Source organism: Arvicola amphibius, chromosome 6 (assembly GCF_903992535.2).
Source record: "Arvicola amphibius chromosome 6, mArvAmp1.2, whole genome shotgun sequence".
Taxonomy (NCBI): Eukaryota; Metazoa; Chordata; class Mammalia; order Rodentia; family Cricetidae; genus Arvicola; species Arvicola amphibius.
The window spans coordinates 6,342,101-6,484,925 of NC_052052.2; the positions used below are offsets into that span (position 1 = coordinate 6,342,101).

A 142,825-nucleotide genomic window follows, 5' to 3' on the forward strand; every position below is an offset into this window, starting at 1 on the left:
TTCCTCTTCCCAGGTCCACAAGGGAGGATCAGCTTCACCCGTGACACACTTTCTACGCTCTCCGTCGGAAGCCAGGAACAAGGATGTGGGACCCCTGTTCGCAACCTGTTGAGGCGATAACACCTTGTAAGATTCTAAACGTGAAAGGTCAGAGTTCAGATCCCAGCTCTACTCCTTAGCAGCAAATGCCACGGGATCACGTGACCGCTCTGAGGTTTGTTTTCCTCCTCTGTGAACTGGGATAGTTTTTGGTTTTTGAGAAGGCTCTCATATAGTCCTCAAACCCTCTATGAAGCTGGTGTTGAAGTCCTGATTCTCCTGCCTCCTCTTTCTAAGTGCTGGGGTTAGGGGCACATACCACCACATCTCAGGCTTGCTCTGAGAACCAGTGCCTTCAGAGAGTGCCCTGATGCAGAGAGCTGGCTTGTGGAAGCAGGTTCATGATGGAGGCACCTAGCCCCAAGCAGGTCAGGCCACAGTGGCACCGGATTTCCTAAGGGAGGCGCAGCTTTTCTTCCAGCCTTAGCTGTAGCTCTCAGGTCTTCCTGAGCTGGTGTGGCCCTGCCTAACTACAGAAAGGCTTGGTGTCCCTTTGTGCCATCGGCCCCTCGGGGAGCAGGAACCCTGTGAAGCCCAGACCTGAGGAGGGCAGGCTGACATCCTGGCACCAGTGCAGCCCCACCCCCACCTCCCAACAGCTGCAGAGTGGCTTCCGGATGCAGCCACCAGAAAAGGTTCAGCCCACTCATGGAACGTTCCAGATCCTGGGTGGTCTAGTGTCAGGGACCCAGAGGCCAGAGGATCTGGGTTCAGATTGCCACCAATTTCCTGAGAGATTTTTTTCTAGGGCTCCAGGCAAACCCACCAGTTGAACAGGAAAAAAAAAAAAAAAACAGACCCCACATTTAAAACCAGATGTCAGAATCTCTCCCGAGCCACTCAGAGACAGGAGGCGCCAGCTCACCTCTTCCTCCTCTGCTGCAGTCCTTGCTGCAGACGGGGCTCTCCACCACTAAGCCACACAGCAGACAACTTAGCGGGCACCTAAAAATATTGCCTTGTGTTTTCCCCTTAAATAGAAAGGCCCTTCAGCTTGATCCCTGCCAGGCCTCCGCCTTCTCCGTTCTGGGTGGGCGCCCGGGACCTCAGCCAGATTCAGCGGTCCCCACGCTGTGCTGCCATGGCTCAGAGATGGAGCAGGGTCGGGTGGGGTGAGTCGTGGTTCTGTGGCTTGTCCACTCCTGAGAACTGGTTGGGTAGTGCAGGGTAGACTGGTGTTTGGCTTCCCGGGCACCCCAGAGCATCAGCACCGGAAGAGCCCTATTTCAAAGCCCAGGGCTTCCCATAGCACAGGTGAGAGGCAAGGGTTCAGGACTGGGGGCGGGGGGGACCTGTGACAATGGAAAGGGAGCAGGGCAGCTGATGTGCTTATGGGAGCCTTGTCCATGGCTGTCTGGCTTCCTGAGGTGCCAGGGAGAGCCAGAAGCTGTGCCCTGGGTTCTGAGCTCTGTCTGGCAGGAGAGACCTTTGGTTCAAGGGACTTTTTTTTGGAGGAAGAGCCAACCAGGGACCATGATAACTGGAAACCCTCCTCGGTTCTGAGCCCCCAACGGTGCCTCTATCCCCTGACTGGAGCCAGCCCCACAGTGGATGGTTAGGAGGAAGAGCAGGAGGCCAGTACAAGGCTTGTGGCCCCTCCAGCATACAGAAGGCCTGCTGTTCCCTGAGGTATGCCCAGGTGACCATGAGAAGGCCACCTCTGGGGAAAGGGACTGTTGGAGTTGACTTTTCTTGATTTGTGCTGTAATCAGGACAACGCGGGCTGTTGCCATCTGAATGTTTGTGTCCTCAGAGATGGGTGGTACCTCATGAATGGAATTAGTGTCCCTATAAGAGAGGCCCGAGAGAGCCGGGCGGTGGTGGCGCACGCCTTTAATCCCAGCACTCGGGAGACAGAGGCAGGCGGATCTCTGTGAGTTCGAGACCAGCCTGGTCTACAAGAGCTAGTTCCGGGACAGGCTCCAAAGCCACAGAGAAACCCTGTCTCGAAAAACCAAAAAAAAAAAAAAAGAGAGGCCCGAGAGACTTTGCACACTCTTCCACCATGCGGGCGCACAGCAAGGGCAGGTTACACAGGAGGTTACAACTGTCTGGCAAACAAGCTATGTGGGTTAAGTGTTTGCCACCGTGTCATGAGCTAGGGCCGTCTGAGAAGAGGGACCCACAGCTGAGAAAACAATCTATAAGATTAGCCTGAAGACTAGTCTGTGGGACATTTCCTTGATTAATGACAGATGTAGGAGGGTCCAGCCCACTGTGGGCAATGCCACCTTAGACAGGTGGTTTTGGGCTGTATAAGACAGCAAGCAGAGCCAGTCACGGAGAGCAAGCCAGTAAGCAGTGTTCCTTCATGGCCTCTGCCTCAGTTCCTGCCTCCAGGTTCCTGCCTTGAGTTCCTGCCCTGACTTCCCTCAGTGATGGATTCTAACCTCTAGGCCAGTTAAACCCTTTCCTCCCCACACTGCTTTTGTTCAAGGTGTTGATCACAGCCATAGAAAACAAAATGAGACACGGGCCTTCCCCAGACATGGCGATTTGGACTTCATCCCAGTCCTTCCAGCTTCCAGAACTCTGGGGAGGAAATCCCTGTGGTGTTTTATTATAGAAATGAACTATTTAAAATGCATGCAAGTCGTTTATTCGTTTATTTGATTCTGCAATCCCAGGTATCAGACACTGAGCCACTAGGAACGCGACCTAACACTGGGCTATGTTCCTAGTCACAAATACTTTTTTAAATATGAAAAAGATACAAGCAAAACAACATCCCTCTTCAGTGGTTCCCTGCCCACCCCCACACCCCAGTTGCTACACCCAAGGGTGGCTACTAGAATTTTTCTTTTTCATTGTTCTGTTATTTACTCTCATATTTTTCAATAGTCTTCCTCAATTGCTCCTTCATAAGGCTTATTTTATTTTATTTATTATGTGTGTGCAAACTTGAGTAAAGTTTTTGAGGAGGCCAGAGGAGGGCATCAGATCCCCTGGAGCTGGAATTACACCTGATGCTGGGTGCCTCTCTTAACTGTTGAGCCGTCTCTCCAGCCCCACCTTTTTGTTTTTGATGTTACCTAAACACGCGATCTCACGTAGAGACCTGGGTGAGGTGCTGCCAACAGCTGGGATGTGAAGTGCCCTCATGGAGCCTTTTTTTCCCCTCTTTTTTTGGAGGTCGTGGGATCGATGGGGCAGTAGCCTGCTTGGCAGAAATGGGTTTTTGGTTAGGAGCCTTGAAGCTGGTATCTGCTTCTGCTTCTAGCCTGAGCTCTGCTTCTTGTCCCACCAAGACAGCCTCCACACGAGCTCTTGCCAGCCAGGAACCGACGGGTCCTACTGTCCTGCCTTCCCCACTGGGAGAGCCACCAAGACTGGGGAGTCCAAACCAACCTTTCCTCCCACACATTGCTTCTGTGAGGTATTTTAGTCATAGGCGTAAGAAAAGTTGTCAGTGTCTGTGCTGATTTTGCTGGATTCAAAGCCACACTACAAGTTTGTGAGTAACTTAACCAGTGGCTACACTGTCCCCAACAAACCACTGATTTCATCTGTGCCTCCCATTTCCACACCAGAAGACTCCCGTGAGGATTAACCAAATGAGGTTTCCTTTTTTGTTTGAGGCTGTCTCCTGTGAGGCAGGCTGGCCTTGAACTGCTGATCCTCCTGCCTCTGATTCCCACTGGCTGGGATTGTCAGGCTGCTGTGGCTGGCCCTTTAAACAAGGTTTTTCTTTAAAAATTCATTTATTCTAACTGGGAAGAACCTGGGAACTGCAACCAAGGCTTTAAACGTGCCACAGCCTGGAAGCCGCCTCGGGAGTACCAGGCATGGAGCATGTCACAGTGACGATGTCAGGCTGCTTGCTTCCTTCTTCGCTAGGCTGTCCCTTTGTAGACTAAGCTTATTCAGTTGAACATCTTCATTAATTCATCCAATACTCTTTGAGGACAGTGGGGACTGAGATTGTTAGGGAAAGAGTCACTATTCCCTCAGTCCCACCCACTGGGGCATCTTGGTCCTCCACCCTGTGACTTCCTCTTGTCCTGGAAGGGAGCAGATCAGAGACTTAAAAGGCACACAAGCTCCAGGTTTTTCTGCTATCAGGACTTCCACAGGGTTCCGCTGCCCTTTCAACTCAGGTCCAGGGTTGCTCTTCTGTGAGTCAGGCTCAGATAACCCTGGAGCCCAAGGCCAGGAAAACCAGCTCATTCCCAGCCACTTAGCACACGTGACAGAATAAACGATTGCTTTTATTACTTTAGCCACTGGGTTTGGGGGTGGTTTGTTTCATGGCAATGACAGAGATATCATGTGTCACACTTGGACCCAGATGAGCCTTAGGCATTTGTGGGAGGGCAACATAGCCCCTGTGTAAGAGTCCAATGAGATGGGGGTTCATCCGAGATTCAAACAGACTGCAGAGAGTGCCTCTCTGACAGGTGTTGTGAGGGAGGGCCGGGTGGGAGAGCGTGGAATCGGGTGTGATCAAGCCAAGAAGGGCAGATGGGAGCAGGGGAGGAGGGGATGCTCCTGGAGAGGCCTGTGCTGTCGTGGCGGGAGAGCAGGAGGATGAAGACATGAAGGGAAGGGTGGTGGGGCTGGAGAGATGGCGGGAGGGTGCCAGGTGCAGAAGGGACAGAAGGCCGGCCATCGAGGGCCTTGTCGACATGGTCAGATTTTGGGACTCTGTTTTAAAAATATTGATTGATTTTTAAAGATTTATTTATTAATTATATATACAGCTTTCTGCCTGTGTGTAGGCAGAAGAAGCCAGAGAGGGCACCAGATCTTAGTACAGATGACTGTGAGCCACCATGGTTGCTGGGATTGAACTCAGGACCTCTGGAAGAAGTCTGTTTAAAAAATATTGATTGATTGTGGGATGTGTGTGTGTGTGTGTGTGTGTGTGTGTGTGTGTGTGTATGTGTGTGTATGTGTGTGTGTGCGTGTGTGTGTATGTGTGTGTGTGTGTATGTGTGTGTGTGCGTGTGTGTATGTGTGCGTGTGTGTATGTGTGGTGTGTGTGTGTGGTGTGTGTGTGGGTGTGTATGTGTGTGTGTGTATGTGTGCGTGTGTGTATGTGTGCGTGTGCGTGTGTGTGTATGTGTGTGTATGTGTGGTGTGTGTGTGGTGTGTGTGTGCGTGTGTGTGTATGTGTGGTGTGTGTGTGATGTGTGTGTGTATGTGTGTATGTGTGTGTGTGTGCGTGTGTGTGTATGTGTGCATGTGTGTGTATGTGTGTGCGTGCGTGTGTGTGGTGTGTGTGCGCGTGTGTGTATGTGTGTTTGTATGTGTGCGTGTGTGTATGTGTGTGTATGTGTGGTGTGTGTGTGGTGTGTGCGTGCGTGTGTGTATGTGTGCGTGTGTGTATGTGTGTGTGTGCGTGTGTGTGTATGTGTGCATGTGTGTATGTGTGTGTGCGTGCGTGCGTGTGTGTGTGCGTGCATGCCCACACATTCATGCATTCTGTGCAATGCATATGGAGGACAGCCTGAGGGAATTTGTTCTCTCCTTCCACCATGTGAGTTCTGGGGATCAAACCCAGGCCTCGAGCTTGGCACCAAGCACTCTACCTGCTGAGCCATCCTGCCTGCCTTTGGGCTCCGTGTTAATAACAGAGTGGGACAGTGGAGGTTGGCATTGCAGAGACCATTTCTGTTGCTGATTGAAGGGCTGAGCTCCCAAAGGGAGGAGAATGAAGGGCCAGCACCAGACAGCTGAGGGGTGAGGAGGGCGTGCATACTAGTTTCCTGCCAGGGCCAAAGGCAAAGATGTCTCAGGCTCTAGAAATATCCCTTCCTCGCCACTTCCAACCCCATGAATATTGACAGTTTGGGTTTCTTTAGCTTCATGACAAAACAGAGAAAATCACAGCATGTACTTCCTGGGAGGGCCCTGTGGGAGGATGCAGGTAACACGCGTAATTCCTGGAGGTGGTAAGCTTATAACAAATGTAGCTGGAAAGAGATTTGATGAATCTGGACATTTTAGTTACTCTTCTTCCATGCTGATCTTCTCTGGGAAGATTCAGGCCATCTTCAAGGAACATTCTAGAATGTTCTAGGCTGTGTGCAGAGGGTGGCAGATGCTTTGAGCTCTTGGTGTGAGGTAGAACCGGAGTTGACTCAGTTTCATCCTCCATTCTTTTCCTCTTGCTCCGTCCAACAAGCTCCCAGCATGCAGCAGGGTCTATGGCTCATGGCCAATAAATGTCAGTGCTGAGTGAATGAGGGAACTGATTCTTGTTAGGTGTGAAGATGGAAGAAAAATCCAGATCTGTGGGTCTGGGCTCATGATCAAGATATCTACCAAACACAGCAAACTCTGGTGGGGACTGGAGAGAGATCGAGTCCCTAGCTGCCAGAGGTGCCTTATCGTCTGGGGACAACAAAGTGGCTTTTCTAGATTCTTTATAGGGACCAGTGGTTCTCAACCTTCTTAATGCTGTGTTTAATACAGTTCTTCATGCTGTGGTGAGCCCCCAACCATAAAATTATTTTTGTTGCTACTTAATAACTGTAATTTTGCTAATGTTACAAATTGTAATGTAAATATCTGTGTTTTTCAATTGTCTTAAGGGGTCACTGTGAAAGGGTCATTTGGCCTCCACAGGGGTTGTGGCCCATAAGATAAGAAGCACTTATATAGTCTTAAAATTCTGAGCCAAAGTCCTGAATAGAGGTGTTCTTGCCCCAAGCTTCTAAGTAAAAGAAAAATAGACCATTGAACAAATACACCTAAAATGAGTCTTTTTTTTTTTTAAAAAAATGACTTAATAAAAAATGATACAGCTGGGTGGTGGTGGCACACGCCTTTAATCCCAGCACTCGGGAGACAGAGGCAGGTGGATCTCTGTGAGTTGGAGGCCAGCCTGGTCTACAAGAGCTAGTTCCAAACCTATAGAGAAACCCTGTCTCAAAAATAAATAAATAAATAAATATTTAAGAGAGAGAGAGAGAGAGAGAGAGAGAGAGAGAGAGAGAGGGAGAGGGAGAGGGAGAGAGAGAGGGTGTTGTCTATATGTCTGGGCACAATGGTTGAATGGTCGATCCTGGTGCCTTCAGAGGTCAGAATAAGGCATTAGTCCCTGAACCTAGAATTATGGATAGTCATGAGCCACCACTTGGGTGCTGCAGACCAAACCTGGTCTTAACCACTCAACTATCTCTCCAGTCCCATGAAATGAGTCTTCATTCTCTCCTACTGTCTGAATGATGCCACTTGCTCTGTGTATTTGTACACCTGTGTGTGTGTATGTGTGTGCGTGTATGTGTATGTGTTCAGGTGTGTGTAACTTGTGTGTTACAGAAGTCAACATTGTGTGTTATTTTAAATTTCTATTTTAGCCGGGCGGTGGTGGCGCACGCCTTTAATCCCAGCACTCGGGAGGCAGAGGCAGGCGGATCTCTGTGAGTTCGAGGCCAGCCTGGTCTACAAGAGCTAGTTCCAGGACAGGCTCTAAAAAAAAAGCTGCAGAGAAACCCTGTCTCGAAAAACAAAAAAAAAAAAAAAAAGAAAAAGAAAAAAAAATTCTATTTTATTTATTTATTGGCTTTTCGAGACAGGGTTTCTCCATGTAGCTTTTGGAGCCTGTCCTGGCACTAGCTCTTGTAGACCAGGCTGGCCTCGAACTCATGGAGATCTGCCTGCCTCTGCCTCCCCAGTGCTGGGATTAAAGGTGTGCGCCACCACCGCCTGGCCTTAAATCTCTATTTTATATTTTGAGGTGGGGTCTCTCACTGAACTCAGAACTCCTGTCTTTGCCTCTCCAGCTCTAGGGTACAGGTGTGCTACTATGGCCACTTTCTTACCAGGTCTTCATTTTACCAAATGATCCAGCTCCCCAGCCCTGAATGATCCCATTCCAACCTTTCCCACTTACATGGAAACTCTCTAAAGCCAAGGGCTTGGTCTGTTTTGTTTACCACTTACCAGTGTGCAGAACAGCACAAGAAGGTTCTGTGCAGGGCTGAGGTGAAAAAGTAATGGTCTTACCCAGTGTGCTGGATCTTGAAGTTACAATACTGGCCTGCCAGGTAAGGTGTGCCTACTGGCGCAATAGTGGCACCAAGCTTAGAGTAGTAACCACTGCTTTCTGTTTGGACCCGAGGCCTTTTCCTTAAGAGGGAACTCATTTCTGGTTCCATAAAAAACAAACGTTGCAATAACTGTTGTCCCAAGATTTTCCTAGAAGGGGTTAAACTCCTATTCCCACAACTGAGTTTAGGTTTCAGTTCTCAGAGAAGGGCAGAACAGGTGTCTTTCCCACAAAGGGCCATTTATCCACGATGCCCTTGTATTCAGGGACAAAGTCTGAGCCAGCCTCACAGTGTCTCAAGGACAAATCCAGCAGCCCCTTCTGAGTCACATCTGAACTTGCCCAATTTTGTGCAAGTATGTCCAAAAATGATAAGACTAAACCTCAGCCATTTAAAACTATATTAATATAACTCTGCTTGTTAACTAATCATATTTGAGATGACCTGACTGTTCCTGGAACACCCCTTAGCTGTGCTTAAAAAGAATCTGCATGACCCTCTCAGGGTTGTTGCCATTTTGTGCCAGTGAACAACCCCACATGCACGCTGGGATATTAATAAACGCTCTTTGCTCTTACATACTATTTGAGTCTGGGGTCTTCCTTCAGCATTTCCTTGGACCCTACACTCTATCCCCCATATCTTTAGGATTTTATGTAGCCCAAGCTGGCCTTGAACTCACTATGTAAAGGATTCAGACCTTGAACTTCAGATCTTCCTGCCTCTACCTTCCAAGTGCTGGGTTTACAGGTATTATGCCAGCAAGGCCAGGTTTATGTGATGCTAAGCACTCTACCAACTGAGCTGCATCCCAGTTTCACAGAATGACTGTTTCTCTATCAGCGCCTTCTCAGAATCTTAGGAACTCTTCAAACCTGGGTACCACCCAAAGCCTGGCATAGTTTAACGGATACTTCTCTGAATGTTTGATAGAGCTATATTGCAATCTCACATTCGGCCAGCAGGTGTCACTGTTCAATAACATGTGATGCTGCACCAGCACCGTGTTCAATCACATGTGGCACAACCACCATCCTCCGGACAAATGTAGGAAGGATGGACACACCAATTCATAAAAGTCACAAGGTCAAAATCTGTGAAAGAACCAATCTAGTTTTACTCTGTGAGAGAAAGCTTGGACTACGGGTGCCCATTAACCTACATTTATTTATGTGCCCCAGTGTTTGTTCTGTTTTGGTAGCTCTTGCCACTCTTCTGTGTCTTGGATTGCTCTCACAAATCCCTGGGAATCTCTAAACTCCTCAAAACCTTTTGATTCCATCCTGACACAATGCCCTGCACTCATATTTGTTAAATGAACACACACCTAGAGGAGGTGCCCCTCTGAACCCTGGAAAACACACATAGAACAGTTTTGTGGGTAACAAAGCTGAATCTCTTGGACTGAGTAAAGCGCCCCACAACTATGAAGACCTGGGTTCAAATCCCCAGCATCCATGCACAGTAGGCCGTGGTTGTGATCTTCTATAATCTCATTTTGACACTAATACTTCGAGATGGGGGGTAGAGACTGGAGAATCCCCAGAAGCTCTGGCAAAGGCCTGGCAGAAAGGAAGCCATTCTAAAGAGACACACTGTCTCTCAGTATGACTGTCAGACTATTGAAACAGTGGACCCCAGAGAAATGGGAATGTCCCCAGAAATCTCATGCTGACAGAAGGAAAGGACACCAGCCACGGGGGAACTTGTCTCCCAGAGGGATTTCTCACAGTTCCTAAGAACTCATCAGACCTCCCATGGGATGAGACTGAAGCCCTGGCAGTGATGGGTGGAGCCACGTTTTGACTGGGACAGCTTAGATGCTGTCCATATCCTTGGCTTCTGTCTCACCTCAGAGCCCCCAAAATGAACTTGTGGGATTTATAAGCTCTTTCTGTCCCTCTTCCCAGTGCAACCATGTGAATACATCTTCTTTTTCTGCTTCCCATGTTTAATTTGGCTCTGTTAATTGGCTTATTGAGGACAGGTGGCTGGCCTGATTTGAAACACAAGTTGTAACCCCAAGTTAGCCTGGTGTATGCAGAAGCAAGTAAAAGACCCTTGTCTCGGATGAGGTGGAAGGTGAGGGCCGATGCCTGAGGTTGTCCTGACCTCCACACGCATGCTGTGGTACATTGGTGCTCACATTTACATATACCAGCAAGCACCCAAAATTATCCTCAAAACAAACAATCCCCGTAGGTTTAGTATCTTGGTCATGAACACTCAGTGGGTGAAGGACAGAGTTGGAGTTTACCCTTGGCTACTCCTATTCCTAAGGACCTCAGAGAAGATGGGAGCCTATGGTCTTTTAAGAACAGCAGGATTCTTCCCTTCTGACTCCAGCTGTCCAAGACATCTCAAGCTAGACCTCGAATCATCATCAGAAAAAGCAAGTCTGTGCAGGTTTGTTCCCTAGTGATGCATTCTTATCATTTCCTCAAGATTAGAGAAGTGAGCAAACTCTATCACAGTGTCCGTGATACAAAGATGTGGAGTGGGCGTGGGAGGGCAGAACGTGGAATCTCTTCCCCGTGGATCACAGGCCTGACTCAGGCTTCAAGCATTTATCAGCTGACCTTCCGACGACGACGACGGCGTTTATCAGCTGGTGTTACACTATTGCAAGAACATGACTTTTCAGCAAACAATAGCATTACGCCCTGTTACTCCTCACAGTCCGGCCTTGAGGAGTCTGTAATAGCGCTGGCTCTGAGTCACGGGGGTCACTGCTACGTGACTTAGCATCTGACATCTAGCCTACCTTCCCGGTGTTCTGGGGCCAGGGGAAGAAGACTGTCAGTACCTAGGTACCCAACAGGATCGGAACTTAAGAGTTCAAGACTTTTGAGAACTCTTTCTTGGAGCCATTCTAATCATTTGAAATGTGCCCCCAGTCTGTCCTGGAAACTGTCCCCCAGGCAAAAGGCAAGTCCTGGAAGAATACTTTTGGGGAAACCTGAACGTGTGTGGGCCCCTGGTGTGCCGCTCTCCTCCCGTGCTGGAGGAGGTCTGTGGCTGCTGTGATCACTCCAGAATGCTACAAGTTTTCAATCTGTGAAAGGGCTAATGGGAGAAAGCCATTACGTCAGCCAAGTGCAAACACCCCTGAGGCACCGACAAGGCTGCCAGCCTATATAGCTGTGGACTTAAACCCATAGGGCCCCAGAGCGGCCACATTTCCCCCGCAGGCCCACCTTGTCCATAGCAGGTGGATGCATCTGTGTTTTCAAACAAAACTAAACTTATCTGCAGCATAATTCATCTGGCCCTTAGGGTTGCATCTTTACCGTGATTGAATAATGAGAGTGGCCACAGTATTTGTAGCACCTCCTCTGGCATTCCCTACCACCCACAGGTGAAAAGTGGGGAAATCTTAGGGGGATTTCGTCCACACAGGAATGTGAAATCCCCGTCACCTGTGACCACTCTCTTGCGCACAATGAGGGAAAGAAAGATTCCTTCCAGACTAGAGGTTCATAAAGGTGGAGACTGCCTGTCGCTCATGGGGTCCTAAGCTCGGGGTACTGTGGATGCCCATGTAACCAGCCCCTGGGGGTTTGGAAGTCTTGAGATGCCTGTCTGGCCGGATGGGTGCAGAAAGAGTGAGAACAGTCCAGCCGGATTATGAATTGACTCATATACTGCTCCTTTGCACATAGGCATTACAGAACCTTAAAACTCGGGAGTTTAGGGCAGTGGTGGCGCATGCCTTTAATCCCAGCACTTGGGAGGCAGAGGCAGGTAGATCTTTGTGAGTTCGAGGCCAGCATGGTCTACAAAGTGATTTCCAGGACAGCCAGGGTTACACAGAGAAACCAGCCTCTAAAAAACTTAATAATAAAAAACCCTCAAAACTCAAGAGTTCCAAACGAATTAAGCAAGGTTTTGCTCCTGTGATTATTGTTATAACCTCACCCTGCCAAACGTGCCCCCGCCCCCATGAATGAATCTCAACTCCCCAATGCTGGGCCTGGCACTACCGCAACCCTCCGCAGGCTTTCAGTTATTACAATCCCGGCTTCAGGCCCAGCCTTTCCCAAAAACTCCTCCAGAGGGATCGAAGCTGTTGCTGCAGACGCCAGGGCAGAGATGTCTGGCTGCAGCCTCCACCACCCAAGGGAGCCTCCGCAAGAGGGCGGGGGCGGGGGCTGCCGAACTCGCCCGCCCGCCGTCCCGCCCCGTCCCGCCTCTGCACCCTGTGCGCCCTGCGCTCTCGGGCGCCTCGCAGCGCTCAGCGCTGGGAAACCCACGACCTGGCCGGGAGAGTAGAGGGGCGTGGCGGGGAGAAGGGGCGGGGCACGGGGCGGGGGCCGGCATGGGCGTGGTTGGCAGAAGACGGGAGGGCGGGGGTAAAGGGTGTGACCCGAGGGAGGGCGTGGTGTAGGGGGACTCGACAAGGGGCGTGGTAGGGCGTACAAACCCCGCCCCTGGCACGTCCCTCTGTCCCCCCCCCCCCCCCCCCACTTTAGAGCGGTCGGTTGGTTTTTCTTCTCAGTGCACGAGTCGCGCTCGAGCGGCCCGCGCGCTTGCTGCAGGGACCAGCTCCAGGCGCTGGCGCCGGGGCCGCGGGAAGGAAGCGATTTCGCTCTCTGCAGCAGCGGGCGCGGCCCGGAGCCCCGCGACCATCCAGAGCTCCAGGGGCTGCGGCCTCTCTGCACGGTAGGTGGCGCGGGACACCGAAGACCGAGTGGGTGGGCTCGCGGTGGGCCTCTGGGACCCGGGGAGGAGGCAACGTGGGGACCGCCGCGCTGTGGGAACTGAGAGGGTGGGCGCGGGGCAGAGCGTGGGCATAGGGTGGGTACCCGGCGCGAAGCGCTGGCTCTGGAGCCCTGCTCGCCGTGGGTCCCTGGAGAGGGGCCGGGCGCCGCCCAGCGCGCTGCTGCCTGTGCTGCTGAGGGCGGCTCCTGGAGGCTCCAGGGTCCCACCTGCGGGGGCGGCACTGGGCGGGGGCCTCAGTGGAGCGGGGACTGTCGCGCCGTGGGATGAGCCGCGGCGGCTGCAGAACGGAAAGAAGCCTGGGGCGCGCGATAGTCTCTGGGCGCCCTAGGGTTCTGTTCTGGAGGCTGACTTTGGTTGCCCAAGTAGAGTGGACCCCTTTTGCACCGAGCATCGCGACCCTGCTGAGTTAGTTTCGCTTTTCCCGCCAGTCCGGGTTCTTATTTGCAGCGGTTACTACAGTCCCGGTCCCCCTCTTGATGCGGCCCCGTAGCTCCTCCTGGTGTCACTGCGCGCGGCGCCAGCCACCCCGGAGCCGCCGATGCTTCTCCCGGCAACCGAGGTTATGTCAGGAAATCGATGGAAACAGAGAAACAAGAGCAGCCTGAGTCGCTGGTGGAGCAGCGGGATGGATTGCCCCGCGCCTGCCGAGTGTGTAAAGAGTCGTTAGTTTCCAAGTTTACCAATGTGCGATGGCAAAGGCTCTGAATGTTCGTCAAATGGTGCCTTTAAAGATGCTGGCCGGCCAGGAAGTTGTGTGCTTTTGAGTATGGGCGTGTGTCCTTGTGTGTTTGTGTGAGTGTCTGTCATTGTATCCTTGTGAATATGTGTTTTCTAAGTGTTCTTGCGCGTTCACATATTTCTGTGGCATGAGCATGTGCTCTGTGTGTGTGTGTGTGTGTGTGTGTGTGTGTGTGTGTTTGCGCGCGCGCGCGCGCCATCTGGGGTAACCAGTGGGGCTGGCCATTGGCTCTCCAGGCTGTGGAGTGTGACCCCCTTGCTTGTTTGGTTCTGGTAAGTAGGGTATTGCTGGAGCGTTAGCTGGCACCCATCCAGGGAAGCCCCTGTGAGTGCCATCTGACCAGGGCTTGGGCTCTTCTTTCTCTCTTCCTCTCTTTTTCTCTGAAAGTAAACTGTGCAGTGTGGTGGTGAGCTGGCAGAGGCTGCTTCCTGAGTGAGTAATATTTAATTAAATACTCTAGTTAGTAGTATCAGAAGCTGCTCATGAGCTGAGTTCTAACAGGTGTTTATAGGAACAGTGCTGTCCCCCATGCGAAGGCTTGGTGTCCTTGAAGATGTGTGTGTGTGTGTGTGTGTGTGTGTGTGTGTGTGTGTACACTGAGGTAGGATGGCCTGGAGGGAGTTAGCTTTCTTCCTAATTGTTAGATCTGACGAGAGTAGACGGCTTTTGTAACTTCCATCCCTGGGAGGTAGAAATCATTATGCCAACATTCGTGGCGCAGACAGAAGGAATCATGGAGTCAGGAAAGCACTACATCACTTAGCGAATATCCAGCTAGACCAGCCCTTTCCCAGTGGAAGCCCAGTGAAGAGGTTGGGTGGCTTACCCAAAGTGTTACGGACCAAGCTCCAAGTCCTGTCCTGGCTGTTGTTGGTTAGTGTCCCCAGCACTGAGGTCATAGGCCAGGCAGCTGCAGAGTGATGGACTGGATTAGATCATTTGAACCATTTCTGCTCCCCCTCTTTCTGCAGGGAGCGCTTCTTCCAGTAGATGGAGGTTATCTGGATGGGAGGTGTGGAGTTGCTGAATCCAGAAACTTTACAAGTCTTTTTCTTACATAGCCTAGATCCCACTTAAATCAGCCAGACCAAGCCCTGGGGAGAAGCCGCAGCTGTTAGTCTCAGGAAGGAGTGGTCTTGCCTGGGGCCCTGGGTGAGGTCACCTAGGGGGTAAATGAGGCTGCCTGAGTGTGAGGTTGTGCCAGCCAGGGTGGACACACCCTTCAATGGGTTCTTCATGGCTACTGCATAAAACCTGGCCCCTCGGAATCAGTATAGATGTTGAATTCTCCTTGCTCCCAGGAGGTGCTGCTGCTCACGGAGATGTGGGTGCTCCCTCCTAGAACCTGCCATCTTCTTCCTGGGCGGATGAAGCTTGCAGGCAGAGGTGTCTTCACTTTAGCCAAGTCTTTGCTTCTCACTGGGTTCCGAGTTTAATCTAGGAATTTCACACCACTCCCTTTCAGAAACAGGGTGTGGCCGGTATGCGTGAATTGATTCATCCTTGTGTTATGGGTGTACAACGCGTGGCAGGTGTGCCTCAGTCTGTCTGGGAGTGAGCGCACAGGCCCTGCATTCACTGCAGGCCAGGTCAGTGAGCACAGAGCACACGGCTGTCTGTCATCTAGGGCTTTCAGTGCTCACCTTTCCCCCAATGGCATCCTCTCCATCGGAGAGCCTGAGTGATGCCCATGCTGCCAGGGCTCTGATACGAGCCTTTGTCTTTCTCTTGGTGGGCAGGCTTGAGCGATGTCCTGGTACTCTGATCCAAGCCTTTGACACATTAACTTGTCTATACTTCCTGGGAGCCCTGGACTGTGGGCTCTCCCTCCTTCTGTCCCTCTTTGCCCCAGCTGGCAGGTTATGTAGTCAAGATCTGTTTGCCATTGAATGGTGAAGTCAAAATTCCAATCCAGACTTTAGTCACCAGAATGGCGTCTCCCTCTTCTGCCTTTCCTGTCCCCTCAGCAAGTTTGTGTTAACTTTAAAAAGTTTTATTATTGCATGTTTATGTGTATATCGTGTGTGTGTGCGCATGCAGAGGTCAGAGAACAACCTTGGAGAATCTCTTCTCTCTACATTATGTAGGTGCTGGGGATCAAACTCAAGCTGTGAAGCCTGTGTAGCTAGCCTTGTCTGCTGAAACATCTTGACGGCCTTGTTAATTTTTTTAATGATTTTTTGTTGTTGTTGTTACAAAAAAATCCAGCCATGTATCAGTGGAAAGGAGAATATACTGAATAGGTCCCCACATTCCCTCACCAGTTTCAAGGACCACTACATGCACCTACATGGATGCCCGCATGAGCACATGCATGTATACATACATGTTGGGATATTCTGAAGCATAACTATGTTGTCAGTTTACCTGTAGCTACCTTTTAAAATGAACTTAAGGGGGAGAATTGGTTTTATAAGAGACTCTGTCACTCCTTATGAGGGTAAGATTTGGGCCGGTGTGCCGCCCGCACTTTGAAGGTGACGTTGACACTATCTATATTCTGGTCAAGAGGACTGCGCAGCCAGTCAGGGCCTCCAGCTTGGTGCCACTTTTCAGAGCTTCTGGGCAGCATCTTGCTTATTTAGCCTTGTAAATGTTCTGTGCGTTGCCTAATATTAAAAAGAATGAGTCGGAGGGTCATGAGGCAAACCACATCGGCTTAGGCTCCCTCGGCCTCCCTGAAGAGTTGGGCAAGAGAAGCCGCCGAGGCACAGCCCGGCTCTGCCTGCTGTGGAAGCCCAGGCCTTGTGCAATGCTGGTGCCAGGGGTCATGGTGGGCCCAGGCGTCAGGGTAAGAGAAATGATTTGTCAACAAATTCTGGACCAGACCTCAACCCAAGCTTAGCTCTTCAGCTGGCAGTGCCGTCCAGGGATGGAGGGGGTCTGGGAGCCTCCACTTCCCCATGCAGCGTCCAGGAAAAGAAGGGGAGTTCTGGGCCACCAGGGCTAAGTGTGGAGGAGATTGGGATGTGACCTCAAACTCAGAAAAGGACAGCAGTGTGGGGCTTCCGCGAGTTAAGGTTGGAGGGCCCTGCCCATGACAAGGTCTCCAGTCTGCCCCTCACTGTGAACCCTGCTTACCAGGTTACCTGAAGCTGCTGGCTATGTTTTAGGGCCACCTTGATGGGTAAAGTTACAGCTTTCTGAGTTACTTTTCTTGTTGCTAAGACAGAATACCGGACAAAAGCAGCTTAAAGAAAGGGTTATGTCATCATCTTGGGGAAGGTGTGGCACAGAAGCCTGAGGTGTCTGGTCCTGTGGTGGCCACAGTCAGAAAATAGGAGAGACGGTGCTGGGACTCAGCTCGCTTTATCGTATTTCATCAGCCCAGGAGCAGCCCAGACATTGCCACTCACAGTCAAGGTGGGTTTTCCGCCTCAGCTATACCTCTCTTGAAATACCCTCGCAGACACACCCAGAGGAGCGTCTCCTAGGTGAGCCTAAATCCCATTAAGTTGACCAGGAAAAACGAAATATCATAGCACCCCTATCTTGTGAGCGTCTGTGTCCGCTTCTCACCCCATCCCTAAGGAGCAAGGCTCTTGTCCTTTGGGTCACCTTACCTGTGCAAGGTGACCTGCCCTCCAGAACAACTTACGTCCACTGGAAAGAACCCACAAGCCTATGGGGACGGACTTTGTGGGTATGGGATCATGGTGGCAGGGGGCACAGAGTTGGGTCTGCTGAACTTATTGGTGCTGAGAGTCTTCATGTAGTATTGCAGTTCCGAGAGTTATGAAGGACGCTGACAGGTTTGGCTGGCTGGTTGGCTGAAACATGAAAAGCTGGCACTCTGTGTTGGAACAGCAGATGCCAAATCTCCCTGGGTTTAATGGAGGAAAGAGTCGGCAGCTGGGAAGATTGGAATTCCAGAGGGGCAGGCAGATCTCCCACTTAAACCTCACCACCCATCCTGGGAAGGTCCAGAAGATGAACTTCCCGCCAGTACTCTCGGAAATGGATTCGGGAGAAGAGATCCAGCACTCCTGAAGTGCTGGTTGCTCTTCTCAGGCCTTCCGTGGAACCCTGAGAACTCTGAGATCAGTGGGAGTAATCGGATGGGGCAGAAGGAGGCTGAGTGGTGGCTCTCACCCTCCAAAGACCAGGTGGGTATAATTAGTAATTACGGTAATGGAAGGCGGCGCAAAGCAGCAATCACAGGCGTCTGGCTCGTGCAGACTTATGGGGCTGGCGAGTTAATCACCATGTTCCTAGAAGTGAAATAGATGGGAAGCCTGCTGCATTCTTGACCGTGCAAGCAGAAAGCCTCTGGGGTGAGTGAACTGAAGACAGGCTCAAATCATAACAACGGAAGCGTGGCTCCTCCACTCGTTTCCAGCTTGAACCAGTTTTCAGGCCCTGAGCTCAATGACAGGGAGGCCAGGCCTACCTGAGTATACCCAGTATCACTCTCGAAAACTTATACTGTTAATCTTTTGGCCAGGCCTCCCGGAGGGCCTCTGAGCAGGATGGCTGTGCACTGGGAGAAAGGAACAGGGTACCCTGGGCCTCCTGGATGTTGCCGTAAGCTGACTTGAGTCCAGGAGACTGGAATTGTCATTGTGGTCCTCCCTTCCGACAGGGGCTGATGGAAGTCATGTGATTCATGGATTTTCAGTTTAGATCCAACTCAGAGGGTGCTGTGGGTCCCTGAACATATCCTGTGGTTATTTTTTTTCCCAACCCCAGAATGTAATTGGAGCAGAAAGTATAGCAGCTGGCAGAATCATCACAGTGACTCTCTGACCTGCGGAGTCAGGGCCTGCTACAGTGACCAAAGTCAAATGGAATCCTTCTAGATATGTGCCCGCCCAGGGAGATCATACATCAGAAGCAATGCCATCCCCTTTAGGGGGATTTCAGAGATGAGCACCCTCATCAAGAGTTTGAGAGGTGCCAAGGGTGACGGTCTCTCCACCCAGATCCCCATTCAACTCAACAAAGGACACACAGCCTATGCAAAACACATATGGGTCTCAGAGAATAATACTGCCCACTATTAACTGGACCAAGTGTCGACTCCAGCTCAGCTGCCATTACACATGTGGCTTTCTTGTTTAAGCAAATGCACACATCTGGTACCTGGTATATAGCTATTGACCTGGCAAATGCCTTTTTCTCTAGACCGGTCCATAAGACCTTCCAGACCTTTCAGCGGGCAAGGCCAGTAATACAATGCGTGGTTCCACCGGAGGGGCAGTCAGCTCTCCTGTGCTGTGGCACAGTTTCATTCCCGGGAACAGTCCTGCTTGCCTTTCCCTTCTACCATACACCCCACGTGGTAATGGTCTTGATAATATGATGCTGGTTGGATTGACAGAGCAAGAGGTGAAAACCACCCCGGATTACTGGTAAGACAGCTTCATGACAGATGTTGGAAATAAGACCTACTGAAGTTTAGGGGCCTGTTGCATCAATGAAGTTGGTGTGAGTTAGTGGTTTGAGGCATGCCGGAACACCCCTTCCTAGGCAAAGAATAAGTTGTTGTGCCTGGCCCTGTCTCCAACCCAGAAAGGAGCATAATGCTAGCAAGCAGACAAAAGTTTTGGACTTTGGAGATAGTACATTCCTCGGTTGGGTGTGTTACTCTGGCCCATCTATTGAGGGACTCTTCAAGCTGCTGGATTTGAGCAGGACCAGACTGGGAGAAGGCTCTGCTACAGATCCAGGCTCCCCCACTGACTGCTTTTGTGTTTGGGCTGCATGATGCAGAAGCTCCAGCGACCCTTGAGGTGTGGTGGTAGGTAAGAATGCTATTTGGAGCCCTTGGCAGCGCCACATGTGAATCACTGCACAAGTGTTTGGGATTTTGGAGCATGGCCCAGCTGCTATCCCCAAATAACTACTCTCCTTTTGAGCATCCCTTGGCATGCCGCTGGGTCTTACTGGAAAGCGAACCTTTGACCATGGGCCACCACTCTGTCATTTGATCGGAGCCACGCATATGAACTGGTGTTATTAGACCGCCCTAAGCCATCATGATGGATGTGTACATGGGAGCAATCTGTGATCCAGCAAAAGGTATTTATATGAACCTGAGCGGTGCCTGAAGGCTCAAGTGTGTGTCTGAGTAGACAGAAGGCATGTAGCTAGATATATGTGTCCCTAGTAAATGGCCCCTAAAAGATGATCTCAGTAAAGGGGATGTTAGTGTTCAAGTGGACAAGGATGATTTGTTTTGAAGATAACTGGCCAGCTTCTTTCCCTAGACCAATGTTTTGAAGCTAACTAGCCAGCTTCTTTCCTATTGCCCAATGGTGTCCTAAAGTAGCCATGGTACCAGAGAAGAACGCTGTGTGAGAAACAGAGAGACTGACGCTTGGGAATTATGTATGTAACATGCATTCATGGTTTGTTTCTGTCTGGTGAAAGGGGCTGACAGCTCCTGAGGAATGACATGTGAGGTTGACCACTAGCTCTGCATGCACAGACATGCATGCATGCACACATCCATCCATGAAAGTGCACACACACACACACACACACACACACACACACACACACGAACACACACAGCGTCTGGTGAGGAGGCTGGAGCTGGAAGGTCAGGGGAGGTAGCTGTCTAACCCAGACCTGCCAGTTGGGAGGTGAGCTGGCAGCACTCCTGGGGTACAGTGGGCAGACTTTGGGAGCTCATTGGACATGGAATGTTAAAGAAGGCTGAAGGACTATAGGTGTTTCTGAGAAACCCAGCTAATTAGGTCATAGCGGATCCAGACCCTAGAGCGAGGTCTAGAGACTAGGTCCGCGGAGGCCCTTTTGTCCTGTCCTGGTGAATGTGGCCCGAGTAGACCTGTCCAGATAGACAGGAAGACTTGGGGTTAGAGAGAGGCCTGGACTAGCAGCTAGGTACCAGGGCTTCTTTGTAAGGAGGTTTCTCTGCAAACAGATTGCATGGCATGAGGTGAGATGCCGTGGGGAGATGGAACCATGTTGGGCATCTTCTTCCAGAACTGGGCAGACCTGTGGTGGCTTCTCAAGCTGAGTGTTCCCTCCGGGTGCTCCTACCTGGTACTCCATGTCTGGGGAGTGACCACCCTTGAACATAAGCAGGTACTTGCTACCTGATGTGTGTCGGGGCCTCTAAGATGAGTATCAGAGTGTCCAAGAACCCTCTGGAAAGCCTTTCTGTTTATGGTTTTATGCTTGTTCCCATTTTTAAAATTTCGAGAGAAAACTCTAAAATGGACGGTCTTAATATTTCTTCTTTCTAGTCTTGGGGACTGAACCCAGAGCCTTGTGCATGCTGGGGAAAAGCTCTACCACTGAGCCACACTTTCAGCCCCTGGGTTTTTGAGACAGAGTCTTGTTTTAGCTTAGATTGACCTGGAACTTGTGATCCTCCAGCCTGTGCCACGATGCTCAGTTAGTATGATGTAGAAATAGAAACCAAGTCTTTGTGCATGCTGGACCAGTACTCTACCAGCCCTGCTACGTCTCCAGCCAGGGGGAAGGTGGCTTTATGGTTCGCAAGTCTGAGTGCCAGAGAGATATGGCTCTGACTTCTTGGTCTTTAAGCGCCTCTCCAGTCTGGTCCTGGAACGAGAGGAATAACACCAGTCACAGCCCAGCCTCCATTCCCAGGTCTCTGGACTGTGGTCAACACTCTGGCCTCTGCCTCCTAACTTCTTTTACCGTCCTAACCCCCCTAAGCCTGATCCAGCACACTTGTTACTAGACCTGCTCAGCAGAGGTCACCAATGACCTGTCCCCATGACCCACACACTCGGGGGTACCCTTGCCCTTCCCTGTGTTAGGGCTTCCTGGCCCCTCCTTGGGTCTCTCCTGCTGCCACCAGACCCTGTTTGCATCACTGCTGCCTGGCATCTCTCCCCGCCTGAGACCTTCTTGTTCATCAACTGGCTTTTGGCTGCTGCGACAACTATGTGTGAGAAACAACCCAGGAGACAGATGGGTTTGGGGCTGGTGGCTTCAGACTTTGTAGTCCATGGTCACTCAGCTCTGCTGCTTCTGGGCCTGTGTGAATCTGCACCTCTCATGAGCAGTAGGGCATCTGCCGAGCGAAAGTGCACACCTCACAGCCGCTGGGAAGTGCAGAGACTGGCGTGTGGACGGCTACATCATCCTCTCTCCGTTTCTTCCTGACAGCTTCTTGCATTCTTTCCCTACTCAGTCCGGTGTTCAGTGTGGGCTGTCTGAAGTCCCGGATTCTCTAGAGATGGTTCTGCAGTCGTCAGAATCCTTGTCAGGTGCCTCTGCCGGGCTCTGTGCTTGCCTCCCTCCAATGGCCCTGGGAGGTGGATACTGCTACCCTGTTTATGAGTGAGAAGAATGAAGTACAGAGATGTTCCCTGAGCTGTGGACAGCTTCCAGGTGCCTGGTGGACCCCAGGGATATGTGGAGCCCAGACACGTGCCCATGAGGAGGGTTCCTGCCAGGCTGGGGAGTTTTCTTGGTTGGCACAGGGAAGCTGGCCCTCATGGAGAAGTCTTAGAAGTGGCTGCATTACTGTATAGCAAGGGTGGCATCATCTGCCAGGCTCAGGTCGTTTGTGGGTTCAGGGTGCCCTTATACCCGTCTTTCACCATCTCACCTCAAGTTGTTTCTGAGGTGTGTTGATTGATGGAGTTTTTTTTTTTTCTCAACTTGCCTGTTTACCTTGCATATAAAATAAAATACAGTAAGTGGGGATCCTGGACAGTGTCTCTCAGAAGACCCAAATTCAAATCCCTGATCCTTCCAACTGGCTGACTTCCCGAGTCAGGTCATCCATGCCCCCTTGGCAGCGCTGCCGTCTGCCAACCAAGGCGTAGGTGTCTAGCTCTGTTGCCTTCCCTCTGTGGGGTCTGTGATGATAAGATACTCCTGCAGCTGTTGTGGGCAGCCACAGAGGAAACCAGCCGTCAGAGGGGTTCGTCCGTTAGGGGATCACAGAAAGCCTGCAGACCCAAAACTAGCACAGGAGTCAGCGAGTGCTAGACTTTGTGAGGATTGAGCCCTACCTGTCCTTTGCTCTGTGAAAGCCTTCAGGGGTTCCTGAATGAGCCCTGTAGACAGGCAGAAAGCCCACAGAAATGGAGTCATGTTGCTTGAGTCCTCTGCAAAGGAGGGAGACCTTCGTATGCTTTCCAGATCCCAAGCTCTTCTCAGTTCGGTGATTTTAGGGCTCGTGAGAACGGTTGGCTGTGTTTGTCTGGGATACATGGAAATGGGGGAGGGGAGAGCTTCCTAAAGACACGCAGGAGTGCTCAGTTTATGGTAATTACCTATAAGTTATATGTATGTGTCAGGGTTCCTTTGAAAAGACTTTCCTCAGAGTGATAATCATTGCTCTGTCCTATGTGTTGATTCCTATGATCACCCCCCCCCCCCACACACACACCATTTGCCCCCTAAGGTCCCTCAAAGCCAGCCTTCCTGCCACCAACCTGCTTTCAGGACTGTCTGGAAAGCTCAAGATAAAATGCCCCCCCCCCCCGCCTTTAAAAATTCCTTCATCGTTCAATCACTGTCCCCTGAATGCCTGCTCTGTCCAGGCTGTCCTGATGTCTGCACCGAGGGAGATGCCCAGACAGAGCTAACCCGGAGGTCGCGTCTGAGCTGAGCCCGCATGACTGGCTCTCTGTCTTCCCTGTAATGGTCTTGCCACAGCTGAGGTTTGCATTACGGTCAGATGTTCACCTCGGAGACTGGCAGCCACAGATACCTTTAGTCCCCCGCCCTGACACCCAGTGTCAAGGATTCCTGCTCACTCCCTTCTCTCTTCAGCAGGCATGGTCATCCTCCCTAGGAAGGCCATCAGGTCCAGGAATAGCATTGGGGTTCTGAAAGATCAGAAGAGCTCTGGGACCTTGGAGGTTTACACCGAGCATCCCCTGAACCTGCGTTTTTGGACACTTTTCCCCAGTTCCTACAGAGTCTTGGGGCCATTTGAACTGGAGGGGGCTACTTGAGCAGTTTAGGGTTCTCTACAAGATGAACCTTTTTTTTTGAGTGGTAGTTTGCTGCTCAGCATGGATTTGGATTTGGAGTCCATCCCTAGAGAAGCCGACTCTGAGAAGCCTTCTTCCTCCTTCTGTCTCTATCTTCTGTCTAAAATGCTTCCAGGAGCCTGGCAGGAATCAATAGATGCAAACGATACCAGGGCCAGGCAGGCAGTGCCCTGCTGTTTCTGCAAGTTGCTGGGTGTCAAGTGTGACACATGACTTTACTTCGCGTGTTTTGAGGGTACGTGGGGTGTTATGTCTGTTTCTTCCTGAGAAGGTGGGTTTAGAGTAACCCGAGGAAAGAGAACTTTCTCTTTGGTACTGAGCTGTCTGTCCTTCCCCTCCAGCCAGGTGAAGCAGCTGAACTTGGACCTCTCTGTGGCTATGGCTATCCTATAATTATCTCTGTAGACCAGGCTGGCCTTGAACTCACAGAGATCCACCTGTCTCTGCCTCCCAGTGCTTGGATTACAGGTGTGCGCCACTGCACCTGGCTTCATTGACATTTATGAATCAGGTTTCTCCTCACAACGGCAGCATCCTTGCGAGCGAGGAGAGTGGGTGGAGGTTGCTTGGCTGCTGGCTGTGGTCCAGGTGGGCATTAACGTGATCTCTTGGACAAGCCACTTATGAACTAAATTTCATGTCACTTGAACAGTATCACTTTGACTCATCCTGTAGAAGTGACACGGCTTTGGAAAGCCCCCAGGGAAAGCTGTCCCCAGGATGTGACCAAGGGTGGCATGTGAAGATTGTCCACGCTAGACCCATTGTGAGTTTGGGGTGGTCCTGGGTGTGAATCACTTATTTCCTTCCTGGGTTTAGGAAGGAGTCCAGTTCTTCGGCGCAGAGGTAGCATCTGTGTCGGATTTCCTTCTAAGTCTTCCCACTAAACACGAGATGCAGGCTCTTCAGTCCATTCACAGACAGCTAAAAACAAGCCGAGTGCTGCACATGGAGGTGCATTGCATGCCTATAACTCCAGGACTTGAGAAGCTGAGGCAGGAGAATTGTAAATTCTAGACCAGCGTGGACTACATAGTGATGATCCTGTTGCCAAAGAAAAGAAAAATATTCAAAATCAAAAGCTTAATGGAGTGAGTCACGTAAGAATTCAAGCTTAGACAGTGAAGCAGATCCCAGCAGCCCCTGTTGTGTTGTATGGTTTTTTGTTTTTCATTTTTTCTGTGTATGTGTTGTGAATGCATTTTTATTGCGCACGCACACATGTGTGTTTGCGTGTGCAGGTGTGTACTCACAAGTATGTATATGCATGTAGAGGCCTCAGGCTGATGTTGGGAGCCTTCCTCCATCACTCTTCCACGTTATTCCTAAGTCAGTTTCCTGGTCAAGCCCAGACTACACCAATCTGGCTAGTCTTGCTAGCCCACTTGTTCCAGGAACTCCCTGTGGTCACCTTCTGAGGATGCCATGACAGGTGGGCCACCGTGCCCATCTGGCATGTATGTGGTTTTGGGGACTCAGGCTCTGGTCCTCATACTCCCCCATGCCCTCCCAGCCATCCTCCCCAGTCCCCCAGTGTGTCCTCGCCCTCTGCCTACCACCAAGCTGGAAGCCAGTCAGGATGGGGGTGGTGAGACTCAGTCACTGCAGAAACACAGCGCAGCCCTGCGGTGGGATGTGCCGGGCTGTGTAGGAGAGATTCTGGCGGAGGGAGGCAAAGGGGTGGATGTTGCACATGACTGGGCCCAGGTTAAGGAGGAGGTGGGAGAGTGAGTAGCAGCGGGTTCAGCTCACCCACTCCCGATCCCCGGTGTGTGGCCCTCAGCAGATGTTGGTGGTGGCCACATGAGCGACACCAGCATCTCAGAGAGGAAAGGAAAAGATCCCGAGGCTTGCACTTTCCCCAGACAGCCCTGGACATGTTTAGTGGTTCTGCAGGGCTGTCAGCAGATCCAGCCACGTCCGGCGAATCTTCCACATTCTCACGAATACCTAGAGCAGCTGCCGGCTGGGAAAGCTGGAAGGCGTCTCACAGCTACCCTTGGTCTTTCCTGGTGGGAAGACGGGCCCAGAGCTGGGAGCTGACATCAGTGGTGTGCTCTTCTGCCTGACATCAGCCAGAGGTGATGCGTACTTGAGTTGGTAACCAGGAGGTAGAGGGAAGTGGGGGAGGGAGCAGGGTTCTCACACTTACTTCTGCTCTTTGTCTAAGAATTCACATTAAAACAAAACTGAGAAAATGGAGGTCTTGCCACTGGGCTTCCCTTGCAGTGCCACGTCTTTCTCTGAGAAAAACCAGCCCTGAGCGTCAGGCTTTAATTACCTTCCCGAGGGGCGCTTCCTGTGGATATTTCTAGTGATGAGTGGCTGAGACTGAGCTCCTAAATAAAATTAGGGTTTTAACTGGGTCATAAGCTCGCATGCTCCCAGAGGCTGGGAAGGGAGGCGGCAGGGCATCGGGAAGACTGTGGCAAAGAAGTGTGTGTCCTGGCTAAGGAGTAGCTTCAGGATAGTAGAGCCCAGTGGTGTGGCAGCGTTGCCAAGAGTCTACATTTGATTTTTTTTTTTTTTTAAATAGAAACTTTGACACAGATGATTCAGCGAGTTTTGTTTGAGAAGTGCCCAAACTGCCCTGGTTGGAAATACAATCTCTACAATGAGATGGAGGACAAGACTGGGGAGCCCATGGGGTCACACAGTTAGGGTCCAGGGCAGCTGAGATGGGAACTTCTTCTGCACCTGGTCCAGCCCCTGCCCACTTGCCCAGGTTGTATTGTGGGTAAAACTGAGAACTGACTCAGCAGATCCTCCTGCAAGAGCCGCATGCTGGCACTGAGGGGACAGCTGCCTACTCATGAAGAGGTGGTGTTTGTGTGATTATCTTCCTGGGCACCCTGCACAGAGCCTCTCAGGTCGGTTTTTCTCAGTTTTAGGGATCTAATGCATACACCTGGTAGATAATCCATTATCTTTACATTGCAGGTAAGCAAACTGTGACCTGCTGAGGCTCCACCCCCTCTGGTGGGTGGGATTTGAGTACAAGTCTGATTCCCCTGTCTGCCTGTTAAATAAGGACGCTGCTCTCTGTCTGGTGCCAGTGACCTTGCCCCTGGGCCATGGCTGCGTCTAATTATATCCACTGGCAGGCATCATCACCCACCACTTGAAGAGCACTGGGATTGGAGGTTGAGGCCCCTCTCGCTCCTCTCCTGTTGGGAACCTAGGGTGCACAGGCTGCCCCACCTCTGAGGGCTGCTGACTAATTCTCTTTGCAAAGGGTTGTTTCACAGGCTTGTGCTTCCAGTAACCACGTGGGTGGATTTGTTTCACTAAAGGGGAAAATGAAACAAAACAAAACATGGAGGGGTTTTCTTTCCCAAGAAGAGGACTCGGTGGCTCAGGGCATCCCGGTGCATTTCTGCAGCCAGCAGGGCCTCTTGGCAGCCCGCTCCAGAGAGAAATCGCTTAGTCATTTGCAAGCGGATCCAGGTGCGGGGAGGTCAGGGAGGTGGAGGGGCTGTGGGGACACAAGAGGCCCTGCCCTGCCCAAGGAACCATAACAGCTGGGTGCTCCCTCCTGCTCAGCCCTGCCCCAGACTGCAGGAGGAGAACTGGGCAAAGAAGAAGGTGGCAGGTGAGACAGCGACCCAGACCCTTGGGGCTCATGGCACTCCCAAGGGACGTGGCCTGGCAAGAAGATGAGCTCAGCTGATGCAGGCCAGCTGCCTACTGCTGTTGGAGTAGATTGGAGACGGGGGCATGCCTAGGCTGCTTCGGTTCTGCTGGAGAGTGTACAAGGCAGTTCCAGGAGACGGTGTGTGTGTGTGTGTGTGTGTGTGTGTGTGTGTGTGTGTGTGTGTCCACGTGGATATTTCCACATAGCTTCATCCAGGGCATCACTACACCTGGTTGGGTCCAGGCACTATCAAAGCAGAGCCTACTTCGGTGCTGGTATTGGCAGGATATGAGGAGCCTCTGCGATGTCCCAAACTAAAGGTAGAGCCCCTTTTAGTCGCCCTACAGTGAGGGAGCACAAGTGACAGCAGAGACTGATTGCTTGGGCGGCGGACATGGGAGGTTTGGTACCCTGTAGCCCCTGTGTGTCCCTGTCTTAGAACACGGGCATAAACAGGCCACACGGGGGCCGCTCCGAGTGCAGTGGATAGTTGCTCTTCTCCAGGGTGGCAGCCTCTTGTCTGGATGAGGCCACAGGGGAAGCTGGGTTTAGTCTGTGTGTGGAGGAGGTTGATGCTGTTTTGAGCTTGGCTGGGAGTCAGAGAGATGACTGCATTCTAGCATTGGCACTTCCTGCTTCTGTGACCTGAGTGTGCTGGTCACTCCTCTGAGCCTCCAGTTTCCCCCTGCGAAGTGGGAGTGTCAGAATGCCCCACGGAATGGGATGATACATGTAGGTGAGTTGCCTGGGGGTGCCCTGCCTATTGGAAATGAGGCAGTTTATCATAAAGAGGGCAGATAGCCAGATAACTCTCCCCAAATATAACACTAGTGGAGGTGGTAAGGGCAAAGGGACCAGCAGGGTTTGGGTTGAATTTTAATGGCAGTCAGGATTTACTCAGGTGACTGTGGGAAAGCTATGTGGGGGCCGTGTCTCTGACACTGGATCTTAGGTCTGTGAAGGCTGAGCCAGGAAAGGAAGGTGCATTTGCTGAGGGAGGGCCGTGTATATGCAAAGTCTTCAGGGGTGTACCTAGGACTTGGATAATCGGTGCCTGAGAAATGTTATTGGAGAAGGCAATATGATGCCTGGATTTTCAATTTGATACTTGGGGGGCGTGTGTGTGTGTGTGTGTGTGTGTGTGTGTGTGTGTGTTGTCCGTATGTCCTTCTTTGTCTTTCCCTTCCCCCTACAGGTCGATTGGTTCCTCGGGTCTGAGCTTTTTATTCTTCTCCGACCTCCCATTTATCACACTGCATATTAAGGGTGTCTGTGTGCCAGACTTGGCCATGAACCAGTCCCCTCCCCAGCCATAGGAAGCAGAGTGGACAGTTGTGGGCAGTGACAAGCCAGGTGGAGACAGGAAGCAGCTGCACTCTTTCCCCCTTTCCGGGCAGGTTAGGGAAGCATGGTGATTGTTCTGGGAAGTTCAACTTGGACAGCGCCTGGGTTTCCTGTGGCCAGTGAGGGTGGAGCCTTAGGGCTGAGTGAGGCAAGGGCTGGAGGTGGGCATGGGCATTGGAGGCTTATAGTGCCCTGCCAGACCCTTAGCTAAGGGAGTGGCTGATGGTGATAGGACCCCCCTCCCCCACACACACACCCATGCCTATTACTGTGTCTTCTCTCTGGCTTTCTTGCTTTCTCCCTTGGCAGCATAAGTCCTGCCCGAGAGGCAGTGTTTGCAAGCTCTCTGGGTAGCAGGCAGGAGAGAACAGAAGTACTGGTGGAGCCGTTCTCTGCCATGTTCTTCTTCGTCCTGCAGCCCTCCGCCCCGCCCCTCCTTCCCGTGTCCTGAAAACACTGTGAGCTTTGGTTCTGGCTTCTCACCTGGATCCCGGACAAGTGCCTGTGCTGCTTTGAGCCCTGCCTTCCACAGCTGTTGATGGGGGCGTGAGGCCCTTCTGCAGAACCACAGCTGGACTGAGCACAGACACAGACAGACGTGTGGCTGATGCCTGTGGGCCACTGTGCCATCGTTCAGACAATTGTACCTTTGTGAATTGCTTTGCCAGACTCCAGATGCACAGCTGGACAAGGCAGGGTTCTTGGCCCTAAGGACTGGCCTTCCCTGGTGGGGACAGTCATATGAGCTGGTGATTAGAACGCAGTGTAACTGTGCAGAAGCCACCCTGGCATGAGCCCAGCCCACGATGGTGCCCTAGAACAGGTCCTCATGAGGAGTCAGGAACTGCAGAGGCAGAAGTCTGTGGGGCAGCAGCGGGTGGGCCTATGTAAGTCTCCCAGGCCACTGATCACCAGACTTCATAGCCCTGCGAAACCCAGCTCCCTTCAAGCTAGCCCCACTGCTCTGGGATCCTGGAGTGTAGACCCCCTGCTCTCTTTTGAAGCTGAGTTGATAAAAGGAGGTGTAGGGGCCCTCTTAGCTACACACCTGTAATAAACACTTGGGAGGCTAAAGCAAGAGGGTTGCTATGTATCTGTGGCCGGCCTAGGCTGTGTAGCAAGACCCAGTGTCCAGAACATAAGAAGCAGGCAAGGAACTCTACTTTCAAGCCCACTGGATGATTCTGGAGACAAGGCATAGAGATTAGATGTCCAGGTTACATCTGCTAGAGTTTCTTTGCCTCCTTCCTGATCTTTCACGGCAAGAACTTCCTCCTACAGATAGGTGTGGAGATCCACTACTGCTCAGTGTTGTTCTTTGCAGCAGTGTGGGGAACACTCTGGGAGAAAGACTAGAGGGTTGTGATTAGCCATCACCGTCTCTCGGGACAGGTCTGCCCTCTGCATGTTAGACACATCCACTGGTTTGGCTAGCCAAGCCAGAGGCTTAGTCCCCTAGAAGACTTTGCCTACTCTCAGGTTCCTTCCACCTCTGCCTCACCTCAGGTGCGTATGGGTGTGGAGTGGCCACAGGAGCCCCTTTGTCCTCAGGCATGATCAGTTTGTTCGGCTGCCTCGGTTAGCCCTTATAACATCGAGAAGTAAGTCCCCACTCCTTCCACCTCTGAGTGTTGTATGCGGTGACACAGTAAGACCCTGGAAGAGCTGAGAAGACCCAGCTAGGGCTGTTGATCGCTCTCCCTCAGTATCTGACCCGAGGCCCTGAAGGAAGGGCCAGAGTACACTTCAGGTTCAGACATGGCTTAATCACTGTCAGAGTTGCCCATCTTATACAGTAGCTGGGACGGGGCGGCTGCACATGGTGGGTACATGGTAGAAATGGAAATGAAGGGCTGAGCGAATGAGTGAGCAAGGCCATTTCTTCACTGATGATGGAGGAGCTAGCACCTTTGATTTAGCCAGGTCATGCTTTATGGATGTCCACTGACTGGCTCTCGGGGGCTCCACCCATCTTGTTCTGAAGCTGCTGTGTCTGGAATAGTGTCTGGCTTACCGCGGGATTGAGTCCCTCCACCTAGTAAGATGGACAGGGGTTGCCTTTGCTCTCTAGCCTGTGCTCTGCCCCAGATCCCTGCTCGGCTCTCCCCACACAGGCTGACCATCTTCCTCCTGCAGGGCCGCTGAAGGCGGACTCTGTGTGTCTTACTTCTTCATGCGGGGCTTTTTGTTTATCTCGCTGGTGGTTTGGAGGCCGTACATCCTTGGGGTGAAATGAGAGGGACGGAGTTACAGTAGACTCGCTGTACAAGTTCAGTGAGGCAGGAGGAACCAAGCTTTACCAGGTTTCAGGGGGAGCCCCCCTCTAAACCAGCCCCCCAAATTCCTATGAACTGTTCAAATGTCTGAATTCCTGAGATCCCCACTCCCACCCTCTAGGCTACAGCAAGGGGAGTAACTTTGGCTGTGATTCTAGGGACGGAGGCAGCAGAGTAATTACTATTACTGGAAGTAATCTTATTTCCTCTCGGCCTTCTCTATCCCACTAGAAGAAAATTAAAAAAAAATAAAAAAGAAAACAAAACAAAAACTTCCCCAAAACACCAAGCCGAAAGAATTCTTAAACCTCCCTAGTTTAGTCTGCGTGGTTGGTCGGGAGGGGCCGTGGGTGGGGGGGCGGCTTAAACATTTGCATTCCTGGGGCTTAGCTGGCTCTTTGGGTGTAGAGTTTCTGGGTTAGTGGTCCACCAAGATGGAGTCAGAGCTTCTTATAAAGAAAGCGTGTGTGTGTGTTGGAATTTCAAATATCCTGCAAGGCATGGGTGGCCTCCTTCAGCACCAAGACCATGGAAACACACTCTTGTGCTAGGGAGAGACATGTCGCCTGGTTGGGCCTTCAGACCCTTATAGCACGTTCACTGTGTGTTGGGGGACACAGCTGAGAAGAGGTGAGAGGCTTTGGGGAAGTCATGAGGAGTGGGAGACAGACATGGGGTTGTTCCTGTCCGGTCACATCAACGGCCATTAGCGTTGGAGTCACCTGATGGTCACCGTAAGGTGCCATTGTCTTCAGGACCAGTCTGATGGCAGAGATGGTAAGATGCAGGTCCCATGGCAGAGTTGGTGTGGGGGGAGAAGATGAGCATGATAGACAGGTGAGTGGGGCTGGGCAGGCCGACGTCATGCGAAAGGATTTTTATGGACTGTGGAGGAAGACTACCAACCACCTCTGCTCTGGGTCAAGAGATACAGTTCCACTGTAGGCAAGAAACTGTTGTAGGCATGGGGCTGCAGAGCTGGGTGTCTCCAGTGGTGGCCAGAGAGGACGACAGCCACAGGAGCAATGTGCCACCTATGATGCCCCCCTCTGGCCTCTTATCCTGTGAAGGAGCCTTCTGGTATCTGTTTTATACATGGGAAAAGCTGTCCGTTTGTCCTTGGGAAATACACAGCCAGCTCATGTTGGACAGACTGGAGAAATGCCTCCCTCTGAACTCCCATCCTGTAAGAGGCACAAAGGGTCTTTATTACCCCCTGAGCCCCTGGGTTTAGCCCTGGAGATGAAGTCTTACCCCGTCCTGTCCCAGTGGTTTGTCTCTCATCAGCTCCTAGTACACGCCAGGCTCAGGACTCAGTGGGTGCCCGCATTGTCTCATCTAATATTCAAGGCATTCCTATAAGACAGGGACTGCTATCCAGTTTGCAGAAAGGGGAAACTGAGGCCCACAGTATCACAGGTTATAGCTGACCTAGGGTTGTAGAGCACAATGAAAATTTCAAAGCTCATGAATCTTTCTGATAATTGGCAAACTTCCCACAGACTCTTATCTATTCCTGTTTGGAGAACTATCCATTAGCTGCCCCCTCTATATGGTGTGTTCATCAGCTATTAGCAGGTGGGATTGGAAGCCCCCACTGAGGTCAGTACCAAGAGGAAACATCTGTGAACAGGACCGAGGGTCTGCGCTAGTAAGTTTTCTTCAAAGCTGGAGGAGAAATGGCTTCATCTCCGGACAGAGTGTAAAGGGGGACCGGGAAGCACTGTGCTCAGGGGTTCCGAGGCAGTCAGGGCACCTGCTGGTTCCATTGTGGTTGAAAATTAGTGGATTATTTTGGAGGGCCCCGAGGAGCCACACGCAGGTGCAGGTATTATAGAGGGACAGTGGTTTATGACGTTGAACCTGGCTTTGGCGACTCTGATAGCTAGCAGGAGGCAGAGGTCCTTGGCCTGGAGGGCAGCTCTGGCTTAAGTCACCAGACACAGCAGCCTCTCGCCCTCACCACACCCTTCCCAGGCTCTTCCCAGACACCTTTTGTTGTCTGGCTCTGACAGACGTCTGGGCTCCCAGGGAGGTTCCTGATGAGGGACCTTAGAAATAGGTCACTCCCTTCCCGTGTAGCCAGCACTGACCTAGATGTGACCTGCCCCATGTGACGGTGTCTCTGTCTGAGTGTCACTCTTTGATGCTGGCAGTGGAGGGGCCAGGTGGCCAACTCTTCCCAGCTTTGGCCTTTGAAGACTTTGTCATCTCAGCCACAGCACTCTGCATGCTCCTTGGTCAGCCCCTCCTCCCCTCTGCCATATTGGAAAGGGGAAATCCAGCCTTGACCTCTTCCGCTCTCATGAGAGCCCTGGCTGGGCTGGCGGCTCCCAGTCTCTGGATGAAACAGTTCCTGCTGAGCCGAAGCCAAGGGTTGCTGGGGCTTGATACGGCCCCTCTCTGGCCCCCTACCCCTTTGCCTCCCACAGAATCCTGGGGTTTTCCATTTCTCCCTGGCTTGCTTTCTCAGTCCCCCAACCCCCAGGCCTTTTGGCTGGGGCTTCAGGAGATCAGCCCATGGATGGCAGAGGCCATTCTTGGAACCATAGACCTACCCCCCTCAGGACCTAGTTCTTGAGGACCAGAGAGAAAGCTCAGAGGCTTTCTTCTAGCGAGGAAAACTGAGGTATGAACCCCAAGGAGGGGGTTACTTTATCCGAGCCACAGGATTCCTCCCAGGGTATCTGGTGGCTCTATCTTGGACACGATTTTTTGGTTTTCTAGGCCACTTCTCTTCCCTTCTTCTAGTTCCTACCTGTTTTGTGTAGCTCTATTAGGACCTTTATTTATCCCTCTCCAGACAGTCTCAGTTTGTGGAGTGTGCGTGTGTGTGGTGTGTGATAGCTTGAATGTGGAGGTTGGAGGACAACTTACCGGGGGGGGGGGGGTTGGTTCTCACGTGCTATGGTGTGAGTTCCAGGGCTTCATGCATGCTAGCTAAGCCCCTACCAGCCGAGTTCCATCCCCAGGCCAAGGGACACTAACTTCCGATAATCTCATCCCTATATTTTTCTCAGTCAGCCAGTCTGGCCCCCATGATGCAGCTGGACCAGACCCCAAGTGAGCAGGCTTGTCCTCATCAGCATGTGTATCCACTGTGAAGCAAGCCTATGAAAGCCGTGAATGACATTTTCAGTGGCCAGCAGTGCCATTCTGTCTGTTCTGCTGTGTGCAGGCTCTGCTCAGCACATAGTAGGTCCTCAGGAAGCTTCTAGGGAGTGTGGAGATGTCCAGTAATGGCTGCATGCGCCTGTCAATCCTCAGTGTCTCTGTGGGGAGGTGTGACAGCCTAGGAGGTCCTGGACTGTACCTGCTGGGGAAGCTGGATGGGTGGGCATGGGGTAGGAGTCAAGACAAAAGCCTATTATGTCCTTGGAGAAAATCTAAACCTGGCTTTTCCTGACCCTGGATTAGCCAGTGGCCATCCTGTCTTCCCATAAAGAGAACTTTGTGTTTGGCTCCTGGTGGGAGGCAGCTGCTGGTCAGTGTCTCCTAATGACCAGAGACTCTGGGATGGGTGTGACAGCCTTGAAGCCATGGTGCATGTACCATGGCGATAACTCTGTGACCCTTGATTTCTCAGAGCTGACACTAGACTAGGTGGTCATGTTTGAGACAAGAGGTCTGTTTTCTCTGTGGGGTGTAGGGGTAGGGGTGGGGGAGAGGGCTGTGTGGCCAGATCCAGTGCAGATGTGTTCTTCTTTCTGAGAAGGCAGGGGCACTGGCCTCTCCAGCTGGTGGATGGGAAGGCGGTCAGGTGCAGGTGCTGTGGTTGGCTGTCCTGTCTGGAAGGACAGTACTTGCTGGCTCTTGCTCCCAAAGAGAAGGTTTGTGTGGATGGAGGGGATGTATTGGGCCTCTTCTGTGCCCAGTGTGGATGTGGATTCTCCAAGCTGGGACTGGGTGCTCAGAAGGACCAACACTCTGTTGTCCAGCCCTCAGCTGACACTCTTGGTTCTGGGCCAGGGAGGAGTCAGGGAGCGAGGAACCGAAGCTACTGCCTGCTTCCTAGGCACAGCCAGCTCTCCTCACTTGAGACAGTTTTGGCTGCAGAGAATTGAGTCTGAGTCTCTAGAAATGAGGGGCCTGGAAGGCAAGCTGGGGATAAAGCGGCTTTTACAGCCAGTCAGTTGGGGACAGACAGAGGAATGCAGAGAGAGCCCTTCAGGATGGTGGTATATCTTGGGGAGGTGCAGTATTTCTGGGGAGCACAGTGTATCAGACAGAAAGAGCCTCTCATTCATCCCACAGGCATGTTTTATTACCACGCCAGGCACTATTCCAGATCCTGGGATGTGGTGGGCAAGATGAACTTCCTGCCCTCGTGGAGTTCCTGTTCTGGTGAAGACTCTATCTGGCTGTTGTCTCCGTGAACATGATGTTTCTGGAGAAGCATGGGCTGGGTTCCTGAGGTAGGAGGACTGGGGCAGGCGTACTGGCAATCACAGGTGATGGCTGGCAGGCCTAGGTGGTGTATTGCCCTCAGAGCGAGGCCTGATGGGAGAGGGAGAGCCCTCTGAATGAAGGAGAACCCTTGGGTGGCGCAGAGGTCTGGGTTTCAGGCTACCAGAAGGCTAGAGAGACTGGACGGGGCGTGGCAGGTGAGGAAAAGCAGGTGACGCGGCCCTGTGAGACACTAGCTCACGCCTGAAGGCAGCCATGGGAGAGTGTGGGCGTCGGAAGACAAGAGCTGGTGTAGGAGCCACACAGAAGGACTGTGGCGTGAGGGACCCGTGCTGGCTCTTGGAAGGAGCAGAGGTGGGGATAACAACCTGGTTCTTTCTAGACTGACCGGATTTCTGCCTTCAAACTTACACATGATGTGACATTCAAATAAGGGTCACCAGGTGGCAGGTGCTCCATCTGGATGATTGTCTGACGTGTGCTATGTGCCTGACACGAACTTTGAGAAGGTTTAGTACCAGAAGTTACTGCACTCCGCTGCTGTACTGAAGCAGGCACCAGGGGACGGGGTCTATGGCTCAGCACAGATGGGATGATGTGAAACAGGTCAATGACAGAAAGCTTGCAAAAGCCCCGCGAAGGCACAGGAGCGGTGTCACACGGGGGAGAGGCTGTAAGACTTTCCAATGTCAAAGGCTCTCTGAGGCAAAGTTTGATGAGGAAACAGGATGTGCCTGGTGGAAGAAACTGCGTGGGCCAGAAAGTAGTCTTTGTCAAGTTCAGCTTGGAGCCATGGAAGAGTTCTCACTCAGCATGCCAGTGGCCCTGTGCTCAGTTCCCAGCACCATAAATACATAGTTTAAAATATTCATAAGCAAACAAACAGAAAACCCTCAACTTGGGAAAATGGCTCAGATGTCAAAGAGCTTGCCATGCACATACAAGAGGCTGAGCTTACTCTCCCAGAACTCACATAAGAACACCATCCACGCATGGCAGCATGCGCCTGCAATCCCAGTGCTGGGGAGGCAGAGACAGGAGGAGCCCTGGGGCTTGTAGCCAGGCAGGCAGGCTCAGCCACTGAGCTCTAGGTTCAAAAGGAAACCCTGCCTTGAGCGAATAGGAAGATGCTCAGGGTTGACCTCTGGCCTCCACATGAACACACACACACGGGGACACACCCCAAAGCTTAACCTGCTTGTCAGCAGGGACTTTTCCGCATCAGAAAATCAAATCTAAAAAGGGAAAAAAATTGCTTTGGTAAACTGTAAGGTTGCTTAAAAAAAGCAGAAAAAGAAAGGATGAGGAGGAAGAATCTGGGCCCAGGGTTTCCAGCCCTGGTGTCAGCAACTATGTCTCTTGCTATTTAAGCATCTAATTTCATTTCTTCTAGCCTCTTTCTCAGAAGGTCATTTAGGCAAAAGTCCCAGGATTGTTTTGACTGGTCCCCTATCTTCACTGTTCTAGGGCCATGTAAATCTCCTGATGCAGCAGTTTGGGGTCACGTCCCAACTCCCAGGGCCCAGTGGTCGATCAAGGCCTACTTTGTGACTGGGGACAGGAGAGTCTTCAAAATCAGAACTGAGGCATATCACCAAAGTGAGACAAAGCAGGTTCTGGGCAAAGCCATCAGATGCTCTACCCCCAGCTAAGTGTTGGGGACATCAAACTTTCTAATAGCGTAGTCATGAAGGGAGGAAGGAAGGAATCTAAAAGGATAGAAGGATGTCACAAATTACTGTTGACCACTGTCCTTGAAGTGACCCGTCCCTGACAGAGTTACAAAGGTGATCTGCATACTTCATGGGTGACCGTCAGAGAGTTTAACATAGGGACATAGGAGACTGCACCGTGAGGATTCTGAGTCCTGGGGACTGATTAGGAGGGTCTGGGAGGACCTCAAGAGAAGGGCTCAGCACAGTCTACACCCCGAGAGCGGTATAGTCTCCGCCCCCTCCTGACACCCTTCTCCATGTGAAGCTACCTGCATCATTTTGGGTGGCAGAATGGAACCTGCCATTAGCATGTCCCCAGAGTCTCGGCAGCCCTGGAGAGGTCACACCTAGTTTTAACTTTGACATAGTTCATGGAGGATGCGCAGGGCGTGTTTCTAAAAGCTGAGCTGCGTTCTCACTTGGGTGTTTTACTTTCTGGCCTGCCATTGAACTTTGTTTCTCCATAAATCCTGGGGGGAAGTTATAGCTGGCTCTCCTTGGCATTCCTGGCTCCTCTTTAGTAGCAAGGAAGATGTCTGTTGTGCTACTCGGAAAGCCAATCGTATACACCTCATGGCAGAATGCTTGATTTGTCAGGGTTAAAGGTCAACGTACCAAAGAGTGGTGTCAGGGACAGAGTATCTCGGGTCCAACCAGAAAGATCTGAGTCAGATAACTGGCCCAGTCTTATACTGCCATTGTCCCAACTGTCCCCAAGAGCATGACAGGGCCAGCTGCTGACATCAGGTGGGAGTGTTCCCATGCAGGGCAGAATTTGCTTTTCTCTGCCATTGATTGGTTGGGCCTCTGGTGCTCATAGGAAGAGAGTCCCCTAATGATGATCAGAGTCTACTCAGAACACCGCCAAGAGACTCAGTCTACCCCTGCCACAGAGATAGACACCCATGGGCCACTGAGATTCCACCCTGCACAAATTCTCAAACCACTGGATGCACTCCCCAACCCCTGCCAAGAAGAGTCAGGAGTGGTGTCCCACAGTCCGCTCCATTGTGATTCGCATGGGGGTCAGAGACGTGATCAGAATAGATGCAGAGGTGGGAGGAGCTTGGCCTGGATGGCTTTGTGTGAATGGCCTCCTTGGAGGGCTGCGGAGATCTGGAACAGGAGCTGCGGGAAAAATCTAAGAGTTTCAAGGAGTTGGGGTACCCACCTGGCCCTGCTACAGCAGCTATATCTACTTTCCCAGAGATAGCTGCTGGCCAGAGGGACCCTGCACATTAACCCTCTGGAGATAAACAGCACCCTGGTGTAGCCGAGCAGACGCAGCAAGCCCAACTTTCCAAGGGGCTTTCTTCATTCCTAAAGTTTAGTCTACTTCAGTTTATTTCAAAGACGTATTGCTTTTGAGTCAAAACATTAAAAATCCCCCTGGATGCATTATAGAGATTGTTGGCTGTGAGGGAAGAGGGTGTTGGAGGGAGGGGACAACTAGAACATTCTCTCAGCCTTTTCTGCCTGCTGCCCTGGCCAGCTCTCTAGGAAGTACCGTGCCCAAAGGCATCACCTTCCCCATCTGAGGGTCTTTGCTTTGGGACTGGTGTTTCAGGGCTGGGTAATGGGGTGGTTTCTTGTGTTTAGAGGACTCTGCTGTTGTTTCTTAGCTGAGAGTCCAGCATGACCCTTGTGCACATGTGTAGTGCATCAGACAGGCTGGGTGACCCTCTGTGCCCTCCTGAGTAGCCCTCACAGGATGACCCACGGGGGTGGGGAAGAAAATACAGCTTTATTTCTGTCTATGCCAGTTTAAGTTTCTGGTGTGTGTGTGTGTTGTGTTTCATGATGTTTGGACTCTATCGATGTAGTATTATTGTGACCATAGTATATGTATTAGTCTATATCATCTGTGTGTGTGCTTTGGGAGTAATTGGACACTTTGTCACATAGGAATAAAAACAGGAAAACATGGTGGATTCTGGTGCAAAAAAGAGGCTCTGGGTAATGAAAGGAGTGGGTGCTGTGAGTGGCCTAAGAAATTTGGGGAGATGCTTCTTCTGGGCAAGAGAAGCCGGACCAAGAGAAGGGAGGCTATGGGCAGAGTGACAAACAGCTAGATGCCACACTTCTCTGCTTTGGATATAGCTGGTCCTCCCACTTGAGCCTGGGCCTGGAAGACCCAAGTTTGGGCGAAAGTTTGGCCATCTCACTCAAGGGCCAGCAACTTAGAGACTGGCTAGTAAGCCACCATTGTCCGTCTCCTGGCAATGGTGGTCCACTGCCAAGGGCAGCACTTTGTCACCAGCAGATCCCCAGACACTCTGCCTTCTGGGGCTTCGTTCTCACAGCTCAAGTACCTGGACTTGAACAGTGTTGACTGGAGTTTATTTCCCTATTCAAGCCATGCGGCGCTGGCTCCTATACTCCCCAGAGGAAGCAGGATCTCTGTCTGCTAGAAATCTGGCGTGTGCACAGTGATGTCTCGTTTTAATTTGGGGGTCCCCTGTCTGTAAGAAGTCTTTCTCTGTCCCATCAGCCAGCTCCCAAATAATGAGACTTCTTATTAATTATGAAAGCTCAGCCTATAGCTTAGGCTTGTTCCTAACCAGCTCTTCTAACTTAAATTAACTCGTTTCCATTAATCTATGTTCTGCCATGTGTCATTACCTCTCTCCCATCGTGCATATCCCATTTCCTCTCCATGTCTCCTTGCATCTCTCTCTGGCACCTAGATTTCCTCCCCCTACTTCCTTTCTCTGCCTGGAAGTCCCGCCTATACCTCCTGCCTAGTTATTGGCTGTTCAGCTCCTTATTAAACCAATCCCAGCCATATATCTTCACACAGTGTAAATATCCCTCAATACCTGTCAACTTGAGTTTGAATATCTTTTCAAGCAAGTCTGGAGTCTGTTTGACATTTGTTTTTGTTTGTCTGTTTGTTTTTGTTTTTGAGTGGACTAGCCACATCCTCTGGCCATATCATGTCTCTGTGTTAGCAGATCCAAAAGCAAGTGTGGCAAGAGCCACCCCCTGCAGTAATTTCACAAGCGGACAAAGGGGACCAATTTGAACTGTGGTGTCAGAGGGAACTTGACCCCTGGCCTGTGGTGTGAGGGACACCCAGCGAGGAAAGCCTTTGTATTAAGACTAAGGTGAGTCAGGGGTTGAGGACAGAAACTGACAGATACATAGAGACTGGGAGGGCAGGGGGTGTCTGGCTGAGTCCTGATGAGAGATACTGTTTATGGGTAGATTTGGAGCCCTCGAAGCATTGCTGGGGTGGGGCACTGGGCAGCGAGGGTCATGGAGAGTACAGCGTCTGTGTCAAGGACGTGGCAAGAGTTCCAGATGAGGTTGAGAAGTACAGCGGAAGCTTTTCTTAGGCTGTTCAATGTATTGATTAGGAATCCATGACCTTGAAGGGCAGCTGGACTGGGCCTGAGTAGCCTGCTTCTGTAGGCTGAGTGCGGATGGAAGCAGAGGCCACAGGAAGTGTGAGCAGCAGGAGAGTGCACTGGGAGCCAGAATAACATTGGCACTCACAGCTCTCCCCTGGGCGCTCTGCCTCAGACTTGACATCAATGATTTGTCTGTTTTACGAAACCGGGTCTCTTGTAACCCTGCCTTGCCTTGAACTCTCTATATAGCGGGAGCTGGCTTCAAACTCCCGTCCATTCTGCCTCAGCCTACCCCAAGTGCTAGGATTATGGCCACCACACTTAGCTTCAGTTTAATTCTCTCCAACAAGTGGGTGTATTGGGCACCAGCAGCACCCAGGTGTCTCCAAACTGCTTTCCACATGTGGTCCTGGTTGATACCCTGTCCAATGTCTCCCCAACAAAGGAGCTCTGAACTCAGGAGAGATGTGAGCTTTTAGCTACTTGAGGCTTGATTTTCAGTGTCTCAATCTGCTCTTTTTGAACTGGCTTCTACCTCCTGCCACTTCTGTCTTCTTGCCTGTTTAGTGAGACCTGCACCTGCACATGGGCTGCCCAGAGTGGCCCAGATTGGACCCAGATGCAGTCTGGGAACCATGACTGGGAGGAAAGGACGGTGCAGAGAGCCCCGGGGAACTGTTCACCAGGTGAACGGTGCCCTTCCCTCTGTGCTTAGCCTCCTGTCCTTGTCAGCGTGGCCGCTCTTGGAGGACGGACAGTGTTGGCCATTGGTCAGCTTAAAGAGACAGAGGGCACTGCCAGGGGCCCATTTCTTAGCAGTTTTGAGCATCTGTCCCAGGAATACCAGGATTAAAGAGCTCTTCCTCCATTACTTTTAGATTATATGCCACAAGTTTTCCTTTATTTTATTTTCATATAAAATATGAAAATACAAAATATAAAATTCATATAAAATAAAAGAAGTGTTTATTGTGGCAAAGATAGATGACCTAAAATTTACTGTTTGAATCCCAGGCTCAAACCCGATGCCGCATGCATCCCAGGCAAGTGCTCTACCCCTGAACCCCATCTCCAGCCCCCAGCCATTTTAAAGAGTAAGCTCAGGCTGGTGAGATAGCTCAGTGGACGAAGGCACTTGCCCCCAAGCCTGATCGCCTGAGCTCAGTACCTGGAACCATGCGGTGAAAGGGGAGAACTGATTCCCACAATGTCTGCTGACCTTCACAGGCCTGCCTTGGCACGCACAGCCCCCCATACAATACTAACAAACAAATGTATGTGCACAGGCTAAGTTCAGTGGGAGCAGTAATATGCATGTCGTCATGCATCTGTCACCATTGCCAGCTCCAGAACCTTCTCATGGTCCCCATTGAAAGTCTGTGCCAGGCAGCCCTCACTCCCCATCTCCACCACCCCACCCTGAGCCCCAACACTCACCAATCTGGATCAGTCTCTGAATTCATCCTCTATAAGGACCACGTAGAAGTGAAAACATACTATATTTGTCTTTTTGTGACTTACTTCATTTTCCAGAATATTCTCAAGGTTCGTCTTTGAGCAGATGTCAGAATTCCCTGCCCTCCTAAGTCTGAATTGTAACTCACTGTCTGTACAGATTGCAGTTGTCCATCCATGTGTCCATCCTCAGTAGACACATGGGTTGCTCCCACCCTTGGCTCTAATGAGTAGCAATGCCATGAGCGTGACTTGCAGTTCTTTTGGACACCGTGATGGTTAATCTTCATTGTTAACTTGACTGGATTTAGAATTGCCATGGAAACACATGCTGAGCATGTCCACGAACGCATCTTCAGAAGAGCTAACTGAGGAGGGAGACCCACCCTGAGTGCAGTAGGTCTATGCACACACCCGGGGGCTGTGGTCCTGAACGGAGGAAAAGGAGGTGAGCTGAGCCCGAGCATTCGCCTCTTTTAGTTTCCTGACTGTAGATGTGATGTGACTAACCAGCTCACGTTCCCGCTACCGTGCTTTCTGCCACGATGGGCTGTACCCCAATCTGTGAGCCGGAATAAATCCTTCTAGAAGCTGGGTTTGTTGGGCATGCTGGTACAGCCGCAAGAAGAGCACCTAATTCAGTGGGCCGCTGCTGTGATGCACCCGGCCGGATGGTTCACAGGCCTTGAGAACTAGTTCGCAGGGGAATGCGGAAGAATTTGGAGCTGTGGGCCAGCATGCTGTAAGCAGAACTGTCCTTGTTGGGGTTTGGAGCCATGGGCCAGCATGCTGTAAGCAGTACTGTCCTTGTGGGGGGTTGGAAGAACGCAGAGAGAAACATGGGCAGTGGAGACCTGCATTAGGAGGTTTCAGAGAGGAACAGATACTCTATTGGGAAGTAGGCCTGAAGCCATTCGTGTTTTATTCTGGCAACTAAAGTATGTCTGCATTCTACCTGTGTCCTGAGAATCTGAGTGAGACAGATAATGAGCCAGTTTATCTGGCAGAAGAAATTTCAAGAAAGGTTAGCATCTTTACACTGTAGCACGGTTATTACTTAATCGCTCTCATCCGGTCTGCGGTGGCAGGGAGCAGCAAGTGGAACAGAAAGATGGGGAAAATGTGTGGATTGGCTCGGAAAGGCGTGTGAGAGAGTGTAAAGATGTGTGCAGGGAGGGCGGGGAGAGGAGGCAGCGGTAGTCGTGAAGGAGATGACCGCATCGACAACTGACTGCATGCTCTGTGCTGGGACAAGTGGAAACTGGCCTTAGGTCGAGACGCTCCACGCTTGCACATAGAGCTCTCATCTTGTCACAGCACAGATGCATTTGAAAGGAGAGACCCTGAAGGGAGAACGCAGATAAAAATTGGCCACCTAGGCAAGCTTTGTCCCAGACTCATAGCCTTGAAGGCACGTAGAGGCTATTGTGTTTGTGGTCCGAGGGGCTTAGGCGACGCCTTGGCACTGTCATCCGGCTGGTGTTAGTTTTGCAGTCGCGGAAGATTTGAGAAGGTGGTCATAGGGACTTGCACCCAGGTTCCAGAAAGCTATCGAAGCTAGGCAGTGCGTGGCAGGCTTAGAGTCCCTGCAGGAGACCTCTGGAGCTCATTGACGGACCTGAAAAGGTGAAGCCTAGATTGCAAAGGAGACTCCAAGTATGTTGGACGCTAAGATCATAGGACATCTGCCAAGGAAAGCTGCAGGCATGGAATAGAGCTGGTCTAGGAGTCTGTGCCGCAGAACGGTAGGAGGGAATGATGACCTCATGAGCTCCAGATGTCAAATACAGAGCCGCAGGAATAGGCAATTTGCCCTTCTCAGTTTTGGTCTTGCTTTGGTCTGGTACGTCCATCCTACCCTCCCCTTCCTCCCTTTAGAGCAGGAATGTTTATTCTCTGCCACTCTGTAGTGGAGGATATATAACTTGCCTTTTGATTTTTAGATGGGAAACAGCCTTGGGTCTTAGAAGAGGTTTTGGATTTTTTAATGGTGTTGGTGCCCTTAAAGACTATGGGGACTTTTAGGAATAGGCTAAGTTCATTTCACATTATAAGGTGAAGATGAGACATTGTCGGGGATGGATGAGCATGGCTTAGTAGTGATGCTCTTGGGCGCCGTGTGGGCAAAGGGTAAAGTTGTATTGATTAATTATCATTGTAAACTTGACTGGGTTAGACTCACTGTGGGGACACACCTCTGGCTCTGTGAATAAGGGTATTTCCAGAAAGGTTTAACCAAGAAAGGAAGGTCTTCCCTGAATGTGGGTGGCACTATCCCAAGGACGGGAGTCCCTGACTGAATAAGGAGAGAAAGCAAGGGGCCTAGGAGATGTCCCCATGGGTAGATGTACTCGACACAGAAGCCTGAGAGACTTAGCTCAATCCCCAGGACCTGCCCAAAGGTAGGAGAGAACTGACTCCACAGAGCTGTCCTCCGACCTCAGCATGTGTGCCTCGATGCATGGACCCATAACCCAACATCTCTCTCTTCCCCGTCCCTCCGTCTTCCTCTCTCGTCCTCCCCTACCCACATAGAGAGATAAATAAATATTTTTTTAAAAAAAAGGAGAAGTGAGCTGAACACCGGCATTCCTCTCTCCACTTCCTGACTGCAGACGCAGTGTGACCCACGCCACCTCTGCCACAGTGGCCGGCACCCTCAAACTTCCTTACGTTTCTGTGCTCAGGTGTTTTGCCCCAGCGGTGAGAACTGACTGTAGCCAGTAGCGATGTGTGCCCCACATGGAATTGCTAGAGTCCATAGTAATTCTATCTTGAGGTTTCTTACGAACCTCCATAGTGTTTCCCACCACAACTGCATTATACAATACAAAGCATTCTAAATAGATGAGCCTTTAAAAAAAAGATTTATTTTTATTTTTAAAATTGTGCATATGTGTATGCACAAGTGTGTATGCACATGTATGCAGTATCCATGGGTGTCAGAGAGGGCGCCAGCCCCCCTGGAGCTGGCGTGAGCCACCAGACATGGGTGCTGGAAACAGAATTCACGTCCTCTGCAAGAGCAGGGCTTTCTCTTCATCTCTTAGCCGTCTCCAGCCCCATGTCACAGACAGTAAGGCAGCTTTGTGCTCTAAGACAGTGCTGTTCCCATGCTGCCAAGTAGTTTGCGCTACGACCTAGCCACGTGGATGCCAGGTAAATAGCGGTAGCTACCACCTCATGCACAAACACACATCACAGATTAATGCTCCAAACTGGCCACACAGAGAGCTGCCCGAGCCTGTGGCACCGCTGCAAGTCCTACTCTGTGCTGGGAGTTGTCCGACCCCTGTGCATTCGCCGTGTCCTCTGGCTACCTCAGCAGCCTGCTGGGGCTGGGAGTTCATCTTCTTACTTTCGCAGGTGAAGAAGGAGCCTGAGCTGCCTCACCCTCAGGCTGTTCACCTGAAAGACACTTCCAGATTCATCTTTCCTGGCTCATGTATGTTCATGTGTGTGGAGGCCAGAGAACAAACTCAGGTGGTTCCTCAGCAGTCAGCTACCTTGTGTTTTTTGTTTTGTTTTTTAAGGTAAGGTCTCTCTGATGTAGCTGCCCCTGCCTTGCAAACACTGGGATGGAAGGTGAGCACCACCATGCTCGGTGGTTTGTTTTTTTTGGGGGGGGTGTTCATTTATTTTGTGTGTGTATGTTTATGGACACATTCATGCCACTGTGCATGTGTAGAGGTCAGAGTTCAGCTTGCAGAAGTCACTTCCCTCTTCCCACCTGTGGGATCCAGCACCTGAATTTGTGTTGTTGGGGTTGACAGTAAGTGCCTTTATCCACCGAGCCATCTTGCCAGCTCACCTTCTCTATTGAGACAAGTTCCCTGACTGGCCTGGGGCTCTCCTCGTGGGCTACATGGCCAGCTAAAAAACCCCGGGGATCCACCTGTCTCTGCCTTCCCAGGGCTGGGATGACAAGCATGTGCTGCCATGCCTGACTTTTAAATGTGGGCTGTGGGCATCAAATCAAGTCTTCCTGCTTGGAGGGCAAGCACTTTACCAACTAAGTGTCTCCCTAGCCCCCTCTTGGTTCTTAACCTCCTTTCCCCAAAGCAAAAGGAAGGAAAATAGAAAAGGTGGGGAGAGGAAGGTGGCACACCAGCTGTTTGTATGGCTTCTCAGGGACAGGTCAGAGTGCCAGTCTCCATATGTAAGGTCGATGGCTGGCTGCAGGTCCCTCACTTTAGCTCGCCAGACTGACCCCAGCTGCCATGTTTATGGACCTGCCGCCCTGCCCTGCCCTTTGCAAGAGGGAGTGTGACTCTCACCGCTCTGTGGAGAGAGGATATGGCTCTCCATGTGTACTGCTTTCTGGTTCCCATCCAGAAGCCCAGGGGAGCGATTGTACTAGTGGACTTTGTGCTGTGCGCTGTCTTCCCTGCCACTCACTGGATCACTGCCTGATGTCCAGTCCCTGTTTCCTGCTGTGATGCAGCCCCAATGTCCTTGCCACTGGACTCCAGACAGGGTTTCATATTCTTGCAACTTCTCCATGGGGTTTCTGATAGCTTCTGGCTGGTTGTCCTGGGAATGTGCTGTTTAAATTTTCAGCACAACCGTATCAAAATCTAAACTCTGACCTCCCCCACTCCGCCCGCTGTTAAGTTCAGTGGCCTTCCTGTCTGTGACTGGGGCAGGATGAGGGAGCAGTGGATCCTCAAGTCCCTCTAAAGTAGCAGTTCTCAGCATGTAGGCCGTGACCCCTTTGGGGATCTAACCACCCTTGCATAGGAGTTACCTAAGACCATCGGAAAACACAGATATTTACATTATGATTCATAACAAAATTAGTTATGGAGTTGAAACAAAATAATTTTATGGTTGGGATCACCACAACATGAGGAACTGTACTAAGGGGTCACAGCAGTAGGAAGGTCGAGAACTCCCTGCTCTGAGACAAACAAGGACCAGGGTTGAGTCCAAAGACTTAAGCCATCTTTCAGTGAGGTAGGGCCTTTGCTTTCTCCGAGGCAGACCCCCAGCCTGACTGGTGAAGGCAGTGGCTAACTTGCTTGTGCCCTGAGCCCTCCCTGGGTTATGGGTCATGGGCACAACCCTCTGTGGAGGACAAGAGAGTAGAATGGAGCCGAGAGTGGAGCACATGAAAGGCCCTGACCTCAGTCCCACCAGACTTGTACTTCAGTACGCTCTCCGCTGGCCCCGCCCTCTCGGTTTTAAGGATCATGTCCTTACTATGCTCAGGGTGGGGGTCTAGCTCCGCATACAGTGGGAGACCACTGACACCCTGTGCACCCATGCTGGAGCCTCCAACCTCTCTGCCCCACCTTCATTTTTCTTTCCAGTCCTTGTTCTCTGTCTCTCCCCTGGGCAAATCCCTGAACCCAGAGCAAAGTACTGTTCTGGTCAGAGAAAAATACAGCTCCCAGGAGGCTACAGAGTAGGGGACCCAAGTGAGCCTTAGGATGGACTGAGGGAATATTTAAAAGCATCTTCCAGGTGTTTGGTGGCTCCAATATGACAAGGACAATATAACCTTGTCCAAGGTTAGAGCCTCTGTGTGCCCCCCAACACCAGGCCGTGAATAGGGCTACTCTGCCTTCCAAGTCAAAGTGTGGGGAAGAGAAAGCATGGCTCACTCGCATGGGTGCCCGGAAAATAGTAAGGAATCCGGTGGAGGAAGGACAGATGCTTCTTCCTGCATGCCATTCCTTGCAGGGAGCCTGGAGACTTGGAGAGAGGGTCTGAGGAGGGAAGAGGTGTGTCACCCAGCTCTTTCTCGCTCCTTTTCTGCTTGAGCTTCCCTCCAGGGTCTATTTAACGGTGTCCTAAGATCCTGGCAGTGGGGTGTCCCTGCATGGAAGAGATCATGTCCTAGGAGAGGATGATTCTGAAGGGAAGGTTCTGGATGTGCTAGGACAGGAGGAGATTGGGGACCTGCGCCCTGGCTGTGCTGGCTACACCTGAAACCCTACTGCCAAACCTCTGAGGACAGTGCCGAGCCCTGGTGCAGTCCTGGTCACTCCCCTGCCAGGTTCAGCTAGAGCCTGGTGAGAAGTGCCTTTGCTTCTCTGGTGGTGAGTTTACTCATTGGATGGCAAGCTGCTTGGCCAGGGGTGGGAAGTGGGTGGGGGTGAGAGGGTTGGTCATGGCTGGCAGGCTGTGCAAGAACTATGCCAGTCCTCAGCCTGCCCCTGCCTGGGCTGATGTTTCTGGTGAGTCCCTTCTTGAGGTCTGATGGGGGCATCACTTCTGCACCTGCCAAGCTTACTGGTGGAAAATAGTGTTGTGGACTTGGCTCAGTGCTCTGTGCCGTGGCCTGTGTTGGCCGTGACTCTGCAGTAACTGGGGTCCCGTGTGTTTCCCTGTCTTCCTGAGTGGAATGACACAGGGTCCCCAGGTCTTGGGAACTATTCAGAGGCATAGGAAGGGAATGAGTTACCTACTAGCCTCCCGCTGGCTTGCAGCCTCCAGTCTTGGAGGGCCCTTAAGCTGCTGAGCCGATTCCCCTGTAATTGTTCCCAGCAGTGAGGAGGGAGGCCTGCTAGGCCTTGGTGTTTGTTTTGCCTTCTGTGTTAGGCCAGTGGTAACCAAGGGCCGTTTCCCCTTGGTGACGGTGGAACTGGCTCTGGCCAGGAGTGATCAAGCAGCTCAGCACCACAGGCCGGGGGACCCTGTGGGGCAGCCACGTTCAGGAGGATCCCCAGGTCTCAACAGCCTGATGCTGCTTTCATTTTGCTCTCTAATTCTATCCCCCACCCCCTGGGGTGAAGACCCACAAGACTTTTCTCCTGGCTTTTTCCCAAAGCACTTGCCTGGAACATTCCAGAACTCTGGATTTTGTGGTAGGTGTTGGGAGACTGTGAGGCCACTTGCTGGCTGGCCACATGTGGGCGGGTCTTGGACAGGCTCATGGACTTCAGCCAAGATACAGGGTTGTGACTGACCACATGCCTAGGTTTCTGCAGGCCCAGGGTCCTGAGGTAATCCCAGGCAGAGTTTGGAGGAGATGGCGGTGAGGCAACCGTGGAGGCCAACCAGGAAAGGCTCTATGGAGGAGGCAGCCAGCATAGACCTTGAGAGATGAGCTTCAGCTGACTGTAGGCCATTTCAGGCATGGTGCTGAGAAGTCTCAGGGTCTACCTGGCCCACAGGAATCGAAGGGATATCTGAAGTAGGAGGGCCTGACGGACTGCTGAAGTTTGAAGGGTGGGCAGAGGGAGACTGGTGCGTGAATAGGGGAGGAGCCTCAGGGTGGCGTCACCATGACTGTCCTCCCAGATCGCTATGACCACTGCCTTCTGTAACGTCTAGGAACACAGTCTGTGCCCTACCCTGTCTACCTCTATGGGTCTTGCAAAAGGGCTGGCGTCTCTGACCCAGGACAGGGAACATTGTCTGCCACCTCTGTCACATGGTCAGTTGTGTTTCAGGACCAGCTTCCTGGAGGAAGATGAAGCCCTCCAAGCTTCCCCCTCCCAAAGAGCCTACACTAACAGCCCCAAGCCACCTGAGCTCATGTCACCTGAGGTCTATCTGTTGCAGGTCCCCTCCGCGGGACCTTGGCTATGCATTTTCATCAAGCTCTTGGCATGCATATGGGCTTTGCTGGGTGTCACAAGATGCAGGATGTGCCAGGTGACTGGTCCCCGCCTTCTTTTTAAAGGGACAGTGTGCCTGTGTTGTATCCATAAGAGTCAGACTGGTCCACGTGCAGGATCCCTATGCTGTCTGGTTTTCTGTTTGGGGGCCTGGAGAGGGTGCTGTCAATCAGGAGAGATGAGTGCAGGGAGGAGGCTGTGCAACTTTCACACGGGTCCCTGCCACCAGCCCAGCTGCCAATACCATTAAGCCTCAGTGATTCATTGTAGTGCGCTGTGTTATGAAAACGCAGGTCCCAGCGGCTTGTTTTGTTGGCAGGTCCTGTCGCCTCAGCAGAAAAGAACTGCTTTTGATACGGGAACAGAAACTCAGACAGCAGGAGAGCTCGGCAGTGCCTTTGGTAGGAGCAGGGATTGCGGTCCAGCTCCAGCTGTGGGAACCTGAGTCTGGCAGGAAGGCCTGCAGAGAGGGCCTGAGGAGGGGTCTTCCCACAATTGGTCTGGTGGCAGCTGCCCAGCTGGGGTGTGCCAGGCCTTCCTGCTTGTGCCTGCACAGTGACATGCATGCTGTTGTCTTATGTCGTGGGAAATCCAGCCTACTGCAGATATACCTGTCTGAAGCTGGGCCTTGCTGCTTCCAGAGCTCTGCCAGCAAGGGCAGAGTCTGCCTGGGGCGGCAGGAGCTGGGCCTTCCCAAGGCTGAGCCGGTTGCTGGGATGAGCGAACGTTCTCCTTCTCTGCACCAGTTGTCACCCTGGGTTGACCCATTAAATGACTCTCTGGCCACCTTCTCCCCATTCCCCTTTGTGCTCTCGTGATTTGAGAACTGGAATAGACAGGCCCCAGATCCAAACTACTTTCCCAGAACTTTCCCCGTGCTCATTCCCTGACTTCCTGGTGTCAGGGAGCAGAGGAAGCATGAAATGAGCACCCAGGGCCAAAGAGATGGCTCAGGAGCTACAGGGGCTTGCTATCAAGCCCGAGGACCAGAGTTTGATTCCTGGGACCCGCATGGTAGGAAATACCTCCCCGTAATTTTCCCTTGGACCTTCACACATGCTCTGTGGCACTGCTGTGTAGCCGTTTCCTCCAGAGATGAAAATTTAATTCACCAGACACTGGGTGACGTCCCCAGGGGCTCTGTGGCTGTTACCCAACCTGAGATGGCCCAAAGTAGCACGGAGCTAAGTCAGCAGTTTAGGGCTGCTGCTCTTTGCCAAGATGGCTGAGTTTGGGGTAGGAGTTGGTTTTGAATTTGCATGTCTGTGTTGAAACCCTATCTCAGGAGACAGCCCTCCTCTCTTTTGCCTCACACCACTAAATCCAAATACATCTCCAGTGTTAGCTATTTAGCTGTGTGTGTGTGTGTGTGTATGTGTGTGTGTGTATGTGTGTGTGTGTATGTGTATGTGTGTGTGTGTGTGTGTGTGTATACAGGCATGTACATGCTTATTGTGACAAAACTTTTGCTGGGGAGATGCAATATCAATGTCCAATTGCCCCAGACAGGAAACCCATGACAGACCAAACTGTGGATACCACCAGAGTGCAGCTCCGTGAACTAATGAGTTTTATTGAGTTACTGGCAGAAATATAGGTGAGGGGTCACTTACAGGAGCAGAAGTGACTCAGCTGCATCAACAAAGCCCACCCATTAGGGTGACGGCTCAGAAAGCTGGAAACCTGGAGCACACAGCACAGCCTGCAGGCAGCTCAGCAGGCTGGAGAGCCTTCTTTCCAGGCGCCTCCGTTGGTCTAAGGCTCTTCCAGGCCGCTCTGCAGGTTTCTATTCCTGCCAGGCAGCCTGCTCTGCTCTGAGTCTTCCTTGCAGCTTGGCTTTGCCCCTCTGAGAGGGACTCTCAGGGGGCCTAGTGAATCTGATCAGTTTCAAGTACTTCCTGAAGCTGTTTTGAGTGTTTCCCTTCCTGCTTAAGGAGCTTCCCTGCAGGGTGGAATGTTTTCAGCTCTGGAGGAAAGGGCTACACAGCAGTGCCACAGAGCATTTGTGAAGGTCCAAGGGAAAATTACGGGGAGGTATTTCCTACCATGCGGGTCCCAGGAATCCAAGGAACTCAGGTCCTTGAGCTTGGTAGCAAACCGCTATACCCCCTGAGCCATCTCTTTGGCCCTGGACGCTCGGATCTCATTTTACCCTCTGAGCAGCCGGTGAGGTTGGAGCATCGTTGTCTTCACTTCCGTGCATTGGGGACCCAGAGAACAGAGAGGTGAGGAAATAGGCCACTCAGAAGTTGGTACTTGACAGCCCAGCCCTAGACTGTACACATGGCCTCTATTTGACAGGCATTTGGCTAAACTTTCTCCCTTGATTGACCCTGTTTTACAGCCAGCTTTCATGTTTCGTGTGAGCCCAGCCCAGCTGAAAAGGGCCTCTGGGAAGTGACGGCACCTGTGCAAGGTGCCTGGGCTGTGCTCAAGCTCTCGGTGGTAAAGATCCAAGAACACATCACTTTGTCCATTAGAATGAGTTTGCGTGTGGGAACAAGCTTGGTTTGTCTGAGCGTGGGCGTGGGCAGTTCTGTGGTGTAGTTTTGCTGGCCAGGCTAAGACATCAGCAGCAGGGGAGCAAGCAGGAGCTGAGTAGCCAGAATGATTTCCTGATATCCCATGCCAGCATCACCACACTGTTGTAGTTTGGGTGTGCTGGTCACCACTCCCCAGGCCTCTGTTTGAGCACAGGCGGAAGTCACAGGATTCCACCAGAGAAGCTTGATTCACCTGTGCCTGCTCAAGGATGCAAAGCTGCCAGCCAAGCCCGGCGCTCTTTTCTTTTGCAGAGAGAGAAGTGTGTGGGTGCAGGGCCAGAGGATCACAGCAGGCAGGCTCTAGAAGGCTCTTAATTCCCACATCTTATACCATTAGCCCATTAGCTGTGGCTGGTTTGAAGCATGGGCTGCAAGCCAGTGCTGGGTCAGCCAGGTCCCCTGTAGGTTCTGGGTGTCCTTCAACCTTGCAACTCTGGCCTACCCTCTTCCTGTGATCATGAGCATGCAATGTGGCATGCTTTCATTTAGTGTGCTTCAGATAGCTTAACATTAACGTGTGAGTGAGTGTGTGTGTGTGTGGAAGACACAAGTCAGTCTGTAGTGGTATTATCAGGAGTTAGCTGCTTTGCTTTTTGAGTCAGGGTCTCTCTCTGGGACTAACTGATCAGACTGGACTGGCTGGACACTGGATCCCCAGGGCTCTTTCTTGTTCCACATCTGCAGAGCTTGGCTTTGTACATGGTGCTTGGGGTTGGATGAGGGTCTTTATGCTTGTGCGGCAAGCACTTTAGGAACTGAGCTCTCTCTCCCCAACCCACATTAACCTGTATTTTTAAAAATGTGTGTGTACATGTACATGTGTGTGCCTGTGTGTGCACTATGGTATGTACAAGTGGAGATCAGAGGACAACTTGGAGTCAGTTCTCTCCACCTTGTGGGTCCCATGACCAAACTCAGGTCATCAGGTTTGGTGGCAAGTGCCTTAACATACTATGCCATCTTGCCAACCCACTATTAATCTTTTTAGAAAGCACAATTCAGTGGTATCTTGTGTACACACACACACACACACACACCGCATCCTACTGGTATCTTGTGTACACACACACACCGCATCCCATTGGTATCTTGTGTACACACACACACACATACACACACACACACACACACACACACACACACACACACACACACGCCCCGCATATCACTTAGTCCCCAGACATTTATCGGCTCTACAATCTGCTTTGGTCTAAATGGATTCCCCACTCTAGTCATTTCATAGATGGAGCCATAGGCTGTGTGACAGTTTGTGTCTGGCTGCCTTCACTTAGCCTAAAGTTTCCAAGGTCCAGTCAAAGGGTGACATACATAGGACACTGTCCTTTCATGGCCAAATAGTGTTCTGTTGTATGTGTGAACTGCAGTTAGTAAACCAGGTCACCTGTTGATGGGCACTTGGGACCAGTGTTTCTGACAGGTGATGAATAGTCTGTCCATGCACCGGGCAAGAGGTCATTTGTCTCCCTCCTTGCTCCATTCTGCATGGGATAAGCTGGTGCATGGACATTTGCTCCCCAGAACCCAGAATCTGTCTGAAGTGCCAGATTCATTCGTTTGCCACCTTTGGACTTGCTGGGGCCTCCCCTCTAGAGGTCAAGGACTTTCCAGGATAATGGGCTTGGAGGAGGAAGGCCAGGACAGGTAAGAAGTTTCTGGAGGCCATAGGAACTGAGAAGTTAAAGTTGTTGCTTTTCCCACTGCCCATGAGATCAGGGACTTGCCTCTCTGAGGCCTCCTGTTCAGTTCTGTGAAATCCCAGCCAGGGATTGGTGCTGAGGCTGCTACCGTTTAGAATCCTTAACTAGTTTATCGGAAGCAGTCTATTAGAAGTCTGTTTGACAGACTGGCTCAGCAGAAACTCTCCAGCACTCTTGAGCCTGCCACCGTGCAGTCCAGAGACCAGGAAACCTCTAGGCAAGTCAGGGACATCTTTAATGTCTTCTACAAACGATGACTGTGAAATGGGGGTTCTAAGAGCCAAGATTTTGAGGGTGACAGTGAACTAAAGGAAATACTTCCAGGTCACCCTGTTAAAGAAAAAATATCTTAACTGCACATGTGACCATCCTTACAAAGAACCTAGGTATCACTCAGATATGATAAGCATCTACAAAGGGCTGTTTATACAACCATTAACGCATAAACCCAATGCAAGAGCTAAGATATGACTAGGAAAAACAACCCGTGTGCTGGGTGTGGTTTGACCTTTGGTTGTAAATGACTATCATTGTATTTACACTCTAGAATGGTCCAGAAGGCAGATATACATTTCTTATGACTTCTTATATGTGACATTTGAAATAGTTCATTCATATCAAGGTAGAATGAGAGTTTTCTAGAAAGTGAAAGGAGTTGGGGAGAGATGGCTCTTTGGATAAAGTGATTGCTATACTACCATGAGAACTGGAGTTCAGATCATAGTTACTCCCTGTAACCCCAGTGTGTGGGAGGTGAAGACAGGGTTCTCCTTCTGCACATTGGCTACCCTAGTCAAGTCAGTGAGGTGCAGGTTCAGTGAGAGAACCTGCACATACAAAGAGACTGCACACACACACACACACACACACACACACACACACACAGAGAGAGAGAGAGAGAGAGAGAGAGAGAGAGAGAGAGAGAGAGAGAGAGACTCACATACTTGAATACATGCAAATCATAGAGCCAGCCCGTTTATATGGACTGGGGATCCAAGTTTGATGGTGCACGCACGGCTTTAATCCCAGCATTCAGAACTGGGAGTCTGTACGGTTCCCAGGGTCCACCACTGCTGATACCTCACTTTGAGAGCCCCTCTCAAATACATAATTACAGGGAACAACCTTTTGGGGGTGACTCCCACTGCTGCTGTTTTTGATCTAAGGGGTTCATGTTACTGACTGAATTCAGGGGAAACTAAGGGGGTGTTGTGCAAGGGGTCCTTCAGCCTTCTTGCTTTTTGCGTGCCCTGTGCAGAGTCTCCCCTCTTGTGTCTTCCCTCTGAGACACTTTCTTGAGAGCTGGGCAGCTGGAGTTATCTGTGTCCATGAACCCCTGCCCTTGGCTTTCAGGTTCCTTGTTTTTAGGGATCCCTTAGTAAAGAGAGACGGGAGGAGTCAGGACATTGTATGTATGATGTATGATGCTTCTGCTGTGTGCTAGATGCTGTCATCTGAAGCTGGAGCTGCATATTGTGTGCTGAAATAAAAACTATCATGCTTCTTCCTCCCTGTACACTCCCAGGTAGTTTGGGGGTATCTACCTGGATCTGTCGAGTGGGACAGGTACCCTCAGGCCCTCTCACTTGCTCATGGGCTGGGTCCAAACAGATTCTTCCTGAGGTCCACTTCTAGAAGCAACCTTCTCCAAAGGAAGAGGTCAAGGTATCACCCACTCCTGTACTAGTTTTCTTTGCTGTAAGCCTGCAACCTATTTCAGAACTGTGTTAGCCTTAGATCAGGCAGCCCTGGAGCCAGCCTGGTGGGGAGCCAGGCAAGAAGGAGCCTAGGGATTGTTCCCTGGGGAACCTTCTCACAAGGGTATATAGGCTCTTTGGAGCCACCCAACCTACTTGGGGACTGTAGGCACCTACCTCTAGTACCCCATTCCCTGCCTTCCTCTGGAGCTGGTAAGGGGATGGGTAAGGGGCAGCCAGGCGTTCTCTGAGTTCCCCCTGCTTCTCTGAGGCTGGATTGGAGGCACTCAGCTCTCTCTGCACCAGCAGTAGCAGCCCAGTCTGTGACTGACTTCCCTGGGCCATAAGGACCAGTAGCCCAGAGTCTAGACTGTCCCCACCGCCAGCCACTAAAGGTGCACATGACACGGTATGGCTGCCCCTCCTGCAGCAGAGCCTCTCTGAGTGAGCCGCAGACTAGCCCTCCAGCTCTAACTAGACTACAAGCTAACTGTTATTTTAATTTTTGGTCTCTGTATGAATGTCTCCCTGGTTTCCCAGGGGCACGGTGCAACTGCTTTGAGCCCTTTCTGAAAGCGCCGTGAGTAATCTGGGTCCTTCTGTAGGAGTTTGCGGCAGGTGCGTTTTTGCTCTTTTGAGGCCAGAGGCTATAGCTCTGGACTATGTGGGATTTTCTTTCCAAAATCGCCTATCAGAACTTCCCAGAAGGGCCTGATACTCTGATGGTTCTAGAGTCAACGACTTAATTTTACATCCCTGCCTGAGAAGTCCTCTCAAGCGGGTGATTGGGTGGAGCGGGAGATTACAGCCACATGGCAGGAGTCCAGATGGGGATGGCAACTTCGCCCAGTCGCCCAGCTTGTTGTGCACGCCCCAGCACTCCCTCCTAACCCATCCTGGCACCTGTGTTCACCCGGGGCAGGCGGTCAGACAGCGGCTCAGCCCGCCTGCAGAGGCTGCACTGTGATAGAATAGCAGGCGGTTCTGCCCCAGGCATATTGCTCTTGCCACACTCTAGACTGCTGCTGCCGTGTGTGGGGCAGGGAGGCCGCAGGAGGGAGGGGCCGGTTTGATCTGCAGGTGAAAGGAGGCTTTTATAAATAGGTCACCTTGTTCCACATCCTGAATTTCATTCTTTCTCCATCTTGTGTCAAAACAATGGTTTTACTGTTCTGGGGTCAGAGGTAGTGAGGGTGAACCGAGCTTCAGGAGGTGGGTGTGTGTCTGCTTACTCCCTGGTGGCCTCCTCTGTCCACACCCATCCACTGCCGCGTCCTTCTCTCCCCCCCCCCCCCCCCCGTCACCTTGGCAGTGCCTCCTACAGTAAAAGGATAATTTTTCACAGAGGTGGGACTCTTCTGAGCCAAGTCATTGGAAGGTCTCTGGGGAATGGTGAGGTCTGCCGGGCCATTCACTGAAGAAATAGGATAGGATTCCCAGACGGTACTGCAAGTTCTGAAATCCTGCCTGAGTCAAGTGTTGAAAGTTGTCCCCTCGGATGTCCCTCTCCTCATTCTTCCTCCTCCTCCTCTTTTCTAGAGTTGGTCTCTTGAGGCCAGAGCAGTCCTGGCTTTTATGAAGCAGCAATAAGAGGCCCATGACGGGCAGGACATGGCGTAGAGCCCACCTGGCTGAGTCGTAGGATAAAGGAGTGGCGTTGGGGCAAGTGGCACTGGACAGCTGCTGCACTAGGTGGACAGAGTGAATTAGTGGCTTAGAAAGAGTGCAAGCCGCACCCTGGAGAACCTAGAGCTTGACCAGCATTCTTAGCCTTGCCTCTGCTTTCCTGTCAATCACAGACAGCAAGGGTCTAAAATGAACCTGTCATGACTTTGCTAGCGCTGCACCCCGGGGTGACTACTGTAAAATATCTGGTATCTATTCTTCTGGGTAGTTCTGTATGCCTGCAAACAGACACACATACGTGAAGAGATTATTTGAATTCTGTTTCTTTGGAGATGGGAGCACACACTGCATGTTTTATGATCTGCTTTGGAACAGCCTAACGGGACATTTTCACAGCCTGTCCCAAGCTGCCTCGGTTCCAGGGCTGCTCAGCCTGTCCCTCTGCCCACTCTGGGTGAACTGGACTTTACACTGTGTGAGATGTCTTCATCTGCGGGCTCTTTTGTATAGGCCTGGTTTGAGGTGGGGGGAAGAAGTGGGGGCTCACAGATGAGGCTCCTGAAAGAGTATTTGATACCTGGTTGGAGGCATGCCACCCTACACAGCCCCTGCCGAGAAGGTTGTCCCGTTTAGGGATCTGTCCATCACACTAGCTGATAATTTCCTGCCAAGCTCTTCTGTCCTCTGTGATATCGTGGATAGCAACAAGGGGCCCTTGACTAAAAAGAGCACAGAAGGCTGCCCGTGGGAAGCTGAGGCTTCAGGAAGTTCCCGTCTTGTTAGAGCCAAGCTGTGCATTTGAACGGCTGTTTCATGCCACCTGTAATAGAAGTTCAAATGCACAGCATCTTTGGTAGGCTCCTGGTGTCCCAGGCCACCTAATCTTATGGCATCGAATAGGGAGTCTGGATTGAAAGCTTTGCCCCTAACTGTTGTTGCCTCTCACAGTGAACCTGAGACTGAGCGATGACCCCAACTCTGTGTGTGGCAGATGTTGGGGGAGGGGTGGGAGTTCTTCCTTAGTGGAAGGCGGAAGAAATTAAAACCACAAGGTTTAGTGTGGTCTGGTGGATGCAGACACCCCTTCCTTAGCTCCTACGCTTCTGCTCTGGTTCACGCTAGCGTAAAGAAATATAGAGTCAGTCTGGGGGTGTGTGTAAACAACAGGCCTCTGTGTGTGTGTGTGTGTGTGTGTAAACCGGCCTCAGTGTCGCATATCAGCTCACAGGGCCAGTGTCTAGAGTCTTTGCTGTTGTTCGCCATGGTCCTGACCCTGCTTCTCATGTTGGTTTCCTTCTGTGTTTCTCTTACCCACCCCACCCTCCAGTCAGAGAGGAAGGTCTCAGCGTGTGCTTGGCTTTGACACTGGGAATAGGTCTCCACCATTCCCAGGCTGTGACCAGTACTGTGCCGGGTGGAGCATGGCTTGAGCTGGGATATGAGGAACAGAAGGGTCAGAATTGTGAGATTCTGGGATATCCCACCCATAGCCTTGGGGTCTACCCCAAGTCTATAGCCCCCTTTTCAGTGTGCTTAAGTTCAACCACACATCCCTAACAAGAGAGCAAAATATACAGGCAATGGCGGGAGCATGCCTCGCCTGCTGTGACCCGCGAGGCTGCTCACATGGCATTTCCTGAGTGATCATCCAGGTAGCTTTTGTGGCACACAGTCCCTGTCACTGGTCTTGACTCTGGAACAAGAACTCAGACTCCAGAGGAAGAAGCTCTCTTCTGTGACTCAGGACGCTCTCAGTGTGTTGTACGAAGACTATTCTTTCTCTTGTACGCAGCCTGCTCGCCCTCTGGTGATGGCTTCCCTGCTGTCCTTGGTTGATCTTTAATCTGATTTTACCTGGAGAGAAACATTGCCAGGAGAATGACTGGCCATGTTCCCTGCTGCCCAGTAAAGTGACAGATCTGTAGTTAGAGCTCTTACACACACACACAACACAAACACACACACTCACAGATGTGCACATACGTACACCTGTGTGCACACTCTCTTGGCTGGGATGGCTGCCCTGCTTTATGGGAGCTGTGATGGGGTAACGACATGGCATGTCTCCTCCCCCGCTCTCTGTGAGGAGTGTCCCTGGTCCTTGGGAATCACCAGCACTGTAATTGTCTGACAACTGGCTGGTACAGTCCTGAGGACTAAGCACAGTAGGATGTGTTCATTATTTGTGGTGGCCAGAGTTTGGTAGGGGGAGAGGGGTGCCAGCTAGGACTTTGTTTGGGAGTGGGCTGGCCATGAGGATGGCCAGCAGGTGCTGTGAGGAGGGCATGGTGGTGAATGCCAGAGTTTCCTTTCTGAGCAGGCGAATTGCTAAGGGACTCAAGTAGGAGTCGAACTTCCAGGCTTCTGTCCTGGCTCCTGGCCTGGCCGACCACTGCCATCACTACACTCAGCGGCGCCCACGTGTGTACGGCATGCATGCCTGTCTGTGGAGGTATTCATGGCTGCCGTGAGTGGCAGAGCGTGGGGATGGTGATCCAGCCCTGTCAGCCTACAGGAAACACATACCCGCCCCCTTCCCGCCCTTCACTGTCTGGCGTCTCCTGGGTAGGGACGAGGGCTGAGTCCTCCCACCTCGTAGAGGTCTGCCATCTCTCTTGGTAACCTTAGGCCCTGGCACTCATGTGGCACACTTGGACCCCTTGAGCTTCTGCTTTGTTCCTAGAACAGTAGGGAATGGGGGTGACCTAGAGCGGGCACCTGGACCGGCTCCCCACTTCCTACCTGTAGTACCCACTGCTGAACTCCCTACTGGCTCAGTGAAGCCTGTCTCATCCATTGTCAGCCACAGCTCTGCAGACCCACCCATGTTCCTGTCACTCAGCACCCACGGATGCCACACACCTACCCCATCCCGAGCTCCGTGTCCAGGTGCTTTGGGGAGCAGGTCAGCAGGTTTTTCACAGCTTCGTAAGTGGGGTCAGTCAGAAAACTGTGGCCCTGGGGTAAATCCAGCAAATTTGTTTTCTTAGAGTTTTATTGGGACATAGACACACCCTTTTATTTACACACTGTCTGAAAAGCCTAGAATGTTTACTATCTGGCCATTCACAAATCGAGCCCACTGAACTCTGGCTCAGTAGAGCCTTCATCTTGGTCCTCTGTAGGATGGCATTCCAGTGCCCAGATCATGGCCTGAGGCAGGGTCCATCTGTTGGGCCAGGTGTGGTAACCAGGAAGAGCGACTCACAGTGATCTTTGTTCAGTGAATGAGCACATTCTAGAACATCAAAAGGAATATGCCAGTTGTGCCAGGCCCTCTCTAGGACATTGTCTCCATTGAGTTTCAGAAAAGCATGTGACACACAGATGACATTCATGTTACAAATGAACAAATGGGAAATTGGCAAAAACCAAGGGTGAATCTTAGCTGGTATATTCAAGGCACAGTCGTCCTGAGTGAGTTTGGGAGCCTTGGAGACGGGCCCGGGGACATGTCCTTCAGGCCACAGCCCAGGGAAAGGTGAGAATGGAAGGGTATGTCTGCATGGGGTGTTTTTTTAAAGGTATGTGTACGTGTGTGGGGTGGGGAATGAGCACGTGAGTGCAGGTCCCCACAGAGGCCAGAGGTACCAGGCTGGCGCCACAGTCAGTTGTGAACCGCCTGGTGTGGGTGCTGGGAGTGGAACTTGGGTCCTCTGTAAGAACAGTGTGTACTTTTAACCTTTGAACCATCTTCCCAGCTCCCTGCATGGGCAGTTTTAAAGTGGACGAAAGAAGGGAAGCTGGATGGCTTTGGCACCCTTGTGTAGGCTAGGAGGTGGCTAGCTATGCACAATAGGACAGTGTCATCTTCAGCCAACAACCTGGACACACAGGAAAGATGAGTCAGGAGTGACTCGAGGATTGCCATGGCAACTGACCACTCAGAAGGTGACTCAGATGACGGGATGGTGGCGCACATACAGCAGAGGGCTTGGACCGTGTCCTCTAGCCTGCCCTTCCGCAGGATCATTTCACAATACTGTGGATACTTTCCCTGGTGTTACCCTCTCCAGTTCCTCCTTCCCACACCTTCCCTCCCATGGACACACACCTTCACAGCCGTTCCATGCCTGGGGCTCTCACCCTTCCCACAGCTCAGCACAGCATGGGTGGTAGTGGACTCAGTGGGCCCTACACAGACCATTGGTAACATCTCAGTAGAGGAGCATGTGAGACTGACCTGGACAGATAGTGGATGCTCCACCCTCGGGTCACTGTTTTGATTGTTCATTCTAAGGCTGCCAGGACATCCTTTCTCATCCTTGCTGCATCCTTGCTTGCTGCGGCCTTCGCAAAACTTCATTCAGTAGAGACAGAGTAGGAACCATAATCTCGCTCGGGGACTGGCAGGCTATGGGCTGGCCTGTTTTTATACGTAAAGTTTTATTGGGATGCAGCCATGGACATCAGTTTGTCTGCCTTTCATGGGTGCTTTTGTGCTCTGATGAAGTTGAACAGCTGTAGTCTGGCCCACAAAGCCCAAGACAGTTAGCATGGAGCCTTTACACAGAAAATTTGCCGTTTCTAGTTATTTTCACTTGATCTCTACTGCCATGATAAAACACTCGGACCAGAAGCAATTTAGGTAAGGAAAGCTGTCACTGAGGAATGTCAGGGCTGTAACTCAAGGAGTTTGAAGCAAAACCCACAGATGAATGATGGAGCCAGCAATGTGAGACCCTGGGTCATTTAAAGTCTTTAGAAGGTCTGATGATGCCACGCAGTGGCAGAGGTCTTGCCTAGCGTGTACAAAGCATGGGCTTTGTTGTCCTTGTATTTGTTTAGGTTTTTTTTTTTTTTTCAAAACAGGGATTGTCTATGTAGCAGCCCTGGCCGTCCTAGAACTCACACTGTAGACCAGGCTGGCCTCGAACTCACAGCAATCCACCTGCCTCTGCCTCCCTAGTGCTGGGAGCAGAGGCGTGAACCACCACTTCCCAGCTACAAAGCTTTAGGTTTAACCCCCGGTATCACAAAGAAAGATGAGAGAAATGATCACTGTACCTAGACATTCTGCGAAGTAGGGTCACAGAATCCACGGGGCTTTGTGGAACCAGTGTGGTCCTCAGCTGCAAAGGGACATTTCGGGTCTAAATAGATTTGGGCACAGCCATCCTGCCTTGTCCCTGTAGAGATGTCTGTGTCCTTGGGATTGGGAGCTAGGGTGGGGCTGTGCCATGTGCTTTCTTTGGCACTAAGAAGGAAGGAATGATGGCCACAGGATAAGGGCACTGAGCACATGCGTCCACCTAGATCCGTCGTCCCCTGGGACTGAGCCTCCGGAGACCTTTCCACCCTGAAGGCGACATTCTCATGGTGGTCTTTCCCAGTCAAGAGGACAGCGGCTTATGCTGGTCCTGTAGCAGACCTGTCCCACCTCCTGGACCTGTGCTCACTGACGAGGACCAGCGCTCTCTGGTCCCCAGATGCTCAGCCTGGCACCCCGCAGCCTTCTCACACTAGACTCCTTCCCACTCCTTTCATCTGCTTTATTCGGGTGTCCTAGAACCCCTTGGGACAGGTGTCTCAGCATGACCCTGTTTCCCAACAGCCGAGTCGCAGAGGCCCTCACCCATCTTCTCTGATGCTCATTCTGTTAGATTATAGAGCCAGGAGGCCGCCCTCCTCATTATCCTGTTGATCATAGGCGCCTCTTCAAAGTGGGGAGCCAGAAGTCCCTTCTGGAGGTCAAGGAGGGTTTTATGGGGTTTTAAATGTATGTGCAGTGTGTGTGTGTGTGTGTGTGTGTGTGTGTGTGTGTGTGTGTGTGTGTGTACATGTGTTTCGAGACTGGAGGATGGCAGTGGGTTCTTTCTCACCTCTCCATCTTGTATGTTGATGTTTCTCTGAATTCACTGCTTTAGCTAGTGATCCAGCCAGCTTGCTCTGGAGGGAGCCTGTCTCCACTTCCAGGTGCATCAGGGTCACGGGGCGGGGGCTGCCACAACCACCCAGCTCCTATGTAGGCTCTGAGGATCTGAACGCTGGTCCTCACACTTGCGAGGCAGGCCCTTTAGCCGCTGAGCCATCTTTCCAACCCTCCAGGTTTGGGTGGCAGAGAGCACCTGCTCATGAGGAGGACCCAGGAATGCAAATGCTTTGCCATCTTCCCTGTCACCAGGCTGGGCAGGGACAGGTGGAGGAGGTGCTGTCAGCTCTGCTCTTAGCCTCCTCCTCCCGGTCACCACTAGAGATCGAGTAGACAGATGTCGTGAGGGCTCCCCTCGGTCCCACTTCCCCATCCTCGTTAACAGACCCTGGAGATGGTGAAGTCAGAGAGGAAAGGGGCAGTGAGCAGTTAGGCCCCTGCCACGGCATCCCTGCTGCCGTGCTGTAGCAGGGAGACCCAAGCGTGAAGCGTTGTCCTCTAGTTGAAGGCTGACTTCTAAGAAAGCAGTTGACCATCCGCAAGTTAGCCCAGAACCACGTGTGGGTGAGTGGATGAGGCTTGCCCTTCCGTGTCCATCCGAGTCCAGGGCCCAGCCAGGGGCCTTGAGGAAAGCCTTGTTGATGGCTCTAGTCTGGGTAGGGTAGGGACCTCTGGGCCTCAGCACCTGGCCGGGTGTGGGTGTGCATGTGCACGCAGTTCCTCAGCCGACCTGCTGTCTGCCTAGGGTTTTCCTCCCTAGGGCCACTTGGTTCCCGACTATGAGAGGTGACTCTGCTGGAGAAGAGGAGAGGGTGCACTCGGTGTCCTCATCTGCCTGTGCCGCGCTGCGGGTTCTATGCAGGGAAGCAAAGCAGTGCATCCCCTCGTTCTGACCAAGGTGTCACTGAGTGGAGGCTTATTACCCCAGGGTCTGTGCCACCACCTTGGCCTTCTGGCTGTGAGCCACCACCTAGAAGCCCCAATAGTGTCTCAGACTGACCCAGCACATTGAGTGCAGGTCCCAGTCCCCAAGCCCACCTCTTCCTCTCCACACAGGCCATGGGGCAGATGGCCCCTTTTCCTTTGTGACAATATAGCCGCAGGGATGGGGGCATTTCATTCTGCACCAGGGTTCCAAACTGCTGAGACGAATTGGTGTGTGCAACTCTGCGTTCCTCTTTAATCTTCCCCCTTCTCCTGCACCCCACTCATCCACTCTCCTGTTTTTCTTTCCATCCATTAGGCAACACTGAATGCTTCACAACCTTCGGAGATCACCTAGCAACCTTCCTTAGGCCCTGTCTGGCCCTGATTAGAAATCTGGAGTCAAGGCCCCAAGATTGATGAGTTTGCCTTGGGAGTCAGTGGAAAGGTGAAACCAAAGGTCAACATGGGTCAGAAGGTCACGGGAGGGATCAAGACTGTGGACATGCGGGACCCCACATACCGACCTCTGAAGCAGGAGCTCCAGGGGCTGGATTACTGCAAGCCCACCCGGCTGGACCTGCTGCTTGACATGCCCCCCGTGTCCTATGATGTCCAGCTGCTCCACTCCTGGAACAATAATGACCGCTCTCTCAACGTCTTCGTGAAGGAAGATGACAAGCTGATCTTTCACCGGCATCCGGTGGCCCAGAGCACAGACGCTATCAGGGGCAAAATTGGGTACACACGTGGACTGCATGTGTGGCAGATCACATGGGCCATGAGGCAACGCGGCACGCATGCTGTGGTGGGGGTGGCCACAGCGGATGCCCCTCTGCACTCTGTTGGGTACACTACCCTCATAGGAAATAACCACGAGTCCTGGGGCTGGGACTTGGGGCGAAACCGTCTCTACCATGATGGCAAGAACCAGCCAAGTAAAACGTACCCAGCCTTTCTGGGGCCGGATGAGACGTTCATTGTCCCTGACTCCTTTCTTGTGGCCCTGGACATGGATGATGGGACCTTGAGTTTCATTGTGGATGGACAGTACATGGGAGTGGCTTTTCGGGGACTTAAGGGTAAAAAACTGTATCCTGTAGTGAGCGCCGTCTGGGGCCACTGTGAGATCCGCATGCGCTACTTGAACGGACTTGATCGTAAGTGTTCCCTGTCTTGTCTAAAGCAGCGTCCTCCCACACATCCCTGTGGTCCTGGCTAGTTTATGGAGTTGTTGGACTTAGAAAGTCTTCAAGTCAATAGCCCAGTGTTTGTAAATCCACACGGGCCGTGTGTCTTAGTTTCTATTGCTGTGAAGAGACACCAGGACCACAGCAACTCTTGGGAAGGAAACATTTAATTGGGGTGGCTCACTTATAGTTTCAGAGGGTCAGTCCATTATCATCATGGTAGGGAGCATGGCAGTGTGCAGGCAGACATAGTGCTGGAGTGAATAGCCGAGAGTCCTACATTTTGCAGACAACAAGAAGTCTGGGTGGTGTCCTGAGCATTGGAAAACTCAAAGCCCACCCCCACAGTGACACCCTTCCTCCAACAAGGCCATACCCACTCCATCAAAGCTACACCTCCTAATAGTGCCTCTTTCTATAAGATTATGGGCGCCAAATACAGTCAAACACCACACCATTCTTGACCTATGTCTGGCCAAATGAGAAATGATGTCCAGAGCCTGCTGAAGTACCTGGCAGTGCTTCATGAACAAGCAGAGGATGGCTGGATGGACAGATGGACGAATGGATGGATGGGTGGGTGGGTGGATGATGGAGCGGTCAGATGAATGGATGAATAGGTGATGGTGTAATGAGCAGATAAATAGATGAATGGTTTTTACTATTCTCTGAGTAACATGCTTCCAGCCTTGAAGTGTAGTTGTCCATCCATATTCTAGCACAGTAGCCAGTGTCACCAAGGTGAGCTTTGTAGCCTTGGGGAAGCTCTGACTTCTTAAATAAGTGAAAGCCAAGGACCTTTTTTAATCATGACCCAGATTCTGAGTTTCTCTCCCGGAGCTCGACACTCCTTTGCACGGAAGTCCTGAGAAAGACTTGCTTAGTCTCAGAGTAGGGACTGCGCTGAGTCAGCAATGACTTCTGTCTGTCCTTTTGGAAAGGGGTGTGGCCTTTCTCTCTGCTGAAATAGCTTGCATGCAGCAGCATGAAATAGCTGTGCTGATGGCGGCAGGTGCAGATCCGTGATGGCCCGGCATGGATGGGACCCGGAGCTGTGTTAACTGGAGTCCTGGTGCTCCAGGGCCACCCACATCAGGCCAGGCCCCCTCTCTGGGAGCTCATTTCATACAGGGATGTCTCCTGTGGTTGTGTGTTTCATCTTCAGAAGAGGGTGACCCAGAAAGCACCAACCACCCGTGGCTGGTTTTAAGGCAGATTTGGCCTGCCCCTCCAAATCCTAGCCCCAGCCTATGATGAGTGATAGGTGTGACTCTCACTGATGTCAGGAGACAGTCCTCGACTGGCCTGTCACTTCTGACCCTGCAGAATCCCCTAAGTCTACCTTTGGGAGACACTGGAATGTTGGGAACAGCCAGACACACGTGTGCTACCTCCTGGATCTTCTCAGGAGCTTCATCCTCTTCCTTTCCGTGTACTCCCCGGGCTTTGCCTGGACGATGACAGGGAGCCAATCACTGGGTCGAGGTGTCTGCAGTGCAGTGTCCCCGCCTGTTCCACCTTTCCCTATGTAGCGCAGCACGAGGGGCATGGCACTCCTGGCACCTAGAAGGGAACCTCCCTGAAGAAGTCATCTCAGGCCTGGACCGGGAACTGGCAGAGCCAGTTCTGGGAGTCAGTCTCCCTCAATTACAGAAATAGGTGGCATAAGTCCTCAGCCAAATTTGCAGGGGTGGGCGGAGACTGGGACTGCTAGGCGCAGGTGTCTGGGCTTAGATTCTCAGGGAAGCCTGGCTCTGGGCCTGCCCGCCGCCTCCCTGTGGAGGAGTGGTCAGTAATGCCGCAGGGAAGTTTATGCTCCCTCACTGCAGACTGACAGATGATAGATGGGAGGATTGCCCGACTACTGTTGTCTCCCAGATGCCACATCTGGGCTCCATGAGAGTTCCCCAACCTTGTCATTTGGGAACAAACAGGCCTGCCAGGGTTTTCATGAGCCCTGAGAATTTGCATGGAGGGGCCTGGGGTGTGTTTGCCCTCTGCAAGCCACGCATAGCGCACATGACATTTTCAGCAGTGGCATCCTGGAGGCCCAGACACATGTCCAGTGAACAGATGGAACTCCGCTAGCTCTGCATCAGGTGTGCGGCTGTATGCCAAGCTAGCTCCTTTCCCTGTCGCTGGGACAAACAGCCTTGGCTCACAGTTCGAGGGGTCCAGTCCACCATGGAGAAGGCATGAGACAACTAGTCACATTACATCCATAGTCGGGAAGCAGAGGAAGGTGAATGCCTGCTTTCTCCTTTTTCTTCAGTCCAGAGCTCCAGCCCTACTGGCAGGGTGGGAGTGTGAGAACCGGAGCATCCATCATGGCAGCTAAGATCCAGATAGACTCAGAATGTCACATCAAGTTACTTCCTGATCAGTGATACACACTCTGGGTTCTCTCCAGCTTCACTGAGTGCCAAGATGCTTGGCCTCTCCTTTTCCATAGTCCTGGTTGTGTATGTTTGACCCTGGAAGATGCAGATAGGAACATGGATGTGGCCATTTCCTAGGGTGCTGAGCAGGACATCTGAGGGTGGCATGTTATCATTAGCCCTGCTAATGCCAGGGGAGAGTAGGGAGAGGTGGCCTGTGTTAGAGCCATCACCTGCTTACACTGGCACCTCAGGGCATTGTGGAGGGGTGACTCATGCCTTACCAGGATCCCTTGGCTGATGGTAGGCAGGAGTGGCTGCCATGACAGTTGTATGGTAAGAGATGACTGGGCTTGAGGCGAGGCAAGAGTTGTAGTAATGACAGAGGCCACCGTATTCTAGAGTGCGCACCTCAGGAAATTGTGTGTAGGAAATGAGAACACTTGCTAAGGATATGACTCCAGGTATTTGACCTGAGCAGATCGAAGGATATGTCCACAATCGGAAAGATGGGACATATCCTAGATGGGACAAAGCTAGAGGGAGGACCATGGACAGGTGGACCTATAAGCCTGGAGTTGGAGACACCGGGCGTTCATCCATATATAGATGGTCTTGGGGGTGTTGCTTAAGGTAATGAGCTTGCCTAGCATGCACAAGGTCCTGGGTTCCATCCCCAGCACACTAAAACGATAACTACACCATGACCCTGGATGAGAGCACTCAGAGGGATGGGAGAGCCGGGCCTGAGGGCTGACACTGGACTCCGTTAGAAGCAGGTGGCCCAGGAGAAGCAGGCCATGTATGCAGAGGGTCCCAGGAGATGCTATTGTGTGCCAGGGGAAGAAAGGGTTTCAAGAAAGAAAAAGAAATGGCAGGTGAGGAGCGCTGGCAGCTGCCTTGGCAACAAAAAGGTTGTTAGGGACCTCGCCAGGAGTCACGTGGGTGGAGCAGGGTTAAGGCCTGGTGCCTGATGGAGGAAGGACGCTATACTCATTTCCTGGAACTGCCGGAACAAATTACCCTGAGCCAGGCATCTAAAACAGCAGAGATATATTCTGTCACAGTCCAGGGGGCCAGCTGTCCGAGATGAAGCTGTCAGCGGGGTCCTCGGACCTCTCAGAGGCTCTGGGGGAGAATCAGTTCCCTGCCGCCAGCAGGCCTGACTGCTGTTGCTCAGTTCGTAGCTGTTACTCCCTTCTGGCCTCTCTCTGCTCTTGCCCAGTTCTCAGTGTACCCGCCCTCTCCTGCTGCTGCTCTGGCTGTCCCCACCACGGTGGAGACTTCTCCTTGCTCTGGGGAGACATGTTACCCTGCCCTGCCAGGACTTCCTTCAGGGAGTCACCCTATTCAGGAGATGTTCTAGTGCCTCTCTCAGAAACACTGGCCTCATGAGGACAACAGGTACTCAGGGTTTGGAGGACAGGGACCAAGAGCACCTCATCACTTGGAGAGATGTTAGTTGTCCTCTGGCTCCTCTTGTGAGAACTGCTTAATACAAAGAATAAACACAATTGCTACTTCTACTCAGGACATTCTAGAATATTCCCATGGGTATTGTCACTGCCAGCTGCCTATAGGAGTGAGCCCTAGGTCAGCCATCGGTACCGTGGGGGTGGGCAGCATGACCTGGAGGTCCCTCTGAATGTGACTTTCCTTGATCCTTTAAGTCATGGACTGGACATACAACACTTGCCTTTTTCTTTAAAAATCCCATTTGTGCATGTGCATATGACTGCTTTAGTGTGTGGAGTGCATGGGTGTGCAGGGGTGCACGTGCGGGCATGCACTGCAGGGTGCACTTGCAGGGTGCACTGCATGGGTGGTGGTGCATGTGCAGGGTGCACCGCCTAGGTGCATGGGTGGTGGTGCATGTGCAGTGGTATATTGTGGGGGTGCATGTGTGGAGATGCATTGCAGGGATACATGTATTAGGGTGCATTGTGGGGGTGCACTGCATGGGTGCATGTGGGGGGTGCATTGCAGGGGTAAGTGTGGGGGTGCATGTGCCTATGGAAGTCCAAGATTGATATCAGGAAGCATCCTCAATAACTATTCCACCTTAATCATTGAGGCAGGTTTCTCAGTCAAACTCAGAGCTCACTGATGTGACTAATCTTTCTAGCTTGCTTGGGGAACTCGTCTCTATCTTCCAAAACTGGAATTACAGGCAGATTGCCATGTCCAGTTGGCATTTACTGGGTCCTGGGGATCCAAATTCTGGTGCACACATTTACACAAGTGCTTCTCCTGCTTGAGCCGTCTCCCCAGCTAACCTTCATTTGGGTCTGGTTTGTTTTTTTCAGAGTACCCCGAGAGTCACAGGTTTGGGCTCTGGGACAGTGCAGATCTGACTAGGCCACTAGGAAGCTGTTCCTCTTAGAAATGCAGAAGTTGGCACATGGGCTCGTCCAGGTCCTCGACCTTCTGCTCCTGGAAATCTATCTGTTTTACTTCTGGTGTCACTGCTACACATTCACCTTATCTACTATAAACGATAACTGTCAGTGACCTCCTGAGATAAGTGGCCAGAGGCCCCAGCCAGCAAGACGTACCCACCAGATCAGTGGGACAGCAGTGGACACTTGGGCTGTGGATAGAGCAGGGAGCAAGCTTGGCCAGAAGTACTGAGGTGGGAAAGACTTCCTTGGGTCCTGGTAGTGACCAGCTGAGATTGGTACAGTGTCTGATTGCCCAGAGCAAGCTGTGTACTGTTTCTCCTACAGGGGAGGGAAATGTGACCTGCCTGTTCTTGTTTAGGGCACCTGTTTCACTCTGATTGTATTTGCAGCTCTTGATGCATCACCACAGCCATTAGCTACCCTTCCTGTAGCTGGTCCTGGACGGCCCCCTGGCCCACGACCGTATTACAGGAGCTCCCCACCCCCACCCGCTGTGTGCCTGCTTTCTGTGTGGGTCAATGAGATGGCTTCTGTCCCCCTTCAGAGTCCTTGGGCGCTCCTAATGTCTGTTTCCCCATCTCTACCCAGGTCCGTAACATGTGCTCCACCTCTCATGGTGACAGTGGTGGTAGCTTCAGTGTCAGTCCTGAAACACAGGAGCTGGAGCAGGGTCTTGTAGAGTCCTAGTCCTCTTGTTTGGGAATTTTCTTCATGGGGGTGGGGGGGTATCTGCGAGGTGGCCTGAAACCACAGTGCCAAGGGCTGCATGGTGGGAGTATCCGCTGGGCTGGTGAGGCTCTTGCTCCGTATTCAGTGACTCCTGATGCTCCTGCAGCAGCCCTCCAGCCTGTAGGGAAGCCCTGCTACCTCCCAAGTGGGACTGAGCCACATCCTTCAGGAAGACTACGCTGGGCAGCCCCAGGCCCTTTGCCTAGTGACACCGGATGGTAGTGTTCCCAGGCAAAGAGGAGGAAGCACAGAGGTCCCCACACTGCCATGCAGGAGGCTACCTTGTAACTGCCAGGTCCTGGTCCAAGGCTGCAGTGAAGCCTTCTGGTTTCAGGGCCTAGTTGGCCATGGATACATGGAGCTCCTTTACTTCATCTTCCTGCCTCCAGACTCCTGGGGATGGCGCTGCGTTGTCTAGGACAGGTTCTATTTCAAAGCTTCCCGTTAAAAACCTTTGCTACTTGAGTTTCTCTCCTGAGAAGCTGTGGCTGCCATTTTCCGTGCATATGTGCATGCATATGTGCGGGCATGTACATATGTGCGAGCGAGTGAGCGGTGTGTGTGTGTGTGTGTGTGTGTGTGTGTGTGTGTGTGAGTGAGTGTGAGTGCTGGCACACCCATGCCACCAGATCATACTCTGGTCGTCAGGTTTGCAGCAAGCAGTTGTACACACTAAGCCATCCCGTCGGCTCAGGTTTATTCTGTGGGTGGGTGTGGGTGTGAGTGGGTGCTTATGCACATGTATGTGGAAGCCAGAGGGCAGCTTCAGGTGTCGTTCCTTGAGTACTTTCCACCTTGCTCTCTTGATCTGGGACTCCCCAGTTGGCTAAACTGGCTAGTCAGTGAGCCCCAGGGATCCTCCCTTGTCTGCCTCCCCAGCCCTGGGTTACGAGTGTGTGCCGCCATGCCTAGCTTGTCTCATGTGCTCTGGGAACTGAACTCAGGTCCTCATTCTTTGATGGCGATCACCTTCTAGACTGAGCCATCTCCCCAGCCCAGCTTGTTCTTTTTCAGTACAGCTGGTGTACGGTGCAGCTTAGGTACCATTCTGATTCATCTGTCCAAAGCACCCAGTGGCTTCACTGCAATCAGCATCAGACCGTTCTCTGACTCCCCAAGAATCTTGCACCTGTTAGCAGGTTCCATGTTCTCTCAGACAGAGAACCCAACCTTCAATAATGTTTAATGTTATTTATTCATTTGGTGATGAGGTCTCAGTCCAGGGCCTTGTACATGCTAAGCACATGCCCTACCACTGGGCTATGTCTCCAGCCCAAAAAGGGTTATTTTTAATGTTTTAAGGCACATTGCTGAATGTTGAAATTCAGAAGAATGCACTTAGCATTGCAGAAATGGCTCTGTAAAATGTTTGCCTTGCAAGAATGCGGATCTGAGTTTGACCGCCCCGGAACACACGTAAGACAACTAGGTATGATGTGTGCACATGCAATCCCAGCACTAGGGAGGCAGAGAACCAGGCAGATGTCTGAGGCTAGCTAGCCAGCCTATCCACTTGGTGAATTTCAGGCCAGTGACTCTGTCTCAAAACAGGCAGCAGTATGGTGGATGATTGTCCTGAGGAATTCTGGCCAAGGTTGTCCTTTGGCTGTCACATTCACACACATGTGTGCCCCCACCATGTTCATCTGCACACACATGAGCACACACAAAAGAGTAAGTACACACATTGATAAAAAGAACCCACTTTTTCAGTGGTGTGAGATGTGGAGGGGAAGGTCTCATTCTGGACCCTTTTTTTTTTTTTTTTTTTTTGGCACACAACAGACTTGCCATCAAGGGGTGGGCATGGATCAAACCACAATCCATTTGTTTGTGCTCTCTCTAGCCCCGGGATCTAGGGAGAACTGAGCAGTCCCATGTGTGTGTTTGTGCCTTGTCCCTAGCAGAGTGAGAAGAGACTGCTTTGGGATCCTGGTTGGCAGGGTTTGCCCACCCTCGGGATGTTCAGAAGGCTGGGAGAAAGGCTGAAGAACTCTCTGGGGTGCCAAAGCCTTCTCTGCAGGACACAGGACCTTGGCTCTCAATGGGCAGGACAGAGGGACCTTGGAGACTGCTAGGGGCGGCTACTGTTTAATCTGGACCCCTGAAACAGCTCTGCCCCGAGTTCCTCTGACTGGAAAGCATCCTGACTGTGCTAGGGAGGTGACCTCGAGTACCTTGGTGTTCTACCTGCAGCTAAGCTGGCGTTTCCAGTTTCCCTGTCAGGCTGAAGGAAGCTCAGAGACCTGGGGTTCCTCAGCCCTGGCCTATTGGTCAGTGTGACTCTGAACACCACCTTGGCTCTGCCACTGGGTACACATGACTTGGGATAGCATTTCTTTTTTAATAATTTTGTCTACTCGTTTGTTTTTTTATTTCACATATATGTATACTTTGCACACATGTGAAGATCAGAGGACAACATGTGGGTGTTGAATCTTTTTCCACCATGTTCATCCTCCAAAGATTGATCTTAGGTCATCAGACTCGGTGACAAGTCTTTATCCACTGAGTTAGCCCCAGGCCAGTTCTCTGTATGTCCTGGGCAATACAGAGATACATGGATACCAATACAGAACACAGGGTGCCCAGAATTGGTCCGAACCTCTACCTTTTCTATTCCGTATTGTCCTCTGCTATAAACTGAAAGCAAGGACAGTACCTGAGAGGCTCTTGAAGGCAGAAGCTAGGTCGACCTCCCTTCCAGATCCTATCTGGGGCCCTGGCACTGGAGTGGGGGAATGCTGAGGAGAACGGACTCTCATTTGCCCCAGAGCCGTTCACACGGAAGGTACCTTTTGTCCAGACAGGGCACAGGTAGCCCCGCATGTGACCAGGAACAGCTTCTTCAGGTCCCAGCCCCATCTCTTCCAGCAGGGCAAGCATAGGCAAGTTCTCTAGATGCTTTCAGTTCCCTTTTCTATAAAGGGAATGTGAGCAGCAGCGGTTCTCTGGTTACTCCGCTGCAGTTGGTCACTGTTGGGAGAGCAGATGAATCCCTGTCCGCAGAGGGCTTCTGAACCTACCTGGCCTCATGCAACTTTCTCCGCAGCCACCACCACAAGTCAGAATCTAAAATCATATGTTAGTGATCTGCTTGTTAAAATCCACTCAGTTCAGTGCTAACCCTGGACATGTTGTAAGCGTTGTCTCATCTGTTCTAGAACCTTCCTGAACTTTGCTAAGGTTGTCCTTCTCTTTCCTGGTTTTCCCAGCTGAGCCCCTGCCACTCATGGACCTGTGCCGGCGTTCGGTGCGCCTAGCTCTAGGAAAGGAGCGCCTGGGTGCCATCCCCGCTCTGCCGCTACCTGCCTCGCTCAAGGCCTACCTCCTCTACCAGTGACCCACATCCTAGGACCACCACACGACAGCCACCTGGTGCCAACTCACCGGGCCTTTGGAGTCCACCAACCCCCGTGCCTGGGATGGATGTCCACCCCAAGCCATGGGCAGATGTGTCCTCTCATCCTACCAGCTGCCTCTGCTAGGTGGACCAATGCCAGCGGACTTCTCTCCTCCCTTCCCAACACTGGCTGAAGCAGCAGCATCCAGGCCCTCCCCTGAACAGATGCAGAGAATAAACTTCTATGGAAGCCTCTGTCAGGCTCCTGACTGCTCTCACGGAGTGGGCTGCTCCTACCCTGCAGCCCCCTGGGGGTCCTGGGAGGAGAGATTGGTGGGAGATGCCAGGGCTCCAGGGCAGATTCCCAAAGCAGGAATGGCCAGGACAAGGCACTCAGATGAAGCTCAGGATGTCACATACCATGGACACTGAGACAGGACCCCAGGTTGGACCTCCCTCGGGCCAATGAGTGCCCGGCTTCAGTGCCAGCTGTCGGTGCTCCATGCCCTATATTTATTCTTTAAGCAGTAACAAAGGCCATTTATTTATTCCATTTAGAAAGGAAACCTTGTTGGGTCACCTCCCTTTGTGTGTTCTGTTGCTCCCTCCCACACACACCTGCCACTTCCCAGGAATGTGTATGCCACACCTGTCCCTTTTCCTGGGACATGCCTTTGGCATATGAACTGGCATGCACAGACACAAGGGTGTCATTGTGTAGATCCCTTGACCCAGTTTCCAAAGGGCTCTGCACCAGCACGGGGGATCAGGCCCCAAGGAGAATTAGAAGACTGCGCAAGTCCGCACGTCCCCAGGTAGCTGCTTACCTTGTGCGTTCATACATCATTGCATGTGTCTGGGTCTCTTGTCTTCCATGAGATTTGAATTTTGCACCTGATTTTTCTGGTGTTTCCTATGAGCATCCTTGAACTCTAGGCCTGGAGAGCCGTCAGGATAAGCAGGGCGAGTGGGGTTCCCAGCCCCTAGGAGTGGAGCATTGTGAAACCCCGCGCCTCTAGGCTCAAGAGCCGTATGGAGCAGCACTCATGACCCCACACACACCTCAGGAGTGGGGTGCAGGACGGCAGCAGGTGATGGCTGCCTGTCCCCAGCAGCACCCTATTTTGGAGCATTCCAGCATCTGCTTCTGATCTCTTGCCCTTTCTTTTACATTGAAATCAGCTCCCTAAATTGGGAATGTAGCCCAGTTGGTAGAGTGCTTGCCTAGCCTGCAGGAAGCTCAGGTTCCATCCCCCGTACTAAGGAAAATCAGGCATGGTGAACTACCCGTGATCCCAGAACTCAGGAGGTGGAAGCGGGAAGATCAGGAATCCAGCTGCATGCTGAGTTGGTGGCTGCCCAGGGCTGTGTGAAACTTGTCCTCTTAAAAACAGAAAAAGAAAAGAAACCAACTCCAATCGAGTCTGAGCTTTGCTCGTTTCTGCACAGGTACAATAAATGACTTTATGTTGAAAATGTTTAATATATTTACATATATATATATATTTGTAAGCATCGTTTCAAACAGCTGCTGTAGGTACCTTTTCTCCCCAGTCTTCCAGTGAAGTCTAATTTTTAAAGCACAAAATTGGTGCCAAGACTAGATAAAGAATGTAAGTTATTCCCTTCATATTTTGAAGTTTTGGAGTCTGTTTGTTTGTTTGTTTGTTTGTTTCCTTTTGGGGCCTTGTCAGATTGTAAAATTTCACTTGTTCCCATTTTGGAGTGGGTTATGTTCAGCTGTACAGATCCCAGCTTCTCGTCTTGATCCAGCCGTACCCGGTGGATGCTGGTGAATTGTCAGGCTCTCCTGAATCCACCATACTCCATCACCCCAGGTCACCACCCCTCCCTGCTGTCCCATCAACATAAAGCCTCGTGGCATGTATAGTTTGAAACCCCCGTTCTGTTCTATTTTATGATGATTCATAACAGTAACCTAATAAAGGAAAGTTTGTTAAAATATGAAACCATTGAGTCCTTTGTGCCTTGTGGGAGGGGAGAGGGGCACGATTAAGCCCTCAGCGGCCAGCCATACTACCTACTGTGTTGCTTGCCACTCCTTGACTTGGCCTAAGAGTGGGATGCTTGCCAGAGAGTCGGGGATCATCCTAGGATACACCTCACTTTTGCAGAAAGCTTGTAACCCCGGCAACTCACCAAGCCTAATAGGAAGTGATTCCCCCTGCTGCTGAGGCCCTCTCATTGCCTTGTTTAAAAGCTTAGGGTGGGAGTTGGGGAGATGGCTCAGCTTGTCAAGTGCTGTCAACACAGCATGAGGACCTAAGTTAGGGTCGGGGAGTACCAGCATAAAAAGCTGGGCTCAGCGGTATGCATCTGTAATTCCAGTACTGGGGAAGCAGAGGGAAGCCCCTAGAGGCCAGCCAGTCGTGCCAAATCCATGAGCTCCAGGTTCAATGAGGACCCTGTCTCAAAAACTAAGGTGGAGTGTGACTGAGAAAAACACGTGATGTCAGCCTCCAGCCTCTGCCTGCTTATATGTGCACACGGGCAACACATGCACAAGAACTAGGAGGAGTACTCTAGTCGAATGGAGCTAGTTAGGACCAGCAGCAGCCGGCACAGCTCCCGTGGAGTCCAATCTCCACACTTAGCAGAAGACTTTAGGCTTATGTCCCTCACATCCCATCGAGTACACAGTAGCATTGAAAGAACCTTGCCCAGCAAACCCCTCTCGCCAACTGCTGCAGATGGAGGCCCTGTGGGAAGGAGGGAATTCTGACTTATTCAGAGGAACGATGAACAATACCGTGAGCACTCGAGAAGCTCACTGAGTGAGCTCATACGTTGTAACTGGTTTCCAGAGAACCGCTGAGAGGACATGAAGCACGTCGAGGGGATTTTGTCTGAAGGGCATGTTGGTCTCTAGGGATGCTGTAGGAAACGCCTGGTCAAGGGGCACAAGCCACTCAGCATGTCCCTTTCTGAGAGTCTCCCGACCTTTCCTTAGATCCTGTGTTGTTAAATACAAGTTCCTGTGCTGCGGTTGTAACTCCGTTGCAGAGTGCTTGCTTGCCTGACATGCACGAAGCCCTGCATTGGCTTCCCCAGAACCATAGAAAATCTAGCATGGGCCTCCGTGATGGCCCAGCAGGTAAAGATGCTTGCTGCTAAGTGTTTTGTCCCTAGGATCCCTATGGTGGAGAAAGCTGATTGCTTCACATTGTCCTCTAGTCTCCTAATGCACACTGCGGTGCCTGCAAAGAAGCATATGACGATTAAAAATGTAAAAGCAAAGCACACTTGTCACAGTGACAGATCCCTGTAATCTCAGGACTCGGGAGGTAGAGGCTAGAAGAGCAAGAGGCAAGAGTTCAAGGCCATCCTTGGCTACATAGTGATTTGAGGCTAACCTGGGCTACTTGGGACCCTGTCTCCACCAAAAAAAAAAAAGAGGAGGAAGAGGAGGAGGAAGAGAGAGAGAGAGAGAGAAGGAAGAGAGAGGGAGAGGGAAAGAGGGAGGGAGGGAGGGAGGATGCATAGTGCAGCAACCCCACCCACTAGGCTCACCAGGCCCCAGAACCTGCACTCCCCCAGGCTTCCCAGGTCACCTTGCTTAAGGGATGTGCCAATGCTCTTTGGGACTGTGTTCATGCTTTCTCTTGCAAAGCTGCTAGGTAAAGGGACTCACTTCAGTGTGGCCACCTCTTGGCCCAGGAACTAGCACATGGAATCCCAGTCACACTGAGGTCCTGACACTGATGTTGTAACCTCAGATGTGCCTCCGTAAAATGGCAGTCACAAATGTAACCAGAGGCCATGGGGCTCCCAGAACAGGGCCTGGCCTCAACTGAAGTCCATGTGCCAGCAAGCGCTGTAGAGACTCTCGTTCCCTGAAAGCTATGACTTCCTATAGTGAGACTTGGCTTCTGGGGAAGCCAAGCATTCCTGATCTAACCTCCTAATTAATCTTTCTTCTCAGGTAGTCATCCACAAATCAGGTGGATGCTGGGGAAGACTTACACGCCCACCCCGGATGCAGGCAGAGGGAAGAGGGTGGCTCTAGAGTTATTTTTAGGCAGGAGTTCATGTCTGGGTTGCAGTTGGAACCTGGGCCTCCCTTGAAAGGGTGGCAGGGGTCAGGCATGAGGTAGGGGAGGCATCGGCAAAATGAGGGTCTTTGTGCTGCCAGGAGATTTCTGGGGGAGCCGGCCTTTGTGCTGAAGGGAACGGTTTTAATAAAACCATCTGTGCAGACTTGGCCCATCTGGTTGTAATTAATCCCCTGCCTTCGAGCAGGTAGCCGGCTCTCTGGCTTGGCCATATTGGGAAGCTGCCTCTGTCTCCATCCTGGGCAGCAGCCTCCCTCCCGCTCCTAGGCGGGATGAGGAATGTGGACTCCGCTGAACCGTAAACTCTGCTGGGGAAGCTGGGGAGGGGGCTGAGGACAGCGCAATTCGTTCATGTTCCAGTCCAGACACCCAAACATGGTCGGGTTCCAGCCACAAGGAATATTTGAAATAAATGCACTGCGCAGGGCCAGGAGTTTGCTGTGTTTTCTGCATGGGGCCATGGCAACCAGAGAGGAAATCATGAGCTCGGATCAGGCTGGAGGATCAACAAATGCTGTCCTGGCCCAGCAAGCCGGAGGAAGCGGCGCATGACTCCTAGGGCTTCTCAGGACTCCGCTGTGGGAAGCCAGGGCTGTGGAAAAGCCTGTCCATCTTCCCCGTGCACTCAGAGCTCGTGTGACCCTCTCCTAGACTAAGATCAGCTGTTTGCTATGGCTTTGCTAGGCCATAGGAGATCTGCCACTGCCCCTGAAGGTCTGAGCAGAGGGGATGCTCTCCGTTAAAAAATAAAATAAGAACAGGCTAAGGGCAGCGGCTAGAATTTAGCCATTAGCTGAAGTAACCTTGGCGCTGACCTGCCCTAGGTCTGTTTTCCAGCCCAGGCTCAGGTGCTACCTTTCTAGGTCTATATTCTAGGAAGAAAGGAAGCCTCTAGGTTCCTTTTTCCTCCTGATGCCATCTCATGGTGGACTTATGTCTCTATATATTTATGGGCTCGTATATGCCCATTATAACAGGTCCTAGCTGGGCATGTCAGCTGAAATCTCCAGATGCCCCCTGCATCTGAGTCACCTGGGGGAACTTACTTGGAAAAAAAAAAAACAAACCAAAATCCTAGCAAACTTGCCACGCCAGGTAGAGGATCTGGTGATTCTGATAAGATTGCCCCAGAGTCCCTGAGAACCCAGAATTCTGCACATAGCTTTATCCGAGCAGACCCCTCTGCCAGTCCCCCATGGTCCTCCAGAAACCTGCAGACGGCCCTGAAGGGGCTTGGTGACACCCCTGGTGCAGAAGCTACTGTGTGAAGATTCTGCCAGGTCCGTCTGCTTTGTTCCTGGCTCCTGCCAAAGTCCCGGAGAGCTGAAGCTTAACGCGGCGATGCCAGCACCCCACCCAGGCTCAAAGGTCTAGTCTTCAGAATACAGTTAAGTGATCCGTGGGGAATACTGGAGCAGAGGCCAGGAAATGCCTTCCTGGAAAGCTGCACCAAGAGCCTGGTGACATTATCAGGTCTCTGAGCCTCCGCTCAGGCAAGACCTTTCTATCAGGATTGTCCCCTCAGGAGCTATCCTTTTATTTTGCAATAAAGCTGAGGTCACGTGACATTAAATTCACCATTTTAAGGTACACACATCAGTGGTGGTTAGCATACTCCCAATGTTGGACATTAGCCTCCACCTCCATCTAAAACACCTACTATCCCCACCCCACCCCACCCCCGCCACATACACACAATCACTCTCCTGTTTCCCCTTGCCTGCAGTACCTGGCAACCAGGCACCTACTTTCTGCCTCCGTGGATTTTCTGTTCAGTGGACTCGTGACACCATGGGACCTTTTGCGTCTGCTTTCTTTTGCTTCCCAATAGCCTGTGAAGGGGCTTTGTCCCTTTTGTCCCTCATGACCTCCCTTATGACTACTCCTTTCTCCTGGGTCCTCAGAAGGGGACAACATTTCCTCGGGTTCCCTTCAGGATTCATGAGCCAGAATCTACAGAGTGTTCAGACACTTGCAAGCCTTAGACGTGGGAGAGTAGCTACATGGTTGCCAGCCACCAAGAGTCCCTTGTGCTCACGCTGTGTTTACCAAAGTCAGCCCATTCCTAGAATGGCATCTTTCAGGGTCATTGCCAGGACCCAGGAGCCTCAGTTTCTCTTTGAAGAAATGAGGTCTAACTTTTATTATTTGTTTGTTTGTTTGTTTTTAGTCTGGGAGCCAGGAGCAACAAAGGACCAGGCAGGCGATAAGGGCTTCTTGGCCTTGTTCAGTATCTCTGATCCCAGCTTCCACGCTGCGTTCATTTCCTCAGGCTATATGACAAAGTGCCCTGCACTGGGTGCCTAAAAATATCACATTTTCTCCCACAGTTCTGGGGGCCAGAAGTCTAGCATCAAGGTGTAGACAAGAATGTACCCTCCTTGGAGGGTCTAGGGGAGTAGCCTCCCGACCTCCTGTAGCCCCAGATGGTTCCAGACTTCCCATGAACTTCCACTTAGTGTGTGTGTGTGTGTGTGTGTGTGTGTGCGTGCGTGCGTGCGTGCGTGTGCGTGTGCGTGTGTGTGTGTGTGTGTGCATGTACATGTGGGCACGTATGTGGAGGCTGGAGTACAACCTCGGCTATTGCCCCGCATGAATTCTTGTTTGTTTGTTTTTTTTTTTTAAAAAAAACAAAGTCACAGATCTACAGAGCTCTAAGCAGACAAGACTACTTGGCCAGTGAGCCCCCAGATATCTACCTGTTTCTGCCTAGCTCTGGGTTTACAAGCATGTACCCCACTCCTGGCTTTGGTTACTTACGTTCTGAGGCTCAAACACAGGGCCTCATGCTTTTAAGACAAGCATTTCACTAGCTGAATTCACCCCCCGCCAGGTGAACTAACCAGCTGAACTAGCCCCCCTCACCAGCTGAACTAGCCCCCCTCACCAGCTGAACTAGCCCTACCCCTTCTCTCTGTTCTATTCCTGGCTTCTTTAAACATTTGTCATGGGACCCAAGTGAACTTATCTTAAGTCCTTAACTCAGTAGAATCTTCTGAGGCCCCCTTCCCCAAATAAAGTCACATCCACGGATTCTGGTCTCAGAATATGTACACATCATTTGGGGCCACCGTTCAACCCTCCTGCTTCTTAAAGACGGTTACTGGAATGGCCGGGAGGACTCTTCCAGCAGCAGGTGAGAGATGCAGCCCAGGCTAGCCCACAGGGGCTGCTGCCAAACAATCTGGGTTCTCAGTCATCAATAGTCACCTGTCATTGTCCTCCCTCCCTGACCTCTTAGGCCAGTTCTGTGACACCGGGTTTTTGCATACTTGATCTGTATTCTATGGTTAGAGCTCAGGGCAGGCTCAGGAGCCATAGGGCCAGGCCCTCTCCCCTTGGGCCCACTATACCACCAGGGGTTGGAAAGGATGACCATAGCTCAGAAGTCTCTAGAAATAGAGAGTGCGCTTGAGACATCATACTTCAAGTGCCAAGTTTCCCGTAGGGACCTTGAGAGCTCATCTCCCTCCATCTGATGGGACAGGGGTGCCACGTATCCCCGCGGCTTTTGCTTTGGGGCTGTGCACTGAGTTGATCCTACAAGGACACGGAATGTGAGCCCCGGGCTACTGGGGGACAGAAGGCACAGCTGGTGCCATGCCAAACTGGGGTGGCGTGGTCAGCCGGCACCGTTCTCCTCTGTGCACATGGTTTGATTTACAAGAGTCCGCGAGCAGCTCCGACTGCAGACAGAAACTATTTGAAGCAGCTGCCAGATGTTGTGTCTGAGCCGGGTTTTACAACTTGCTTACTGGTGAGCAGCCACCTCCTGCTGGAGTTCAGCTGGCCCCAGCGGGTTCAGGGCCCTGGCGCCAACCCCACAGGCCTAGCTCAGCTGCCTGGAGGCGCCCTCCTGTTTAGGTCTGTTGCGACTCTGAGGGGGAGCCAGGCTGGGAGCCCAGTTTCCAAAGCATCCCACCTTCCTGAGGAGGTACGGCAGGTCTGATTTCAGGATGTCTCTCAGGAGCTCTAAGAATGCTCTGGAATGTTCTGTTTGAGCTCAAGCACGTGGGGCGTGGCTTGAGAGACGCGTACCAACAAGTCTGGAGCTTGTTCTGTTTGTTCTGCATCCGGGTGTCTCCCGCTTTGGCCACCTGACATCAAAGGCACAGGGGACCAGGGCTTCCAGAAGCTCAGCCAAGAGCTTCTAGAAGGTTCCTCACGTAGTGCAAGAGAGTATACTAGTGACTACAACCTGTTCATAGAGACAGCTGTGTCAAGCCTGGACAGCCCTAAAGGGGGTGGGCAGGATCTTCCCCAGCATGAGACTAGTCGGGGGATCACCGGAAGTTGGACTGCATTTCTGCATCTTTCCTGTCCAGGAAGCTAAGGCAAGAGGTGCAGACTCCAGGCTCATGATCACTTCCTGAGGCCACTAGGAAGCGTTTTCTCAGAAAGTTTAGCTGTGCAGCAGAGCTCAGCGGGTGACAGGGGAAGGGTGGGGAGGAGGAAGGAGACGCATGATTAATCTTGTTGCTGTGAAAGCTTGCTTGTGTCCGTCCAGGAATCCTGGCTGGAGGCCGCCAAAGTGGACAGACTGTTCAGTCCCCTCCTGAAAGCGCCAGCAATGTTTTGTCCGCCGGGAAGGAAAACACCCTTTGCCTAAGCTAGAATTTGGCTCTGCCTCAGGGAGAGGCCTGGGAGGGCTCCATGTGAGAGGAATGTAGCTGAGGACTGGAGGGTTTGGGGAGCCCTGCTTCCCTGAGGTTCCAGGGGTGTCCTCCAGCCTGCAGCCCTCAGCGGTGTCCCTCTGCACGGTTACCCAGCCCCTGTTTTTTCTTCTGAATTCTGCAGAGAATTAGAAAAAAGGGAAAGAAAAGTACCCAACAATTTGTCTCTCCCTACAATCTGTGTTACCAGCCCGGGAATGATGGCGGAATTGAAGATACTCACAGGCTGGCCCACAGCAGGGTCAATGCCATGGCAGAAGTACAGAGACTCAGACCTGAGTTTGGACTCAGAACATCCTTCACGTGGACCTGTCAGCTTCCCAGGGACCTGCCTGTGCCTTCTATAGTTTGGAGATAATGATGACCTCCAGCCAAGCTCACAGCAGTGCCAAGATCAAAGGCAGTGTAGATACAGAGATAGGACCTGAAAGGCCATGAAGCCCACACCAGCGGGAGATCATCACACCCCTGATTTCCCCCGGACAGTAGGAAAGGAACACATCCTAGGACCGCCCACCGTTCCCAGACATCCCCTCCCTCTGGCCCAGCACTTCCTCCTGGATCTGCAGCAGCCCTCCAGGAAGCTGATGGCCTTTTGAGCATTGCCCACCCTGACTTCCTGGAAGGATGGATTAGTTGCAGGTGTCACTTCCTTCAAGGGGAGCCAATGCAGCAATTCATGCCAGAATCATCCCGAGAACATGCCGGCCTCAGAGATTGGGGTCCCTGTCAGTAATTCCTACAAAAATGTTGTCAAAGACCCAGACTCCATTATGCCATTTGACAGACAGCTCATAGACACACCCCACCCCTGTGTCTGTGCCACACACATGTGGACACTAGATAGAGGCTCAGAAACCCTGAGCCGGACGCAATGGAAGGACACAGACAAGCAGGTGTGGGGGATGGGCCCTGCTGTTCAGTTGGGCAGGGATGCCTTCCTGGCATTTGGAAAGATGGGTAGTTTTCCATATGCACATTTCTGTATAATATTGGTTGTTGCTGAGTAGCTCTTTGTAAGCTAATAGAGTTTGGTCAGTGCAGTACTAGTAATAGTAGCATTGACAACAACGATGATGATGATGACAATGATGACGTCATCCAAGTACATGATGTCAATGCCTCCCACAGAAACCCCTTTGAAGAATGTTAGCCCTCACCCTCAGGAGCCAGGGTCATCTCTGAGGCCTTCTGAGTCCCTTCAGGTTCTGGATTTTCTGAGTTGATCCCTTCAGAGCAACTGTCCTGAGAAAGGCCTGGAATTCCTCGCTCATCCGAGATCCTAGGGGTAGCCATGAGCCAGGCCAGGAAGGCTGTTGCCCCGTGGTGGTGTGTGGGCTCAGGACAGCAGCAGGCTTAAGCATAGCCAAGAGCCAGTGGGAACTTTTTGCTGAAATGGTCCTGGGCCCAGAGCCCGTCAGGAGCTGGGGTTGGTTCAAACATGGATGCTAGCCTTAAGGCCTGCATCCTGCAAAGCCAGCAGGGCCCCTACCACCACACACACAGAGCCCAGACTAGAGACCAAGGCCAGCCACAGTACTGGGACATCTGTGCCCGAGAACACCTGGTAGCCGCTGCAACATGAGATGCTCAGAGGGGCTCTGTGGCTTTATTCACTGTTCCCGTGCCTTCTCTTCCTCCCTGAGAATTCTAGAACATTTCTGTTTGGCATTTAGAATGACTGACCCCACAGGACTAGAAAGATGGCTCAGTGGTACAGGGTATCTGTGCAAGCATGGTGACCCGGGTTCAAATCCTCAGCATCCATGTGAAAAGTCAAGCAGAAAAGTTACAGATGACAGTACATCTGTAACCCCAGCCCTGAGGCTACACAGAGACCAGGAGGGTCTGACTCAGTGGTTCTCAACCTCCCAAATGCTGCCACCCTTTAATACAGTTCCTCGCGTCATGGCTACCCCAACCATAAAATTATTTTGTTGCTACTTCATAACTGTCATTGTGTTTTGTTATGAATCATAATGTAAACATCTGATATGTGACCACACACACACGAAGGTGTCTTGTCCCACAGATTGAGCACCACTGATGTAGCTGAATCTGTCAGGTGCAGGTTCAGTAAGAGACCCCGTACCAGAAAATAAGGTGGAGGTGCCTTGTTATCAGCCTCCACACGCACACAAGTGTACGTGTCCCTGTTTGTACATGTGCACACATACCAACACGTAAACACACAGAGAAACGCACGCACACACACAGCCTTAGGGAGTGCTAACAGGACCATTCTGACCTCTACGCATGTTGGCTTTCTGCAGACTGTCTCCTGGGTGTTTTCTACAACCTGTCCTGGGCAAGATGGTCCCTGCCTCCTGCACTTACACCGCTTATGAAGAATGCTCTGTGACCTCCCCAAGGGCGCCTCTGCAGAGGGGCACCAAAACAACCAGGCTGGCCTCCCCAGGGCCACATGGCTCCCTGCTTTCTCCATAAACATTGCTCTGTCCAAGACCAAGGAGGACACCTGACCCGGCCGAGGTTACCCTGGTCTCCTGAGCTCTGTGTCGGCTGCCAGCTTATTTTTACGAGTTGTTTAATCTGTTCACTGTCCTCTGTTCCCAGTAGATGAGGACACGCATTCCAGGATGGCCTCGAATGATAACAGCAGCTGTCTAGACAGAGGCTGGCCCCGACACCACCATAAATAAAAGGAGCTTTGTGCTCCAGCCTCTCGCGCCTGAGCCCAGGGAGGGGTGAGCAGGCCCCCAGCGGGCTGGCTGCCACAGGGCTCACCCAGCTGCTGTCTGCCCCTGCCCCACACCCTGGGAGTCTAATAGAGTACCTAAGGCCCCCAAGATGGCAGAAAGCGGCCTGCTGGCCCTAGAGTGCCCTTGGAGGACGGAGGCGCTAAACCCTGACACTTTCTCAGCTCTGTCTGTGTGGTCTGAGGGGCCGCTTAGACAGCGAACGTGAGGCAGCCATTTGCTGATTTAACTTTGAACTCCAGAGCTTGTGCTCTGCCCACACTCCCCAGGCCCAGGCCTCCAACCTGCCCAACCAATCCAGGCACAGCTGGAAGTTTCAATTCCCTGCCCTCACCTTTATTATCCCTGTGTTCCTTGGGCCCCTTGCTTCCTACACTGAGCGTTCATTTGCTGGTTTGTTTCCCTCTTGTTCCTTGAATGCTCCCTGAGACCTGTTAGCACAGAGCCAGACAGGGCTAGACTCGGGTCTGTGAGGCGCTAACTGGGAGGCCCCATGAGTTCAGAAAGCTGGTCACTGCAGCCACATGGATCAGGTGTGCCAAGAATATGCAGAAGTGTCCACGAGTATGTTCAGGTCAGCATGGAGGTGTGTGTGCAAATGAGCCCACTATTCCAGGTCCAGCCACAGTTCCAGGTCCCCAAATCATCCCCTTGTTCTCATGTAGATTAGTCGATGTCTTCGCTGAGAACAGGGCCCTTCTGGGCAAGGTGACTTTGGGCAGTACATGGCCTACTCTATGCCATCTCCCCAGGCCAGGGAATTAAGTCTCTGGAATAAAACATTGGTTCTTCTCTGGGTCAGGGGCATGTTCCTTTTGGCCCCTCCGAGGAGATAGGGGAGCCGCGGGGTATAGTGGGAGATTTAAGAGGACAAAGACGGTTCTTGAATAGAGTCTGTATATTCGGTATGGCTAGATGTGGGAGAGGTGGGAAGGAGACCATTGGCTGGATTCCACAAAGACAGATGTCGGTGTAACACTGTGCATTATATACAAGCCTATGAGGTGGACCTTGTTTTCACTGCTAAAGACTTGGGGACTAGACCTCAGTGCTCAGGTGCCAAACACCCGTTCTTGGGAGCACAGCTTCCCCCAGGGGCTTGGCAGATCCATGTTGACCACCCGATCCTGAGCTCATAAGTCTCCACAAAATATGGGTCCTCAGGGAACGGGGCCCAGGGACAGCAGAAAGGGCAGCACCCAGACATAGCATACTGCAGGGCACTTCGCCCCCGTCTGCGCTCTATGCGCTACAATACAGCTCGCCAGCTTCGGGAAGGGGCTAGAGGTAGAAATATACAAACACACACACAGACAGACAGACAGACAGACACACGGACGTCTAATCACTGGTTAAAAAAAAAAAGCCCTTTATTTCATAGCACCATGGAGGCTTAAATACCCAGCAGTCAAATGGGCCAACAGGTGAAAACCCCATCCTCTGATCCTCAAGGCACAGCTTTTAGTAACTCCAATCAGAAGGCTCTAGCAGGGAAGAGCAGCTGAAGGCCAGGACTCCAATTGGTCCCAACATCATACCTACAATGCACTGGGCCTTCCCCATCCCCCCAGCCACAGCCAGTGCAGACCTGGGTGTCCTTTTGTTTTAAATCTTTGTCAACCTATTTGCTCTAAATGGCATCTTAGAGCTGAAGTACCCAGTAAGGAGTTCCAAAATCCTTACACCACACAGGTTCCTCGCACTCAGCAGAAAAGGCAACTTTTCTTTTTTAATTTATTTAACTTTATTTTATGTACATTGGTGTGAAGGTGTTAGATCTCCTGAAACTGGAGTTACAGACAGTTGTGAGCTGCCATGTGGGTACTGAGAATCGAACCTGGATCCTCTGGAAGAGCAGCCAGTGTTTTTTAACCCTTGAGCCATCTCTCCAGCCCCCTTCTTCTTTTTTAAGCTTTTATTCTTCTCTCATACATTACATCCCAACCGCAGTTTCCCCTCCCTACACTGCTCTCGTCTCCTCCCCGAGGTCAACCCCTCCATCTCCCTTTCTTTACTCCCCACCCCTTACACCTGCAGAGAGATTTCGCTGAGCTGGGGATACAGTAGTGATGCCTAAGAGGAAAGTGAGAGGTTACCCGCATAACACTGCCCCATGATAGAATCCCATCACCAGGCCAGGAGTTCCCTCCCTCGCCCATGGTGGCCAAGCAGCTTTGGTCCATGCCATCCCCAAGGCACATCCCCATTCTGGCTACAGGAAAGAGACCCAGAGGCTTCTGAGAGGCCAGAGCGAGTCAGGAAAGGGTGACAGTGCTCTGACCCTCTGGACACCTGGTGCACGTACCTGACTTTTAAAGATAGAGTCCAGCAGAGATGGTGGGTGGGGCTGAGGTCAGCTGGGAACACGTGATTGCTGTGGGGTCCATACGAAAAGAAAGCGTTGACAACAGGAAATCAGCCCCTTCCAGGAACAAGGGACAAGGGGGAGAGACGGAAGATTGGATAACCTAGAGAGGACCAGGGCAGGATGGGTCCCTGTGTCTTATTAGGTGATTTGTCACCTCACAAAGAAGCAGAAGGGACGTGCGAGGAAGCAGGCGGAGCCCTTCCTCTGTTTCTGTTTGGAGATACGGTCTCCTGGAGTCCAGGCTAGTCGTCCTAGCTCACTGCGTAACAGAGGATGGCCTGGACTCCTGACCCTCCGCTGTCTCTTCCCCAGGGTTGGAAATACAGACATGCTACGCCATGCCAGGTTCCTGCAGCGCTAAAGAGTGACCTGGGACTTGGTGTGTGCCAGGCCAGCACTCCACCAACCGAGCTGCATCTCTAGCCCGTCTAAATTACATGTGGATGATTTTTATAATGGGACATGAGCAAACATCTGTATGACAGGCAACAGGAAAGGCCTGCTAGAACTTCAAGCCGTGTCTGTGCCCAAAGCCCACTGTAAAGCACCAGGGTATTCTATCCTGAACCCCACTGAGATTCTAGAAGGTTGGGTTCCCATCATCACTCTACAGGGGAAACTGAGGCACAGAGGGAGGCGAGTCTTGACCCAAGTGTGCCTCGCAGCTGGCAAGAGAGAAGTCAGCATTCCAGACAGAGATGGCTCTGATGCCCTGTCGTCTCAGCCCCTCTGTGTCCCGCACCGCCTGGCACTGAGCTGGCACCGCCTGGCACTGAGCTGGCATCAAGCGTGTTTATTCAGTGCGTGGCCGGGAGAGATCCAAGCCCTCCCCACCCTGCTCAGAGCAGAGCTTCACAGGGCAGCTTACCAAACAAGGGTCTGTTGAAGCTGCGAAGCAAACAAGGGGATCATTGGACCAGCCACCCTGCCTTCAGGGGCCGCTGACTAGGCTGGACAAAGGGAGACGTCCAAAGTCAGAAGCCTGGTCTCACGGCTGTCGGGAGCCAGGGGATGTGAAACGGGGACATGGGCCTTCCTGGCCATCTCTGGAGACCATCAAAGTCTCCCTTCAAAGAGGCAGCAGGGAAACAAGATCCAGGATGGAGGGCAGTGAGGATGAGTTAGATCCTTTCATTACGGTATTAGACCCTTGGTGAGAGGCCCAGGATGCCAGTCAGGTCTGCCGTCTGCTCAGGGTCTAAGTCACCATCCCTTGGGAAGACTTGTGGTGCTGAGATGTCTGGGACAGAATAAAAGTGTGGCAGCCCAGGGTGTCCTAAGTCCAACAGGACATCAAAGAGCATGAATCGTGCCCCATCCCCACAGCCTCTGATCACCTTCCCCTTACCCCTCTGACCCTATATTATAGAAGATGAAACCCAGCAGCCGTGTTCCCACAACACTAGAGTTGACCCAATAAGCTTTCCCGTGCAACCTGGTTATACCCACTCTTTCTAAAGTCTCATCAACACTCACGTTTCCCTTTGGGGAGCTATCTGCCCAGCCTGTGACCCTAGCCATCAGGTCTCCCTAAGACCATTGTCAACACAACACCATTGGAAAAGAAGCCTGTTTCCCAGGGGAAGCCTGTAGCAGGATGGATCTCCTAGCAGCCTTCTGGGAGCTATCTCAGACCAACCCCTGTGGTCAGTTCTTCTTCAGTGGGAAGAGGAATGGGAGATGGCGGGCATGCTCAGTGTTGGCGCTGTGTCTTGGTGTTCTAGCAAGAGACAGATGGCACCTTCAGGATAATTCAAAGGTTTCCTCACATGGTGTGTGTAGGGCCTCAGAGAAAAAGGGGGAAATAAGGACACCTGGAGCTGGCGACAGCAAAGCTGCATTCTCTTCATGCCCCAAAGGACAATGGTGTGACCCACAGCTGAAACCCAGAAGAGCAGGCCACTCTGCAGGCAGCAGCAGCCTTCACGCATGGACCTCACCAGCTCACAGGATCTGGCAGTGGTCTGGACTGAACCCCAAACATCATGCTCACACAGAGCTCAGAGTATAAGCTGACATAAAAGCTGACCCTCCTCTCTCTGCACATGTAACAAGGTAAGTACCACCAGGTGACGTCAACATCCAGTGACGGGTATCCCCATAAGAAGAGAATGTGGGCAGATAGACAGATAGACAGAGCCGAAGGCCATGTGACGAAGGACGTGAAGATGGGGGAGATGCTTCTCCGAGCCCAGGAAGATGAGCCACCCGAAGCAGATCCTCCCAGAGCCTGGGGAGGGCCCTGGGCTTGGGGACGTGACGGTGAACTGTGAGAGCATGCACGTGTGCTATCAGCTCCAGGAAATCGGCGCAGGCCTCCTTCCCTCTGGCTTGTCTTGAGTCTAGCCCGAAGGCAGAGGGCATGAAAGTCTCTTGGTGTGACCTGCACAACGCAGTCTCCAGACAGGAAGCAGGGGAAAGGGGGAGCCAGGCCTTGAAGGGTCAGAGGAAGACTAGAGGGGACAGCCATTGTCCCAAAGGCAGCCAACCCAGATAGGGAGATCTGTCTTTACTGGTATAAGTAGTACTCACCGCGCTTCTGGTGCCAATGACAGTAACCATTTTGGCACCTTGATCTATTCTCTCCTGGATGCCAATCACATGGGCATCTGCTACTACTAGATCTCTTCAGAGCCCCACCTGCCTGCTCGGCATCAGAGGGAAGTCATGAAGGAAGAACAGAGTCCCTGCAGCCACGTGCCAGGGAAACATGATGGGGACACTTGAATTCGCCAATGCATGGTGCATGTGTGTGTACATGCGTGTGCGTGTGCTTCAGTGGGAATACACCCATGGGAAGCCACAGGTTAACCTTGGCATTTGTTCCCCAGGCCACCATCCACTTTGCTTTCTGGACACAGGGTCTTTCACCAGCCTGGAACTCAACAATTGGGCAAAGTCGGCTGAGCAGCCATTCCCACGGATCCACGTGTCTCCACCACCTCCCCGCAGCACTAGAAGTAGAACTAGGAAGTGTGCGTTCCACACCTGCCTTTCTTCTTGGGTTCTGGGGGTTGGACTCAAGGTTCCCACGCTTGCAAAGCAAGTACTTTACCAACGGAGCCACGTCCCAGCCCTGCGTCAGGTTCATGTCTGGTTGGACATCTGCAGAAGGAATGGGAACTCCAGCACAAGGGCAAGGTCTAGATCCATTTGGACTAGACAGAAGGACAGACAGATATAGTGAAGGCCAGCTAGGTCAAGCCCTGGGAATGGAGGCAAACGGGAGTCCCAGGGACGGTAGGGAATCGTCTGCCTATCAGTCACTTGACACACACCCTGGGTGGTGAGATGACAGTGTTGGGGGGGGGATTGTTTCCATCACAGTGGTAAGTGTCCTCCGCTTTCTGGATCCAGGTGAGGGTGCTGCACCCTCAGTCTGTGTTCAGGAAGTTCTTAGCCTGCTCTTCCTGGTATTTCAATGCATTCGTGTGCCCATATGTTCCCAGTCTATTTTGACAAGTTCTTGACTGTTCGCTTCCTCCTTTTAGGAGCTAGCCATCAGTCTGCGCTCCGTAGTTGCTGCAGGACGGGTAAGTCACTTCCACATGCACAGGATGCAGAGTGAGCCTGTCTGCATCTGCACTGAAATGGAGCCAAAGGCTGCCTGTAAAATAGGGCCACCAAGGGCAAGGCGCAGTCTGAAAGCCACCAGGGGTCCCAACAGAACCCGGGGACTTCTGACAGGAGGAGGGGAAGGAACACCAGGCCATCCCTGTGGGTTTCCTGTGACGACAAGTCTGAGAAATGACCGTGGACCCATGGGTGTGTGACTTCAGAGCTCTGGAGGCCAGAAGTCATAGAAGCAGGTTTCAGAAGAGTTGACTCCTGGAGCCTGGGAAGACATTTATTTTCATTTTCTAACTCTGTTCCTAGGCTCACACAGTCTCTTCTTCAAAGCCCTAGGTGGGAGCATCTCTGAATCTCTTCCTGGCCCTCTGTGCATGTTCCATGTCTTCCTGTTTATCGCTCTCTCTCTCTCTCTCTCCCTCTCTCTCTCTCTTCCTCTCTCTCTCTGACATTTCCTGTCTCTCTCATTTTATATCTGTCTGTGTCTCTATCTGTCTCAGACTTTCTGGTTTGTCTCTGATGCTCCTTCCTGTCTGCTTCTGAGGATCCTTTGGTGACACCAAGCCTGCCTGGGTAATTCAGGTTGATCTCACCACTTGAAGGTCCTTAATCCTATCTTCAAAGTCCTTTGCCCTGTGAAATCATAAGGATGACTTAAAGATCCTCACAGGGCGGTTATCCTGCCCGTCACATCCCCTCTAACTAGCGCCAAGGCCAGCCACACACATTCACGCTGCAGCACTGCCTTACTCAGGGTCGGTTCTCAGGCCTCTTCCCAGGGCCATTGCCCTGTCAGCCCCTTGCAGTCAAGGATGCTCCAGCTGACCTTTGACTTGGGCACACGGGGCCCTGCAGCCAGTCCGATGGCAAACCGAGAACCCTCCCCAAAAGTCAACAGGAGTGGTGGGGCAGAGGCCAAACACAGAGGGACTTTGTCATTGTCAATCATTCACTGTCCTAGCATCCTGGAAAGTCTCCAGAAGGTACAGCAAGGGAGGCCAGGAATGCAGGCGCTTCTAGAAGCTGGAAAACTCCAGAAAACGCTTTCCTCCGCAGGCCCCAGAAGAATTCAGCCTTGTTGACACCTGCTTCAACCACTGTCAGCAAAAGAGAGAAAAGGCCCCGCTGTCCTTAGCAACACTTGTGTGGACTTCAGGGGGTAAATTCCAGCCAGACCCAGTGAAGAGTTTTAAGATTAAAAGGAGGGAAGAGAAACCCCTGATGTCCCTGTATGTGTCTGTAATCCCAGAATTCTGGCGAGGTGAAAGGAAGAAGGGTTTTTAGCCACACAGCAAATTCAGGGACACCCTGAGCGACATGAGGTCCCTGTGTCAAAAGACTAAAGAAAAAGGAAAGGAATAAAAGAAGGAGAGAAAAATTGAAGAGGAAAAAAAAGCAGGTAGATGACTTGTGGCAGGAGAGGGGTGGGCCCTGCACAGAGCTAGCACCGTGTGATTGACATACAGCCTGGGGTCCCTGCACAGAGCTAGCATCCATGGGGTTGGCACACACCTGGGCTTTGAGGACTATCAATGTAGTCCTCGCCTTCCCGGGACAGTGGTCAAGAGGTTAGGCTTGCCGACAGGTCCTGGAATGTTCCCAGCAGCTGCCTAGAAGGGCTGTGCAAAGAGCGTGCCTGGCAGTGCTAGTGTCCCCAAGGCTAGCTGTCATTCTGCCTCCTACCATCTTGCAGGCAAAACGTCACAAAAGCCCAGGGCCTCCCTGAGCCCTGTAGAACTGGGCTTCAGTGGACAGAGGCCTCCCCTAAGCTTGAGTGGTTGTCGCCACTCAAGCTTCTCCCTGGGAGGGATTCCAGCCTCGATGACCCAGCCAGACCAGAGGCTTTAAATGTTTCTCAATTAAGCCAGGGGGTCTCAAAGCACCCTTGAACACGGTGCACAAGCCAGGGCCCTCCGCTAGCTACTCTCTTGGCTCGCGGCCCCCTGGCTGAGGCCTGCCAGGCACACCCTTGGATAAGCCAGGTTTTTCCTGAGTGGAAGCCAGGTTCAGATCCATGTGCCCTGTGAGCTTGAGCAACTGGGCAGGCCATCCGGGTCCCACAGAAAAGGTGGGGAATTCTGGCCACCAGCCGGGGAGGGGACAACAGAGGATTCTGAGAAGCTTCCAGGCTTCATCTCCACCCTCCTGAGTCACACGGGAATGTTTGAGACCAGGAGGCAGGTGGGTGGGGGTAGGGGGCCTTTCCCCAGCTCCTTTCAGGGTCACAGTCCGGGCACCACAGAGGGAGAGCAGGCCAGACCTGTGAACCGATGGCTGTGGAGAGGCTGTGGAGAGCAAGCAGAGGATACAGCTGCAGCCTCAGGCTAGACACCACTTCCTCCCCCTCAGCCCGCCCTCCTTTCCAGAGATGCAGTCCCCCCACAGATCTCGTGTTCTGGAAACACTGGCTGATCCCATCCCTGAGTATATGAGGGAAGTATCTGAGGTTCCTGTTCCCAGCTGATCCAGGGAAGCCCAAGGCCTTGACTCAAGTGCTCCCTTCACTCCTCACCCCTCCCCCTTCCACTGTCCTGTCCCTGCCTGCAGCTTCTAGGATATGACACCTTCCCTCATTCTATCTCCCAAAGTCTAGCACCAATCCCAACATACTCTGGGCTCAGGAAACACCTACCGTCTCTCCTCAACATCCCCCACACTGAAGGTTGCCGCCCACCACTTTGACCAGCAGACTACAGGTTAGGAGCTAGATCATGGGCAGGAACTGGCAGAAGCAATGAGCCCCAGCAGGGCCACTACATCCTGGGACCCTGCCCTGCTCCAGCCCAGGGAGAGGCTGATGAAAACTCCTCCGAAACAGAAACCACTGCGCGCCAATCTCGGGGCTGGGAGAGTGGCTTTCTGCACACTGGTGTGGCCTCGAAGGTATAAGAGGGCACCAAAGACGTCAAGGTGCCCAGCCACCTCCATCTCTGCCTGAACAGAAGCTGGGAAGTATAATGCCAGCTGCTCCCTCACACCAGGGATTGGAGATCCAACAGCTGGGATTCCTCAGAGATTCCAGGCTGGAGAGCTAGCTCAGCCATGTGGATGTTCTCCAGGTAGAAAGCTTAGTCTACACTGGGCCAGAAGTTGCTGTATATACTGGAATCAACCTGGTCCACCTGGCCAAAGACAACACAGGTCTGAACCATACCAGTCTTGAGGAGTCCAATGGGGAAAAGTTGGGTTTGCTATCTCAGGTTCCCATGGTAAAGGGAAGGACTCCTTCCTGCCAGAGCCAGCTTCAGAAGGATTTGGGTAGCTCTGATCCAGCCTCCTGGAAAAATCTCTGAACCCAGATTTATACAAAGTGCATGGTGGGTGCTGAGATGCAGAAAGAGACCCAACTCTGGAGGGCCCTGCCCTATAGGATCCTGAGGCAACCAGGTAAAATCAGGCCAGCATGGCATGTCTGAACCGACATTGCAAAAGCCAAGGAAAACAGCTGGTGGTCAGCCACCTGCAGGAGGGTCCCTGGGACTATCTAGATGAGGCTAACTTTGCAGGGAATAGGCAAGGATGCCGAAGCGCTTGGAGGCAGCAGCCCAGGCCCTGGCTCTTGAAATCTTCCTGGTACTTGGTGTGCCAGGCCTGGGAACACCAGGCTTGCTTGGAAAGCCTCGGGCTCTGTGCCTTGGATGACTCCACTGCACCTGCCTGGCCTTGAGCCACAGGAAGTAACTTGCCCGTGAGGTTCTTACAGGCAGCATCTCCCAGAAGCACACAGGAAAGAGCTTGCATGGCTTATGGCCACTGAAGTCAGGCTAGGTTTGGGGAGGGTGTGAGCCAATCCTGCTGGTTCTAATTAGAGGACTGGGCTGCTCAAATGGCCGAAGGGGCTAGGGGCTATGCCAGGTTCCCAGAGCAGATGGCAATGTTTTGTACATCGTCTCCTAGCAACATGGGCCACTGTTAAGGGGAGGGGGTACCCCAGAAGCTAGGGAACCCAGCAGTTAGTTTCACTGCAAGGCCTGTGAATAGCCTGGCTGGGGCACCTGTCCTGGGCTGAAACTGGGTGGTTCATTTGTGGTGTCTTACCCCACAGGAGGTACAGCTGAAACCGGTATTCTGGGCTAGAACTGCTGGCTCCCAGCTAGGACTGGTACAGCTAAGGATCCCAAGGTCCTGAGGCCAGAACCTGGCTGTGTACCTCACCTGAGCATTCTAATATCAACCAAAAGCAGATAACTGAATCCAAAATCTAGATTAGGCAATGCCTTATCCACAATCAGTGCCCAAACTAAGTATAACCACGGTCAATAAATGGAATTTAGTCTGGGGTACAGTGGTATCTCGGTATACATGTTTAAAGAGCCAAACTAAGTGACAGCTATCAGGCAGTGTCCCGTGCTCACCTATGCTGTGCTCTCCCAGGCCCCAGGGTTTCCGGGTTCCTGCCCCAGGGATGCGGGTGGGGTGGTAGGCACGGGTCAGACAGTGTGTGTCTGGCCTTTGAATGCTTTTCCCGGCAGTTCCTCTGATTCACAGCTGTCCCAGGAACAGTCATGGCTGTGTCAATAAATATTGGTGACACCAAGTGACCTCTCCGTCTCGCAGGGCTGTTTGGGCCTTCCTGCCCCTCCAGAACCCTGTCCCGGCCATTGTTACTCTAGTCCGCATAGGAGCCTCTGAGCCACAAGCTATCCTGAGGGAGAGAATGACCCCTGCAGGCTGAGAGCCCAGAAAGCTGTGCCTGTGTCCCAGATTGGGGTCCCATTTTAAGCAGAAGCTCCAGCCCTCTGAGAGTTCACATCTCTGGGTACGTGAGGGTGAGTGACACCAGGAAGCCCTGGCACAGAAAGAGCTAGAAAGGTACCCAGCCTGCACTGTCCCCACAGCCCACCTCAAGTCCCCTGTTCCTCCGTGTTGGTGATGGGGCGGATGTGTGTTGTGGGCCAACACAGACACTGAGCTAAGGCCAGCTGCCTCCCTCCCTGCTTCACGCTCTCCATACTGAGTGCACCCCCTTTTCAGAAGGACAGATTTTTAGCAGGAGAGGAAAAGAGATTATGAGCATACAGGGTCTGTGTCACCTCCTCCATTCCACTCCATAAACATTATTAGTTCGGCTTTCTATGGCCCGGGCACACTGGGGACAAGACAAGCCTGAGCCCGTGTCCTCTCTCCCAAAAAGAGCTTGCAGCAAGAGGGGAAGATGTAAGTGAGCAGGCATGGGGCTCTGGTGGGGAAGCTCGGGGCTGCTGGAGTAGCTAATGAGGACTAACGGGACAAGCCACCGAGCCCTGGGGTTGGGGACTTCCTGGCTGGAACCTGCGTTGAAAGCAAAACTAGGGCCAGTGACTCGTTTTTGGAGTTGTTGAGATATTCATTGTGGAGAGCGTGTTAAGTGGCATTCCTGAAGCCAGGCGTGCAAGAGACCGCTCTGGATCCTGCAAGGTGCTTGCTGTTGTTGCTTGTTGTTGAAGAAGGGGGGGGGTGTCTCACTCTGCACATGGCTTTGGAATGCTTAGGAGTACATGGATGGCGAAGTGCCTGTGGCTGAGTCCCAAGTCACTGTGCAAAGCAGAGAGGGGCTCACTCAGCTGCCGGGGAAAGGGCAGAGAGGTTTGGGCTGCAAATGGCCAGCAGATAACAACAGTTCACTTCTCCAGAGCATGGTTGTGCGGTCTGAGGAGGTAGAATCTACAAGGTAGAAGGGATGGTGTGGAAGGACAGAAAACTTCTGGTTTCTGATGTAGACCCAGAGGGACAGAAATGATCCTAGCAAGGACAGAAGTCTCAGGGCCAGTGAGATGACTCACTGTTAAAGGTGCTGGCCACCAAGCCTGACGTTCACACGGTCAAAAGGGAGTGCTGACTCCATAGCTATTCTCTGACCTCCACGTCATGAATGTGCCTCCTCCACCCGTAATAAAATATAAATAAAATTGTTCTTTTATTTATATAAAACACTGCTTGGCCCATTAACTCTAACTTCTTGTTGGCTAAAAAAAAAAAAAAAATTGTTCTTAAAAACCCAACTTCAAAATGTCTGTAGCAATAGGACCTCTCAGAGCTCCAGGAATTTGGAGGCGTGTTGGCCTGTAGAACCATGGAGTGTAAATTCTGTCCTCAGATATGACTGTGGGGGCACCACATCCTCTGGCAGTGCCATCCAGACACACAGGACGTCCCAGATGTAAAGCTCACTGAGGATAGAGATTATGTCCTTTCCTCGTATTGATCTTATTTCCCAGTCCTCTCTCTGCCCCATGGGATAGATGAGGACACTGTTTGTTCCCAAGGCGCTTGAATCCACAGACTTGAATCCAAGGCCAGAATCCACAGACGTCCCCAGAGGCCCTCCACCTCCTATCCCAGGTAAGACGGGAACAGACAGGAAGTCACGATCTGGGTTTTTCTACATCCCTATTTATTTTTGTTCACTTATCATGAGGGCCATCAGGGCAGCTTGGACAAGCAGGAGTGAGACTAGCCTACCTCAGGGGTTCTGGAGATCTGCTCCCTTCCTGGCTACCTGAAGCTGAACCTGATCTGAGGTCACCTACTCGCTTGGCACAAAAAGATTCTTAAGCTACTGTGTGCCAGGCAGTGTCTCAGATGCCAGAGAGATAAGCACAGACAATACAAGGAGTCTAGTAATAGTAATGTAAATAACTCTGCACATATGCATAAATATAGACTTGTTCCTCAAGCCTTTGGCAATACACCCAGCGTTCTACCGGAGGCCCTGGGCCTCCTGTAACCCAAATAGCCAGCTGTATGTAATATTATTCTCCTCAGTTGAGATAGGGCAACAGGGACTCAGAGAAAGGATTCAAGTGCCTGCCCAGGGTCATGGTTTACAAGTAGCAGGGTCAGGATAAGAACTTGGACCTGGAGCCTGTGATCCTACATATATCCTCCTAGGGCCTCAACTTACCTTAAAAGATTGGCAGCAGTTAAGAGTCTTGGTCAAATCCAGTTCCATCCTTGGGAGCTTGGATCTTGGACTCACTTCTTTTGTTGGTTCTAACCCTGGACCTCTCCATTCATGCTGGGATCAGTCAGTGGTAGCCAACAGTCAGTCCATTCAGCGTATGGGAGAGGCGCCACAGCCTGAAGCTAGTTCGGGCTGGCTAAGGAATGGAGTTACCCCGTGGTGCATAGGACAAACATGCCTGTGTATATTAAAGAGGCCCCTGTCATTCACATGAAGTTCAGATTTCTGGGTGCCGGAACAACAGCTGCACAGGCTTCTTATGTGGACCCTGGAACATCTGTCCTAATGCTTGTAGTGTTACTGGTGGAGCCATGCCCCCAGCCATCTTGGCGTAAGTTCTGAAGCGCTCTCTCAGTTTATCTGAGAAACTATGCTCCTTCATGCCAGGCTCGGACATCCAACCAGCATTTCCCATGCTTCCCCCACATGTCAGCTGTGAGCTCTCTGTCTCCTGATTCTCTTCACTCAACTGACATGCGGATATAACATTCGTCAGCGGGGCTTAGCCCTGCGTCCAGTGATCTTGAGATCAGTCTTCCTGATGGGGCTTGTCAGTCTCCAGCTCCATCACTAACCCCAACCTAGTCTGGAATTTCCAGGACCTGGTCCTTCTGCCTAGAACACTTTCCCTGGACTCTGCCTTTCTTCTATAAGTCCCCCACCTAAGTCCCAACCCTTCCCATCACACCTTGTCCTTTCTAAAATATGATATCTGTATTGATTCTTTGAGAATGTCATACGTACATATAATGCATTCTGGTCATACCCACACACACTCACACATGCAGGTGAGTGCCAGATGTGTGAGGGAGGGGGCAAGCTGATTGCCTCTTGGTGGCCAAAGAGCGGGGGCATAGAGAGCAGAGAGAAGGGGGGAAGATGCAAGGGGACAGTGACTAGCCCCCACAGACACTCACTGAAGGACCTGCTTCCCTGTGTAAGTTCACCTTCCTAAATCTCCATCGCCTCCCAGCAGCCCACCAGACTATGAATTCATCTCGTGTTAATTCATATCCAAGGTCAATTCATTGATTGATTGATTAATAAAACAGTCTCATGTGTCCCAGGCTGGCCTTGAACTCATTATATAGCCAAGGATGATCTTGAACTTATGATCTTCCTGTTTTGACCTCCTGAGTGCTGGGATTACAGGAGTCATTACCTTACCCAGTTTTTGTGGTGCTAAAGGGGAAAAATAGGGTTTCAGGAACACTAGGGAAGCATTCTACCAACTGAGCAGTCTCCCCAACCTGCCCACTCTGATTTATGACCAAAAACACTCCCTGCAGGGAGGAGGAGGAGAGCAAAGTCCCCCTAGCCAAGAAGCAACATCATGTTCAGGAAAGGAAGGTCAGGGACCGCACAGTCTGGAGCGGATGCCTGGGGGATGCAGGCTGAGGAAGGGGCTCGGAGCAGCCACAGCCACAGCTGACCTTGGGATGTTGTCTGAACCTCAGGCTTGGCGAGAACGGGAGGGCTCAGGGAAGAGCCAGAGCAGGTTGCGCCACTCTCTTTTACCGGCCTTGAACCCTAAACTTGGGGCTTTTCCTGGAATGGGCAGGGCCTGGTGTAGCTCGAAATCTAATTGTTTTTTTTTTTTTTTTTTTTGGTTTTTCGAGACAGGGTTTCTCTGTGGCTTTGGAGCCTGTCCTGGAACTAGCTCTTGTAGACCAGGCTGGTCTCGAACTCACAGAGATCCGCCTGCCTCTGCCTCCCGAGTGCTGGGATTAAAGGCGTGCGCCACCACCGCCCGGCGCTAATTGTTTTTAATATTAAGAGCCGAGTCAGATATTAGGGGGTGAAAGCTGAGAGATCAGAGAAGCAGTGCAGCCGGCCACTAGAGAGACCTTTTACATCTACCAAATCCTCAGACTGAAGGGGCCATCCTGTCTCCACGAATCCTCAGACTGCATCTCAGACTACATCTCAGTTTCTGTCTCCTCACGCCTTATTTTCCTCTCTCTGTCCAGCCAGCCATATCATTCCTGTCTCCACCTCCCTAGTGCTGGGATTAAAGGCGTGAACCACCACCACCTGGACCTGTTTCTGGATCAATCCTCTGTAGCCCAAGGAGGCTTTAACTCACAGAGATTCCTCTGCCTCTTGTCTCCCCAAGTGCTGGGATTAAAGGTGTGCGCCACCACTGCCTGGCCTCTATGGCTAACTAGTGGCTTAGCTCTGCACTCTGTTCTTCAGGCAAGCTTTATTTGTTAGATCACAAACAAAATATCACTACAGCCTGGAGCCATGGTCTGTTTCAGAGGCATCCATTCCCTCCTCCACAGTCTGGCATGCATTTAGCTGGTGTTGACTGTGCCCATGTGCCTGAGACCTCCAGGGGAGTAGTAAGGTCCGGATCCTATTTCATGTCTCCCTCACCTAGAGCAAAATCTCCAAGAGGTAAGATTATTGGCTTAGGTTTTTGCTGTTGTTTAGATTCGTTTTGTATTATTGTATATGTATGAGAGTTTTGTTTGCATGTATGTATGTATACCATATTTGTGACTTGTGCCCATAGAAGCCAAAAGAGGTCATTGGCTCAGCTGGAGCTGGAGTTAGAGGCAGCTAGGAGCCATCATGTGGGTGCTGGGAGCTGAACGAGGTCTTCTGTGAGAGCAGCAGGTGCTGTTAAGTGCTGAGCCACCTCTCTAGCTCCTTGGGGTATTTTTGTGTGGAGTATTGGCTGGTTTTTGAGACACGATTTTACTCTATAGCACAGGCTAGCTTAGAGTGTGGAGAGGGCCTGCCTCTAGTTCCTGTGGGCTGGGGTGACGGGCATGAGCCACCATTCCTGGCATTGCCATTATTAGCCCAGCACTGTGGCTTGTGCCTCTCATCCTGGCACTCGGGAAGCTAACAAGGGTTGCTGTGAGTTTGAGCATAGCTTGGTCTATATAGTAAGACTTGATCTCAGACAAAACAAGACAGAAGAATGTTGGGTTTGGGTATGGATTTTAGAACTTGACTGTTATAAATGGTTATCTATTAACCTATATTTCTTAATTATCCATTACATTTTTAAATGAGCTGCACAAACACAACACCTTAACCAAGAGCAGCAATATACATATAACAAAATTGATTTTAAATTTGTATCAATAAACCAAGATCCATACCAGTGCAAAGTATTTGTCTCTATATCATATCCCCTTTATAGGGTGTTTGGTCTGCATGTATGACCATGCACCTCATACACGCAGTGCCTATAGAGGCAAAAGAAGGCATCAGATCCCAGGGAACTGGAGTTCCTGATGGCTGTGAGCTGCCATGTGGGTGCTGGGAATTGAACCCAGGTTCTCTGAAAGAGTAGTCAGTGCTCTTAACTGCCCATTCAGCTTTCCAACACTCACCAGCTTTCCTGGGCAGGGCCTCTTATTGGTCTGAAATTCACCAGGTAGGTTATCCTGCTTCACTAGCAAGCTCTAGAACTCTGCCTGTCTTCGCCTCCTGCACTGGAGGTCCCAGGGCACACCATCACACCGTTGTTTGTTTGTTTGTTGTTAGCATGGGTTCTAGGATGAAACTCAGGTCCTCACATTTGCAAGGCAAACATAGCCCGAGCTTTCCTTCCCATCCTCGTTTCTCAGTCTTTAACTACATATTTTAAAGTCCCTTTTGCTGTGAAGATTCCAGAAGAATTCTAATTTAAGAGGCTAGGTCAGGGTGGCCGTTATCTACCACGCTGGGTTCCGCTGGCGGATGTGAGCGTGAATGTGTTGGAGAGCATAAAGATGCTGAAGGGTCTAAGACCAAACCATGGCACCTGATTATCATGTCCAGTACAAGACCTCAGCTTGAGGGGCTGCAAGGATGGCTCAGTGATGAAGAGCACTGGCAGCCCTTGCAGAGGACCTGGGTTCAGTTCCCAGCACCCACATGGCGGCTCACAACCACCTGTAACTGTGGTTCCAGGGGATCTGACTCCCTCGTCTGAGCTCTGCAGCTACAAGGCTGGGAGGAATGGAGGATTTCTGTGGGCTTGGCTTGTTTCAGGACCGCTCACAAACATGTGAGCTTCAGCTTCAGAGACATAAAGATCAGGCCTCCATCTTCCTGCATAGCAGGAGGGTCAGCTAAAGTCGGAAGCCTCCCATCTTTCCACTCTACAGCCTGAGAGTGTTCCGTGAGCCAGCCTGCACCATGAGCTTGTTCACTAAGGCAGCCCTTGCAGTCAGAGCTATAGCCTTAGCGATTTCCAAAAGGGCATGAGGAAAGGGAGGGACACTGGGTCTTGGTTAGTCTCATGGAAGCATTGATCCCCATTGGCTGAGCCCCACCCCACATTTATCTTTCCAGCACCCCATTCCCTTGTCTTCTAGGAGGCCTGAGTGGGCCTGAAGTCCCAGGGATCTAACTATAACTAATGGCTGGGTCTTTGTTTCTCAACTGGCTTCTCTTTGTCAGGCAACTCTTGTATGGCTTCAGCTCTGTAGGGCCTTGGTGTCTGAACCATGACTTTGAACAATGTTTCCTCTCAACTTCAAACCAAGGCTTGTTAGGGGTGAGGGGTGCAGCCGAGGAAAACCCACTTACTTTCCCTGGGCCAGAGCCAGTACAAGTACATTTGCTTCACTTGTTCTCTCTTCTCTCTTCTCCCTTCTCTTTTCTCTCTCTCTCTCTCTCTCTCTCTCTCTCTCTCTCTCTCTCTCTCTCTCTCTCTCTCTCTCTCTCTCTCTCTCTCTCTCTCCTCTATCCCTCACCCTTTCCTGCCCCATCTCCATCTCCCTCCCCTCTCATACATACATACATACACACATACACACAATAAAAATAAATACAATAAAGGTGATTTTTAAAAAAAAATAAAAAGTGGCAATAAAAGCATATTGCACACGCAAAGGTTCCTAGGAGATGCCCTCTTTTGCGGGAGTAGATTCTGGGTTTTAGAGAAGACAGCAAGTGCTCCCTGCTATCACTGAACAGCAAAAGCTGAGCATATTTTTGTGTCATCCCCTGGGGATTTAGGGCAGAGAGGGGCTAGCTTGTGGGTGCTGCCAATGACTCCTCAGATGGCCATACCAGAGCTCCCAGCCCCACCCACCCACTCCTGGCCTGGTCCCCAGGCCTGCCTCCCCTACCCACGTCCTCACCCCAACCCAACAAGGAGGGCCTGGCCAGCCTGACCTGTTTTGCCTTCTAAGTGAAACCGGCAACTCTGGGCAGCCCCTGCTGACTCCTGATTCATGCTCACCTCTGACCAGAAAAGAACCGCAGCTGTGGTGCAGTGAACTGCGAGGGGGGGGGGGTGAGGTGGGCAGGAGGCTGGGTACAGGCAGGGATGGAGAAATTCTGAATCACAGCACTGCATGGGGGGGGGGGGTAGAGGCAGTCATGGGAGTCGAGGGTGTCACTGCTGTAGACTGAGGACAGGCCAGCAGAAACAGACACGGGGAGTCCCCGTCCCCACTTCCCCAGCCTCAGAATGAGTGGCATTTCCTAGGAATCAAAGGGAGCTATCCCAGGGCCTTGAGGGGGAGCTGCCATGGCCTGAAGGAACGAATGAGTCAGTAGCCCAATAGAGCCCTAGTACCAGCACATTCTCAGAGAGATGCCTGTGGCATTGTCCCCACCTGGACAGGGCAAGCACCAGCAAGCCCATCACACACCTTGGGCCCAGGTTAGCCTTACAGCAGTTCCCTTGCCTGCCCTGGGGTCACAGGAATGAGCCACCATATCCAGCCTGATCTACTGATTGCCCGACTCAATGAGTCCACACAATAAAGCTCTCAGGGGAATCAACAGGTGCCCAAACCACTGAGTAGAAAAGTCACTGAGTCTGCCAGAGTCTGGGGTAGTTAATAAACTGATTGCATAGAGGTTATAAAAGAGGCCAGAGCAGGGCCTGAGGCTGGGCTGGGGAAGCTGAGCCTGGGGACAGCATCCTGGCCCAGGGTCATGAGGTGGTCGGCAGATGTTGGCCAGGAGTCTGAGCTAACAGCAGACTCTATCCCTGAAGCCTGGACTAGGAACCAGCCTTCCCAGGCCGTAGGGAACTCCCAGGGAATGGGAACCTCAGAGCCAGGCAAAGTGACTCCAAAATTCCTTGGGATTTTTCTTCCCTAGTCAAAAGACTGTCTATTTTTAGTCGTGGAAATAGACATGCAGGAAGGGCTGGATGGAAACACGAAATGTTAGCATGCTTGTTTTCTTCTTTCCCTTGTTTGTATTGTTTTTGCCAAAAATAGGACATTCGAGATAAAAAAAATATTTTTAAACTACAATTAATCTTGATAGAAGTTATTCATATTTGGGATTTTAAAAAGTAAAAAAAAAGAAATTATCAGCTGCCAGGGTCAGTTAGTCAAGAACATTTTGCTGCCCTGTTTTGTTTCCGCTTTCTCCTGTCCTGGTTCTTGGGCAGAGAGTGGTACTTTTCAGCATTGCTGTTGTAGTTAATGTTCTCGCAGAGTTTTATATTACCACAAAGCCATCACTCTTAAAATGTCTACCTAGGGGGGTGGGGAGACGGCCCAGTGGATAAAATGCTTGCTTTGCCACAATGCGGGCCTAACCGTGGATCCTCAGCACCCACGGGAGAAGCCTGTGGGGTCCTGCACACCTTGCCACCCTAGGCCTGGGGGCGAAGACCCCAGGGGCTCGCTGGTGGACTCGTCTTGCTGAACTGGTGATCTCCAAGTTCAGTGAGAAACCCTGTCTCAAAAACTGAGGTGGGGAGGACTGGAGACTCCATGGTTAGAACATGTGCTGCTCTTGGAGAGGACCCAGGTTTAATTCCATGTGGTGGCATCCATAACCCCAGTTCCAGAGGATCTGATGCCTGTTCTGGCATCTGTGGGCAGCCAGACAAGCACATGATGCACACATGCACACACACACACGCACACACACACACACACACATGCAAGCAAACCACTCACACACATAAAATAAAACATGTTCTAAAATAAAATGAAGCCATGTGACTAAAGGCATAAGGTGTGTACTGGTGAGACGGCCCCATCAAAGGCCACCTTCAGCTCCACTCGGTCCTCCTCATTCGCTCCCTCGCCCTATGCCCAGGGGACAGCAGAGTACAAAGGCCCTGACCAAAAACAAGCAATTTCCTATATCCATGATTTCCTGGTCTCCAGGCGCCAAAGGAATGCTCGGGTTTAGAATCTACCCAGGCAGTCAGATTCTATGGCAGTAGCAGAAATGGACTAAGACACAAAGTTAGTCTAAACGAAGTCCCCATCTTGACTGAGCACAGGGGTGCACGCCTGTAATCCCAGTACTTGGGAGGCTGAGACGGAAGGTCACGTAGTCCAGGCCAGCCTGGGCCATATCTTGAGAGCCCGTCTAAAACAACAATAACAAAAATCCCTGCTTTAATCGTGCCCAATGTTATTAAAAGAAATGTGGGGGCTATTAAGATGGCTGAGCACACCAAGGCACTTGCAAGCCTGGGGACCTGAACGTGATCTCCGCAACCCATGTAAAAGGTGGAAGGGAAGAACGAACGCTCTATAAAGTTGTCCTCTGGCATTCAGAGGTGCACTGTGCCTGCCTCTCTCTCTCTCTCTCTCTCTCTCTCTCTCTCTCTCTCTCTCTCTCTCTCTCTCTCTCTCTCTCTCTCTCTCTCTCTCTCTCTCCATCTCTCCAATGTTTTATTCTGAAGAGGACGAGAGGGGAGGAGGGGGGATAAGGAGGTTTCTGTGGAAACGGGTGGGCATGCGATCTCCCCTCTGACACGTCCGCGCAGCGTGCCTACTTCTTATCGTCAGCTCGCCAGTGGCGCAGCTCCGTCTACATCAAATAGGTGGGTACAGAGAATTGTAAGTCACTTAAGGACAATTTGGGGGCTAAGAATTGTAGAAATAATCAGCTTGTGCCTAGATCAAGAAGGGAGCAGCATTTTTGTCTCCTGGGGGTGAGCAGGCTTCCGGCTGGCAAGGTAGTGGAGGGCACCATCCCAGGGCAGGGGCCTGCATCCCTGGTGGGCATCTAAGACCCATCCAGAGCATGGCAGCCAAACTTCATGCCCACTTGACTGCATCTAGAATTGCCCAGGAGGCTCACACTGGGCATGTCTGTGAGGGCATATCCGGAGAAGCTTTAACTAAAGAGGACAGACCCATCCTTAGAGTGGGCAGCATCATCCTGTGGGCTGGGGACCTATGCATAGAAATGAGAAAATGACCTGGGTACCAGGTTAATCTCTCTCTGCTTCCCGACCACCCCCACCCCCACCACCCGCCCACCACCCGCCACCTCCTCTGTGTCTGTTCCCTCCACCTATGAACCGTGTAAACCCTTCCTCAAATCACTGCATGAGGGGAAGGACACGTGTGGAGGCGCACGCACGTCTGTTTGTGTGTGTGTGTGTGTGTGTGTGTGTGTAGGTTAACCTCCTGTGTAGCTCCTCAGGCACTTTTATCTTGGTTTTTGTTTTGTCTTGTTGGAGACAGTCTTTGGCCTGGAGCGTGAGCACTGACTAGACTGTGCTGACTAACCAGAGAGCCTCTGGGGCCCTTGCGTCTTTGCCTCCCCAGCGCTGGGATTCCAAGCACGCACCGCCACGCCCACAGCCTTTGTTGCTGTTTGAAAATGAGGGCACTGTAGGTCAACCCAAGTCTCCGTGCTTGTGCGACAAGCACTCTACTGACCAAGTGGATTCTCAGTCCTTCAGTGGCTTTTGTCACAGCCATCAGACAAGCCACTAAGATGCGGAGGAACCCAGAAGGGAAGCAGCAGCCAGGTGCCAGGTGGGTCACGGCTCCAGAGGGTGGCAGGCAGCCTCCAAGGAAAATGGCTTACCTGGAGTATCCCCACGTTTCCTCGCCTCTTATTCATTAAGCGTCCAGCCTCCAACTCCAACCTGCCTGGGCCCTCTGTGCACAAATGGGAAGCCTGTCCCAGCAGCCATGGTGCCTAGAGCCTCCTGTACAGTTAGTGATGTTTAAAATTCACTTTGCTGGGCTGAGGGTATAGCTAATTGGTACCTTGCAGAGCCCTGGCTTCCATCCCACATCAAAAGCAAGACCGTCTTGCTCAAACTAGTTCATCTACCTTGTAGCTGGATATTATAAATTTAGTGCCACTAAATGAGAAATCTAAGTGCAACTCTCTCCACCTTGAACAGCAGGGAATCTGGGTTTGGGGACAGAGAGTCTTAAGTTCGAGGCCCCGCCATGCCTCTTGGCAAGGGGTTTAAGCCCTCTGAGCCTGGTTTTCCTTATCTGTATCATGGGGATTATCAGGCAGCTAACTTCTAGGAATGGGAAGATTGATCCCAAGTTTGTAAAGCTGGCTGTGAGGTGGGCGCTCCCAGAGTCCCACGGCAGAAGAACCAAGGCTTTTGGCATCGCCAGGTGGAACAGTTGGCAGTGCAGGAACTAGACATTGTCCGGGCCTGCATGCTCCTAAGCAACTCTGGGAAGGGGAGGGATTAAGGCAAGAGCTTCAGATCTTTACGCTTGAGATTGAGTAGGGAGCTGAGGATTTACCTACCCACCTTTTTTACTTCCTTTTTTTTTTATGAAACAGAATTCTGTTTATATAGCTTTAGGTAAGTCTTACCAAGGGACTGGACTGTCAGCCCTGAGTCATGGGCCATGGGGACTGGCTGGCTTCCAGGGTTGGCAGAGGGGGCAGTCACATCTAGCTGCAGCAAGGAGGACTCTGTTCCTCCAGCTTCCAAGAGATGTCTTTTCTTCTTTCCCCCATCTCTGTCTCCTCCAAGACCTTCAGGCAGCAGATGTGGGAGTGGCCAGACCTCACAGGCCTGTCTGAAATGGGGTAGACTATCATGTTCTTATTGTGTTTCCCCATCCGTACCTCTGCCTGGCAGAATTAGGAATATGTTCTAATTCACCTCTGCTGCTATGTTAAAACACTCTGACCGAAAGCAACTTGGGGAGGAAAGGGATTATTTCATTTTATACTCCCAGGTAACAGTCCATCACTGGGAGAAGTTAAGACTGGACCTAACCGTAGGACTGCTTACTGTCTCATACCACATTGCCTCTGACTAGGAAACTCATTCACAGCCAAGGAAACACACCAGGAACCATGCAGGACTCTGCTTGCTACCTGGGACACTCACACGCTCACTTAACTAGTTTTCTTATACAGCCCAGACCGCCTGCCTAGGGAACGATGTTTCCCACTGTGAACTGGGCCCTCCTGTGTTGGTTAATAATAAATAAACACGTCCCCCATAAGCAAGCCCACAGGTCAGTCCTCAATGGAGGCTTTCCTTCCAGGGTTGTGTTAAGGACACACCACTAACTAGAACATCAGGACAAAGGCTAACCCCAACCTATACATCCTGGGCCTTTTGTTTATCTTTTGTTGACATAAAATATGGCTTTGAAGGAAATGCAATGGTTCATTCTGAGCTAAACATGCATGACCAGGACCAGGGAATGCACGCTTTATCACTTGCATGGGACATGTCACCACGGAAAAGCAGCATAAGCTTTATGATCAAAAGTAAAGAAAGGAGATGGGTTCGTCAGGTAGGCAGCTATAAAGGTGGGAAATCCCTTTGTAGCTCTGCCTTGTTGGTAATTGAATCCAGAGCCTTAAGCATGCTCACATTAGTCACATGCTAACATGCTAATCACACACTAACATGCTAATCACATGCTGTGCCACTGAGTCCTCTCTCCATCCCTCCTTTTTCCTTCTGAAACACTGTTTTAATTTTGAGGCAGAATCTTACTAAATTTTCCAAGCTGGCCTTGAACTCAGGGCCCTCCTGCTTCAGCCTCTTGAGAAAGGATTGCAGGCCTGTGCCTCCAGGCTCAGGTGCTATCTTTATGTGAGTTTCAGCTGCGGGTTGGTGGGAACTGGGTATTTGTCAGGCTTAGCGAAACCTTCCAAAAGTAGTCAAGACATGCTGGGTCAAGACACAGAGGTGACACGTCTATTGTCCTGACCAGCTTATGCCAACTTGACACATGCTGGGATCATCAGAGAGGAAGGATTCTCAATTGAAAAAAAAAATGCCTCCATAAAATCAGGTTGTAGGCAAGCCTATAGGACATTTTCTTAATTAGTAATTGATGTGGGAGGGCTCAGTACATGGTGGGTGGGGCCATCCCAGGGCTGTGGTGCTGGGTTCTATGAGAAAGTCGTGATGAGCAAGTCAGTAAGCAGCACCCCGCCATGGCTTCTGCATCTGCTCCTGCTTCCAGGGTCCTGCCCAGTGTGAGTTCCTGCTCTCACTACTTTTGATGATAAACTGCTTTGTGGAACTGTGAGTGAAACAAGCCTTTTCCTTCATAAGTTGCTTTTGGTCGTGGCGTTTGCTGACAGCTGTGGTAACCCTAACTAGTACAGGCATTAGAAGGGACTGAAGCCGGCCTGACCTACTTCGACTGTTGATGTGCAGCGTTCCATCTCTCTCTAATCTTGATGTTCTAGGCAGCCAAGGTCAAGCAGTCTGCAGGCTCTTGAATATAAAAAAAAGCTTTGTCACAGAACTTCAGCTCATAATAGCATAAACATGTTTTTCTTTTATCATTATCATTGTTATTATTGCTACAGGGTCTTGCTATGTCACCCAGGCTGGTCATACATATCCAGACTCATGTCCTTCTACCTTGGCCTCCCAAGTAGCTGGGAGTACGGGCAGGCGCTATTACATATAGACGGCTTTTATATGCACATTCAAGGGTTTATTTGTTTATTTAATTTGTATGTGCGTGCGCCTGATTGTATGTACATATATCACGTGCATGCAGCTGCCCAAGGAGACCAGAAGAGGGCATCAGATCCCCTGAAACTGGAGTTACAGCCAGTTGTGAGCCTCTCAGCTGGGTACTGGGAATGAAACCTGTCTCCTTTTTAAAGAGCAGTAGGATTCCTAAGCATTAAGTCACCTCTCCAGCCCCAGTTTTATATTTTTAAAAGATGTGGACATCTGTAAAGTCAACACAAGGCCAACATCAAATCTCTTTGTTAGTTCCCTTCGCGGGCAACCTGTTTATTTTAGTCTTGGTATTTTAATTGGCATGTAGCAAGAATTCACATCTAAGCAAAAATGGAAATATTGGTTTGTATAACTGTAAAACCCATGGAATATTCCTGCCTCAGGGATGGCTGGATCCAGAAATTCAAGTAATGCCATGAATGATCTCTACACACACACACACACACACACACACACACACACACACACACACAAACATCTTTCCTCTAAAGTCAGCAAGGTGTCTACCAGTAATCCTCAGCCACCATCTTATCTAGGTGGGAACCAGTCCTTTCCAACAGCCAGAAGAGTCTAACAGGCCACCTTTGGATGAAGGAGAATCCCCGCCATAACGCTCTCATATCTTCTCAACCCTGTGCTCACCAGTGGGTAGTAGAACAGTGGGTGCAGGGTTTGGCCGTGGTGGGAGATTTGGAACTTGACAGAGCTGTCTGTGAACTCACAGACTTTGAGTTAGCTCATCTCAGACCAGCAGAGTGGGAAGAGCCTGTCCTCTCACCTAGAGATGGAGGCTGGACAGGAAGAGAGGAAGATGGGTGGAGGCTGACAGGTGCTCGGGTCTGCTGAGTATGAAGCTGCCTGCAGAGGCTGTTAAACAAATCCTGTGGGCTAGGAGGATGCTTAGTCGGCAAAATGTCTCCCTTGCAAACGTGTGGACCTGGGTTTAGATCCCAACACTGTGTAAAAAGTAGGACGAAGCGCTGGGAACCTGTCATCCCAAGGCTGTGGAGATGGGGTTCACAGTTTCATCTATGGTAAAAATCACAGTTTACATGCTGTGGTGAAAATACCCTGCACCAAAACAACAGAAACGGCTTGGTGGAAAACAGGAGAGATGGCTTGCTAATAGAGAATGTTTGCTGTTTTCTCAGAGGACAGTTCCGGTACCTACATGGCCCATGATCATCTATCTATCTAAAATCTTCAACTCCAAAGAACCTCATATCCCCTTGTCCCCTTTATGGCCTCTCAAGGACCTAGGCACATGTGTGGTACATATACATAATACATATGTGTGTGTGTGTGTAAATCTTTTTTTAAAAAAAGAAATTTAGGGAGAAAGGGTTTATTTTAACTCACAATTCCAGGTTCCAATTCATCATCACAGCCACAGTCAAGGTGGGAGGGGCTTAGAGTAGTTATCACAGCCACAACCAAGGTGGGAGGGGCTTAGAGTAGCTGTCACAGCCACAACCAAGGTGGGAGGGGCTTAGAGTAGCTGTCACAGCCAGTCAAGAACAATGACAAATGGATGCAGGCACGCCCACTGCTCAGCTCACCATCATCAACCAGTCTTCCACAGTCCAGAACCCAACTCTGTAATGATGCTGCCCACAGTGGACTGGGTCCTTCCCACATTAGTCAACAACCAAGACAGTCCTCCCCAGATCAGCCTGATTTAGATAAGCCTCATGGAGACACTCTTTCTGGATTGCTTCTAGATTGTATCCAGCTGATAAACAAAGCTTACAATTTCAGGACCTAGGCAACTTCTGAAAGTTGTCCTCTGACCACCACATGAGCCACACACTCAGTATAATTAGAAAAGAAAAGCAACCAGAGGGAATTCCTGGGGCTCACTGGCCGGCCAGTCCAGCAAAGGGGATTCCTGGGGCTCACTGGCCAGCCAGTCCAGCAAACTGAGGAGCTCCAAGTTCAGCGAGCTGGAGAGTGATGGACATTAGCCTCTGGCCTTGACAAATGTGTGTGTGCATGTGTGCACATTTACATGAACATGTATCATACACACACACACACATGACATGTAAACATCTCTCTCTCTCTCTCTCTCTCTCTCTCTCTCTCTCTCTCACACACACATACACACACACACACACACAAAACCTTCCATGGTCTCCTCCCATTCCCAGATGTCAAGGAGATAGGTCCTTGGCTATACCCAAGGCTGAACCAAAGACAATCCAGCCAACATGGAGCCTAAGTGTGGCCCATACTTTCCTCTGCTGACAGCCCACCTCCCCTCCCATGCCTCAGTCCCCACCCTCAACCACTACCCGTCTCATGCTATGGAAAAATCAAGAACTTCCTGTGCCAGTCTGCTTGCTTCAGAGCCTTCCAGCAAGCCAACTCAGACTTTTCAGCTTGCTCAGCTCTTTTAAGTCAACCCTTCACAAACAGCCCAGAAGTGGGGGCTGCGGCTTGATTCGAGGTTAAGCAAATAAGTTCCGTTTCTCCACTGACAATCTAGGAATGAAAGATTTCTTAAGGCAAATTCCCAAGCTATGTGCTCCATTAAAAAAAATGCTGCCCCAAATTGCAGGGTTCCAGTCCTGCGTTCTCCATTTTCGAAGATATCTGGATTGGTTTTGGCTGAGCTCTGTAGAGCGCTGGGACCAATGGCCGTGTGGGCGGCCAGGCACAAGGCTTTGAGCTCTGTGTAGCCCCGACCTGGGCTTTTTTGGCAGGCAGCCTCCTAGCTCAGACCCACAGGGCCTGGGGCACTTCTTGGCATACCGAGAAATGCTCATCCCTTCCTTGGAAGGCTTAGGCAAGATGACCAGCTGTTTGGCTGCTTGAGACAGAAGGCTTTTCTCCATATGCAAGAAAAATGGGAAGGAGGAGGAGGCAAATGTGTTAAAAACAGTAATGTGTTAGAGCCTCCTGGGATATAGAATGCAAGAACTGCTTAAGGAGAGGGTTTCCTCTTCTCTCTAAGAACCATCGATCCTTGTGCCCAAGCTGGAAATCTAGACCAAGAGGTTTCATCTAGGTGTGGTGGCATATACCTTCAATTCCAACACTTGGGAGGCTGAAGCAGGAGGAATTTGAAGCAGAAGCCAGCCTACACCACATAGCAATTTCCAGGTAGCCGGGGACACAGCAAAACTGTCCTCTCCACTCCTGGAAGTGTCTTGAAAGTGAAAAGATGATACCCAGGGAAAATCCAAGACTCCCTCCCCACCCACATGGGTGCCTGCTAGGGTTTGTGAATAGTCTGGCCAAGGAAGTACGGGAGATGTATGTTCTCGAAAGCCCTGCCTGCCTGCTGGTGTCTTTTCTCAGCCATTGCCCCTGCGGAGGTTGACCCACTAAAGGATAACTTCTGGGACTAGGGTGATAACTCGGTCAGCAAAGTGCTCGTCATGCAAGCATAGGGACCCGAGTTCGATCCCCAGAACCCACAGGAAAAGTCAGGCGTGTACTTGTAATCTGAGTACTGGGGAGATGAAAATTGCCTGCTATCCCAATGGACCTTATAACCTGAAGTGAGGGTGGGAGGGGGAGAGCTGTTATCGTGTCTAGCCACGCAGCCCCAGGGGCTGTTTGTTACTGCAGGATTGTCTTACATTCTCTGACTGATTCGGCTCGTGGCACACTCTGGGATGCCTGCCACGTCATTCACTGAGAGAGAAAGATCGACTTGCACTAGAAAAACAAACAATCCACTTGGTTCTCCTCTGACCAGCAGCCTTCACCCCAAGAGTAGTTTCCAGATCATGTCCAGGGCCCCCATGATTTCTGGAACGCCTCTGAGGTCTGGGCCCAGTTCTGTGCCTTCCTTTGTGTTTCCCTGCAGCAGGTGAGCATTAAGCATGTTGCTCAAGAGGATGTGAGACAGGCAGGAGGGATCTACTCTATCTTTCTTGAACAGGGTTTCATGGATCCTAGCTGGCCTCAAACTCACCGTGTAGCCAATTGGGGTAATTAGCTGTTATTTATCCTTTACCCTGGGCTCACATACTCCCATGCTACTGTGTCTGGGTGCTTCAGACAGATTCACTTAATCTTCCCAGCTTCCCCACCATTCGGTTGCTATTTTACTAAAAGGAAGAACAGAGGCAGAGAAGGATGAAGTGAACTTGCCCAACATTGCACAGATAAATGCCAGAGGTGACACCGAGGCTGTACCCTAATGGTCGCTCTCAACTGTGGATACTTGTCTCCTGGACAGGGGTACAGACCTAAAGGCCTGCTGGAGGGAGGGGCCCTTGGCAAAGGGCTGTGTCACTGGGTTCCGATGCTTACTGGACAGTGGCTGTGCTGGCTAAAGATAATCACTGGTGATCATTAAGGACACTAAGCCACACTCATCCCATCCTAACCTCACCTCAGCCAGAGGAGATCCCTGGGAGCTCCCTTATTGAGCCTAGAGACTCAGAATGGCACAATGACACCCCACAAACGTTAGTACTCTTGCTGTACGTCCTGCTCCACAGGCAGGTGCCCTGCGACCATCGTTCCAGCTGTTGCCTGTTCCGCCCTGTTTGTTTTGTAGCCTCTCCCTAGATAAACTATAGTATTGCAAGGAGAGAGTGGGAGCCAGCCTTACTGAGCAGTTGCTATGGGCACCATTTTATCAAGCAAATACAGGCGCCATGTCTCAAGAGACCTTGGCACCCCTAGGAAGCAGGATCTATTGTACAGATAAGATAGGATCCATGGCTCTTAGTGACTTGCACGCAGGAGACCAGCGGTACAGCACTGCTTCAAACCCTTGCCTGTTAAAATCCAAAGCTGCAAATGAAGTGTGATGCTAAGCGGGGCATTTAGAACTGACTCCCAGAGATCATTGTCCCTTCTTCATCTATTCCTTCAGCTGGTGAGTGGTGTAGTGTATGCACCTGTGTGGTATGCACATGTGTGTGTGGTGTAGTGCATAAACCTATGTGCGGTATGTATGCATTGTGTGTGTGTGTGTGTGTGTGTGTGTGTGTTTGCTTGTGTGGGTGCATCCGGAGGCCAGAGGCCGACACCAAAACATCTTTCCTCAGTTGCTTCTCCATCCTATCTCATTCATCATTCATTGAGACAGTCTCTCACTGAACCTGAAACTCACTGTTTCAGCTGGACTGAGTAGCCAGTGAGCTCCCAGGATCCTCCCTACCCTCACCAAACACACGCCACCAGCCCCATGCTGGGGTCAGAGGTGCACACCATCACACCCAGCCTTTATGAGAGCTCTGGGAACAAAACTCAGGTTCCCATTCACGTGTTGCCAGCATCTTCCTCACCAAGTCCCTCCCCAGCCCCTGTTCTAGCATATAAACAAGATCTTGCTGTTTGGAACCTGTCTCAAATTCTTGGACTCTAGCCATCCTCCTGCCTCAGCCTTCTGAGTACTGGGACCGCAGGCAACTACTACCATGCCTGTCCTTTATGAGGGTTTTCTGGCTGTCTGCTCCATTACAGGCTATGGACTAGAGCTTGAAGCAAACTGGTCTTGGCTTCCTTCTATTTGCCAGGGATGGACCTCCAAATTAATAGCATAGTTGGAGTGTTTCCCATTGTCCCCGGGTCCTAAGAAGGCCAGCCAGCAGTCTGGGGCTGCTCCTCAGGGACAGGGGGAGAATCCAGGTTTGAGTGTTTCAGAAAATCTCTGATCGGCCAGATTTCTGTGTAACTGATCAGTCAGAGATGAGGCCAGGTTTCCCGTCAGCTCAGCCTTTGTCTCTCACATGAGCCTGAGACAGACAAACCACAGCCACAGACTCAACCAGCTGTGGAAGCATCGAACAGGAAACCCCGAACATCTGGCGCTCCACTTCCTCTGAAGGTTGCGCACGTCTGGGTGCCTGTGTGTGGCTGCCTGTGTTCGTGTCTGTTTTCTCTCCCGCTGTTGGTTAGCGGGACTCAGAAGCAGACAGAGCTGGAAACCACAGGCCTTGTGGTGACAAGGAGTCAGACACTGGCTCCCAGACCCTGACAGCACATGGCTGCTCCTCAGACAGTATCCCAGGCAGGATCCAGCCCCGGCTCCAGGCCACCTTCCAACTCCCAGCCGTAGTCAGCAGCAAGTCACGGTGCGAGCAGAGGAAAGGCATCCTCTCACTTCTGGACATAGGTGGTTTTTCAAGCTTCTGTCTGGAGAGGAGGTGGGAGGGCTCTGCTTAAATATAACTTGGCCTTCATGTGCAGACTCGCAAAATGCAGCGTCTGGATAAAGCTGCTGTTATGGTAATTTGGGAATCTGTGGGTGACCACTGAAGCCCTGTGCTGAGCAGGGGACTGATTTCCCATTAGTGATGGTGGCCTCCCTGTAAGGGCTGTGTTTGTTGGGGTTCCACCCCTTCCTTCCTTTTTTTTCTTGCTTCTTTTTTTGAGACAGGGTCTTATTGTATAGCTCCAGCTGGCCTGGAACTTGCTGTGTAGACCAGGTTGACCTCGAAGGAACAACACTTTCTATATTTTGAGGGAAAGACATATAGGAAATGGAAACACTCCCAAAATCATAGCATAAGGTTTGAGTCTTTGTACCCTTAGGAGGTAGACTTTTGGAAATTTCACAAATCACTCATTGGCATACAGAGAGGGTCTTAGCTCACCTGAGGTCACACAGCAAGTGAGAAGTAGAGGCTCTATTGCTTACATATTATAGTTTCTGCTTTTGTGTTTTTATACCATTTCTGTATGTACATGTTTTTTTTAATAGGGTTTTGTTTTGGTTTTTTGCTCTATTTTATGGTTGTTTATTTTGTCCTATTCTGGTTTGTTTGTTTTAATTCTATTTTATTTTTATGTATGTATCTGTTTTTTAGGGTTTTTTTCTAATGAGAGGAAAAAAGGTGTGGATTTGGGTAGATGGGTTGGATCTGGAAGGAGTTGGGGGAGAAGTGAGATCAGAATATATTGTATGAAAAAGTCTATTTTTAATGGAAAAGAAATAAGTAGGACTAAGATTCAAATACAAGTCAGTTCCTAGCTCCCTGCCAGGTCCGGGATTACACTTTATCTTTTAATGAGTAGTCATAAACTGCCCAGCTGCCCAGCACACAGCTGGTGCTCAATAAATACTTCTTGAGTTAGTCAAACAACTGCGCTATCATGTGTGACAGAGACAGTGCCATCCACATTGGACAGACGGACGGACGGACGGACACACACACACACACACACACACACACACAATATCTGCACAAATGCACAGCGCAGAAAGGATGCTCTGTTGTTACTGGCATTGTCAGGGGCAGAGCCTGAATCCTGGCAGCCCTGACAATGTAGACTCAGCATCCTGCCCTCAATGAGCCAGCTACAGAAACAAATAATAGTGAAAAGCAGAAAAAGGAGATTCATTCAATGTGGCCACATTGGGGAAGGAACAAGGAGGTCCTGTGCCCCTGGAAGTCCACCTTGAGGATTCGAACATAAGATTTCCTTTTAAACAAGAGGCACGAGGTATGTATAACAAGCAGTTCCCAAGAAGCTGTGGTCCCACCCGTGAACCTCTCCACTCTCTTCTGCAAGGACACCTGCGAGGCCTTAGAGCTGTATGAAATCTCTCTCTGGGGGGACAACGGCCCCCTCTGGCAGGCATCAGTGTCTGAATATCCTCATTCCTGCAGGACCATTACTTCGCGCAAGTTCTCGAGTCCGTGCCACCTGTGACGCTATAAAGCCTGGCGAAGGCTCTCAGCCTACAGAGCTAAGGAGCACGTTAGGGAGGTGGTCTGCAAAAGAAAGCGTGCCAAGGCAACAGCGATTTGTGAATCCGTCTAGCAGTCAGACGGGCTAGGCATAATGGAGGCCCGCCAAGAGATAGAAGAGACAAGGTGAGCACAGCACTCATCAGCTAATCAGGTATCTCCCGCAGGCGGCTCAAAGCAAGCCAGAAAGAGGCTGAAGTTTCTCTGGTGATTTCTGCGGCTAAGATTAAACGAACCGGCTCCCCTTCCGCAGACGCGCTCACCCTAGACTACAAACTAAAACTGAGCGCCGGCCGACCTGAAGTGGCACATGCGCAGTATCCCAAGCCGTGCTCTTTTTCACACCTATGGAGTCCCTCTCCTGAGACTGGACTTAAGTCACCCGAGCAGCGTGAGATGATGGCGTCATCGGAAAGTGCCAGGGACAAAGTCGTTGCCGTGGAGATGATGCGAGTGTCTAACCCTGCCCCCTAGACGGATTGGCTGAGGTTTCAAAAGCCCATAGAAGCTTTCTCTAGGGCCCTGTTGTTCAACCTGTAGGTCCTGATCCCTTGGAGGGCAGTCGAACATCAGATATCCTGTATATCAGATATATACATTATGATTCATAACAGTAGCAAAAATACAATTATGCAGTAGCAACAATAATAATATTATACTTGGGGGGTCACCACAGCTTGAAGAATTGTATAAAAGGGTCTCAGCATTAGGAAGGTTGAGAACCACTGCCCTAGGGCACATTCTGCTCAGGTTCCATGCTAACTTGTTTCTAGTGGCGTTATAAGGATGATTCCAGCAACGTATAGACCCAGGATAAGAATACCAAAACCACTTAGGAAGGCAAGGTTGCGGCACACACATGCACACACACGCATGAAACACACACACATACAACATACACAACCCAAAACAAGAAAGAAGAACCAGGAAGACCAGTGCTAGGAGTCTGAAGTGTAAGACTACAGTGTATTCGTAATTTACCAAAGTCTGTTTGAACTCACCGTCAGGATTTTTGAACTCACCGTCAGGATTTCCCCCTCAGCATGGAAATGTACTCCCTCTACCTCCCGAAAGTGTTCTTTTGTGACTCCATCTCTCTCTCCATCTTCGTTTTCCTGGCTATCATGACTTCCTGGAACTTCTTATATTCCTCTTCCAGCTTCCACCTCCTACCTGACTGAATCCTCTTCTGTCTCCTCTCAGTCCTTGTCTTCTCTTTTCTACAGGAACATTCTCTGTAGGCGTAATTTTCTGTCCCACCAGCCAGTTCCCAAATAACTACACAGAGACTTATTAATTATAAATGCTCGGCCGATAGCTTAAGCTTGTTACTAACTAGCTCTGACAACTCAAATTAACCCATATTTCTTATCTGCACTCTAGCACATGGTTCAGTACTGTTTTTTAACACGGCATGTTCATCTCCCTTCTCCCAGCATCTCCCAGCAACTCCACCCTTCTTCATCCCAGGGCGCTCTCCCTGTCTGCAAGTCCCGCCTAACCTCTTCCTGCCCAGCTATTGGTCATTTAGTTCTTTATTAGACCAATGAGAGCAACACATCTTCACAGTGTAGAAAAGATTATTCCACAGCAGTTCTCTGTGAAACTTTCTGTGATTGGCTTTTGGCATCCCACACCTGACTGTTCCTCCACGCCTGGTTTTTCTTCTCCATTTCATTTGTTGGCTCAGACTCTTTCCTCTGACTTCTAAATGTAGCTGATGTGGCATATATCAGACAGACCCATAGCACTGAATGTTTGTGTTTCCTTCTTCATTGGCTCTTATGATGGCCTTATCTACTTTGGTGGGTACAAAACCATTTTCATACTGATGACTTATCTATATCCCTCCAGCACAGAATGCTGCTTTGTCTCAGAGAATGGCCCATCCATGCTTTTAGCTTCTCAGGCTCCAAACCTTGACTGCTCCTTCACCCCACACCCCATCCGTCACCAAATCCTATTGGCTGTTTCTTCCAAATAGATGCAGAAATAGAGGCTGGAGCACAGTCCAGTGGGGGAGCACTTGCCTGGCATGCACGAGTCTATAGGGTTGATCCCCAGCACAGAGGTCAGTCTTCAAATGTCAACTTCCGCTGACAGAGTCTTAGAAGACACCTCCCTTATCTCTCATCCAGAGAGTCATTATTGCCCTGCTTCTACATTTGCCCCTAGTCCCTCCCCCCCCCCCCATGTATGTTCATGTGACCTCAGTAATTGTGTTCAAAGGCAGGTCCTGTACCATCTCAGTGTAAATTCTTCCAGAGGTGGGATCTTGCTTAGAATAAAAGTCAAATTTTTGTCATAGCCAGCCATGTCCTATACGGCCAGTCTCCAAGCACATTGAAAGGCCTCCCTGTTCTTGATTCCCCCTTGCTATTCTAGTTACAGCCATGCTGGCCATTTGCCAGGCTTGCTTCTATCTCCAGAACTGAACTTACTTCTACCTCTGCAAGGAACACGCCCTCCAACATCCATGAGGCTCCACTCAGACACTGGCCACTCAGGAAGGCACTTTGCTGATTTATTATTATTTTAATTTTTAGAGCTTTTAGATTTTTATTAGTGTGTGTATATGAGTGCATGTACATGTGATACAACCTGAAAGGCTGGGATAACAGATCTAAACATATACTGGTATGGGAGAATCCTGTATTCTGTCAATTACATTTTAAATAAAGGCTGATTGGCCAGTAGCCAGGCAGGACAACCAGACAGGAAGTAGAGGCAGGGTAATGAGAACAGGAGTATTCTGGGAAGAAGGAAGCTCTCTCCCCAGTCCTGCCCAGATCACCAAGAAAGCAGGATGTGACCTGCTGCACTGAAAAAGGTACTGAGCCATGTGGCTAACATAGATAAGAATAATGGGTTAATATGAGCTACAAGAGTTAATAAGAAGCCTGAGCTAATGGGCCAATCCATTATATCTAATGTAGACTTTCTGTGTGGGAACTGGGCAGGACAGAAACCCCAACTAGCAGGCCCCTCATGTTACAATATACTCAACAAAGGAAAGACCAGATGTCCACATCAAGAGACACTACCAATGACCTAACTCCCAGTGCCCAGGTCCCACCACGAAACCACAGATGTAAATAACCAGGTTCGCTGTCAGGGTACTGATAAACAGAAGAACTCCTGAAAGATTAGGGGCAGGAATAAGAGATGGGGTTCACCTCCTGTTGGCTCTTAGTAATGGTGCTTGGGAGACAGTAGAAGCCTTCTCATTTCAATAAAATTTAATGTTCAGATGCATGACCTCCCTTGTGAACTCTCACCTAACCCTCCCCACCCCACACCTTGATTGGCAGCTCTACTTCAAACAGTTTCACACAGAAATGTCCTGGTGCCCATCCCTGTGTGGAAGACCATGCAAGTGTTTCGGCCCAGTGGCCAAGAAACCCTTGAGCTGGCCATGTAGCTCAGTTGGTAGTGTGCTTGCTTACCATGCACAGAGTCCTCAATTTGATCCTAAGCACTCCATAAATCTGGGGTTGGAGTACATGCCTGTAATTCAGGACTCAGAAAGCTACAGCAGGAACATCAGAATATCAAGGTTGTCCTCAGCTACATGGGGCCAAAACCAAAAATAATCTCTGACTGTCCCCATCAGAAATAAGTTTGAGGGATTTATTTATTTATTTATTTATTTATTATGTATACAATATTCTGTCTGTGTGTATGTCTGCTGGCTAGAAGAGGGCACCAGACCTTATTACAGATGGTTGTGAGCCACCATGTGGTTTCTGGGAATTGAACTCAGGACCTTTGGAAGAGCAGGCAATGCTCTTAACCTCTGAGCCATCTCTCCAGCCCCCAAGTTTGAGGGTTCTTAAAGAGAGGTGGTAGTGACATGTCTTGGCAAGACACATCTACTCTGAACCAAGAAGTGCAGTTACTCCCAAAAGCCAGAGAGCAAGGCCCTGGGACTTCAGGTGGTGGCTGGATCTGTTCCCCATTGGCTGGGATCTGACCTCACAGTCTTCATGATTGGCTAGTTTAAAAATTAATACACAAGGGAAACAGGAAGGGGTTGGCTACTTGGCTCCCTTGAGTTTGGTGAACAAAGGTTTTCCTGGGTGGGGTATAGAAACATTGGCATACAGGTGGGGGAGATACAATTTCTCTTATTTATTTTGGGGTGGGGGCTCAAGACAAGGTTTCTCTGTGTATAGCCCTCGGTGTCCTGGAACTCACTCTGTAGACCAGATTGGCCTCGATCTCAGAGATCCATCTGAATCTGCCCCCAGAGTGCTGGAATTAAAGGTGTGAACCACTGCCACCTGGTGATATGCCAAAAACTTAATTCCTGGTCAGAAACACTAGTTGTATAATGTTTGATAGAAAAACTCATGATTAATGTTTCTCGTAGTTCCCTCCATTCCCCTGACAGAGAAGTGTCCAAGGCAATCATTGTGATTGGAGGCAGAATTAACTGATGGAATGTGCTTTGTGTTGTTCAGCTGAAGAGATGTCTCTTAAATCCCACTGGGCTTGCTTGGCTTCCAACACGGGTGCTCTATAGGGATGCTGAGTCCGTTTCCTCAAGGCGTGAAGCATTTGGCAGTAGCTGTGTGGTACCCTTCCATGGCCTCCATGCCTTCTGCTCCCAACCCGCACGCCTCTCCCTCTTCCAAAAGACTTTTCTTTCTTAATGGCGCTTTTGAGGAATATCTTGGTACATAAATCTTCCCTACTTATCTTTAGATGCGTTTCTATAAACAAGACTTCTGAGAAGAAGGATTTCTGCTGTTGAGTTTCCTAATTACCTTCCAGAGAGGATGTTCTGATGTATAGGCCTGTGAGCAGTTTTCAAGATCCCCTGGAGTCTTCCCCACCCCAGCTACTCCGCGACTGCTCCTCCTTGCACTCTCGCCAATCTGATAGAGGGAACCGATTATGATTATCTCAGGGTTGCTTTCATTTGCATTTCTTTGATTACCAGTGAGACCGGCCTCCTTTCCAGCCACTTCCTACACTTCTTCAGTCAAGTTTCAGAGCTAAATGGGGGCCTTGCCTGTATTCCCGTTCAATTTTATCTCGTTGGGATTAACCGAGCATTCCTTCCTGTTGAGATAATTTTGGACCTCGCTGTTGCAATTCCAACAGATTGGCCATCCTTCCCAGTCTGGGGCTGTTTGCACAGTTGATAAGCAGCTATCTTTGGTCCCATCCAAGTTGTTGATAGAAGGCTGAAGAGATTAAAGCCAAGGACAGAATTTCTTGGCACGCCACTAGAGAATTCTTTGGACTGACATCGCCCCATCTGTTGATAGGATTCCACAGGACCATGCTCTGGAGTTCCAGCCACATAAGGAGCCTTTACCTTGGACATGGGGCAGGCCTGGACGCAGATTCCCCGTTCTGGCCTTATTTGCTGTGTGAAATGGTGTCACCTTCCAGGGAGACATGCCCCAAGCTTCGGCAGGCTTTGTCACTGTTTTTGGTCCACAGGAAAATCTGTGAGAAGTAGTGGAACGATAAGCAGCATGGGTGCTCATGGCATTCGTTCTGTTAACAAAACTATCAAAGGCATCCATTGGGTGTCATCATCAACCCTATCGTCACCTTCTGTCGGCCAACCAGCCACGTGCCTGACCATCCGCTGTTGCCTTAGAATCAACCCTAAACTCGTCAACCTTCCATTGGTTTCATTCGTGATTTTAAAATCTAAAAATTTTAAATTGTGTGAGGATGTGGCTTAGCTGCTAGAGCGCCTACCCAGCACGCAGTAAGCTCTGGGTTGGATCCCCAGCACCGCGTAAAATGGGAGTGCTGGCATCCATTACCAGTGCTGGGGAGGTGGAGGCAGGCAGAGCAGACATCCAGGGTTGTCTTCAGCTGTGTGGATGTGCTGGCTCGTTTTCTGTCAATTTGACACAAGCTGTAGTCACCTGAGAGAAGATGCCTCCATAAGATCAGAATGTGGAAGAGCCTGTGGAGTATTTTCTTAGTGATTGCTGTGGAAGGGCCCAGCTCATTGTGGGTGTGGCCATCCCTGGGCTTGGGCTCCTGAGTTCTATAAGAAAACAGGCTGAGCCAGGTTGGCCTTTAATCCCACCACTATGGAAGGCAGAGGCAGGCAGATCCCTATAAATTCAAAACCAGCCTGGTTTACAAAGCAAGTTCCAGGACAACCAGAGCTGTTAAGTAGAGAAACCCTGCCCTCCCCACCCAAAAACAGAAGAAGGAGGAGGAGAAGGAAGAGGAGGAAGAAGAGGAGGAAGCCAGTAAGCAGTACCTCTCCATGGCCTCTGCACCAGCTCCGGCCTCCAGGTTCCCCTGCTCTGGTTGAGTCCCTGCTCTGACTTCCTTCAATGGTGAACTACAGTGTGGAATTGTAAACCAAATAAACCTTTTTCTCCCCAAGTTGCTTTGGTCATCACCACAATAGAAACCCTGACAAAGACAGCCTGAGATCCATGAGACCCTGCCTCAAAAACAAACATCCTAATAATCCAACTTGTCGCCTTTGGCCTTTGTGGTTCCTCACAGCACCCTGAAGTCTCAGGGGTGCTCAGTACCCCCGCCAAGCCTTGTCCGTCCTAACCCTCCCCCTTTCGAATCACGGATGAGAAAGCCTACTCTCTTCCAGGCAGACGGGGTCAGGGTAAGGGGAGAAAAGTGCAGAAGGAAGCGGGAAATGGGAGTGGTGGTTCATGCTTGTGTGCTAGCACTTGGGAGACTGAAACAGGTTTGTGTAAGTCCAAGGCCAGCCTGGGCTACAAAGTGAAGCCCTGCCAAATGGTTTCTTCTCAGGGAAAGAGAGGAAACCGCGAGAAGCCTTGACGTTATAGCTTCCACAGCCCTCCAAGAGACAATACTATTGTCATTCTATGTCACTAGTGTCACCCCCAAGTGGTTTTATACCCTGAGTTACTTCAGTATGGAGGCCAGACACAATTATTTGCAGGAAAGAACAGGAAGCCTTCACTCCATATAACACACGAGAATTAAAGGGGAAATTAGGTTCCCCACTTAACAGACATAAGGGCACCACCACCCTGGCCTCTTGGCTTCTTGTTTTAATTATTTATTTCCATTTTATGTATATGAATGTTTTGCCTAAATGTATGTCCTTGGTGCCCACAAAAACCAAGTGAGAGAGTCAGCTCCCCTAGAGCTGGAATTACAAAAGTTGTGAGCTGCCTCGTGGGTGCTGGGAACTGAACCTGGGTCCTCTGGAAAGCCACCAGTTGTCTGAACTGCTGAGCCATCTCTCCAGCCATGTCTTTTGGATTCTTATCGCCATCCCTGGAAAGCAGCGATTGGCTCACACTGAAATATCCAATCCGAGGCCACACGTGGCCCAGGGTAGCTAGAAGTGCCGCCTAAAGCAAAATTGTAAACTTGCTCCAACATGCTATTTTTATGATATTTTTTTTTGCTTGCTTGTTTGTTTTTGTGACTCAGCTGCAGGTGTCAACATCATGTTGCAATGTCCAAAGGCTGGACATACCTGGTGCTGCCGGTCACCGTGTGTACGCAACAGTACAAGATGGCCGAAATTCCTTTTTAATTATTCTGGCTTACTTGTGGCAATGACAAAAACAAAGGTTGCCCTGCCCTGAGGGACGGTGTCCTTCCTAAAATCCATGTGGAACCGAATCCCTGCAGAGTTGTTAGTTCTTTGGGAGGTGACTCAGTCACCAGACTGCCACTATGGGGGAGGGGGTGAGATGCTACAGAGAAGGCCTGGAGGATCTGAGCAAGATGGCCTCTCCCTCCAGCCCGCTGTCCCACTGGGAAGCATCAGGAAGGCCTCACCAGATGTCAAATGCTGCACGGTGACCTCCGATTCCCCGCCTGCAGAACTAGGAGAAATAGATTTCTAACGTTTATGAATTACTCAGTCGGTGCTGCTTTGTTTTGGTTTTGTTTGTTTCAGGCAGGACAAGCAGACTGGGATCAAGGCTGCTAATGCTTGTTGATTTCCTGCTGTGCAACGGAATTAACCCTTTAGTCTCAAGGCACAGAAGGGAGTGACCCTCCCAAACCCATCCTTCTTATAAGAGGTAGAGCTGGGACTTGAACTCAAGCAGTCTGGCTCCAAGTGGCAGACACTACATCCCACTGTTCTACATGTAAATGAGGCTAAGAAAGGAATGATTAGGAATTGTTTGTCAGGGCTGGAGAGATAGCTCAGCGGTTAAGGGCTCATACTGCTCTTGCAGAGGACCCAACTTTGGTTTCCAGCACCCATTTGGGCAGTTCACAATTACCCATAGCTCTGGACCCAAAGGGACTCAGTGGCCTCTTCTGGCCTCTGAGGTAACTTACACATTCATACAATTTTTTAAAAAATAAACCTTTAAAACAAAAGAAATTATTTCTCTCCCAGGTTCTGAAAGTGCCCTGCAAAGTGGCCCAGATACAGTGGAGCACAGCCTCCCATCTCCTGGACAGACCACACGAATGAGCAAGGGAATGAAAGCACGAATGGCCCACAGCCTCTGACTAACCGAAGGAGAGTGTGTACACCTACAGCCGGTATCCATGACCCAAAAGCAGGGCACGCCGACACTAGGCCCCCAATCCCATCCTGGACCACATCATCATGAGACAGACCTGCAATATATAGCCCCTGCCCTCTGGAACATCTGGCTCCTGAGACCAGCTCCAGATGTGTTCAGGACTCAGCAGCAGCTGGTGGGTTCCCAGTACCGTCTTCCAGTTGCTAACCTGCACTGCTTCCCAGGACGACATCTGAGGTCTCCGAACTAGATTGTAAGTACATTTTAATACAGATCACTTCAGCCACAGCAAGGCAACTGACTTCTGATGAAACTGGCAAGAGATGCTCGTGAACTCATTCCGACTGACATCTTTCGAGAGGCTCACGCCAAGTGCAATCGGCCGCTTCGTAATTATGAAAAGATCTGAGCTGTTCCCACTCCACTGGGTTAGGCCCACTGGTATCTGATTCAGTGTTTACTTCATGAATGAGGTCAGTTCCCAGCACAGCTGGGGCTCAGGAGCGGAGACTGGTCAGCAGACCTTTGCCAGGTTGCAAATCCACCCTCGGGTGTTAGCCTTAGGGCAGCCAGCTTGTGGCTCAGCTGGTTTAGCCACACCCCTGCATGTTTTCTGGGGTCCGTTCCCTGGAGAAACAGACCCCGGCCTGACGCAGCCTCCACATGATGAAATCACAGTCAAGTTTCCTACCCGCTGTGCTTCCTTCTGCCACCTGCCTCTTTGGTGTTGCCACACTGTGCTCCTGGCCATCCCCCTCATGAGCTGCAGAACCGCCAGGAAGCAGGGTAGGTTTATTTTAGTGCTTTTGGGTTTTTTTTTTTTTTTCCAGGATAGCTCTACATGGGTGGCATGAGAGTGACTCAGTGTCTTGGAAGCCACCTCCAAAGGTAAAGAAGTCCCCAGGCCAGAGTGCCTTCTTTGCCTGTCCCCCACATACAAGAACAAACCCAAACACTCCAAAGGTTCGAAACGTGCCTTTTGAGGACACCCAGTGGGCTGGGATGTGACCCACTTGGTACCCACTTGCCTGGAGTACTCGAAACCTGGGATGGAGCCTGTATTCCCAGCCCTCAGTACAAAGGCGGGGGACCAGAAATTCAGTTGGCTACGCAGTAAGCTTGAGGCAGTCCAGGATACCAAGACTTGGTCTAAATAAAAATGTCACAGAGACGCACAGACAGGGTCCAGACTTGCCTTTTTTGGGGGGTGGGGAACAGGGTCTCACTCTGTAGGTCCTGACTGGCAGTTACTGGCTTTGCTTTGTCAGTGCTAGGATTAAAGGTGTGTGCCACCACGCCTGGCCCCAGATTCCTTCGGATTCCTTTTTAAAAGAACCCATCTTCCCAGTGACAGCATTAATCCACCCATGATGGAGGGGCACTCGTGACCTACACACTCTTAAAAGCCCCCCCCCCAACTGTATGTAGTGAGACACTCCGGTAACCCCAGACCTTAGGAGGTTGAGGTAGGAGGATGGTGCATTTAAGGTCAGCCTGGGCTACATAGCGAGAACCTGTCTCAAAACTTGGGAATGTCCTGCCCTCCGACACTTCTGCATTGAAAATCAAGTTTCCAGTGTATGATTTTGGGAGATGTGGTCCAAGCTCTAGAACGCTCTAGACAAAGCTGTGCCTTCGCCCTCTTCAACCTCGTAGCTCTTGCCCTCTGCCTTCCTCCCTAAGGCAATGCACATGGCCCTGCTGAAGCTTGCACCCCACAGAAGCCACTGGAAAAGAGCTGGCCACCCTGCAGCGTGAGCCTGCCCAGAGAGAGTCACCTGAAGCCCCCGACTGCACCAGCCCTAGGCTCTTGTCCCTTGCTGCCACCTCACGGGTCAAGCAGCACAGATGCCCAAAACCTGGACCGGTGAAGGGCCGAGGAGCTCTTCTGAGAAAACCCAACTAGTCTTCATTTGAAAAAGGTCTTCTGAGAGTTTCGAGTGACCCCAAAGTAACCTCTTGATTTCTGTTTTTGAAGGGAAAATATTTCCAGATCTGAATGGCTGCAGGGCCAGACTCAGCATCTATGAGTCCTTAGTTCTGTGACCTTAGCCACATCGGCTAAGCCACTGCCAGGCCTGATTGTAGAAATGAACCCAAAGCAAAGATTTTGAAAGAAAAAAAAAATCAAGAGTTCTGAAATTTGCCCCATCAAGTCTTTTGAAACAAAACTGTCCACATTTTAAGTGTTTGACATCGTAACATTCCCAAGTAAGACAACATTTTGAAAAACAATGATTGTTGTGTGTCTGTGTGTGTGTCCGTGTGTGTGTGTCTGTGTGTATGTCTGTGTGTCTGTCTGTGTGTGTGTGTCTCTGTGTTTGTGTGTGTGTGTGTTGGAATGTGAGAGTTTTAGCATAGTCCTTAGGAAATCAACTCTTAAACTTGAAATTTGAGATGTGTGGACAGAATGGGCCACGAGGCTGCGCTTGCCCCAGGAAACCCATGTGCTGTTGAGACTGCCTAGAACTGTCTGGAAGTTAAATGTTAGGCTCTGAGAGAGGCCGGTCCTCAGAGAGCCGGAGAGCTGGCTGCTGTTATTCCAAGCGCTCTGTAGGCAGTATTCTATTTAAAGTCCTCACACCTGGTGCTTGAATGTTTCTTGTTTTCCAGTGGGTGCCCTAGAGCCCCAAGCTTCTTTTCCAGCGTCAGGTCCCCTTTTCCACGTCCTGGCAGCTTTACTCAGCATGCTGACTGGAAAGGAAAGACCATTAGAAAAACAACAAGGGCACAGCCTTTTGCCTCTGTTGCTGAAACTGGTCTCACGCGAGATTAGATGACCCTAGAAAGAGTGCTGGGACAGAGGGGCCAGGAAAGTGGATGAAGAGTGTCCCTATTGTCACCCCAGAGAGAACGCCATATGCACGCCCTCAGTGCCCTGCACCCCAGCATGCCTATCTAAGTAAACCCAGATCTATAACCTCAATGGCCTCTGGAGAAGCAGGTCTTGAGAAAGGAAGGGAACCCCAAAATGGGTCTGCAAATGAAGGCCCCTGCCCCCAATGATCTGGAGGTCCAAGTTCAATTCCAGGACGCACAAAGTAGAAGGGGAGAACGGATTCCCACAACCTGTCCTTTGGTTGCCACTTACAACTGCAAGTTGTCTGTCCTCTGACCTCTACACACACACACACACACACACACACACACACACACACACGCGCGCGCGCGCGCGCGCACATTCACACACACGAACACACATGCACACACACTAAAGTACATTTTTTTAAAAACTTGGGTGAAAAAAGAAGGCGACTTGGAGAGAACAATTAAAGGTCGGTGGAGGGTGTGCACAGCGGCACCGGCCTATGTCCCCGGTGCTGAGAAAGTGGAGGCAGGAGGACGAAGGGTTCAAGGAGTTCAAGGTCACCCTGGACTTGAGCAGGGTTGCACCCTGGGTTACAGAAGACCTTGTCTAAATGGAACAAAGAGGGGAGAAAGAAAGTGAGGAGGGAGACAAGATAAGGGGAAGGAAGGAAGATGGGGAGGGGAGCAGAGCCCTCTGGCCTGAATTAGAGTCCTAAGTGGTAAAGGACTCCTGCCCAGCGTCCCAGGTCTCCCCTCATTTCTCCAGGTCTCTCTTCCAACCTCAGAGACTCCCCCCTCCTCTCCCTCCCTCTCACCCTTGGGAGCTCAGAAGAGCAAGAGTGACTGAGGGACACAGCAGGGCCACCAGGTTGCCTGGATGGCTGTGGTTGTGGGCTGTGCACCGGGCTCTTCACGGTGTGGTTGTGGACTGTGCACCGGGCTCTTCACGGTGGTCTCCCAGAGACATTCCAGAGATTTTTCACGTGCAAGCAGATATTTCCTTTGTGAGTTTCTAGACTAAATAAGACTCCCTGTGTCTAAGGATTGGTGTGCGCTGCTGACCTGGCCCTGTCCTCTGCCGGTGGGAGGAGAGGGGAGCCCTTGGCTGCCCACAGGCCTGGATGCCCAGAGGAAGATGTCAAGAAAATGGTGTCCTTGTAAGAACATCCGTGCCGTCCCTCCTCCGCTGTCCCAGGCCCCTTCAAACACTGAGGAAGTTGGTTGGCAGGCCTTGGGACGAAATGGGGACTTTTCTAAGAAAATGTGCTCAGCCCTCTCTCCACTTGCACTCGTCTGTGTATGAACAAACTTAAGCCAGATTTACTTTTCGAGGGGAGGGAGGGTCTCATGTAGCCCAGGCTGACCTCCAACTCTATACACAGCTGAGAGTGATTCTGAATTTCTGATCACCTTCCTTGACCTCCCGAGTGCCAAGTGCCAGCATTACAGTGCCACCACACAAGGTTGATGCCATGTGGTGGAGCCTGGGCCTTCATCAGCTCTCCACCAACTGAGCCTGCCACCTAGAGCAGTTTCTGAGTCACAGACAAGCGGAGCAGACAGTGGAGGTTTCAATTAATCACCCTGCACATGGCCTTCCTGGCCATCAACATTCTGCACCCTCGGGGACATCTCTTGCCCATGAAACCATGTGGCCACACTGTTATCACCCGAAATCTCTGTCACATTAGGGGTCACAGTCAGAGTTGCACAATACATGAATAACTTACTTCTGCTTTTATTGTGGCCTACAAGGAAGCTTTCATGACCAAATAAATTGCATGAGCCGAGGCTCTATCCCAACCCTGGCCACTCCCAATCTGTTTCCGCAGCGTGTCTTTTCCAGAAAGTCAGAGTAGGGATTAGACTGTGGGTAGCCTGTCCAGACTGGCTTCTGCCACTAGTACCACATGTCTTCTGTCTTTTCTTCCTCCTCTCTCTTTTTAAGACAGGGTCTCACGATGTAGCCTTGGCGGATCTAGAACTCACCATGTAGACCAGGCTGACCCTGAAATCACGAAGATCTGCCTTCCTCTGCCTCCCAAGTTCTGGGATCAGAGGTCTGCACCATCACACCTGGCTTCCTCCTCATCTTTTCATGGCTGGACCTCTGACTTTGCTGTAGCAAGGAATAATAATTCCATTGTCTCAATGTAGCAAGTTTTATATATTTCTTAGAAGCCAGGCTTCTTTTCTTTCTTTCTTTTAAAGATGTATTTATTTATTAAGCATACAATGTACTGCTGGCAAGGAAGGCACTAGGTCTCATTACAGATGGTTGTGAGCCACCATGTGGTTGCTGGGAATTGAACTCAGGACCTCTGGAAGAGCAGCCAGTGCTCTTACCCTCTGAGCCATCTCTCCAGCCCCAATGAGTTGTTTTCTTTCTTCCTTTCTCTTTCTCTCTCTCTCTCTCTCTCTCTCTCTCTCTCTCTCTCTCTCTCTCTCTCTCTCTCTCTCTCCCTCTCTTTCTTTCTTTCTTTTTTAAGTTTTTTAGCAAGGAACACATCCTAAGAGTGAATGGCTGTGAGGCAGTGAGCCTAAAGTAAAGAAAACAAAAACCAAAAAAACAAAAACAAAGAAGTTGGATTTTTAATGAGTTTCATAATTTATTAATAATAATTATTTTATTATAAATAAAGAATTTGACATTACATATACTTAAATATTAAATATTGGTATTGTTAAAGCTGCAATAAAGTGAAAACAACATTTGGCCTAAATATGATAACTTTTAAATGACATTTTTAAATTTATTATAGGAGACTGTGTATGTGCTTGTGTACATGTGTGGGTGCACACAAGCCACGGTGCACACGTGGAGGTCAGAGGACGCCTTGCAGGAGTCAGTTCTATCCCGTGCATCCTGGAGACTGAACGAGGGTGTTCAGGTTTGGCATCAGAACCTTTACCAGCCGAGCTATCTCACCGGCTCAGAACACACCGACGCCATCACTATGAAGGCTGCTATCGCCCTCTCTGGCTTCAATAAGTAAACCAAGAGTTACAGACAGAGCCACCTGACTCGTGCGCCGTGTGCAAGTCCATGCTGTGCTCGCCGTAAGAGTGGTAGAGTGGAGCACCATAGATAGTCTCATGCTGGGAAGCTAAGCTTACTGCCTCCTTCCCTCCTCTCTCCTTCTTATGTTATTTTAACTTGTTGGTTTGTTTGTTGTTGTTGAGGGCACAGTTAACACACGTGGAGGGCAGAAGTCAACTTGGTCTGGTTAGTTCTTGCCCATCTGTATACAGGTCCTGGGGGTCAAATCCAGGAGGTCAGGCTTGCAAGGCAAGTGCCTCTACCCACTGAGTCACCTTTCCTCTCTTCTTTTGCTCCTGGGGAAAGGAGATCCACTTACTAATTGACAATACGAGAAAGAGCTGGGCGTGCTTGTCACCTTAGCTTCCTGGAAGCTGAAGTGGGAAGGAGGGGTAAAAGTTTGAGACCCACCTGGGTTACATAGTAAGTTCCAGTTCAGTCAGGGGCCACATAGCAAGACAGTATCTCTAATTAATCCATTAATCAATTAGTTAGAACCAGCGTGAAGTCAGAAGAGCTGTGCAGGGGCTCACACATGTAATTCTAGCACTTAGGAGGCTGAGGCAGGAGGATGTCAGTTTGCAGCCAGTCTGAGTGAGAGAGAAAGAGTAAAACTCTTTCTTAAAATCAAAACCGGTAACTACCAAAAAAAAAAAAAAAAAAAAAAAAGAAAAAGAAAAGAAAAGAAAAGAAAAAAATCTGTCTAGGAAGGTTGGCATAGAATAACCGAAACTAGAGTTCAGTTTCCATGAAACGGGAGCTGCATCCAAGAGACCTCAAGTACTCAGCGGGTATCCAAAGCCAGTCCTGACGGCATGCCTAATCTTGAATGCCTCACCCTACCCCTGTGATTACTCAGTGCTATCTGGATTTCTGGGGCCAAGGCTGAAATCCCACCACAGCAACACCCAGGGCAAGAGTGACGCTCATGAACATGTCTGCACAGAGGCGTGATAGGAAAGGGATACAGAGCTTTTGTGTTGACCTGCTTGTGTTTGGGGTGTCCCGCGGGCATCCTGCGAGCATCCTCAGCAGTCATCCCGCGGGCATCCCACAGGCGTTGCTCATGAGAACTCCTTAATACTCACTGATCAGGACGAGGAGGGTGGTAACGACGATGGGAAAGAGTGTCCAGGGAGCATCTTCAACCCGGTTCCGTCCCTGTGGGTCCTGTTGCTCAACAAACAAGTGCATCATTGCTCTGCCTCCTCCCTGTCCATCCCCATTGAGAGCCTGAGAAAGCCAAATCCACCTGGCAGAGTCCTCCCAAAGGTTCTAGAAGGGGCTTTGTTCTTCTTCCCTAAAAGATGGACTGGGGGAGGCTAGAGAGACACCCAATAGCTAAAGCATTTGCCGCACAAGCATAAGACCCAAGTTTGGCCTCCCGGAACCTAAAAACCTCACGTGCCTGTAATTGCAGCACTGGGGAGGTGGAAACTGGAGGCTATGTAGAGTCACTGCACAGCCGGTCTAGACAAATCGCGAGCTCTAAGCTCAGTGAGAGATTCTGTCTCAAAAAACAAGGTAGCGAGTGATGCAGGAGGAGCTGATACTGACTCTGGCTTCCACACTCATGTGTACGCATGTAAACATGCACCCCCACACACGTGCACACACAACCACATACACACAAAAAATAAGGTGGAGGTTGATTGAGGAAGACACAGATGTTGACCTCTGACCTCTACACAATGCTCCTCCTAAAATAAATAAATGAATAAATGCGTTGGAGGAGCCTCTTTTGCCTGTTTCTATCTTGACTATGGGCACACTATTCAGAACAACAACAACCATGTATGACCATGAGATGAACCTAAAGCCACTGACAGCCTAGTGCACAAAGACCGACACCTGCAGCCCTTCTCTCCCCAGGTGTAACACTATAGAGTGTTGGGAACACCCGGAACACGAGCAAGTCAAAGGGGGCACACTGTGCCGTTAAAACTAACTGCCAGTCTCCTGCCCTCAGCAAGTATAAACAAAACAAGATGTTAAAAAGTAATCGCTCCTGCTTTAATTCCCACCACGGTCCTGAGGCAGAGAGCAAGCCAGCAGAGGCCAGTGATGTTCCAACAGGGAACTGCGGAGTGCCTGAGCCGAGCCGGCCAGGAGCTGTCTGTGCCTGGTGGCGGCCCACAGGTGGAGGGTAGCAAGGCGACGTGGATGCTGAAGCTCTTCCCTTCCTGCCTTGGTCCTGCAGAAGATGGCAGAAGAGATGACAGGAAGAGGTGGCAGCACAGGAGCACAGGGGCCAGACATCTGGTGTTGGTCTCATAAGAGCATGGAGTCCTGAAATCAGGAGAAAGGTGAAGGGCAGCTGCCCTGAGCCCCAGCCCACAGGGATTGGCAGGAGAGCGGGGGGGGGGGGGGGGGAGCGGGAGGGGATGGGGTGGGGACGACAAAGGATGCAGCTGTGTTTTCTGTGGGCCTTGAGGAAGCGCTGACCCAAGCAGCCCACCAGGATAAAGCGTTCAGCAAACCTAGGAGCCTAAAGAGTGGGAAGGAGGAAGTGGGCAGAAAGCACACGGAAGATAGCTTTCTGGGGCTGGATGCTCAGCACGTAAGAGCCCACGCTGTTCTTGCAGAGGACCAGAGTTTAGTTCCCAGTGCCTACGCAGCATCTCGCAACTGCTGTGCCCCACCCTCCTCTGGCCTCTGGGCCCATTGCATACATGTGCACAGACACAAGGCAAACAAAGCGCCCATACAAACACATGCATTTTTTAATGATTAAGGAAAGCAATCAGACTGTGCTCTGAAGGTGGGCTAGCCGCTTTCCAATTCGCTCACGCTGTCTGTACATCTGCCTCACACTGCATTTATGATTTTAGACAGAACCTGCTCCCCTCCCAGGTTCCTCTTTCCCACTCACTCACGCTGAAGAGTTCTGCACATTCATGTCAAAGTAGCGTGTGGCATTTGGGGCTAAAGAATATGCTAGGAGTCATAGAGCAGATGATATGATTGTTGTTTGTTTAGGTTTGACCAGTCTTATGTAACCCAGGCTAGCCCTTGAACTACATGTCTGAGTTTGGCCTTAAACTCTCGATCCTCCTGCCTCAACCTCTTCAGTTCTGGGATTCTAGGTTTGTGTTGCTACCCCCAGCTCTTACCTCTCCTGGGCTCCTTCTGAAGGATTTTGTGCTTTCATGCTGTTTGGTTTTGGTTTTTGAGATAGGTTATCCCTATGTAGCCTTGGCTGGTCAGAGCTCAGTATGAAACCCAACCCTTATCTTGAGGCAATCCTCCTGCCTCAGTCTCCCAAGTGTTGGGATTATAGTACCAACCACATTTGGCTAGGAATCCTTTTTAAATATGAACGACAGCTGGATGGTCATTCCCCATCCAGCAAGAATCCAGCTGGAGCAGAGGCTTGGTTGGCTCCCACTGTCCCGGGCAGTGGGAGCTGACGGGTCTGCCCTAGACGGTGTGTTAGCCACCACCAGGGCGGGAGGGCCACTGGTCATCTGCCTGCCAGATTCCTAGGAATACTGCCGGCTTTCCTAGCCCGTGGGAAGCAGAGCCAGCCTGTGCCTGGAGGCCGAGGGGAGGGAAGTTAGGCAATGTTTCTCCCTCCCACTGCCCACACAGCTCAGGGCTCCGGCTTCCCAAGTTCCCCGGATCCCTGTGCCAAGGCCTGGGGTATTTATAGTGCTGGCACATGCCGGGGGAGCCAGTGGAACAGCTGTTTTCTGATATGGGAAAAGGGAGCTATTTCTACTGTGAACTGTAGGGAAGTGAGCCGGAAGATTATGTCTGTCCCCCCAGTGCTGGTCACGCTGGGGAGAGGGCTTCAAACCCTCTAGTGACAGCATTTCCCACCCTCACTGCCTAGACGGTTTATTCAGCTGGTGCACCCGAGTGCCAGGTGCTGAGTGGGCCCTGGGAACAAGGCAGGGTAAGGCCTTGTTCCTTACAGTGGCCAGGAGGAGCAACATCATGGAAGCTGAGGGTGCCCATCCAGTCCTTACGTTGCTGCAGGATGAATGAAGGGGACACAGAAGAGTCAATGCGAGGGAGACAGCCGCTCCTGCGGAGTGATTGATGGTGGACTGTGGGGGGAGGAGCAGTGGAGCGGCCCCTGAACTAGCCAAAGCTTAGCTGGCTTTTCAGGACGAACAGGAGGGGTCTATGTGAGAAGGGCAGGTGAATGGAGATTATGAGGCCTCCCATGAACCTACCCATCCCCTCCTGGAGATCGTAAAGGTGGATGTCTCTTCTTGGTAGTATCATCTGCTACGTGTGAAGGTGGTACAGCCAAGCCAGCGGCCTCCCAGAGAGTTGGCAATAACACACACACACACACACACACACCCTTCCACTCTGCAGCACACACCAATGCATGAACATACTGACACTTCCCACATACTTGAACATACACAAATGTGTGTGTGTGTGTGTGTGTGTGTGTGTGTGATCTCTACCCCTCACACACCCAGTGAAGGAACAGGGTCCCACCTTTCTGCCTCTCCTTCCCCACCTTTCTGTTACCCCATCAAGATTCCTTAGCTCTCCCAAATGTTCTTCTGGGCATCCTTCTTTACTCATGGAGACCTGTGGGTACGCAAGTTGCATTTGGAGGAACTCGGTCACTGTTCGCTCTCCTCTGTGCGGCACCAGGGCAGAGTAAGCCCCATTTGTGTTAGACTGAAGGCCTTAATCATTGTCTCCTACCTAACTACTAACAGTGGCCAAAGAAGAAAAATATCTCATGTTGTTTCATGAGAGGTGATGCCCCATTATCAGCGGCCTGATTGGAAGTGGGTCCCAGCAGCTTTCTCCAGGAGCCATGGTTTAGAGGGTTTTATTTTGGAGGGGAGAGGGGCGACTTTGTTTTGTTTTAATTTTTGGTGGTTTTTGTTTCATGTAGCCCAGGCTGGCCTCAAACTTGCTATGTAGCTGAGAATAACCTCGAACTCCTGGTCTTCCCGCCTCTGCCTGCTAGGATTCCAGGCATATGCCATCATGCCTGACTCACTGGGAGTTTCTTCAGCACCGCAGGGTAATGGGACCCGTGCTGTATGGTGTGTGTGTGTGTGTGTGTGTGTGTGTGTGTGTGTGTGTGTGTGTGTGCTGGCTTTAGCCATAGATTGAAGTGGCAATCCAGGGGGGTTCAGTTCATAGTACACTGGTATCAGAGCTGTTGGAAAACCCAAAACTGGATCATCTTATCAAAGAAAAGCCATTCGCCCTGATAAGATTGTTTGGTTCTGTGGTAGGGCTGGTGCGGGTTAGTGGATGGCTTTCTGATAGTGGGATCGTGAGACTCTCCAGTGAAGGTGTACCTCAAGAAGAGCCCTTGAGTCTGTGAAATTCAGAGGCCAGGACAGCAATAAAGGAAGGTTGTGGCGCCCTCTGGTGAGAGTAAGACTAAATGCACCCAGCAGGCATTCTTCTGAGGGATGGAGGGACGGGCCCCAGCTCCACCACGGAAAGCACAGGCTCTTAGTTCCTCCTGTGGTCCCTCAGAGCTCACAGCTTTCAGCCATGTGGAGCTGATGGAGTCCACTTAGACATGATATAGATTCCATCCAAGAAAGGGGGAGGCGTCCATCTTAAAGAAAGACGAGACGGAAGGAAAGCCAGGCAGCTAAAGCCCTCTGGTTCCCAGGAACTGCCAACAGTCATAGGGGAAGAGCCTGTGTGCTACCCAGACATCACCACAGGGGCCATGGGCTTTCCCACCAGGCTGCATCTGCACAGACCTCAGGGAGCTTCTGAGTTGAGCCACATCTCCGTACATCCACAACAAGAGCACTTAGGTAGGAAGACAGAGCAGTCCCCAGAAGACGGAGAAGTTCTGAAGACTTGAGGAAGAGTGGAGCTTCTGCCCCCCAACACCAGGACTTCCCCAGGGCTCAGAAGAAGTGTGCCTGAAAGGCCAAAACGGGGATATTACAGTCCTTTTATAACCCAGGTGATGTCTAAGGACGTCCCTGGGAGCTCTGCACCCATCCCTGATGCACTTCCGTTCACTCAAGCCTAGACTGGTGAACCTATGAGTTTATTGGACTACTTACAGGACCATGAGTGAAGGTACTTAACAGACCGTGAATGACTCGAAGAGCCACAACAGAGACTCACACGGCACATGGATGACGACTTCCCCGTAACTGCATAGATGTCTCCCCTTCGGTACCTTCCACCCTGTCAATGCTACCATCTCGGAAGAGAAGTGGAAGCTGGGGCAGAATGATTCACAGCTGGGAAGGACTGGCATCTCAGGTAACAGTCTAACAATTGTCCCTTCCCATTGTTAGGGACTGTTGAGGGTCTCTTACAGGTCAGCCAGCTACTTTGGTTAAGATGGGAACAGCTGTTATGATCAGGAAACACAGCACCCCACAACTCTGAGAGTGTTAGCCCCCTGCGTGTACACTGCATGAGGACAGATGTGGAGACCGTGTGGAGGCTCGGGGACAGCTTCTTGTCCTCACTGGATCCTCTTGTCCTTAATTCTGAGATTCTAAGTCCCACCACACTCACATTTATTTATCGTATGTGTGCATACACATCCATGCACACAAGTCGGGGACAGCTTGGAAGAGTCAAATCTTGGGACTGGAGAGATGGTTTGGTGCTTAAGAGTACTGACTGCTCTTCCAGAGAACCTGGGTTCAATTCCCAGCACACACATGGCAGCTCACAACTGTCTGTAATTCCAGCTCCAGGGGACGCGACCCCAATGGCAAAACACCATGCACATAAAATAAAAAAAATAAATTTAAAAAAGAGTTGATTCTCTTCTACCATGCAGGTCCTGGAAACCAAACTCAGGTCATCAGGCTTGGTGGCAGGCTCTCACACCTCTGAGCTGTCTCCACTCCACACCCACTGTTTTCCTCTATTGTAGCCCACATTTTTTAAAGTTAATAATTCACATGCCATAAAAATCTCCCTGTAAAGGATTAACAGTCCCCTACCTTACCGTAGTCCAAGTTAGAATTTTTCAAGTCTATATGATGCTGTAAAAGAAATCTGCATTGGGTAGAGACCACGTTGAACTTTGACTTCTCACTTTTCCCCAGGTTGTGATACGTGGTACTCGTCTCTTACGAAGATGGTGGGCCATCAGGTTGAACCACTGACACTCACGGTGTGCCATGTTGCCAAGCTGTGTTCCGTGTGGGGGCTTTTTTATGTCTGATGTTTTCCACTTGAGTGGGTTTGTTTGCTGGGACAAAACCCCAAGGAGCGCCTGTGCATAGAACTAAGCGACCTTGGACCATCCATTTTAGATCATTTTCATCACCTTGAGGAGGAATTCTGCAACTTAGCTTTGATTCTCCTTCCACTCATTCTAGAAACCACTAATTCATCCTCCTTGGATCCGCCCACTCTTCACACTTTATGCGACGCGATCTTCTTTACGGTTTCCATCCTGGTTATCTTTAGCGGCCACCACACTTGGCCCTCTCAGTACTTTCTCACGGTGTCGGAAAGAAGACTAGGACTGTATCTCCTGTGCCTGGCTTCTCTCCACTGCCACGTCCTTAAACATCACTCCTGCCGTAGCCTGTGCCCACTCTGTCCACTGTATAGATTGAATTCATTAGCTTGTTACGTCATTGGCTGATGGACATGGAGGTTGTCACCATCTCTGGCTATTGTATGAAATAGTGTTGCTATGAACACTTGTGTACAGTTTCCTTCAGGAGTCTGCTGTCTTTCCCTTGGATGCATGCCTAGGAGTGTGATTCTGGGATGCTAGCTCTGTTTAACTTTCAGAGGAACGGCCAGGCTGTTGGGGCTCTCGTCACTCTTCCAGAGCCCTAAGCATTGGCCGGTCACATTGAACAAATAACATTATTACTAGACCTTTCCAGGAAGAAGCTAAACAGCCCTAAGAAAATGTCAGTTCTAGCTGGGAGGCAGCAGACCTGCTACACAGAGACTTTGAAGGCACCAAAGAGGAGCTGGGGGAAAATTCCAGGGTACCATCACTTCCCATGAGATAGCCATTGAGTCTGGCTCCAAGAAAGTGTATCAGTTTTGGTGACTATAAAGCCAACCAGACCCAGCCATTTAAATGGATGCCCTAAGCCGGGCGGTGGTGGCACACACCTTTAATCCCAGCACTCGGGAGGCAGAGGCAGGCGGATCTCTGTGAGTTCGAGACCAGCCTGGTCTACAAGAGCTAGTTCCAGGACAGGCTCCAAAGCTACAGAGAAACCCTGTCTCGAAAAAAAACCAAAAAATAAAAATAAAAAATAAATGGATGCCCTAGCAGAGTCCTGGCTTAACATGCACAAGATCCAGAGTTTGGTCCCCAGGACTGAAAATTAAAATAAAAAATTGACACTCAGCACTCAGAAGGCTGAGACAGGAAGATGAAGGGTCTGAGGCCAACCTGAACTATATATTGAGATCTTGTCTCCAAGTAAAACTTGACAACACTGTAAGGACCAATCTTGGCTGTCAACTAGACCACATCTGCAATCAACTAAACCCTAGCAGCTGGGCACACTTGTGAGGGACTTTATTAATGCATTGTTTGGGGTAAGAAGGCTCACCCTAAGTCTTGACCACACCTCTGGTTGCTGCCCACATGGAAGGACGTAGAAGAAGGAAACTTTTTGCCTGCTTGCCTTCACTCCCGCTGGTAAGTCCATCTGCTCTGCTGCTGAGGTATTCTTTTGCTAGTATTAGTACCTACCTCTTCAGGATCCCAGGATGTTCTGAGGACCAGACGAGACACCCAGCCTTATGGACTGAGCAACTACTGGGCTTTTTACATTTCCGCCAGGAGACAAGCGTGGCTGGACTAGACGGCAGCCTGTAAGCCATCCTAATAAATCCCCTATAAATAGAACATTTTCATCCTCAGTTCTGTTCCTCTGGAGAACCCTGACTAATACAAACTCCCATGTATCAGCTTCATGGGTCACTATCAGTGTGACAGTCCAGAAGGGTGAGTGGGCTCACTGGAGGTCTGTGCCAGGTCTCAGCCAAGCAGGGGGGTCTGTCAGGTGAAGCTGTGTAAGGACCCACCTCTATTCTAATATGCACAGACCCATCTTCTTGCAGCTAGAGGGCTGGGATCTCTCTTTCCCAGTTGGATGTCAGCAAGGGTCATCCTTAGCAACTGACAGACCTCTCGTTCCTTCATCCTTAGCACCCCCATCTCAAGGCAGCAAGATTACCTCAAATCCTCCTCTCGAATCAAACCTCCCTGACTCTTCTTCTGCATCCAGCCGGTGACGGGCTCCCTTTCTGCGCCCAGCCAGTGATGGATTCCTCTTCTACATCCAGCCAATGATGGGTTCCTCTTCCATACCCATCCAGTAACGGGTTCCCCTTCTGCACCTAGCCAGTGACAGCCCTCTGCTCTGACAGGTCCAGACCCACAGGATCTCGTCATTTTCCTGTCCTCTACACTGTGACACCACCCCACCTTTCAGAGATGAGACAGGAAGCAAGCGTAGGGACATCTCCAGATTCCCCTCAAGCACAGCTATGAACAGAGCAGAATTGAATGCTGGCCAAGCCCAGGACTTTTTGAAGAGATGGCTGTTCGAGTTGTGCCTCTGAAGACCTTGACTTGGATATAACAAGCGTGTGGTTGACAAGCAGGAAATAGCACGTGCTTAAAACGTAAAGCAGAGAACTCTCTTTTTTTAATATTTATTTATTATGTATACAATATTCTGTCTGTGTGTATGACTGAAGGCCAGAAGAGGGCACCAGACCTCATTACAGATGGTTGTGAGCCCCCATGTGGTTGCCGGGAATCGAACTCAGGACCTTTGGAAGAGAAGGCAAGAATCTTAACCTCTGAGCCATCTCCCCAGCCCCCAAAGCAGAGAACTCTTGACACATACACATACCCGTATACAGCCCTGTTACCACAATAAGACACGTATCGGTCACTCCAAATGCCCTTGTGTCTGCTGAGGTACCTTCCCCCACCCTGTCTGCTCCCCTGGTTCCAGGCAACCATAATCTGCTTTCTATTTCTGGATATGTTTTGAGCTTTCTAGAAGTTTCTACAAACTCAGCTACACCCTGTTGTCATGGACTGACAAAGCCCCCTGTTGAAGCCCAACCCTCCAGGATCTCAGGAGGTAACTGTATTTGGAGATCTCTTTGAAATTAAACCAAAGTTATTACAGTGGAGCTTGAGGCCACTGTAAAGATGCATTGATTTTTTTAACTTATGTGTGTGTGTGAGTGTCTGCATGTATGTGTGTGCACCACGTGCATACCTGGTACCTGCAGAGGCCAGAAGAGGGTAGCAGATCTCCTGGCGCTGGAGTTAGAGGTGGCTCTGCACTGCCACATGGGTTCTGGGAACCAAACAGGGTCCTCTGAAAAAGTAACCAGTGTTCTTAATACCTGAACCATCTCTTTAACCCCCTAGATATATTTTTAATTAATGTTTTTATGTGGTACAGGGTATGAACCCTAGGTTCATGTTTTGCAGGCAGATACAAACATTCCTTGCCCTGAAGGGAACTATGCCACCTTAAACATAAGTCAAAGTGCACCGAATACACCAGACAAACCAAGCAGCCTACCTGGACACTCCAGAGCATCATATGAGACCAGCTGGTTCCTGCCTGTGACCTTATGGTTCATGGTGCCCCTGGGAGGGGGAGAGAGAGGGAAGGGGGGAAGGAAGGAAAACGCTCCTGGAATTTTGGTTGCCATTGCATAATCTTAGACCAACCTGAGAATTGACACCCTAATGGTAAACATCATAACTAAATTATAATTTATATGCCATAAAAATCACTTTAGGTCCCATGAGAAGGTTCAACCCTGCCTCAAACAATACAAAAACTTTTTTAAAAGAAAAAAAGTCCAAAAAAACTAAGTATACCAAGATACTCATGATAGTATTGCGTATGTAAGTGATAAATCAAAAAACATAAAGAGGGACAGAGAGGTGGCTCAGCTGGTAAAGGTGCTTGCCACCAAGCCTGATGACCGGAGCTCCGGCCCTGGAACCCGTATGGTGGAAGGAGAGAGTGGGCTCTCTCATGTTGTCCTCTGACCTCCACAGGCACACAGAGAAATGTAATTTAAATTGTGTTAAGTTGCCACTGTCAAGGGTACAACTCAGTGGGTTTCAATACAGTCATAGCCTTGGCCATTACCGTTACCGAAGTCCAGGACATTTTTATCATACAAGAAAGGAGCCCCCTGGCAC

The 142,825-nt window shown here is 51.0% G+C and overlaps 1 protein-coding gene across 1 annotated transcript; it reads left to right on the top strand.

Moving 5' to 3' along the window:
• The first annotated feature begins 12,601 nt into the window (after positions 1-12,601).
• Positions 12,602-75,654, top strand: Spsb1 (splA/ryanodine receptor domain and SOCS box containing 1). The gene is made up of 3 exons (XM_038335317.1): positions 12,602-12,758; positions 63,962-64,802; positions 73,557-75,654. Exons 2-3 carry the CDS (start codon positions 64,109-64,111, stop codon positions 73,682-73,684), a joined length of 822 nt encoding a protein of 273 aa, XP_038191245.1. The 5' UTR covers positions 12,602-12,758; positions 63,962-64,108; the 3' UTR covers positions 73,685-75,654.
• The last annotated feature ends 67,171 nt before the right edge of the window (positions 75,655-142,825 follow it).

Bases quoted from the DNA above. Each gene is read 5' to 3' on its own strand.
- Spsb1 (XM_038335317.1), top strand. From the start codon at position 64,109: ATGGGTCAGAAGGTCACGGGAGGGATCAAGACTGTGGACATGCGGGAC. The intron at 64,803-73,556 runs GTAAGTGTTCCC...TGGTTTTCCCAG, and splicing joins CTACTTGAACGGACTTGATC to CTGAGCCCCTGCCACTCATG.